Source organism: Bufo gargarizans, chromosome 5 (assembly GCF_014858855.1).
Source record: "Bufo gargarizans isolate SCDJY-AF-19 chromosome 5, ASM1485885v1, whole genome shotgun sequence".
In the NCBI taxonomy this organism is placed as follows: domain Eukaryota; kingdom Metazoa; phylum Chordata; class Amphibia; order Anura; family Bufonidae; genus Bufo; species Bufo gargarizans.
In genome coordinates this window covers 186,595,700-186,735,370 of record NC_058084.1, presented here as the reverse complement: position 1 = coordinate 186,735,370, position 139,671 = coordinate 186,595,700, and the positions used below count along the sequence as shown (strand labels likewise).

Sequence of the window (139,671 nt, the reverse complement as noted above, 5' to 3'; positions counted from 1 at the left end):
GGAATGGATAGACAAACTTAATTTCGTATTCTGCCAACTGTCATGGTACTCACATGATGCAGTTTGACAATTTTCTTGGGCGAGATACAGCTATTGATGATCTAGAGCAGTGATGGTGAACCTTTTAGAGACTGAGTGCCCAAACTGTAACCAAAACCCACTTATTTATCGCAAAGTGCCAACACGGCAATTTAACCTGAATACATAGAAACCTAGAAACCTAGAATGTGTCGGCAGATGAGGACCATTTGGCCCATCTAGTCTGCCCCATATACTGAATACTATGGATAGCCCCGGCCCTATCTTATATGGAGGATGGCCTTATGCCTATCCCATGCATGCTTAACCTCCTCCACTGTATTTGCAGCTGCCACTTCTGCAGGAAGGCTATTCCCTGCATCCACTACTCTCTCAGTAAAGGAATACTTCCTGATATTACTGTTAACCCTTTGCCCCTCTAATGTAACACTATGTCCTCTTGTAGCAGTTTTTCTTCTTTTAAATATTCTCTCCTCTTTTAGGGTCCATTCACATGTCCGTGGTGTGTTGTGCTATAGAAATGCCTATTCTTGTCCGCAGCTGCGGACAAGAATAGGACATGTTCTATCTTTTGCGGAGCTGTGGACGGGAAGTTCGGGGCCGAAACCCGGAAGTTCGGGGCCGCGCTCCGCAAATGCGGAAGCGGAGAGCACATAGTGTGCTCTCTGTTTCACGTCTGGGCCCATAGAGAATGAATGGGTCCGCACCCGTTCAGCAAAATTGCGGAACGGGTGCGGACCCTTTTGCGGACGTTTGAATTTACCTTGTTGATTCCCTTTATGTATTTAGCCGTCTCTCTCATCTCCCCTCTGTCTCTGTCTTTCTTCCAAGCTCTACATGTTAAGGTCCTTTAATCTTTCCTGGTAAGTTTTATCCTGCAATCCATGTACCAGTTTAGTAGCTCTTCTCTGAACTCTCTCTAGAGTATCTATATCCTTCTGGAGATATGGCCTCCAGTACTGAGCACAATACTCCAGATGAGGTCTCACCAGTGCTCTGTAGAGCGGCATGAGCGCCCCCTCTGTCTACTGGTAATGCCTCTCCCTATACACCCCAGCATTCTGCTAGCATCTCCTGCTGCTCTATGACATGGTCTGCCTACCTTTAAGTCTTCTGAAATAATGACCCCTAAATCCCTTTCCTCAGATACTGAGGTTAGGACTGTATCACTGGTTGTATATTCTGCTCTTGGGTTTTTACGCCCCAGGTGCATTATCTTGCACTTATATACCAATATAGTATATCTTCCATGTACTTCATCATTTAGCTATAATAGTCTAAATACTACAGTCCAGTATAGTATATCCTCCATGTACTATAATAGCCTGCCCACATTCAATGCGCTGCCTGCGCTGTTCATAGTGCGCCCTACGATAATGAATGGCAAGAAAAATCTAAGGCATATTGGTACACCATAGACTTTTTCAAGGAAGCGGGTGCCCACAAAGAGGGCTCTGAGTGCCGCCTCTGGCACCCGTGCCATAGGTTCGCCACCACTGATCTAGAGGATGCCGTTTCTTTTTTCTTGGAAAATCTTCTTCATGGCTGCTCCTGGATTCAAACCAGTGACGTTTTACTTGGGAATCAACCTAATAACACACTGAGCTATTAGGGACCGTGAGAACATGTTGTAAGTTGTAGTATAAAAGAAGAAAAATATTGTTCCTCCACCAAGAGCAAAACAGTAACCATGCAATTACATGACAAGAATCTGCAGAACTACGGTAATCACATGCTAAATAGCTGCAAGTCCAAATTGAAGTCCAATAAATGAAATAGCCAAGAGGATTGTCTATAAAATGATGGTAGTCTCGCGTTCTAAGCTGTAGTGGATGGTGAGATATGGAGCCTGAAAGTCAAAAGTTCAAAACATTATTCCCCTTTTGCTCGTCAGTGTATATTATACTTAGATCACACAAAGAATAAAGGCTGACATAAATGGCTACCGACGACAATGACGGGAGGGTGACTAAGGGGAATGAGAATATGTCATAGTTCCCCTTCAGCCAAAATCCCTTGTCCTAACTAGACAGTCTAAAAAGCTTAAATTTGACTATTATAGGGCCGTGTTCCTTTATAACCACAGCTTGTCCTATTTCTCGCATTTTTAGTGGGCAGATTTGCTGAGATAGATGCACTAGGATTCTGGCTCAATTTGTGGCGTTTATGGCGTGCACCAAATTTTTTGGGGGGAGATTTATCAAAACTGGTGTAAAGGGAAACTGGCCTAGTTGCCCACAGCAACCAATCAAATTCCACCTTTCATTTTTCAGAGCTCTTTTTGAAAATGAAAGGTGGAATCTGGTTGATAAGGCCACCTAAGCCAGTAGTTGGCTTGGGAAACTAAACCAGTTTTCCTTTACAAAAGTTTTGATAAGTCTCCCCCATTCTGTTTTCAGCACTTTTTGCATCTCACTAGTCTTGCAAAGGTGCATAGTTAAAAAAAAAAAAAAAAAAAAAAGAGGGCTTAGAGAGGTCATGCACATGACTGTGTTTTTTTGTCGGCATCCGATCTGCATTTTGTGGTATAAAGAAAAAGTGTCCAACATGTCTAGTAAGATGCACCACATCTATCACACAAGCCACAGAGATGGTCTAGTCTTATGCTGTTTAAGTCATATACATTAGCAATAAGTCTAAGGAATCTGATTGGTTGCTATGAGCAACTAAGACTGTTTTCCTTTACACCAGTTTTGATTAATCTCCACCAATGTGTTTATCCAATTAATTTTAATAGGAAAATGGCCCCACAGCCAAATGCAAACATAAGAATTCCTAAAAGAGGACCTGTCACCTCTGCTGATGTCTGTTTTACTAACTTCTTGCATTCCCCACATAATAACCATCTGGAGCATCTAACTCCATGATGTGATATTCCTTAGGTTTATAATTGAATTGCCAATAGTCTGCAATAAAGGTCCTTCTTGGTGTTACCAGTTGGGGGAGTGTCCCTGACACTATCCCAGTGCTGCCAGTGTCAGACTGGTGGACACACTGGTAACACCCATTTGGACCTTTATGGCAGACTTCTACCAGAAATAATAGGAGGGTATGCCAGTGGCGTGCCTAGGGAGTTTGCCCCCCCCCCCCCCCTTTCAATAATTGACCACATACCTCTTACATGCAGGGATATCTCCTGTCATGTAGACCTTTTCTTTCCTCTTCTCCACCGTTAGACCGCCATGACAAGCTCGTCTCTACAGAGTTTGTAATAGAGACACGTTACATTTCTCTATTTTTCCATCAACCTCCCCATCTTGGTGTCCCCACAGTGTCATTCTGCTGCCACCCCTAATACTGTGCCCGTTGTGCCCCCCAATGCCCCAGGTACTATACTGCTGAAAAAATAGTGACATAATTGGGGTAATTTATCAAACTGGTCAGAATCAGAATCAGCTTTATTTGCCAAACACGACACACTAGATCGTGCCCGGAATTGGGTTAGGCACAGGTACAGGCATAGTACTAGTTGTTGACAAGAGGCGGTGGGGAACACGGGGGGGGGGGGGGGAGGTAAGGTTCTGCGATGGGCACAGCAGGGGTGAGGGATTATGAGTGGGTGTGGTGAGTTCAGCAGTCTGACGGCCATTGGGAAGAAAGTGTTCAGCCTCCTCGATGTCCTTGCAGGGATGGCCTGATACCTGCGGCCGGACTTTAGACGTCTGAAGAGATGATGGCCCGGATGGGAGTGGTCATTGGAAATTTTCAGAGCACTGGAGTGCAGTCTGTCGGAGAAGATAGTCAAGGAGTGGTAGTGGCAATCGGGTAGTTCTCTCCGCCGAGCTGATGACCCTTTGTAGTTTGCGCTTGTCACTGGCTGATGAGCCGGCATATCAAGCCAGGAGAGACGAGCACAGGACCGACTCGATGGTGCAGGAGTAGAAAGACTTCAGTAGGTCCTATGCCATGCCTTCAGTTGTCGAAGGAAGAAGAGCCGCTGGTGAGCCTTCTTTATTATAGACGAGATGTTGGGACGCCAGGATAGGTCCTCAGAGATTGTCATGCCTAAGAGGCGTGCCAACTGGTGTAAAGTAGAACTGGATTTCTGATAGAACTGTCAAAAATTTAAGGTGGAATCTCATTGGCTGCTATGGCCAACTAAGTTCTACTATAAACCAGTTTGATAAATTACCCCAAATGTCCCTATAGTGTTTACAGCAGCTATAATGTCCCCTAGAGTGCCCCCAGTAATAATAACACCCTATATTGTGCTCCAGGTAATAATCCCTGTATAGTGTCCCCAGAAATAATAGAATTGCCCCTACAGAGCCTCCCCAATAGCAAGGCCCCCATTCTGCCCCCATATAGCAATTTCCCCCACACTGCCCCATATAGTAATTTGCCCCACACAGTAATCTCCCCCACACTGCCCCCACAGTAGTTTCCCCCCACACAGTAATTTCCCCCCACACTACCCCCAATACAGTAGAGTCCCTCACACAGTAGTTTCCCCACACTTCCCCCATACTGCCCCCAAACAGTAGTTTACCCCACACAGTAATTTTCCCCCACACTGCCCCCACACAGTAGTGTCTCCCACACTGTAATTTCCCTCACACTGCCCTAATACAGTAGTGTCCCCCACACAGTAGTTTCCCCCACACTTCCCCCATACTGCCCCCAAACAGTAGTTTACCCCACACTGCCCCATACAGTAATTTCCCCCACACTGCCTCACACAGTAGTTTAACCCACACAGTAGTTTACCCCACACTTTCCCATACAGTAATTTCCCCCACACTGCCCCCTCACAGTAGTTTCCCCCACACTGCCCCACACAGTAACTTCCCCCACACTGCGCCCATACAGTTTTCCTCACACTGCCCCCCACAGTAATTTCCCACACACAGTCGTTTCCCCCACACTGCCCCCCATGCAGTTGTTTCTTCACATTGCCAATATAATAATTTGCCCCCCACATAGTAATCCCTCCCATAATAATTTGCCCCCACACAGTATCCCACTATATTTTCCCCCCATATGTCCCCCCAAAGATGGCACATAAAATAAAATAAAACTAAAAGCTAAATACTTACCTGAGCTTGCTTGCAGAGTCCTGGCACTGTGCTGCTAAGTCCCGGCACAAGCGAGCAATGACATCTTCGTGCACGCTGGGATTTCACTACCGCATAGGCCTCAGGCCTACTAGGCCTGAAGCCTATGGCGATGATCGGCGGCGGGGCAGGGAACTATGCATTCCGCTCCCATGCCCCACCGCAGTATGTGGGTGTCAGCGCTTCAGCAATGAGCGTTTCCATCTGTATTGATGGAAGCGCTCATTGCTTCTGGGCCTGGCAGTGGCACCCCCATGAGAGTAGTGTCCTTCACACAGTAGTTTCCCCACACTTCCCCCATACGTCACCCCAGGGAGGCTCTGCTAACCGTGAGTAAAAACTACTACTACCCCCATCGGCCTACTGTGCCTCACGTGTTGCCCCTGTGGACCCGGTCGCTGCAGGTAGCTCTCTCCTTTAGATTGAGAACTCCCCACTCATCTGCCCAGGGCTTCTGAGCAGAGTATAAATATAGCTGGTTCCTACACAGCCCTGAACATTGTATTCTTAGGTTAGGCCCAGGAGAGGCAGTTCTGTTAACGTTAGGTACTGTACCCATCTGCGGAAGCCACCTTGATGCCGGTAGATGGGCCCGACACACGTTTGTGCGCATAGAGCTTCCATGTTTTTAGTTTCTATGGATCCTCTGCTTGTGGCAGGGCTCCATAGGAATAGAGTACATTTCTCATACATTCCAATGCTAATACATGAAAGAAGCAATCTAATGATTGCTTGTTATAGTTCCCTATGGGAACTATAAAAAATGACCAATTCACTGTTCTTGAAACATTATGTAAGGTACACGTCTCAATTGAAACTAAATATCACAGACAGAATGGAGGCGCTAAAACTAATATACTTTATAAATACTGGTTAAAATGGATATGACAATTATCACTCACATTAAAAAAGTAACCACACATTCTTGAAATATTGCCTAGTATACCTATTGGCTCTAGTGATTTGTCCGCCCAAATCAGATAATTGAAGTGAATTTCCAGACTAAACTGGGTGGATGGTAAATACAGGTAAGTATGAGAGCACCTGGTGGTCAGTATCCAAACTTGCTGGATTATGACCAGCTAACAAGAACTGACCCCTATATAAAAAAGTGCCCACAGATTGGTTATTTGTATCAACAACCAACGATACCAAGGAGGCTGTCAAAACAACCTCACCACCTGCCCACCACTAACTAAACCTCCCACATGCTGTGTCACAGGGCTCAACGCGTTTCATCAGGAGCAAGTTTAGAGCAAAACTAAAGAGCATGTAGTGGAAACACACGCTGCCACACTGGTGTTGTGTGACAGCATATCCGGCACTGTGGCGGCCCCTAATCGGACATGCAAGCTGCCGGTATATAAAGGGGAGTTAGACACACCCCCAGGAGGAGTGAAGGACATGCAACCAATGGGACGCCTGCAGGGGAGGAACTGAACCACCGTAACCCTTAGCGTCCTCCACGGCCGCATGGGACAAGTCCAGCATCCTCCTAAACGATCAAATGGAACAAATGGACAGGAATGATATGCGCAGGTTTTCTATCAAAAGCGTGGCTAAGTATGCGCAGGGATTAGAATAGAACAGTAAAAACTAACGGCGAATAGACAAAACCATCGCCGCTATAAAACTGGTGACGTCAGAAAACAGTGGATCATTAGATATAGACAGACCATCCAGCGTGCAACAAAGTAACAGTAGCTAATGAACCAGATTCAAAATATCAAGACCAGTGTAAAAAAAAAAAGGCACTGTATTAATAATTATCAGGTGAGAAAAAAAACTGCTGATAGAACACTGGTGCTTGAATAGCCTGATGACAGTAAACAACAGGGAGTTAGAGCCACAATTTTTGATAATATATATTAGGTACATTAGATCGCAAACATAATTTTAATCATTGGGCAATAATGAATCTTACTGTATCAGGATTGTGTTAAGGGTGCCCAGTGCATCGAAATGCCACCTAAGACGATGATATATATGTAATAAAAGTGGCTATTGTTATACCCCATCACTAGCAGTTTAAATTCAGACAGGGAACTTGTGATGGATCAATCCTTTAACCATCAAGGAATTTATTAACAATCAATAAAACATGTATAGGAAATATGATCGCTGAGTCCGGAGGGGCAAACTATACCAAGCCTAAATGTCCATTGGGCCTCTTTCTGAAGAACTTGTTCGTCTCCCAGGGGAAGCAATTTTGACCTTCTCACAATCTCAATTCCCTGGAACATAATTGATAGCATGTCTCCAGCATGATGTACATTAATATGACGTGTGACCGGGGTGTCTGCATCATTTCTGATATCATTCAGATGTTTGCCAATTCTACAGCGAAATTCACAGGTCGTTTTACCAGCATATTGCAAGTAGCACATGCAGGTGGCCAGGTAGACCAAACCCGAGGATCTGCAATTGACAAAATACCAGTTTATTTTGCAAGAAAACGCCAACAAATAGTTTATCACACTGGGATAGCTGTCATCCCTTCCCATTGAAAAGAGGAATTCCAAAAGGGCAGTATCTCCGTGTTCGTCGTAACTGTTCTTCAGTCTCAGATTTTAAAACAAAGGCCAGGGATTTGGAGAATAGGTTTCTCAGACGTGGATATCCTCGCAGGATTCTCACGTCAGCGTACTAGCATTCGTTGACTTGCACGCGTGAGTTTCTTCTTAACCTTAGAGACAAGAAAATGGATGACGAACAGATTCACTTAATAGCGACTTTTGATGCTGCCAACAGACCAATTCAAGAGATCTTATGGAGACATTGGAGTGTCCTTAGAATGGACACGGACATAGAACATCTAGTGGGAGATCATCCAGCTATTACCTATTGAAGAGGCCGAAATTTAAAGGACCGTCTGGTTCACAGTTTCTTTTAGACCCCTGGTCCTAACACATAGTCAACAAATCCCATGTGAGGCACTTTTTGGTGTACTGGCTGTGTAGCATGTGATTCCATTAAATTGGGATGTACGTTTGTCAGCACAGCCACTTCCAAATCTTTCAGTATCAGACGTTTTGTCAATTGCAGATCCTCGGGTTTAGGCTACCTGGCTACCTGCGTGTGCGACTTGCAATACGTTGGTAAAACGACCAGTGAATTTAGCCATAGAATTGGCGAACATCTGAATGATATCAGAAAGAATGCAGACACCCCAGTCGCACGTCATAATAATGTACATCATGCTCCCAGGGGGGGGGGGGGGGGGGACCAACAATGGACATATAGGCTCGGTATAGTTCGCCCCTCCGGACTCAACGATTATATTTCCTATGCATGTTTTTTGATCGTTAATAAATTCCTTGATGGTTAATGGATTGATCCATCACAAGTTCCCTGTCTCAATTTAAACTGCTAGTGGTGGATATAACAATAGCCACTTTTATTACACATATATCATCATTTTAGGTGGCATTTCGATGCACAGATATAGTAAGATACATTATTGCCCAATGATTAAAATTTGGTTTGTGATAATCATCTAATGTACCCAATATATACTATCAAAAATTGTGGCTCTAACTCCCTTTTGTTTATTGTCATCAGGCTATTCCAGGACCAGTGTTCTATCAGCTGTTTTTTTTTGTTGTTGTTTGTAATCTGGGCCTGAGACAGAGACTTCCATTCGTCCATCTGGGGAGGAATGGGTTGTCTCTGGTCCTAACCTTTTCTAGAGCCTTATAGGGATATAAAGGTCTAGGTATCCTGCATATGAATATTGCTATTGATAGATAGTGACCAGTTTCTTTCTTAGTTTCCATGCCCAGTTACTGTTCCCCTTCCCTCCAGTGTTCAGTGTGGAGTTTCCCCCCCAACACTGATCGTGACAACCTGACACCGCATGGTCGGCGTTGTACACCCCCTCCCCCCCATGGAGATCCCTTCTTGGATGCCTGTGCTACCGGAGCCTGGCCAGAGGGGGACATTTGGGCAGAAGTCAGGCTCAAAGAACCCAAACAGTTGATTGATAAGTATCACAATGTTTGTTCGACGATGAGGGAACTCTATGGGTAGGCACAGTGCCTACTCTCACCTATGAGGGCAGGGGAGTCTCTGTTAAAGGACTTTGGTGTGCTTTGCCTCCCTGCCAATAGTTGCCTACTGGGGATACTTTAAGAACAGGACACCTCAAGTTTGGAGTTTGCATCTTTCTTGACCTCTGTTATGCTTTTTATTTATCTCTATTTATTTTGCTAATATTTTCTAGATCTTATATTTGGCACACCATTGACCCTTCATGAGGTCATGTCCTAAGATACTCATTACTCTACTGGCCTTATGATGTGATTATATCAGGTGACACCATTATCATTGTTTGAAATATCTTCTGTTTGTACAGGTTTGTATTTCTACATGTTAGGACGTACATTAACATCTAGTTCTCCCCCATCCTGGAGACAGATGGCCTTTGGCCACTTGTCTAAGCTTAGATCTCTACTCATGCTGCTAATGTTTATCACAATGTCTGAATATTCATATGTCTAACAAGCACATGTCAACTTGTGACTATTGAATCTATTACAGTATCTGATCATGATTCTATCTCGTCTTCAGCAAACTTTGCTAATCTACCACACAGACAATGGACGTTGCGCTTAAATAAAACACTATTGGATAGAGGGGCTTATTTTTAATTTCTCCAACAGAGACTGCAGTTATTCTTTCAGGAAAATTCCCCTGCAGATACATCAGTGGCAACTGTATGGGAAACCTACTAAGTAGTGATGAGAGGGGAGCCTATCGCTTTAGGATGTAAAATCAGAAAGGAAAGGCAAAAGTTATTCCACTCTCAACTTTCCTAGATAGCGGTTATAGAGTAACTGCATAAGCAGTCAAAAGCTATACAAGCCCATATGAAATAACTGCAGCTGAGATGGGAGCTGAAGGATCATCTTAATGTATGCCACGCCAAAGCTTATCAATATTCTAAGCATCGTTTTATGCCCATGCAGACAAGAGTACTAAACTCATGTCCAGATTCATAAAGCAGTCACTTCTATTTAGCAAAAAGAGTAAATCTTAGTATCGAAAACCAAAGATATTGCAAAGGCATTCCAGCAGTTCTATCAGGATCTGTTATAATCTCAGGAAGTCTGGGGACCTATCCAGATTAGACTCTTGTTTAAGTATGGATGATTTTTTTTTGTAAATTACTACTACCTTGCTTATCCTTGGATGATGCAGAGGCCCTACTCAGACCATTCTGGAAGAGGAGGTTGAGGGGATTATTAAATTGATGCCGATGGGGAAGAGTCCCGGGTCCGATGGCTTTCCAGTGGGATATTATACGTTTTTGCCCATTTTGCTGCCTCAACTTACTAACTGGTGTAGCGCTCTCTTTTCAGGTTCCTAACTTCACTAACAATCCCTTGAAGCAATAGTCACTATTCTACCTAAAGAGGGGAAGGACCGGCAACAATGAGGGAGCTATAGATCTATTTCACTTCTAAATATTGATGTGAAAATTCGGGCGAAGTTGTTGGTCAATCGACTCAGTACCTTCTTCCCTAAACTTATACACCCTGACCAGGCAGGTTTTGTTTTGGGTAGAGAAGGGAACCATAATTCTTGCAGGTTTATCACAGCAAGTTTGTGGTTATAGGAATAGATGCAGAGAAGGCCATTGACAGGGTCAATTGGGCTTTTCTGCAGAAGACGGTGTTGTGCTTTGATGTGCCAGAAAGATTTCTCCAGGCAATCATGACTCTATATAGTGACCCAAGTACAAAAGTCAGCGTTAATGGTACTTTGTCCCCCTCTTTTGCAATTAGCAATGGCACAAGACAGGGGTGCCCCCTTTCCCCCACTATCTTTATTCTGGTGATGGAGACTCTTCTCCAGGCTATTAGAAATCACCCTCATATTCAGTGCATTCAGGTGGATGGTAGTAAGACTTACTACACTAAAGCAGCCTTTGCTGATGATATACTTATCATCATTACCAACCAGGTTAAGGCCTTCCCACACCTATTAAAATTATTTGACCAGTTCAGCTCTCTCTCCAATTTCAAGGTCAACCATTCCAAGTCTGTTAGCTTTAAGGACGTCCACCCTCTTCAAGTGGCAGACCTCGCACATTACTTATTTAGGAGTTAAAATACCATCTCAGCTTGGAAGACTATATTCTTTGAATCATGTCCCTCTGCTTAAAGACATTCAGTAGCATTTACAGTCCCTTAAGATTCCCTATGTTTCATGGATGGGTTGTAAAAATCTCTTAAAAACCTTAATTATGCCCATGCTTTTATATGTCCTGCAAATGCTCCCTATTTAGTATCCCCACCTGATTATTTTCCCAAGTAAAATCAATCTTTGCAACCTTCCTGTGGAATGGGAAAAAATCCAGGTTATCATACAACAAATTAGTGTTAAGGATAGAGCATGAAGGCTTTGGTTTCTCGGATGTGTTCACTATAGAGCGGTCCACTTGAAAAGATGGCTATAAATCCAGGGTTCTCAGGAATGCTGTGGAATTAGGACATCTTACATCTGACTAGAGAGCGGGCCTGTGGTGCCTCTGCCTCCCTAGGAAACAGCCCCCTTCTCAGAGGAACAATATCTGTTGTATGATCCCTAAATAAGGACAGTGATTTGTTTGGTAACCCATCCTCTATGATGCCAGCATATCTGATCCCCTTCCTAGTGACGGATCTCGCACCAGTGTGGGATAAGTTCCACAATTGCACATTGGAGGATTTTCTTCGGGAGATGCCCAACCCAGAACAGGATTCTCAATCTGCGTTTTTCACTTCTACCCGTGGTAATTTTTTAGATACCTCTGAACTCTTCTCTGCTTGCAAGCTACTGTACAAGCAGGTAGGAGAGGTGAAAGATAAGACATGGTTTGAAAAATTACTGCATAGGAATACTATCTCCCCCAAATTGATCTTGCTTTTGTATCACTCCCTGTTGACCCCAAGGAATAGAGAGACCCCTCATTATATACAGACTTGGGCCACAGAAATGACTATTCTGACTCAGATTGTTGTGATAGCGATCTATCCCTTGTAAGACCTCTATGCTTGGCCTGTATAAGCAGATATATTCACTGCAGACAATCCTTATCAGATAGCTGAACTCACCAATACCGTGTTCATTCACAAAGTTGCTTTATTCTGTACATCAGACAGGATACAGCAGAATGAATGGATCTCAGTATTATGGATACTTTCTTTAGCGTACCATGAAGAATGTGTGTGTCCCTGTTACATGTGGCCTGTTAGCTGCATCCATGATACAGAAAGTGCTATACTACAGAAGAAGGGTGGAGCATTGCAAAAAAGGAAATGAGTCCTAGATCTCAAGGAGGGAATATAAAAAACAACTGCATTACCAAAAAAAACAAGGCCATTAGATGCCAGCATATAACTAACCATAGAAATATCCATAGGAAATGGTTCAAAGAATAAACTATATAAACTCCCATCTACATTAATGTAAATATTAACTGTGTGACAGTATACTGAACATTGGTCTTTAAGGCCAAATGCACACGGCAGTGTTCCGCGGCCGAGAGCGGTCCGTGGTATGCCGGGCTGGATTCCTGTTCAGAGCAGGAGCGCACGGCGTCATAGCAACCAATGACACCGTGCGCTCCTGCTCTGAACAGGAATACAGACTTTCTGGAAGGTGATTGCACATTTAATCAACAGTATCTCCCCCTCCCCTATTACTTTGACCCCAGAAACTGTTCTTCTTTGGTAACCCTTCTAAAGGGAATTTGGCTACTCATTTGATTCAAGCAGCACAGCTATTAATTCCATTGAAATGGTTGAGTAAAGATCTGCCTACTATAGAACAATGGAGGGATAAAGTAGACCAGATGTGCCGTCTAGACCAGCGGTCCCCATAATGGAAGCGCTTCATTAGTACAGGAGGACCAGGAAGCAGTGAAGGATCTGTACTCACCGCTTCCTGTTCCTCGGCTCGGCTATCGGCTGTGCACAGCGTGAGGTCGCTCTGTGACCTCACACTGTGCGCCGCGATACACAGCCGACAGCAGGATGAAGAGGATCGCGATGGTGACCAGGAGCAGGAGAGGTAAGTGTCCTTTTTATTTGCCCTGGGGGCTGACGGCTCACATATGGCTGATGGCTGACATAAGGGGCTAAAGATTGGGGGGTTGATCTGAGGCATTAGGGGTCTGATCTGAGGTCTGATTAACATTGGGGGTTTGTTTGCTGGTCTGACCTGAGGTGCAATGAATTTTTTTTTCTCTTATTGTTATACTCTAAAACCTAGGTGCGTCTTATAGGGTGAAAAATACAGTACAGCAGAGACCCTAGTCAGTTTATATAGCGTTATATATTTTAATATGCACTTTGTATTTTGTTATGCACCTGAATCAGTCAGCGCCGACTAGTATCCCCCTAAGCCCCGCCTACCCCCTAAGCCCCCCCCCCACGTGAAAATTGTCTTGCATGAAAAGTGGTCCTTGGTGCAAAAAAGGTTGGGGACCACTGGTCTAGACTACAGTTCCAATAGTTTTCTTGGGTGAGCTTTCATTGAGCAATGTGTTGAATTCATGTACTCTCTCAACCCCCAGGACATTGAAGATGGAGTAGATGGTGAACCACCTATTCATGAGCTTCCTGTAGTCCCTTTTGCCTATATCTCTGCATATTTTGCCTGCCCCTTAACCTACCCCTTCCCTTACCCATCACATTGCTATTATTTGAGTTTGGTCTGGTATTTCATTCACGCTTGATACCTTATTTGCAATTTGATACCATGATCCATATCCTGTTTGATCGATGGCTATGGCAATTCTGGATCCTTTTGTTTTGGTTTGTCTGTATGCGCCATGTTCAATAAATAAAAATAAATTTGAAAGAAAAGAAAGTTCCAGGGCTGAAAGGGTTAAATCTTGATGATAGTGATTGACCCAAGATAACAGCTGCTGTCAAACCCATCCAAATTCTTTCCCCCATGCCTCATAGAGAAATGCAAATCTAAACTGATATAAAGGCCTAATTTAATGCAGTGATAATAAAAAAATTTGATTACTCATAAAATTGTGATATGCTTCATGTGTTATTGTGATGCACCACTATAAGAAGTCACCTCAGTGACCGATTAGTCACATAAAAACAATTGTAATAAAACTCCAGAACCTGATGGTCTAGTATTCTTGTTAAGCATTGGTATCATGATGCAAAGATATTACAGGGCCTGGTGATCTTACACTGCATTATGATTTCCCAACAAAAAATACCGGCTTAATTAAGCCACGCTCCAAAGAGGTGTGTGGTTTGGGGGCGTGGCTTAACACTGGGTATCAAGTCGCTATGTCATGTATATGTGGCTCCCGGTAGTGTCCCCATTAGTGCTCCCCCAGTAATAGTAATGCCTACATTAGTGTTTCCCAGAATGGATAATGCCCCCATTAGTGCCCCCCATAATAGTTATGCCCCCATTAGTGTCCCCCAGAGTTAATAATGCCCCTATTACTGCCCCCAGTAATAGTAATGCCTCCATTTAGTGCCACCCTGAATTAATTCTGGGAGGCACTAATGGGGGCATTATTAATAATGCCCCCATTAGTGTCCCCCATAGTAGTAATGCCTCCATTAGTGCCTTATAGGAAAACACTGGCAATTATTATTGCCGGTAGAAAAAAAAAAATTACTGGCACCAGCAGGCGCACTAAATTATCGGCTTGGGCGGTGAGATACCGGCCCGATGGGAACCCTAATTATGATTACAGCGGGAACTAAGTGAACGACGCATGAATTCTCTTTGGGGATTTTGCTTTTGTCTCTTTTCCAAAGAAGCTGTCCAAAATTAAATATGGCTCTTATATGTACCTGCATTTCCTCGATATGTCATAATTGCTTAAGTAGGGTTTATAATCCACCGACATGCTCATTCCAGTTACCAAAATGTCAGTGGATTAATTGGTGACATATTTAGCTGTAGGCACCTTAGTACAAACTCAGAGCAGAAGGATGGACTGCAGATGGACTTTAGATACCCTATTTTCCATTCACATGCTAGTAGGGAGCATAGCAGTAAGGCCTTATGCACACGACCATACCGTATCTGCTTTGCAGTCCGCAAACCGTGGAGCCAGGCCATGTGCATGTCACCGTTTTCTTTTTCTCTTCAACAGAAATGTCCTACCCTGGTCCCCAAAACAGACAAGAATGGGACATGTTTTATCCATTTTTAAAGGGACTGTGGCACAGACATCCGATCCACAAAAAATGCGGATCTGATGTAGACAAAAATACCGTTGTGTATATGAGGCATAATAGTGATTCCATTGGGGTAAAGTCTATGCCAATAATCTTTATACATAATGGATCATGTATATGGCAGAGATGTGAGCACAGGGCCATAGAGGCACCTACAGTACCTGAGGCTCCATACTGCAGAGCTGGTACTGAAGAGCTTCATGTGACACGGTATGCTTCATGTGACACGGTAGGATGCCGATAGAATCGCTTCTACCTCCAATCGAGCATGTCACAATTGTTTAAATATGGAATCCAACAATTCTGTATGAAATCATCATGAACCTAAGAATTAACAGACATCAAAATGAGCCATAATCCAAAAATAAGACATTACAATATGAAGGAAGTGTTTTGTTACCAGCACGCTGTAGCTTTAAATGAGCAATATGAAAAAATGTACTCACTATGATAATGTGACACCTTTACAATGTTTAACTTGACAGATCCCGACACGTCACCAAGTCCAAGAGTGCATTCTCTGTTTCATGCCAAAACTTGCAGTCTGACCAGTAGAACAGTAGTGTGGTGTGAATAATTTACACTTACGCAATAAGAGTTCTAGGTAGTTAATAGATCTAGATGACATTAAATAGATTTCTTTACGACATATACACGGATCTGGGCGATGAGCAAATGTTGATTAAACGCTTGGGCCCCCTTCCCTCAGTGCTTTGTGGAAACGGGCAGGGGGGCACCCAGTGGCGTAACTAGAGTTCTATGGGCCCCAGGGCAAACTTTGGTATGGGATAAGGGTGCCCAAACCCCCCCCCCCCCCCTTCAGGCCATGCCCGGTCACACCCTCTGTGACCGCGATCGTTACATCCCTGGTCTCTGGTAATAATATCCCCCCCCCAACCATTAATGTACCTATAGCGCCCACAGTAATATCCAGTAGTGCCCTTCCACTGCCCCAGTCTTCACTCACATGAAACAGGGCCCAGCACTGTCATTATACTTCATACCGGGCCCTGTCAGAGCGTTCATCTCACCTACATTACATGTGGTACGGCATCTATCATGCCTGGAGCTGCCCTACTAGAATTATTCCTAAATGAAGCAGGTGGGTGTAGCCTAATGGATGTTAGTCAGGCTCCGCCCACTATTTAATTTGTGAATAATTCTAGAAGGGCAGCGCCGGGGCCTGATAGATGCTGTACCGCATGTGATGGAGCTTAGTTGAGAGTTCTGATGAGGCCCGGCATGAAGTACAGTGACAGGCCCTGTTACATGTGAATGCAGTGGGCCCCCTCCCCCCGCCGGGCCCGGTTGCGGTCGCACCCTCTGTGACCATGATCCTTACACTTCTGGGTGCACCTAGCCTTTCTGCTGCCTGAGATAAAAATTTAAAATGCACCTTCCCCAATGTCAAATTATCACCCTAACCCCTTCCCTCTAGCCCTACTGTTAGGCCAGACACACACAAGTGAGTTGAATGCGATAAACTCACAGTGTGTGTCAGTGAGAGGTCCCGTTCTGGTCTCCACATCTCTGACAGAATTGCGCGGTATTATAATTCTGTGTAACCCTGAGAGTCCTGGAATCTGTTGTATTACACTGACATAATGCTGTGTGATCCTGTCAGAGGAGTGGATGCCAGAGCGGGAACTCTCACTGACACGCTGTGAGTTTATCGCATTCAACTCGCTGGTGTGTGTCTGGCCATAAAGAAATGCTTGGAAAACATTACATACAGTGCTACAAAAGATACAGGGTAAGGGTCCATTCACCCAACCTTATTTCTCGGTGCTCTTACATTACGCAATTTTGTGGAACAGCTGCGGAACCATTCATTTCAATGGGGCAGAAGAAGATGCGGACAGCACACTGTGTGTTGTCTGCATCCGAAGTTCTGTTCCACCGCCCCGCAAAAAAGATAGAGCATGACCTATTCTTGTCCACAGTCGTGGAGGCAGGTATCCGTGTTTTGCGGATTTGCAATTTGCGGACCGCAAAACACTTGTGGTTGTGTGAATGCACCCTTATACAGCACCACATACCTCTTACATCAAGTGACGTCTTCTCTGATGCAGATATTCTCTTTTTGCATCTTCTCCATTCAGACCAGACCACCATGATGATTTCTTTCAGCCATGTCTCGTCTCTTCACAGTTTGACAAAGACATCTTAGTTTCCTACTTTTCTATCATCCTCCCCACCTTCTCAAGACCTCATTCATGCCACCCCCAATACTGTGCCCGCTGTGCTCCCTGATACTATACTGCAAAAACAGCCCCCCTGAAAATACTACTACCACACAGATTTGTACAAAGTGCCCTGAAAAATAACTGCACCCAGTAAATAGTGTCCCTAACACTAATAGTGTAAACATAATATCACCCAAAATAATTGTGCCAGGGTGCCAGACAAAAGTCCCACCAATAGTAATAATTATCCATTAGAGTGCGCTTAGTGTTAAAAATGCCCCCAATAGTAATAATGCCCCCCTTGTGCCCATTCTAGTAATCATGTTCCCCATTGTTCCCAACTAATAATAATTCTCCTGATATTGTGCACCAGTGCCAATACCCCTTTACAATGTGTGCTAGTACAAAAAATACTCCTGCCAGCACATAAAATAAAATACCCCCTTATAATATGTGCCAGTGCAAACAATGTTCCCTTAAAATGTGTGCCAGGACATAAATAGCCCCCTTCTGTGCTCCTTCTTAAGTGGCCCTAGTACAGTCAATATCCTGACAGTGCCACCCCATAATGCATGCCAGTCCAAAAACATCCCCCCCACCCCCTTATGTGTGCCAGCCCCTATTCAGTGCCCCCACTACATGCCCCCATAGTGCCCTCTCCACCCCCAATGTCCCCATAGTTCTCTGCCCCCCGCAATGTCCCCTTAGTGCCCCCAGTAGATGCCCCCATAGTACTCTCCCTACATTGTGTCCCAATAGATGCCACCATAGTTTTCCCCTGCAATACCTTTTAGTGCCCCCAGTAGATGGCCCCATAGTGTCCCCCTCTCCCATGGTAGATGGGCCCCAAGTGCCTCAGTAGATGCCTCTACATCATAGTGTAAAATAAAAAACAATAAACACAGATACTTAACTCTGCTTTCAGAAATGCCGTACAGGCCTTTTCCGGCCTGTTTCCTTAGGCGTATGTTGTCTGGCTCATGTGTCGCTGTCAAATACGGGAATCTCCCTATCACGTGACCCAGGTGTGACTGCCAAGGGTCAATCTATTTCACACACTCAATATCTCACGCCCCTACACACAGGCCTCATACTGAACCTAGATCACATCCCGACACAGCCTTTCATGCACCCCAACATGCTGCCACCATCTATGACATTTAAATGTACGCACCAATGAATCAGGGGCTCATAGAAAACCACACAGTGCCCCACTTGCAAGCAGGCTCACAGTAGCACAGGCCACATTTATAGCAAATACACGGTAACACAAACCGCACTCATACACTTCAAAATGGAGGTTACTGGGGTCATTCAGGGCACAAGGCAAAACCATTAAAGATGTAATTAAATGTACTAAAAAGGTACAATACTTAGTTACAAGAAAAATTAAAAGAAAAAAGACACATAAAAGTGCACAAAAAAGTTATAAAAATAAAAAGGATAAAAACAGAAAAGTTCTTACTACACAATGAATTGTATGATCAGAGCCCATTCTGGTTCTGGGGACAGGAGAACATGAAACACAATCCAATGCTGATCGGATCCCCAAACTGTGTCAATGAAAGGTTCCAAATCCCTCATTTGTATCTCCATTTGGCAGAGGGTGCAGCTGAGAGAGGTCTCCCTGCCCCTTTAACGGTGAGTTCCACAGCACCCCACCCCCTTGACAGTGACCTCCACAGGGTCCCGCTCCCTTAACATTGACCTCACAGTACCCTGCTGCCCCTTTAATAGTCGCCTCCACAGTCCCCTCCTCCCTTAACAGTGACCTCCACAGTGCCTGCGCTGCCCCTTTAACATTGATCTCCATATCGGCCTGCCCCCTTAACAGTAACATCCAAAACACCCTCCCCTTTAACAGTGATCTCCACAGCGGCCGTCCATTTATTAGTGACCTCCACAGTACCCCATCTCCTTAACAGTGATTTACACAATAACCCGCCCCCTTAACAGTGACCTCCACAGAGCTCCATTCCCTTAAAATGTGACCTCCACAACACCCGCCCCCTTAACAGTGACCTCTACAGCACTCTGCCCCTTAACACTGACCTCCATAGCGGACCGTCCCCTTAACTGTGACCTCCACCAATCCCTGCCCCCTTAACAAAGACCTCCACAGCATCCTGTCCCCTTAACAGTGATCTCCACAGTGGCCGCCCCTTTATTAATGACTTCCTTAGTACCCAGTCTCCTTAACAGTGATTTCCACAACACCCGCCCCTTAACAGTGGCCTCTACTGAAATCTGCCCCTTAACACGGCCCTCCATAGCGGACCGTCTCCTTAATTGTGACCTCCACTGCAGCTTGCCCCTAGGGTGGCCCCTAGGGAGGTCCGGTTTTAGGCAGGACTTTCAGACTCCCTGTCCTCCGTCTCGTGTGGTCCTGGACAGACACAGGAATGTTCTTTTGAACAGCTGACTCTCAGACAGCAGTACTGTGCTGTCTAAGTGTGTGAGCTGCAGGGAGAAAGTCACCCTCTTTCCCACCGCTGCAGCTGACAGAAGTAGATTTTTACCTTAATTTTTTCAATCCCCGTCGGCTGCAGAGTGGGAGGGGGCGTGGCCTAACCGAGTCAGGGTCGTGGCTTAGCAGGACCTGGGGCGGGGTTTTAAGTCTTTTGAGGGTGGACACGTACTTTCTGCAAGAGTGTCTCCCCTCTGGGCACCTTACTGGCTCATTTGCATACAAAATAAACTGAATTTTCAGAGGATAAAAATGATCTAGGCACATCTGGAAATAAGGTACTAAGTGCTATTAGGCCATGGCTTTACTTCAATAGCGATTATCCTGGTGACAAATTTCCTTTAAAGCTCCCCTACAGCAGTGAAGAAAAATGGCTGGGTTGTTATGGAACCCTGGTCTAAAACTGTGGGTATGTGGAGACTAAGGGCCTGCGAGTTTCTTTTGGCTGATAAGGGTCATGTGACCAGGCTTCTATTGGCTAATGCATTTTTTGGGGAATCTCTCAGGAACGGTACGTGCTAGAGAGTTGAGACCCGGTGTAAAACCTTTCCGGACACCTGATGTACCTGTGTGCCAAATTTCATAATTGTAAATGTGACGGTGCGGATTCCTTTAGTGGACATACATACACACACACTCAGCTTTATATATTAGATTAACATAACATGTCTTCCTGTCCACACTAATGGATATTCGGGCCCTGACATGGTTAATTAATGTATATTTCATCAGGGTAATTGTTCCGATACCAAATATGACCGGTGTTGGGGTCCCAGAAGGTGAGATGCTCGTTAGGTGGGAATGCTGGCTGTTGGGGGAAAATGTTTCGTCTCCTTACGATGGCATGTAATGATTATAATAATTAATATGTGAGTTGTACAAGAGATGAGTTATCGCAAAAATGAGATATTTTCTTCATCTTCTGGTAATCGATCTGAAAAGCTTCTGTACCCCTGCCGGGAGGTGTCTTTCTGTCTGGGTGTACGCATTTCCAGGAAACATCTTCACTACCACTTGCAAAGGTCCAGTTTTTTAACATTCAAGTGATAAACTGATTTCCTCCAAGGGGAATGCGTATTCCAAATGCAGGCCCAGACTGAACGGCATCATAGTAACAGTCTATAAGGCTGAAAAAAGACATCTGTCCATCTAGTTCAGCCTGTCCATCTAGTTCAGCCTGGTACAGACAATTACAGAGTGGCATGAAAATATATAGGATCACATGACAGATATAAAAGCATAAACAGATAAAATAAAAGTAAGTTATGAGAAAGACTGTCCATTTCTCACAGGCGCGATGATTATTATGTCATTGTGCCGCCCTCTGACTGAGCCTGGAGCCTATCAGAGGTAACGGTGGGGTAGGGAGACATCACTCCCGTGCCCCTGCCACAGTACCCAATTGTATTGCTGTCCTGAGGACAGCAATACATAATCAGCGGTGCGCCACTGATAAGGGGGCCCTGTGGGCGACCGCTGCGACCCCTATAACTACACCAGTAAGCAGCCAGAATCTGTCAGCAGTTTTGACCATGCTAAACTGCTGACAGCACTAGATAGGTGCTGGGGAGAGCAGTAGAAGCATACCTTTTATGGAGCTTTCCTCATCAAGAGTACTGAGAATATGAACGTCTATTCTGCCAGAGTCCCCTTAACATGGTTGTCCAACCCTTTACAACTGATGGCCTAATCTCAGGAAATCCAGCATCCCCACTGACCAGCTGATCTGTAGTAGCTTTGGTGCCAGAACTACACAGCGCCATCCCCTGTGTAGTAGACGGTGCTCCTTCCATTCACTGTCCAACGGATGGAACTGTGCAGGTCTGGGACCTGAGCTACTGCAGAACAGCTCATTGGCATTGGTGCAGGGTTACTGGTTACACCACACCGGGTTTATTTTATTTTATTTTTTTTAGCTGCGGCTATAATCACTGTAAGTGATGCTCTTATGTTTCACCATTAAAATGTGTCAAGATTCGGATCATGTTCAGTTCCAGATAAAACAGTACATCAACTGTAGTTCGGAATCTATTATTTACATTGTTTCATGAATTTAATGTGATAAAATGTATGTAGGGAACACTGGCCACAAGTTTAAAACTCGCATTTTAGAAGATCTCAATTACATAACGAACCCAAATATTACTAAATATCACTAAAGCCCTATTTTCTGTTTCATAGTATAGTGCCAATTCCTACACAGCACCTGTTATAAGAGGAACATTTATTTAACACATGTATTTGAGGGAACTAAAATGATATTCAGGATTATAGTGCACATGTAAACAAATATCACAAAACTTCTAGTAATACGAAGGTATTATGACCACTTCAGGCTGTTAAATTAAAAAAACTCAGCCAACCAATGTAAATAGTCTAAAATAACAAAAGAAGCCATATGTACTTCTCATCTCCCCTGCATCTTCCTGGCTGCAGCGGTGACGTTTCATGCACACATGTCACAGTGCAGCCAATCAGTGGCCTTCGCAGTACAAGGGACATCATTGGCTGCAGTGGGGACCTGTGTGCACAAAAGGTCACTGCTGCAGCCGGGAAATCAATCAAACAGCAGTGCAGAGAACCAGAAAGGGATATTATATACACATACATCTTTTATTATTTTACACCATTTACAGGAGGGTTTTTTTCCCTTTAACTCAGACAACCCCTTTAAAAGGTAACTTGTCACAAGCTTTTTGCCCTCCAAAACACCACCACTAGATGACTTATCCTTTCTAAACCCTTTTTAAAACTGTCCACTGTTCCTGCTGTGACCACGTCCTGAGGAAGTCTATTCCACAGAGTCACAGTTCTTACAGTAAAGAAGCTTTGACGCTTCTGGAGACTGAACTTTTTCTTCTCCAGTCGGAGGCAGTGCCCCTTGTTTTTTTAGCGCATTTTACATGGAACATTTTTTCACCTAATTTTTTGTATGGGCCATTTAAATATTTGTATAGGTTAATCGTGCCCTCCCTTAGACGTCTCTTTTCAAGACTAAATACATTCAATTCTTTTAATCTTTCTAGATAACCGAGACCCTCCATGCCCCTTATCAGTTTAGTCGCTCTCCTCTGTACTTTTTCTAGCTGCAGAGAGTCCTTTCTATGGACTGGTGCCCAGAACTGGTCTGCATATTCCAGATGAGGCCACACCAGCGCTTTGTAAAGTGGTAGTATTACATCCCTGCCCGAGTCCATGCCTCGTTTAATGCATGACAATTTCCTGGTGGCTTTAGAAGCAGCCGATTGACATTGTGTGCTGTTATTTAATCTACCATCTACAAGGATACCCAAATCCTTCTCTATAAGTGACTCTCCCAGTGTTACATCACCTAGGACAGCGATAGGCAAACTGCGGCTCTCCAGCTGGTGCAGAACTACAACTCCCAGCATGCAAAGACTGCCTACAGCAGGGAATGGTGGGAGTTGTAGTTTTGCAACAGCTGGAGAGCCGCAGTTTGCCCCTCACTGACCTAGGACATATGAAGCACGGAGATTATTACTACCAAAATGCATAACGTTACATTTATCCACATTGAACCTCATTTGCCAAGTTGATGCCCAATCACTCAGAGTGTTCAAGTCACCTTGTAGTTAATGGACATCTTCCATAGACTGTACAGTACTACATAGCTTAGTGTCATCTGCAAAAATAGAAATGGTGCTATCAATTCCGTCCTAGATATCATTAATAAATAAATTAAATACACCACTTATAACCTGGGACCATTCTAAATAGGAATCATTGACCACAACTCTCTGGACACGGCCCTTCAGCCAGTTTTCAATCCAGTTACAGACTATACTTTCCAAGCCTATAGGTCTATATTTACCTGTGGAGGACCTTGATACTTTTTTGAATATGAGCACCACATTTGCATTGCGACAATCACTTGGCACTGTACCAGTACCTAGAGAATCTTTAAAAATTATAAACAGGGGCACAGCAATGACTGAACTGAGCTCTTTAAGCACTCTTGGGTGTAATCCACCTGGACCCGGAGCCTTATTCACATTTACCTTATTTAACTTATCTTGGACCATGTCTACAGTTAGCCAATTGAGTATATTACTGGATGTACTAACAGCCCGAGCACCACAGATATCAGCTCCTTTCTCTTCTTTTGTATATACAGAGCTGAGCTAAAAAAAAAAAAAAAAAAAAAAAAACATTTAATAACTCTGCCTTTTCCTTATCTTCAGTGACTATTATTTAGGGGACCTACCTGCTTGGACCTTAGTTTTTTAGCATTTATATATTTAAAGAATATTTGGGGATTTGTTTTGCTCTCTTCTATTTATTTTGCTGTGTGGATCACGGACCCATTCAAGTTGATTTGATCTGCATAAGTCTGTGCAAACCGCATGGGATGTTGCCTGTGCATTGGGGATGGCAAATTGCGGTCCCCAATGCATGGAACGGCCGACCAATGGCCGTGTGCAGAAGCCCTTAGAGACACCTTTTGAGCTATACATAGGAAGGGAGAGGAGCTGTATTAGTCTTTTCTTGATACTTTTCCTTCTTTTAGTATCCACTCCCAGAAGTGACTCAAAAATGCCACATAAACAGCATGTATAATTTCAGCCCAGAAGACTACTTTTAAAGGAAATATGTCAGAGAATAACCTATTATTTGAATCATGTTAAATTTATGTTCAAAGAATGGGAGATTAATTTTACTTTTCCATGACCTAAAAAAAACAAAATCCTGCAGTTTTGACGCTGGCCACTAAGCCTAATAATAGGCACCACCTCTTGGTCAGTACAGATCACTTTTTATCATTATAGGCATAATGGAGCGAACCATACTGATAAATTCAGTGTGGTGAGCCATGATGACATGGCACCTAACATTACAGTTAATATGTTGATTATATTATTTACTTACCTATGTGAAGAATGGGTTAACCCAGATGCTGTGGGTGCTTGCGCTGATATCTTCAAATTTGATTGGAGATCACTTTAACTGCCAGTTTGAGAACCTATAAAAGAACAGAAAATAACGATTTTGGCTCATTCACGTAAGTATTTTTCAAGAGACAGACCTGCGTTCATCTGTGTCATGGAAGATCTGTTGAAACAACTTATTTTCAGAGCAGAAAGCAAAGGGGGAGAAGAATGGCTGAGGAAGTGCTTACAGCAAGGACCGGACCAGCAAGAAGAGCTTCTTTTATCTTCTAATCCCGTCTGCTGCGCAGTACCTGGCGCGAGCGCCGAACTGATCGATCCTCCCTGCGATAATTTTTTGCGCATGCGCGAAAAACCTGAGACCCGCTCGCCGATTAAAAAACGTCAGCGGAGAGACAAGAGGGCATATTCCCCTTCACAATATGCGCCTCCTTCTAAGACCAAGAAAACCAACTTATCTTCAAGCCGAGCCAGCAGGAAAATTCAACGGCGTCATTTTCAACAGCATTCAACTGTCACTCAGGAGCCATCACCTGCTTCAACAGTTGATCATCCTCCTACATCATCTGCTTCTGGTGAGCTGAATTATAACTTTTTAAGTGACTGCAAACCGCAGGGCACTATTAATCAAGAGATTAATTCACTTGACATTGATTCTTCTAAATTGAAGATTCAGTTGTTTGATGAATTTTTACTTTACCTATCTAAAAAGGATGAGTCACCAAAAAATGTTTGGTCTGGATTAGCAGATGTCAGTCAAGTTAATACCCTTAATAGTCTGACTGCTGCTAATTCAACCATTCAACCGTTCACTAATGTACCTAAAATGTCCAATATTAACCCTGAAATGGCAGTAATTCCTGAGCTTGAATTTAACTCAGGTATAAAAGAGACATCTGTTAAAGAAGTTCTGGCGTGTCAAATTTCTCCATTAGGGTTTCATTTACCCTTGAGCGTGAAAGAAAAAATTTGGAGAAAAGAATATGTTGAAATTTTTTCTCTTCTTCCTTCATCTAGTGAGAATTTAAAAAGTGAATTATTGAAAGACAAAAAATCAGATTCTGAAGAAAATAGAAAATTACACCAGAAATCCTTTTTTAACTGACTGCAAGCATTTAATATATACGCAGCAGTTTTGGGTGAAAAATTTCCTAGTCTTTGTACTGGTTTAATTTACCATGTAGATACTATTTTGGAGGCATATAGAAATTTTGGCGGAATGGGTTGGTGTCTGTATGACGAATCCTTTCGTCAGAAACTTGCAGTATATCCGAATCTAAATTGGGGTAGTAAAGATGTCGGGCTTTGGTTGAATTTAATGCTCCCTAACAAAAACAATCTTTTTCGTCAACCCAATTTCATTAACGTCAAAAAAGGTATCTGTTTCGCATTTAACGAGTCGCATTGCAGATGGCAACATAATTGCAAATACCGACACGAGTGTTCTTTCTGTGCCGGTTCTCATTCAGCCTCAAAATGTTTTAAAAAACAAGGTATTCACTTCCCAATTTCTAACAAGGAAATTCAATCGTTTAAACAAGGTGACTCCGCTGAATTTGCCAATAATAATTCAGTGGCTAGGTCATTACCCAAACATTCAGATGGCTAATTTATTAATTGACAGTTTTACCAATGGGTTTTTCATACCTGAATTTGTGGGTCCAGGTTGCATTCTAGTTGAAAATGCGTTATCTGTAAAACAAAATATTGACATTGTTAAAGAAAAAATTGAATCTGAAATTTTGGCAGGTAGGATTGCTGGTCCCTTTGATTCTCCCCCCTTCTTGAATTTTCGTATATCTCCTTTAGCTTTAGTTCCTAAAAAAGAACCAAATTCTTTTCGTCTTATTCACAATTTATCTTATCCTAAATTCAGTTCCTTAACGATGAGATGGAAAAAAATAAAGCCAGTGTGAAATACTCCTCATTTGATCAAGCTTTGTCTTTTTTACAAAAAGCAGGCCGCAATTCTCTTCTTGCCAAAGCTGACATTAAATCTGCTTTCAGACTACTACCTATAAACCCCATCGGTTATAATTCTTTGGGTTTTTATTTTCTCGATAAATTCTTTTATGATATGGCCCTTCCCATGGGATTCACCCTATCTTGCTTTTATTTTGAGGCGTTTTCAACTTTTCTACACTGGGTTATGGATATTCACTCAGGTAGTGGATTTTTACTACATTATCTCGATGACTTTTTATTTATAGGTCGTGTAGATTCGGATGATTGTATGAATCTTCTGAATAGATTCATTGGTATAGCTAAATATTTCTGCATTCCATTAGCTGTAGATAAAACTGTCTATCCTACTACGAATCTCAAGTTTTTGGGCATAGATATAAATACAGTAACAATGGAATTTAGCATACCAATGGAAAAAATCCAGAATACTGTTCAACAATTAACTCGCATATCCGGAAAAGAAAAAATTACGCTTAAACAACTTCAGTCTCTTTTAGGTTCTCTTAATTTTATTTCTCGTGTGATTCCCATGGGAAGGGTCTTTTCTAAAAGATTGTATGCTGCCACATCAGGTAAGTCCTCACCTCGATCCCATATTCGCATCACCAAACAACTAAAGGATGACATTTCAGTTTGGTTGCAATTTTATGTGAATTTAACGGTCACACCATTTGGCAGGAAGAGTTTGTTGGCTCAGACACCTTGTCTCTTTATACAGATGCGTCTGGTGCTATTGGATATGGTGCTTATTTTGACAACTTTTGGTCTGCCGAACGTTGGCCTTTAAATTGGATTACTAATAACAAGTACTCAAAAAATTTGGTTTTTCTAGAATTATTTCCAGTTCTAGTTTCTCTAACAATTTGGTCCTCAGTGTTTCAGTATAAGAGAATTCTGCTAAGGTCGGACAATATGGGAGTAGTTTTTTCCATAAACTGTTTAACTTCAAAGTCTCCGTTAGTTTCTTCATTATTGCGTAAGATAGTTTTTCAATGTCTAAAATTTAACATTTGGATAAAAGCTAGATTTATTTCTGGGAAAACTAATTATATTGCTGATTATTTGTCCCGACAGCGCTTCAAGGAATTCTTCTTAATGACACCTCGAGCTTCCCGAATGGGAATTCCTTGTCCAACTCATCTTTGGGAGATATCAGAGGATTAACTAATGAACTTAATTTTGGTTCATTAGCCAAGAATACATGGGCAGCATATTCTGCCGCATGGTTGGATTGGAAGCTTTTCTGCATATCTCAAAAAATTTCTTACATTGATTTTAATTTAGGGAATTTTATCAAATTTATTATATATCTTTACAACAACGGTTTACAAGCCGATTCTATTTCTAAAAAATTATCGGGCATTTCTTTTTTCTTTAAATTAAAAGGCGAAAGCTCTATTCTGAATAATTTTATCATTAAACTAATGATTAAAGGTATCAAAAGAAAGTCAGTCCACAATGTTAAGACCAGCCCTTTATCTATTGAACTGTTACAAAAGGTCATATGTAATTTAGTATTAGTTTGTTCTTCGGAATATGAAACCAATTTATTTTCTGCAGCATTTTCTATAGCTTTCTTTGCTGCTCTAAGATTAAGCGAGATTGCTGCAGACAATAAAATCTCAAATCCCCCATTATTGATATAGGACCTTCAAAAGTTGTATGGATTTTTGGTGATGAACTGATTCAATTGGCTGAGAGAAGATCTGCTTTTAGACATTCTACTGTTAATTTAGGTTATTCAGCAGAATTTTCCATAAACTGGTTTTCCTTTGCTGACCTTAAAATTTCTGATATCTTCAAGAATGTCAGCCTTATATATTCAAAAATGTCGAAACCTGACCTGTTTATTTTACATATTGGCTCGTTTGATTTGGGAAAAATCAAAACGCATTTGTTAATTTATGAATTAAAAGAATTGTTATGTAAAATATGCTACTTACTTGATGGTGTTGTACTCGTATTTTCTGACATCATCCCAAAATTTTCTTGGTTCAATTCTGAGTTATCCTTTCTGGAAACAATTAGGAAAAGAATTAATAAAAAAAATGGAGATTTATTTGAAGGAAATTGGTCATGGCAATTACAGACATGTTGAATTAGAAGGATTCGTTAGAGGACTTTACCAAGAAAAGGATGATCAGCTTTCTGATATTGGATGTGATATATTCATTTCAGATTTGCAGAACATAATTGATAATGGTTTTTATTAAAGGCTTGCAATGTTTATTGGGCCACTTGTTTTTATGTGGCGTTGTGGGGTTAAGTCACTCTCTGAGTGGACTGAGTGTTATATGGTTTATTGGTTTAAATATTTACTTATTTATATTTGAGAATAAATTGGATTAACCAGATTATAATTAATTGGTTAAGTAATAAGCATTGCGGCCTTTAATTACCCAACTAAATAAATAAAGATATTTGCTTAAATTCTATTTTGAGTGATGATTTATTCTATTTTGTGAATTGGAGCGTATGACATCATGGAGCGAACCATACTGATAAATTCAGTGTGGTGAGCCATGATGACATGGCACCTAACATTACAGTTAATATGTTGATTATATTATTTACTTACCTATGTGAAGAATGGGTTAACCCAGATGCTGTGGGTGCTTGCGCTGATATCTTCAAATTTGATTGGAGATCACTTTAACTGCCAGTTTGAGAACCTATAAAAGAACAGAAAATAACGATTTTGGCTCATTCACGTAAGTATTTTTCAAGTTCCCTCCCTCCCTTCCCTATTTATTTTGTCGCTTTGCTTATTGACGGGGGTTAAGTCACTCTCTGAGTGGACTGAGTGTTATATGGTTTATTGGTTTAAATATTTACTTATTTATATTTGAGAATAAATTGGATTAACCAGATTATAATTAATTGGTTAAGTAATAAGCATTGCGGCCTTTAATTACCCAACTAAATAAATAAAGATATTTGCTTAAATTCTATTTTGAGTGATGATTTATTCTATTTTGTGAATTGGAGCGTATGACATCATTACAATGACAGATAACACCTACATACAGAGATAAAAAAGGATCCCAGCATACACAATAGGGGATTGTAAAAGCATATGTATTCTTTCCTTGTACATGCCTAGAAAACTCTCCCATAGAAGTCAATGAGGCCCCCTTCAGTCCATCGTGTCTATAGTTCATGGTGGCTGCTGTAAAGCATCTCTCTAAATGCTGTTAAAAACAGTTGGCTGCCCTCACAATCAGCAAATAAAATAAAAAATATACAATCATAAAAAAAGAACAGATTTTTAAAAAGTATGTGCGTCACTATGTGGTTTTAGCTGGCAGAAAAATAATTATAGGTGACATGTACCCTTTAAGGTTTATCTTTTATTGAAGGCTGAGGGAGCTAGTTGAATATGGAACTCAAAGTACATTAAACTACTTAAGGGGTTGTATATAATTAGAAGAACCTGACTACTTACTTTCAAAAACAGTGCCACCCTCCTTCAATGGTTGTTTCTGGTATTGCAGCTCACCTTTATTGGACTAGTGGGGTACTGTTTTTGGAAGAAAGTAAAATCTTTTTTCTAACCTTGTACCCTTAAATTTCATGAAAAAAACTGTTTACAAAGTATAGTACTCAAGCAGATACATATTACACATATTTCTATAAATTAAAAACAAAAATGTACAATGTTGTGCTCCTTATGGATTTCATCCACTTTAAGCAGTGTCTTGTAGCTGCTGAAGTTCTTTACATTACTCAGCTGTTGTTCTGTGAAGACTGTAGCACTGTGCTACACATAGGAGTCATTTCAGGGTGCTCGACATCTCGCTGGACATTATCCATGTCTCATCTGCATTTGTCTCATAAGATATAAAATAAATAACATCTGTCTTTCTTGGACACATCAAACTGATGTAGTTCCACTTCTCGAATCGTCCATGTAAGGTATACTAGTATCTTCATTTTCCACTGGGTGCCTTGAAATTGATTGAGAGAATATGTAAATCTCATTATCTTTCATTGAAAGAGCAAGAGGTTCCTCCATGATAATGTCACTTCCATCCTTTACATCTTCTTTGGCGTTTCCATTAGGGAAAGTGATTGGGGGAACAGGTGGAGCATCACCCATGGGACCCTCAAAAGGCTGGTACACATCAACCTCTGGATGCGTTCCCTCGGTTTCTGGTAAGAGGTGGCCATAGACCATGGTATCATCAATGACTGCGTAGATATGGGACTCGTTAGTCTTTCTTCCCTTCTTGAAAAATGCTTGGCGTCGAGGTGCCTCTGTATTCACCTTGGAGTTGTATATACCCACAGGAGTTTCGATCTGCTTTTTCCTTTAGGTTAAAAAAGTACATATTACCAAATGACAGTAATAACTGATAGGTAATCTACAATGTTTTATTGTTCTTAAATATTAAAATTAGTATCCAAATTAATTTTCTGGATGCAATAAAAACAAACACCTTCCATTAAAGACTATTAAAAATGTCTCCCTAAGGGATCATGCACACGAACGTGCCTTGTTTTGCAGTCCGCAAAACATGGATGCCGCCGCCTTCTGCAATTTGTGGAACGGAACAAGCAGCCCATTATAGAAATGCCTATTCTTGTCCGCAAAATGGACAAGAATAGGATATGATATATAATTTATGCGGGGCAATGGAACGGAGCAACGGATGCGGACAGCACACAGATTGTTTTGCGGCTCTGATGCGGTACCAAACTACGTTTGTGTGAATGCGACCTAACTTGTGCAGAACACTGGGCTAAGAGACAGTATTGCAAAACTTTGTCCCTGCTTTTCTGAGAATCAGATGAAACATTCATTAATTGATTCTACATTGTGTTTTTTTAAGTTCTCTAAGAATTATCTATGACTTAGGCCTGTTTGTGTTGTTGTTTTCCGGTATTGAGATCCAACAGAGGATCTCAAAACCGGAAAAAAACATATCCATTTAGTCCTCATTCATTCTGAATGGAATGAGATCCGTTCAGGATGTCTTCTGTTCGTTAGCATTCCGTTTTGTGATAGAAATGGAACAAACCGGGTCACAAAAAACAATGCAAGTACATTTTTTAGGATCCTAAATACAAAAAAAAAAAAAGGGATCTGTCGCCCATTGACTTTCAATGTACATAAACAGATGCATCCTGATGTGCAAATTAAAAACTGAACCGTTTTTGCCAGATCTCAATACCAGAATTAACATTGTAAGTGTGAAACAGGCCTTAAGTTGTGTTCACATAATTTTCTTGCACACACACACACACACACACACACAGACAGACAGACAGACCAAAAATATAAACCCAACACTTTTGGTTTTGCTCCCATTTTGCATGAGCTGAACTCAAAGATCTGAAACATTTTCTACATACACAAAAGACCCATTACTCTCAAATATTGTTCACAAATCTGTCTAAATCTGTGTTAGTGAGCACTTCTCCTTTGCCGAGATAATCCATCCCACCTCACAGGTGTGGCATATCAAGGTGCTGATTAGACAGCATGAATATTGCACAGGTGTGCCTTAGACGGCCCACAATAAAAGTCCACTCTGAAATGTGCACAATTTTGCCTTATTGGGGGGCGGGGGGGTGTCTTAGAAGACCAGTCAGCTTCTGGTGTGGCCACCATTTGCCTCACGCAGTGCAACACATCTCAGTTGCATAGAGTTGATCAGGTTGTTGATTGTGGCCTGTAGAATGTTGGTCCACTCCTCTTCAATAGCTGTGCGAAGTTGCAGAATATTGGCAGGAACTGGAACACGTTGTCGTATACGCCGATCCAGAGCATCCCAAACATGCTCAATGGGTGAAATGTCCGGTGAGTATGCTGGCCATGCAAGAACTGGGATGTTTTCATCTTCCAGGAATCATGTTCAGATCCTTGCAATATGGGGCCGTGCATTATTATGCTGCAACATGAGGTGATGGTCGTGGATGAATGGCACAACAATGGGCATCAGGATCTCATTACGGTATCTCTGTGCATTCAAAATGCCATCAATAAAATGCACCTGTGTTCATTTTCCATAACATACGCATGCCCATACCATAACCTCACCGCCACCATGGGCCACAGCGTTGACGTCAGCAAACCGCTCACCCACACGACGCCACATACACTGTCTGCCATCTGCCCCAAACAGTGAAAACCAGGACTCATCCGTGAACAGAACGCCTCTCCAACGTGCCAAACTCCATCGAATGTGAGCATTTGCCCACTCAAGTCGGTTACGATGACGAACTGCAGTCAGGTCCAGACCCCGATGAGGACGACGAGCATGCAGATGAGCTTCCCCGAGATGGTTTCTGACAGTTTGTGCAGAAATTCTTTGGTTATGGAAACCGATTGTTGCTGCAGCTGTCCGGGTGGCTGGTCTCAGATGATCATGGAGGTGAACATGCTGGATGTGGCGGTCCTGGTGGTGTGGTTACACGTGGTCTGCGGTTCTGAGGCCGGTTGGATTCACTGCCAAATTCTCTGAAACGCCTTTAGAGATGGCTTATGGTAGAGAAATTAACATTCATTGCACGAGCAACAGCTCTGGTAGACATACCTGCAGTCAGCATGCCAATTGCACGCTCCCTCAAATGTTGTGACTGCTGTGGCATTGTGCTGTGTGATCAAACTGCACATTTCAGAGTGGCCTTTTATTGTGGGCAGTCTAAGGCACACCTGTGCAATATTCATGCTGTCTAATCAGCACCTTGATATGCCACACCTGTGAGGTGGGATGGATTATCTCGGCAAAGGAGAAGTGCTCACTAACACAGATTCAGACAGATTTGTGAACAATATTTGAGAGTAATGGGTCTTTTGTGTATGTAGAAAATGTGTGTGTGTGTATACACACACACACACACACACACACACACACACAGGGCTTTTTTTCTCAGAGAAAAGGTGGTGGAACTCATCCCCCCCCCTCCCCTCCCCTCCCCTCCCCTGGCCACGCCCCTACCCACCCCTAGGACCGCCCCCTAAAACCGCCCCTTTAGAGAACAGGGATGCAAGTAAAATTTGGGGGGGGGGGGGGCTATAAAAGTCCAGCCCAGCAAAGAAACCCCCCAGATGGGGATGGCACTGTTAATGGGGGATCTGGGGATGGCACTGTTAATGGGGGATCTGGGGATGGCACTGTTAATGGGGGATCTGGGGATAGCATCCACAGACCCCCCCACCCATTAACAGTGCCATCCACAGACCCCCCCCACAACAGTGCCATCCACAGACCCCCCCACCCCATAACAGTGCCATCCACAGACCCCCCCACCCCATAACAGTGCCATCCACAGACCCCCCCACCCCATAACAGTGCCATCCACAGACCCCCTTAACAGTGCCATCCACAGGCCCCCCCCACCCCATAACAGTGCCATCCACAGACCCCCACAACAGTGCCATCCACAGACCCCCCCACCCCATAACCGTGTCATCCACAGACCCCCCCACCCCATAACCGTGCCATCCACAGACCCCCCCACCCATAACCGTGCCATCCACAGACCCCCCCACCCCATAACCGTGCCATCCACAGACCCCCCCACCCCATAACAGTGCCATCCACAGACCCCCCCACAACAGTGCCATCCACAGACCCCCCCACAACAGTGCCATCCACAGACCCCCCCACAACAGTGCCATCCACAGACCCCCTTAACAGTGCCATCCACAGACCCCCCCACCCCATAACCGTGTCATCCACAGACCCCCCCACCCCATAACCGTGCCATCCACAGACCCCCCCACCCCATAACCGTGCCATCCACAGACCCCCCCACAACAGTGCCATCCACAGACCCCCCCACAACAGTGCCATCCACAGACCCCCTTAACAGTGCCATCCACAGACCCCCCCACCCCATAACCGTGCCATCCACAGACCCCCCACCCCATAACCGTGCCATCCACAGACCCCCCCACCCCATAACAGTGCCATCCACAAACCCCCCACCCCATAACCGTGCCATCCACAGACCCCCCCACCCCATAACAGTGCCATCCACAGCCCCCCCCACCCCATAACAGTGCCATCCACAGACCCCCCACAACAGTGCCATCCACAGACCCCCCCACAACAGTGCCATCCACAGACCCCCTTAACAGTGCCATCCACAGACCCCCCCACCGCATAACCGTGTCATCCACAGACCCCCCCACCCCATAACCGTGCCATCCACAGACCCCCCCACCCCATAACAGTGCCATCCACAGACCCCCCACCCCATAACAGTGCCATCCACAGACCCCCCCCACAACAGTGCCAGCCACAGACCCCCTTAACAGTGCCATCCACAGACCCCCCCACCCCATAACCGTGCCATCCACAGACCCCCCCACCCCATAACCGTGCCATCCACAGACCCCCCCACCCCATAACAGTGCCATCCACAGACCCCCCACCCCATAACAGTGCCATCCACAGACCCCCTTAACAGTGCCATCCACAGACCCCCCCACCCCATAACCGTGCCATCCACAGACCCCCCACCCCATAACCGTGCCATCCACAGACCCCCCCACAACAGTGCCATCCACAGACCCCCTTAACAGTGCCATCCACAGACCCCCCCACCCCATAACCGTGCCATCCACAGACCCCCCACCCCATAACCGTGCCATCCACAGACCCCCCACCCCATAACGTGCCATCCACAGACCCCCCACCCCATAACAGTGCCATCCACAGACCCTCCCACCCCATAACAGTGCCATCCACAGACCCCCCACCCCATAACAGTGCCATCCACAGACCCTCCCACCCCATAACAGTGCCATCCACAGACCCCCCCCACCCCATAACAGTGCCATCCACAGACCCCCCCCACCCCATAACAGTGCCATCCACAGACCCCCTTAACAGTGCCATCCACAGACCCCCCACCCCATAACAGTGCCATCCACAGACCCCCCCACAACAGTGCCATCCACAGACCCCCTTAACAGTGCCATCCACAGACCCCCCCACCCCATAACCGTGTCATCCACAGACCCCCCCACCCATAACCGTGCCATCCACAGACCCCCCACCCCATAACAGTGCCATCCACAGACCCCCCACCCCATAACAGTGCCATCCACAGACCCCCCACCCCATAACAGTGCCATCCACAGACCCCCCCCACAACAGTGCCATCCACAGACCCCCCCCACAACAGTGCCAGCCACAGACCCCCTTAACAGTGCCATCCACAGACCCCCCCACCCCATAACCGTGCCATCCACAGACCCCCCACCCCATAACCGTGCCATCCACAGACCCCCCCACCCCATAACAGTGCCATCCACAGACCCCCCACCCCATAACAGTGCCATCCACAGACCCCCCCACAACAGTGCCATCCACAGACCCCCTTAACAGTGCCATCCACAGACCCCCCCACCCCATAACCGTGCCATCCACAGACCCCCCACCCCATAACCGTGCCATCCACAGACCCCCCCACAACAGTGCCATCCACAGACCCCCTTAACAGTGCCATCCACAGACCCCCCCACCCCATAACCGTGCCATCCACAGACCCCCCACCCCATAACCGTGCCATCCACAGACCCCCCCACCCCATAACGTGCCATCCACAGACCCCCCACCCCATAACCGTGCCATCCACAGACCCCCCCACAACAGTGCCATCCACAGACCCCCTTAACAGTGCCATCCACAGACCCCCCCACCCCATAACCGTGCCATCCACAGACCCCCCACCCCATAACCGTGCCATCCACAGACCCCCCCACCCCATAACGTGCCATCCACAGACCCCCCACCCCATAACAGTGCCATCCACAGACCCTCCCACCCCATAACAGTGCCATCCACAGACCCCCCCCACCCCATAACAGTGCCATCCACAGACCCCCCCCCACCCCATAACAGTGCCATCCACAGACCCCCTTAACAGTGCCATCCACAGACCCCCCACCCCATAACCGTGCCATCCACAGACCCCCCCACCCCATAACAGTGCCATCCACAGACCCCCCCACAACAGTGCCATCCACAGACCCCCTTAACAGTGCCATCCACAGACCCCCCCACCCCATAACCGTGTCATCCACAGACCCCCCCACCCCATAACCGTGCCATCCACAGACCCCCCCACCCCATAACAGTGCCATCCACAGACCCCCCACCCCATAACAGTGCCATCCACAGACCCTCCCACCCCATAACAGTGCCATCCACAGACCCCCCCACCCCATAACAGTGCCATCCACAGACCCCCCCCACCCCATAACAGTGCCATCCACAGACCCCCCCATTGCAGACTAGTTATAAAATGTGTATAATTAATAAGGATTCTATTCATGAGGCCCCCTTTGTAGTAGAACATTCAATATAGCCACATCCTACTCACAGGGCTGTTATCTTAATGCAGGCCGGCCGGGCAGAAGAGCGGCAGCGTCACTGACTGATGTCACGTGCCTGCGTCGCCTGCTTCATTCATAAAGTAGGCCGGGCAGGCACGTGACGTCAGTTGTGACGCTGCCGCTCGTCTGCCCGGCCGGCCTGCATTAAGATAACAGCCCTGTGAGTAGGATGTGGCTATATTGAATGTTCTACTACAGAGGGGGCAGCATGAATAGAATCCTTATTAATTGTACACATTTTATAACTAGTCTGGAGCTGGGGGCCGGAGCACAGTGAACGCACCGGCCCCCAGCTCCTCCTCCCAGTCCCTCCCCGCTGATACATCGCAGCCTGCAATGCTGGAGTATGGCAGGCTGCGATGTCAAAAGGTGGCGGAACGCCGTTCCGGTGCGTTCCGCCAGAAAAAAGCCCTGCATACACATATACATACACTCACCTAAAGAATTATTAGGAACACCTTTTCTATTTCTCATTAATGCCATTATCTAGTCAACCATGGCAGTTGCTTCAATGCATGTAGGGTTGTGGTCCTGGTCAAGACAATCTCCTGAACTCCAAACTGAATGTCAGAATGGGAAAGAAAGGTGATTTAAGCAATTTTGAGCATGGCATGGTTGTTGGTGCCAGACGGGCCGGTCTGAGTATTTCACAATCTGCTCAGTTACTGGGATTTTCACACACAGCCATTTCTAGGGTTTACAAAGAATGGTGTGAAAAGGGAAAAACATCCAGTATGTGGCAGTCCTGTGGGCGAAAATGCCTTGTTGATGCTAGAGGTCAGAGGAGAATGGGCCGACTGATTCAAGCTGATAGAGGAGCAACGTTGACTGAAATAACCACTCGTTACAACCAAGGTATGCAGCAAAGCATTTGTGAAGCCACAACACGCACAACCTTAAGGCGGATGGGCTACAACAGCAGAAGACCCCACCAGGTACCACTCATCTCCACTACAAATAGGAAAAAGAGGCTACAATTTGCACAAGCTCACCAAAATTGGACTGTTGAAGACTGGAAAAATGTTGCCTGGTCTGATGAGTCTCAATTTCTGTTGAGACATTCAAATGGTAGAGTCCGAATTTGGCGTAAACAGAATAAGAACATGTATCCATCATGCCTTGTTACCACTGTGCAGGCTGGTGGTGTAATGGTGTGGGGGATGTTTTCTGGGCACACTTTGGGCCCCTTAGTGCCAATTGGCCATCGTTTAAATGCCACGGGTTACCTGAGCATTGTTTCTGACCATGTCCATCCCTTCATGACCACCATGTACCCATCCTCTGATGGCTACTTCCAGCAGGATAATGCACCATGTCACAAAGCTCAAATCATTTCAAATTGGTTTCTTGAACATGACAATGAGTTCACTGTACTAAAATGGCTCCCACAGTCACCAGATCTCAACCCAATAGAGCATCTTTGGGATGTGGTGGAACGGGAGCTTTGTGCCCTGGATGTGCATCCCTCAAATCTCCATCAACTGCAAGATGCTATCCTATCAATATGGGCCAACATTTCCAAAGAATGCTATCAGCACCTTGTTGAATCAATGCCACGTAGAATTAAGGCAGTTCTGAAGGCAAAAGGGGGTCCAACACCGTATTAGTATGGTGTTCCTAATAATTCTTTAGGTGAGTGTATATACATACACACACACACACACACACATACATATACATACACAGTGGCATGCAAAAGTTTGGCCACCCTTGGTCAAAATTATTGCCGCTGTGAACAGTTAAGTAAGTTGAAGATGAAATGATCTCCAAAAGGCATAAAGTTGAAGATGAAAACACGGTTCAACATTATAAGCAATATCAGTGCATTATTTATAGAATTTTAGAGTGAAAAAAAAGGAAAGGAGAACCTTGCAAAAGTATGGGAACCTAAGGAGGATTTCAGTACTCTTGTTCACAATCATTAGGAAAGGCCAGCTGTTGCAAATTTCAAAGCTTTATAAATATCCAGACTCCTCTAACCTTGTCCCAAAAACACAGCAACCATAGGTTCTTCTAAGCAGCTGCCTACCACTCTGAAAATTAAAATGGTTGAGGCCCACAAAGCAGGAGAAGCCTATAAGAAGATGAAGTGTTTTCAGGTTGCCATTTTCTCAATTCGAAATGGTCATCAGAAGAAAACCTCTCCTGCATCCTCACCACAAAATTCAGTGCCAGAAGTTTACAAAAGAACAACTAAACAAGCCTGATGCATTTCGGAAACAAGTCCTGTGGACCCAAGGGGTTTAAAATAGAATCCTTTGGCCACAATGCGCAAAGATGTTTGGAGAAAAAAGGGCACATAATTTCATGAAAAGAACTCCCCAACTATTAAACATGGGGATGGATCAATTATGCATTGGGGTTGTGTTGCAGCCAAAGGCAAGGGGAACATTTCACAGGTAGAGGGAAGACTGGATTCAATGAAATTCTAGCAAATTCTGGAAGTAAACATAACACCAACTGTAAAAAAAAAATTAAGTTGAAAAGAGGATGGCTTCAACAAATGGATAATGATCCTAAACACACCTCAAAATCCACAATAGACTACCTCAAAAGGCGCAAGATTTTACCATGGATTTCAAAGTCCGCTGATCTGAACATAATTGAAAATCTGTGGATAGACCTCAGAAGAGCAGGCCCAGGAATCTCACAGAACTTGAAGACTTTTGCAAGGAAAAATAGATGAAAATCCCTCAAAACAAGAATTGAAAGACTCTTGGCTGGCTACAAAAAACGTTTACAAGCTGTGATACTTGCCAAAGGGGGTGCTGCTAGGTACTAACCATGGTACCTAGTTTTGCTTTGGGACCTTTCCTTGTTTGTTAGTTTAAAAGTTTTAAAGATGAAAATAAAAAAATGTTTTGCTTAAAATACAAAAGGAACTTTATGCCTTTTGGAGATCATTTAATCTTCAACTTGCTTAACTGTGTGTGTGTGTGTGTGTGTGTGTGTGTGTATATACACACTCACGTAAAGAATTATTAGGAACACCATACTAATACGGTGTTGGAACCCCTTTTGCCTTCAGAACTGCCTTAATTCTACGTGGCATTGATTCAACAAGGTGCTGATAGCATTCTTTAGAAATGTTGGCCCATATTGATAGGATAACATCTTGCAGTTGATGGAGATTTGAGGGATGCACATCCAGGGCACGAAGCTCCCGTTCCACCACATCCCAAAGATGCTCTATTGGGTTGAGATCTGGTGACTGTGGGGGCCATTTTAGTACAGTGAACTCATTGTCATGTTCAAGAAACCAATTTGAAATGATTTGAGCTTTGTGACATGGTGCATTATCCTGCTGGAAGTAGCCATCAGAGGATGGGTACATGGTGGTCATGAAGGGATGGACATGGTCAGAAACAATGCTCAGGTAGCCCGTGGCATTTAAACGATGGCCAATTGGCACTAAGGGGCCTAAAGTGTGCCCAGAAAACATCCCCCACACCATTACACACAGTGGTAACAAGGCATGATGGATACATGTTCTCATTCTGTTTACACCAAATTCGGACTCTACCATTTGAATGTCTCAACAGAAATCGAGACTCATCAGACCAGGCAACATTTTTCCAGTCTTCAACAGTCCAATTTTGGTGAGCTCCTGCAAATTGTAGCCTGTTTGAGGGTTTATTAAGTCCGCAGAGTGCACCTGTCTTTGCTATTATTATATTGTTAAGACAGCAGGCACCCTGCGGCTGTGGCTCCCATTCATCTCCTGAAATCCACTATATGTGGGACAAAATTGTGATGTGAACACAGCCTGTGTTAAAGGGGTTGTCTCATGAAAAATTATCTGCAGTTGTAAAACCAGCATCTGGATTTGAATACTTTTGTAATTTAATGTGATTTAAAATTTAGTATAGCCATTGAGTTATTCAATAAAATGTATCTGTATAGCACCAGCTGCGGTGTGTTTTCACTTTCTTATCTCTGTCCACCTCACTGAGGTGGACGTACATGCTCAGTTCCAACCTTTAGCTGCCCGCTGAGCTGATTTTTTTTTTTTTATATATTAATCATGGGATAATCCCTTTAATGTGGGGTACTAGGTCTGTTTAGGATGAGGCCTTTTGTAATGTTTTTTGCAGTCCCATTAAATCATTGTATGTATGCGCTGTTAACTACAGTCTAAGGCCTCATGCACACGGCAGTTGTTTTTATCGGCCTCCGTTCCGTTTTTTTTGCGGATAGGATGGGGACCCATTCATTTCAATGGGTCAGCAAAAAAATGCTGATAGTTTATCCGTTTGTGTTCTGTGCCCGTTGTCCGTGTTTCCCTTCAGCAAAAAAAAAATTGTGCATGTCCTACTTTTTTCACATTTGCGGACAAGGATAGGCATTTATTACAAGGGATCAGTTAAAAAAAAAAAAAGGATCCTCCACAAAAACGGATGCCGCATCCGTTTTTTTTTGCGGATGCACAATTTGCGGACGCAAAAAAACAACTATCTTGTGCATGAGGCCTAAATCTGTGTGTACTAACTCGTGCACCTTGGAATATGGTCAGGAGTAGCTTTTAGGGTGAACCCAGATGCTGGTGGAATTGGAATGCATATTCTGCACCACAAACTTGCAGCAAATTATAGTACAATGCATGTAAATAAGGGTTTGAATAAGTATTGGCTATTTTACTACTATAATGGATGTGACAATTTAAAGGGGTTGTGCGGAATCCTAAAAAAGTCATTTAATTGTGTAAACCTCTTCTAGTCTACAGTGCATAATAGTGCACCTGTAAACTTTTCCCAAATCTTCACTTTAATCTCTTCTCCCACTGTGTGCCATAGTTTACAATCCAAACTTCCAGGTTGTGGGTGTAGATGTGCGGTAGCCACAACACTTCCCATAATGCTGTGTGCTGCTGCCAGAAATGTAAATGCCTACTACACCTTTCCTTGGTCCTAAAACTCCGCCCACTACACCCATTGCCATCTCCTCCTAATGTTTCCTCCCACACAGCTACTGTGTATCATTTGAAGACACTATGGTGGAGACTTAAAGGAACCCATGGCAAGTATAAGTGGAGCAGTTGCCTATAGCAGCCAATCAAGATGCTGCTTTCATATTCATGCACTTTTCTCAAATGAGAGCTGTAATCTGACTGGGCGCTTTCTTTATTTCTATTACTTGTGATAAAACTCTCCTAATATATTGCATGTCATCTGAGATTTGAACGTCTTGCGTTGCTGTTGTATTCCAAGATTTAATACGATTTATGATATTTTGACTGTTGTAAATCATTCGCTCTCATCTCCCTACAATACAACACTTACTTTTTTTTGATGCAGCAAACCGTTGCTATTACCGCCAGAACAACACCAAGCGCCGCAGATGCTGCAATTAGTATAATTTTTAAAACTGCAGAAACAAAAACAGAAAAATATATGAATGATCATTTTTTATTACAGTACTTACATAATGGCCAGCAGCTGTTTCCAGAACATGATAATTATCACTCGAGACTTTGATTTATTTGTATTTTAAAGTAAATATTTAGTTAATATTTTCAGCACAGTATCAGAAAAAATAAAAGGGGGTCGTTTATCAAACTAGTAGAACTGGCTTAGTTGCCCATAGCAACCAGATTCCACCTTTTTATTTTTCACAGCTCCAATGGAAAATGAAAGGTGGAATCGGATTGGTTGCTATGGGCAACTAAGCCAGTTCTACTTTACACCAGTTTAATCACTCTCCCCCAAAGTCTTTCTCGGTGTCATTTAACAGGGTTGTAAAGCCAAGAACGCCAGTCCTTATTACAATGCCGACAATTTCACGTGACAGTCCGCAGCCTACCAGCGCCTCTTTGGCAAAGCATATCTTTACAGATACATATTTTGTTGCTACCAAACCAAGTCGACAAAAGCAGTCTACTACTATCAACTTGGAAATTACATAGCTTTCTTTAGGTTGCAGCTTCAGGTCATGTAACTGACTCTAAATTGCTTTAAAAGGGATTTTCCAGACTTTAAACAGTACATTTTAGCAACTTTTGCCAGGTAGCATAGGACGCATCAAAAGAGGCACACACACACATGACAAGAACATAGTGTGCCTCTATACAACACCACTAGTCAGACCACCTGTGTATAGCAAGCACATAAATACATTTGAGCAAGTGCAGTACTGCGAGAAGCAGTGGCGTACTCGGGGCAGGGGCGGAACGCCCGCTGTCAGGGGGTGCCAGAAGCAATAAGCGCTTCCATCAATACAGATGGAAGTGCTGATTGCTGGAGCGCCAGGAGCTGGGTCCTGTCATTCACTCACCGCTCAGCTCCCCGCGCTCCTTTTCTACAGGCCAGGGGCGCACTGAATGGTGAAGCACGGGGACTTCACCCTGCTCCACCATTCAGCCTGCGGGCACAGATCGAGCTGCCAGTCTGTGTAGGAGGAGCCTGAGCCTTCAGCACTGGCACAGAGGGCATTATTACTATGGAGGGGGCACAATTGGAATTAGTGCTGTGAAGGGGGCACAAAGAGCATTATTACTATGAAGGGGAACAATGGGCATTACTACTATGAAGAGGCACAGAGGGCATTAATACTGTGAGGGAGGCACAGAAGGCATTACTACTGTGAAGGGGGTGGGCATAACTGTTATGGGGCCCAATAGGCATTACTACTGTGAAGGGACACAGAGGGCATTACTACTGTTATGGGGCACAGAATGGGCATTAGAGCTGTGAAGGGGGCACAAATAGCTGTGAAAGGGGCACAGAGGGCATAACTACTGTAGCGGGGGCACAATGAGGGCATAAAAAAGGGATAAGTACTATAAGGGGGCACGATGTGGGTATAACTACTGTGAAAGTTGTACAGTGAAGGCATAAATACTGTGAGGGGGCACATATCTGGACAAAACTACTGTGAAGGTTGTACAATGAGTGTAATACTACTGTGAGGGGGGCACAATTTCTTTAGCGTATTGGTGGCGGGGGGTGGTTGTGCCAGAGAAAGGACCCGCCCTGGGTGCCAAACACCCTAGGCACGCCACTGGGGAGAAGGTCAAGGGAATGTGTGAAACATGCAAAAAAATTTCATTCAGTGTGGAAAAAAGGTGGCTTAGGGGAGATGCAATTACATTCTTACATTACAAATATATGAACACACAGTACAAATATCTTTCTAATGACCTTTTAAGGCTCTCTTCACATCTGCGCTTTGGTTTCTAGCTTTGAGATCCGGCTGAGGATCTCAAAACCGGACCAAAATGGTTCTGTTTGATTTAACACATCAGGATGCATTCATTCCATTAGGATGCAGTTTTTAATCGAAATGGAACGATCTTGCAGCGGTTTTGTGTCTGGTCACAAAATGGAATGCATACTGCATTCACAATACATTGGCCCTAAACTGAACTGTTTTGGCCCGGCTTGACCCCCAAAACCGGAATTCCAAAACGCTGATGTCAAAGTAGTTTAATACTTAGGCCTGTAACCATGGCAAGGAGTCGCCCTCTAAGGAAAGAAAAATCGGGAATGTGCATTTCCACCCAGAAATGGCCATTTATGGGCGAGGTTGTCGTTAGCCCCATTTTCGGCCCAGGACAGCACAAATTTGCTGGGACTCTCTCTCTGAAAACCAGGACAGTCCCTGCAAATTCGGACAGTTGGCAACTATGTAGTGTATGTTGCTATGAAATATTAATAAGCAAAATCTCACCTGGGGATATTTGATTGAAGGTAATAGACACCTGCAGTTTAAGCTTCCTTGTCCCCGTCCATGGTTTGCAGTTGGAAATGTTAACCCAGAATGCAGAGTACATATCCAATACACTAGGTAGTTGTTGATCCTCTCTTCGTACTATGCCTGGCCCATCATCTTGCTGTTCCCTTATATTGACATAAGCACGGCCCATTTCACATGATATGTCCATCTTGTCTTGACCGAATTTCAACCTTCCAGATCTCTTTTTAGGTAAATTTATACTCCACGAAACAGACACGTAATCTGGAAGCCCGTTGTCCCAATGTGGCGTTTGTAGATGGATGGTATCTTCAGTTTTTGGAGACACAGTGAATATGCACTCCTCTGAAAAAAAAAAAATACTAACGATTAAGAAAAAACATACACTAAAAAACACCAAGTAGGAAATAGAAGGGAACTCTAATGTAGCAAATCAGTGTAGGCTCTTCAGAGTTATTAAAGAGCATTGCTACCAAAGCCTAAAATATTACGAATAAACACTGTATATCAATCATCCACAATGTTAAAATAATGCCCAATAATGTCCAAGTCTTATATTGTCCAAGTCCCCTTTATACAGCTCTGACCATTTGAGGCATGGACTCCAAAGGTTCACTGGGAGGTGTCTTGTGGTATCTGATCCATGGAGTGTGGCCTGCATGGATCTAACTTGTTTTTCCAGCATATCCCACAGATGCTTGGATTGGATTTAGATCTGGAGAATTTGGAGGCCAAGACAACTCCTTGAAATCTTTATCGTGCTCCTCAAATCATTTCTGAACAATGTCTATGGTGTGGTAGGGTGCATTGTCCTACTGAAAGAGGCAATTGGCATTAGAGAATACCATAGCCATAAAGGGGTGTACTCGGTCTGCAATGTTTAGGTAAGCAGTAGGTGTCAAAGTAACATTTGTATAAATGCTAGGACTAAAAGTTTTAGACAATAGGCCATCACTTTCTGATACCCCCATGCCGATCAGCTGTTCTACAGTAGCTCTGGCACCGGAACTACACAGCTCCATCTGTTGTACAGTGGATGGGGCTAGTTACAGCAGTGCTGTTCAAATGCGGACCCCACCGATAAGATACTGATGGCCTATATAGGCCATCATTTCAAAAAGGTTGGACAGCTCCTTTAAGTGTTTTTATTTTTGTTGCTGCCTACATGACCATCAAAAAGAATTCCTATAAGCAAATCAAATCCTAATACAGCCAACACTAGTAATGTAAATATATTTGTGGTATATAAAAGGTATTTAAAAAGGTACTAGGTAAAGCAATTGTCTGAGTGTTTAATACTGATGACCTATCCTCCGGTTAACTGATTAGTGGGAGGTCTGACTTCTGGAACTCCTGCTGATGCGCTGTTTTTAGAGACATTAGCACCGCGGCCTCTTCTTAGGCGAGCGACGTTACGTTCATCAGTCACATGGCCTGGGCGCAAATTAGTTCCATTCAAGTCAATGGTGCTGAGCTGTAATACCAAGCACAGCCACTATCCAATGTATGGCGCTGTTGTGGTAAATTATGAGAAAGCTGCTGCCTCTTCAAACAGCTGATCAGTGGAGGTTCTAGAAGTCGGATATTGATGACCTGTGCTGAGGACAGGTTATCAGTATTCAACACTTGGACAATCCCATAAATTTTTACTAGCAACAGATTATTTCAATAGAAAAAACAATAATAATAAGTAATAGGCATACAACTGCACATATAGCCACAACAAAGGCCAAGATTTATCAAACCTCCACTTTGATTTCAAAAGCCTCAAAATGACCAGTCACTCCAGTTCTGAAATATGGGTGGGAAAGTGGGTGTGGTTAGCTATGTTAAGGAGCTTCACTCATTCAGCGCTAAGACTTTTTTTTTAAAGTCGCAATCTCACTCCAGTAGGAACATGGGGCCAGATTTATCATTACTCTGACAGCTCACTCCACTTTCACATATGGCTAAAGTCAGTTTTAGCCAAGTCAGATTTATGATCGGCCCTTTAAGATTGTAGTAAATGTGGTTGGACGGTAGCAGTTTATCCGTCAGTAAGCAGCTTTACAAAAGTCGCACGTCTTTACGAAAAAGTCGCATATTCTATTAAAAAGTTCTATAAAATAAGCATGGTCCTCACGGGAGTGAAATTGCGCATTTTTTTGCGACTTTTTAAATAGTCCCAATAGTAAATCTGTCTAGAGATAAATTTACATAAGAAAACACACCCACTTTCAGAAAACTGGCGAGCATAGTGCAGAGCAGAAAAAAAATTGCAAATTTGTGCGCAGTTTTAGCGTTTGCAAATTTTTGGGTGACTTTTTCACTTCATTATTCTGACTTGAGCTAATGATAAATCTGGCCCATGGAGTAGGAAAACTGGAGTAGCTTATCTAGACAAAAGTGTTAAGTTTAGGCCCCATGCACACGGCCGTTGTTCACAGCCGTGTGCGGGCCGTGGAACCGCGGCCTGGATCCCTCCTGAGAGCAGGAGCGCACGGCGTCACTGGTTGCTATGACGCCGTGCGCTCCCTGCTGCCGGCACAGTACAGTAATACACTGGTATAGATCATACCAGTGTATTACTGTATTGCGGCGGCAGCAGGGAGCGCACGGCGTCATAGCAACCAGTGACGCCGTGCGCTCCTGCTCTCAGGAGGGATCCAGGCCGCGGTTCCACGGCCCGCACACGGCTGTGAAACACGGCCGTGTGCATGGGGCCTTAAGGATAACACAAATTTATCAAATATGTGACATTTGGTAAATGTGGCGTAAAGTACTCCAACAAAGACTCAAGTAAAACGGACTTCAAATATTCCCCTCATGATAAATTCCCCTCCAATGAGTACAGATACTGCAGACACTGGACTACACATACAGTACAAACTAACAAAAATTCAGGTCTTAGACCCCTCGCAGACGAGCGAGTATTCCGCACGGGTGCAATGCGCGATACCAATTTCAATGGGGTTGTGTACATGAGCGATGTTTTGTCACGCATTGTGCGTTGTGTGAAAATCGCAGCATGTTCTATATTCAGCGATTTTCACACAACGCTGGCCCCATAGAAGTGAATGGGGCTGCGTGAAAATCGCATTGCATCCGTAAGCAAGATGGTTGCTAAGAGATGTTGTTTGTAAACATTGTTTTTTATCACGTGCGTGCAAAATGCAATAAAACGCATTGCACCCGCGCGATAAAAAAACAAACAACTGAACGCGATCGCAAAAAAAACGGAATGTACTTGCTTGTGAAATCGTGCATTTTTCACTGAACGCATCCGCAACGAATCCACACCTAATCCACACACACACACACACACACTTGTCTGCAAGGGGCCTTACTAGTAATTCTGACTAGACCATTACCCTATTTACTATGATATGTAGAGTAGGTTAGTTACTAGTCCAGCTATAGATGTACTACAGTAAATGTAATTTTGGACGCGAGTGTGATGAAAAAATAAGTTTCCAACACAATTATAAGGCTACTTTCACACTTGAGCACGGAGCTCCAGCAGGCTGTTCCGTTGGGTGAACAGCCTGTCGGAACCGTCCTGCTGCTAGTGACCGTGTACCTCCGGCATACCACTCCGTCCACATTAACTATAGTTCCAGCGAGGCACGGCGAGAGGCTGCCGGAATAAAACTACGACATGTCTGACATTTATTCCGGCAGCCTCTCGCCAAACTCCGCCTTCGCCCCCATTATAGTCAATGGGGACAGAGCAGCAGTCCGGAGGCACACGGTCACTAGCGGCAGGACGGATCCGATAGACTGTTCACCCGACGGAACAGCCTGCCGGAGGTCCGTGCCGCTAGTGTGAAAGTAGCCTTAGTAGACATACTGGACTCTTGCTCAGTAGACCTTGAGTGAAGACCCTCCAGTGGGCTTAAAGGGCATATGTCAGCAGATTTGTACCTATGAAACTGGCTGACCTTTTTGTGTGCGCTTGGCAGCTGAAGGCATCTCTGTTGGTCCCATGTTCATATGTGGCCGCGTTGCTGAGAAAAATGATGTTTTAATATATGCAAATAAGCCTCTAGGAGCAATGGGGGCATAAACATTACACTTAGAAGCTCTGCTCTCTCTGCAACTGCTGCTCCAGCTCAACTTTGATTGACAGGAAAGGAGCGATGGCGGTTTCACTGACTGGTCCTGTCAAAGTGCAAGGCAGTTGCAGAGAGAGCTGAGCCTCTAGGAGTAACAGTAACGCCCCCATTGCTCCTAGAGGCTAATTTGCATATATTACAACTTTATTTTTCTCAGCAATGCAGACACATATGAAAATTGGACTCACACAGATGTCTTCACTTCAGCTACCAAGTTAGCCAGTTTTATAGGTACAAATCTGCTGACAGATGCCCTTTAACATGCCACAACCAATGTGTAGCAGTTTGCAAAATATCCATTAAATTAAAAGGTGGCCATATACATTAAAGTTAATACAAAACTGAAGAGTTCAACCAAGCCATCGTACATTGGGTTACCAGCGAACAGTGATGATCGTTTGTTCAACACTTGTTCAGCTGTCAACCTACTTCTGTCTGAGGTGTGTGGCCTCCTTGACGCCTCACAATGGTTAGTACCAGCACCATACCTTTAATGAATGATACAAAAGACACCTGGAGGTCATGGGTCGGAAGCTTGTTGAGATCTCCATTCCTTGGTATATTTAGGATAATAGTAACATTGTCTCTCATCTGAATCTTTTCAATCGATCCATTAGGGCAAAAAGTCCCAAGTTTAAATTCGCTTTTGTTAGTGGAACTCAAGATATCGTAGGTAAACCCCACAGTTGTCGCATTGCATGGCTTATCTGAAACATGCTGTTGTAGGTATGTGGACTTTGAAACTATTTCAGTACTGATGTATTCCGGAGCGATCAACTTCCAGGTGTAACTCTCAAGCTGTACCGGAAAGCCAATAAAGGACTGAGGGATGGTAAGGGACATATTGCGGATGTTACAGGCGGTGAGATTCCAGCATTCTAGAAACACAACGAAAGAGAAAGATACCTTATATACACACAGCAACGTTAAGTGGTATGCAAGAAAATAATAGAAGATAATAATAATAATAATAATTAATAATAATTTCACCCTTTACCAAAAACTGTACATCAGGGGAAGGGGGCCATTATCAAACGCCCTATGGCAGTTTGCAGAAGCCCTATTTGCACAGTAATTTGCAAGGGGGGGGGGGGCTGGCACGAGCTCAACACTAAGTAGACATCACAGGGTAAGGGTGTGGTGGGGCATTAGAGGCAGGGGCTAGGCAACCCAGGATATTTCAACGGGTTAGACACTTTCTGGCTACTGTTGACCAAAGGTGTATGTAAGATGACTATATGGCACTTACTAAAATATCCTTGGTTGATTTTCTGTACTGTTTGCTACATTTCATAAGTCATGTCACCTTGTTGGGCAAATCTTCTGTGCTGTCCACAAAGGAGACCTGTCCATAAGATGGCCGCTGATTGAGGGTCAGTGCAGGTGCGGTGTATTTGAATGCAGGAGACATTACATGGAGGCGATTTGCTTGGTCACATGACCCTCCATCAGCAGCCATTTTATGGACTGGACCTCTGTGTGGATAGCACAAAGGACTTGGCAAACAAGGAATCCTACCTTATGAAATATAGAAAATGGTGCAGAATATTAAAAAAAGAACAAAAAAATATATATATTTGTAAGTGCCATATAGTCATTTTACAAAGACATCCATCAACAGTAACCGGAAAGCAGCAAACCTCTTTAATATAATTTACACCAGAAAACTCTAGCGCATGGATGGCCCCAAGATCCACCAAAATGAAAGGGGTGTTTAACATAGCGCATCTGATGCCAGGAAAATGACAGTCTGAATAAGAAGGGGGAAGGGGGGGGGACTGGCCACTTGGATCCCGCATTTTATGGAACGGAACAGCCCGCCCCTAATAGTCCTATCCGTGTCCATAATCTGGACAGGTTCTAATTTTTTGTGGAATGGCCATGTGGACATATGAATACGGAATGCACACTGGTCATTTTTTTTTGCGGCCTCATGGAAGTGAATTGTTCCTCATACGAGCCACAAAAAAAACCTGAAAGTACACGGGAAAAAAATATGTTCAATCCTGTACATGAGCCCTAACAGTCATAGGTAACCTTAACATTGATGGAATCTGATGACAAGTATATAATTTTTATATCTATCTTTAGTTAGGTGCATATTATATGACTGGTTCTGGAGAGGGGTTCCTACACGAAAAAGTTCCCTAGATGTTTCCACAAACTTCCATCTGGCCCTGTTAAGGTCACAACAGTTAATGCATGAGCAACAATTTTCCAGCTATACCAGTGTGGCGAAACCAACCTCGCCACTGGGTTTTGGAGGGGCCTGGCTACCAGCCTCTTGCCTCAGGATTATGGCCCATACTAACTTTGAATTCGGGAACCCCTGGCCGGATCTGGGCGATTTTTGGATATGTTGTTCACCCAGATCAGAGCTATCCATGGATGTATACATTATGGGGATATGTGGGGTTTTGAGGTGTTTTCTGTGTGTTGAGAAAAAAGTGTATTTTCTGTCTGTGAGTGATTAAGTTAGCCCATTACGTTTGGTAATTGTATTTTGTTGATTGCGTCTCAGACAATGCCGGTGTGTTAGTTAATTGCGTCAAAGACCATGCTCATTGTATTTTGTTAATTGTGTTACAGACAGAGGGAAGGGGGTTTTGTGTACAATTGCTGGGAAGGTTTCAATACTGTATATGCATGTGATGGGCCAAAATATAAAAACTGTCACAGTCTTCTACAAGGGCCCCAGGGGGAGTGTCCCTTGCTAGGAGACCTGCATAAAAGGCTGAAAAATAACCCAATAAAGAGTTGCTGTTTTACATTCAACATAGAGCCTCGTCTCATGTGTGTGGGGATTGCTATACGTGTATACTCCCCTGGCTATTACTTCTAGCTCTTGTAAGAGCTGTTCCTGTTCCTGGCTCCTGTGGTGGTTTTGGTGTAGAACGGAGTGCTTGGAGTCCTCGGGAAGCACTGGGAGCATCCATCAATGGAGGTACCCGGTCGGGGTGCCAGGAGATCCGTTACAACCAGTGACTGCCCCCCCCTCTGCACCCAAATTAACAGAACACCTACAGCATTACAAAATGTGCTAACAATTACCAGAAAATATTCTCAAGCAGCCTTTATGGGTGTCTAAAATTCACAAGTATACAGCAAGCTCCTGGCAGTTTTGATAACCGTAATAATGGAGAGAATAAAAAAAAAAAAGTGACAGCTAGACAGTAAATAAAGCGCATGAACATCAACATTTTATACTCCACCGATACCCCCCAAATATTGTCAATGGGCAGATTTAAAAAAAGGCACTTACAGTAAGATTGTGAATCAAATTATGTAGATTCATATTCCTACCTATTTCTTTTTCTGCTGTTACAACCAGACTGTTCAGATTGTCACAAAGAAATGAGATTCTGTAGTACTTCCCTCCCTCAAGCACAAGATCAGAATTACAGTCTGTAGATCCCTTACAGATGACACAGACAGGAGTAAACTGGCGTCCAAACGATCTCTTGCGTATGCGCACAACCAGGCCTTTTTCATTCAGCAGATCCAGAGGGTAGATTGTATCTGAAGATAGATGCAGACACATAAATCATACAATACTAAAAGGTAGACTAATACCAACCACCAAAAATAAAATAAATTGAAATAACTGTTTTAGGGCTCTTTCATACTTGCGTTCTTTTCTTCCGGCATAGAGTTCCGTCGTCGGGGCTCTATGCCGGAAGAATCCTGATCAGTTTTATCCTAATGCATTCTGAATGGAGAGAAATCCGTTCAGGATGCATCAGGATGTCTTCAGTTCCGGACCGGAACGTTTTTTGGCCGGAGAAAATACTGCAGCATGCTGCGCTTTTTGCTCCGGCCAAAAATCCTGAAGACTTGCCGCAAGGCCGGATCCGGAATTAATGCCCATTGAAAGGCATTAATCCGGATCCGGCCTTAAGCTAAACGTCGTTTCGGCGCATTGCCGGATCCGACGTTTAGCTTTTTCTGAATGGTTACCATGGCTGCCGGGACGCTAAAGTCCTGGCAGCCATGGTAAAGTGTAGTGGGGAGCGGGGGAGCAGTATACTTACCGTCCGTGCGGCTCCCGGGGCGCTCCAGAGTGACGTCAGGGCGCCCCACGCGCATGGATGGCGTGATCGCATGGCACGTCATCCATGCGCATGGGGCGCTCTGACGTCATTCTGGAGCGCCCTGGGAGCCGCACGGACTGTAAGTATACTGCTCCCCCGCTCCCCACTACTACTATGGCAACCAGGACTTTAATAGCGTCCTGGCTGCCATAGTTACACTGAACGCATTTTGAAGACGGATCAAATGCTTTCAGTTCACTTGCGTTTTTCCGGATCCGGCGTGTAATTCCGGCAAGTGGAATACACGCCGGATCCGGACAACGCAAGTGTGAAAGAGCCCTTAGCTGAACAGAACACCATTGCAATACTAGACAGTCCCAGACACACTTAAAAATGAATAGATAATTGAAGGTCCGAAGGCGAGTAAGGACCAGCATGTAAAGGTCCGAAGGCGAGTAAGGACCAGCATGTAAAGGTCCGAAGGCGAGTAAGGACCAGCATGTAAAGGTCCGAAGGCGAGTAAGGACCAGCATGTAAAGGTCCGAAGGCGAGTAAGGACCAGCATGTAAAGGTCCGAAGGCGAGTAAGGACCAGCATGTAAAGGTCCGAAGGCGAGTAAGGACCAGCATGTAAAGGTCCGAAGGCGAGTAAGGACCAGCATGTAAAGGTCCGAAGGCGAGTAAGGATCAGCATGTAAAGGTCCGAAGGCGAGTAAGGATCAGCATGTAAAGGTCCGAAATGTGTAGATTTGGACGTTTTTATACCGCTGTGAATAAAGGATTCCCTGCTATCAAGAGCTGGATTTTCTCTCTTTTCTTCACTTAAAAATTAATGTCCACCAACTCCATGTTTTATTTTGACAACCTCTAAGGGTGTATTCAAATGGATGTAATTTTATATAGATTTTTGCTCATACTCCACTTCGAAATCCCCACGACATCTGTATCCCATTGCTTTGAATGGGAATTTCATATGGCGGCAGGTTAGCCACATGCGGATTACCACAATTGAATGGGGCTAATCAGCATGTGGACCCTTGTCTGTTCAAACTTCAAATGCATGGCAAGAATCAGATTGGATTTTGTCATACGGATTCTGCACCGTGTGCACACATTCTACGTCCACTATGTAGAAATGGCGGTAGAAGATGTAGTACATGCTGTTCTATTATGGAGTTCAATGTCCTCAGTGTCATTTATCATATGTGCCAGAAAAGATCCAATCCCATCCATAAAACGGATCCATAATATGTATGCCTCTGAGTGGTATCAATCCAATAGGCACCAGTATTGGGGGGGGGGGGAGGAGGGGGAACTATATACATACACACTCCCACCACATGGTATACATTTATAAGACAACCTCTATATGAAATAGCCCAGCTTGCTGCACTATTTCCAAAAAGCTAAAGAAACAAAACAAAACAAAAAACCTGCCAAATGCTGCTGATTGGAGCACAGTACTGAATGACATTTATGTGATGGAGCCTATGGGTCCATTTAACGGATGAGATGGGATCTTTCCTGACACAGTAAATAGACAACCTAGATGCATTGTGAAAGCTCCCTCTAGTGGTGGTTTCATGCAGCATTTTATCATTTAAAAGGGGTTTCTGGTCAATGAAAATGATACTCAATTCAGTTTATCATACAAAAGCTAAGAAATTCCCAATATGCAGCATTATTTTTAGATGAGACAGCAATAGAAGCTGCACTAGGGGGTGAGCGAAATCGGAGCTTACGGAAACTGGATAAATGTATACAGGCAAATATATCATATAGTGGATGTCATGCGGTTGTTGCAACTAATATTCGGAAAAACAACTTACTTTGCTCACTTTTCTGGACGGTGATGCTGAAGTTCAGGCTTAGGCCGGGGTAACCACTCATCGGTTTATCTACCTCACAGTTTTGCAGGGATAAATTGAAGCTGCTAAGTATATTGGCGGGCTGCTTGTCTGCCAGCTTTAGCAGTGTGGATTTCGGCAGATAGTAAAGCACATTCTCTTCCTTTTTCACGCACGTGGGGAGAGTATAATTGAGAAACTGAACACTGGCTGCATAGTTTTCAGGGAAGATGAATTTCCAGGTCATTTGCTCATTAGGAGGAAACGGGCCAGGGTAGTTCGCCGACAGAAGATTTACAAGGGATTGTTGTTGGAAAATGGATTCAACAATACTCAGTCCTGTGAAGAGAAAAATCTGTCAGTATCTGAGAGGCATGGTCCAAATGGGATCACGTCAACGTTATCCAGGACTGATCTGCTCTGCATTGTGCCCAATGTCAGGCTTAGACACAGCTGCACCAGTGCTATGGTTTAGCCCCTCAGACTGCGTTCACACACTACAGACAGTGCAGGATAGTCATTAACATGGTCGTACATATTGTCAAGATACACCATTTTATGAGATTGTGGAAATCTTGATAACTGCCCCTAATTTATCACAATGTCACACAACTCGCTAGCGTTGTTACACCCTTTTTTGTTCCCTACACCTTCTAATTGGCTTAAAGGGAACCTGTCCACGGGATTTTTGGTATAGAGCTGAGGACATGGGTAGCTAGATGGCCACTAGCACATCCGCAATACCCAGTCCCCATAGCTCTGTGTGCTTTTATTGTGTAAAGAAAACCTGATTTGATACATATGCAAATTAACCTGAGATGAGTCCTGTCCCTGACTCATCTCACATACAGGACACATCTCAGGTTAATTTGCATATATATCAAATCGTTTTTATTACACAATAAAAGCACACAGAGCTATGGGGACTGGGTATTGTGGATGTGCTAGTGGCCATCTAGCAACCCATGTCCTCAGCTCTATACACAAAATCCCAGTGACAGGTTCCCTTTAAAGGGTGATTGACCTTTCAAAAAACTTTTGTTATGTCATAGTGACAAATCTAAAGTTTTGATGGGTGGAGGTTCCAAGTTCCGAGACCCCCACTGATCGCTAGAACGAAGAGAGAAGAGCTTACATAGCGTGCCGTCTCTCCACGCTGCAGGAGATGGGCTCAATAGAAAGTCTATGGACTTCTCTTAATTCACTCTTCTGCAGTGATGAGTGGGCACCATGTGAGCGCTTCTCTCTCTTCTTTCTAGCGAGCACTCAGACCCCATCAACTAAAACCACTATGACACATCAGAAGTTTTGTGAAAGCTCAGTGATACTAATACATTTGGTACATTTTACAATTCCTCTAGTCTTAACCATTCTAAATGAAGCCATGCAATGCAGAATACATTTGGTACATGCCTGTACTGCGTCATATTACTGTAAAACCACAGCAGGGTGGACAAACCACCTGTGCAGCCTCTTCTGCTACACATGGGACCTGAAAAGAGGGGGCTTAGCCAGAAGTTCAGGTCTTTGCCCCAATACAAGGGGCTGAGCTTCACAGGTACACTGCCGACTATGAAGGGATAACATGGCTATATGCTGCCAGGATAGGTATGGAAATTCACGGATAAGTTCAGTGTATACTTGTGTGAGTAGCTTGTGTGCATCTAATGTATTAGTTTCACCTGTGTTCATCATGTGTCCAGTGTGTTAGTGGATTGTGCACAATTTGCCTAGTGTATTAATGTCTAGTGTGTGTGTAGCATGTCCAGAGTGTTAGCGGTGTGTGAGGCATGTATCTGGTGTGTGCAGTGTCCCAGTGGATCATTACAAGGGTTAATTTTATTTCACCAAGTTACATATGGGAATGCAATGCATTAACACTTACGTCTTTATCCACTATGTATCCCAAATGGTTGATTATTGGCAGCATAGAGTCAAGTATGTCCGTCTTGCAGTTAGTGCCTAGGAGATGAGTTGGTCCCACCTCTTGGGGTCTGTCTACTTGTCAGAACTAGAGACAAGATGTGCATGTGTCAGCTGCTGCTGACTAGGCCCTATATAAAGCCTCGTCCAGAAAACCCCCATTCCTGAGACAAAAAAAAGCTGCCAGAGTACCTCTCAGAAAGAGAGCAGACAACTTAGAAGGACAAGAACCATAAAGGACATGCAGCATAAAGTCAGTAAGGTACCGCACGTTTAAAGCAAAAGACTTTACTGCTGGGAAAAGGTTATATTGCTTCATTGCCCACCACACTTTGACACACACTGGCCATCCGGATTTTAGAACTGCACCCCTCAGCCCACAAATTGCAGAAAGAGTAAATGAGAACGGGATTAAATGTCTATGATTTTTTTGAGGTTGCAAAGTGTATTTTGTGAGAGATAGAGAGAGGGAGTACTACTACTACCATCATTACTACTTTCATTATCTATTCAGTAAAGAAAGACTTTATTTTTGACTTCACTATCCGTCCACCAGCGTCTGCATTTGCTCTCCGGTCTTGCATCCTGCCAAATATCCACCATGAAACCTCAATACCAGGGTGTGCCCCAAAGGAAAAAGGGTGCGCCCTCCTTACACTGCATGAACCAGCGAGAGCAAAGGTGAGGAGGACTGCCATTGGGAACCACTACCACTTCTTACAGCGCCACAATGACCATATCTGGCCTGTGAGTGACATGTGTGGCATGTGTCAAGAGTGTTAGTGGCATGTGTGGAATGTGTGTCCGAGTGATGTGTGTGTCTAGTGTGTTAGTGGCAGGTATGACGTGTCTGATAATCCCTTTGTGTACAGTTTATGACATTAAATGGCAATGGGCACATACACACTTTTTGCACCGGGGTTCTTTACTGTCAGCATCCTGAGCCATGGCACAAATTGGCAGTAGAACAAGGCATGCTTATGTATCTAAACATTTGGAAGCATACTCTGAAACCCCTGTGATGTACACCCAAAATAAGCAAATAAAAACCATGGAGGTGTATGTGGCCTAAAAATAAAAACATTTAATCTAAAAGGAGTCTAACATGTTAAAATAAAAAAAACTTTATACTCACCTTCAATAATTATACTCTCCAGGCAAGTGAGCTGGCCACTAACAGCCCACTGCAGTTCTGTTACTATGGATGACATTACTGCAGTGAGCCGAGCTCAGATGACATCATCCCTACGAGTATGTGTCATCACAGTAGAGTGCAAACAAAGATGTGGACAGAGACCTAAACACATGCAGCTAGGGAACATTAAAGAGTACCTACCCTAGGTATATTGTAGGCATGTTTTTCTGATTCTGTAATCAAAAGAGTAGATCTTAGGGTAGGTTCACATCTGTGTTATGGTATTGTGGTACTGGCAAGGTCAGGGTGCCGGAATTGCCATATCCGGTACAGCTGGGGTCCACCGAATCCCCATTCACTATAATCGGATCTGTCAGGAATGCCAAAACAGTACCGAAATACCGTAAGGCAGATGTGGGCATGGCCTTAGGACAATGATATGGTACACCAAGTTAACAAGATTCATAGGAAAAGGTTACAAAATGTAATAAAGCTTCCTTTGACACTCACTTCTAATGGAAGATCTGTTTGTGATGCTAATTCCAAGGCCTTTGATATTAGCATTCCATGGCAGACTTAAAGCAATAACTCCTCTTTCTTGAACTTTAATACGTGTAATAGTACCATTCCTGCAGAAAGTTCCAATGTTATAGGACGAGTCACGAACATAAGTGCTGATATTGAAGCTAACAAGGTCTGAACACTGGCTTGAAGGATGTATCTGTCTCAGCCATGGAGTGGAGAAGCCAAGTATAAGGCCACTGTTCTTGGAGGTCACGATGTTCCAAATGAAGGTCCGATTTAAGCCACCTAAGTCTGAAGGCTGTAGAGTAACATTTAACGGACACCCACCAGTGCTGCAATCTAGATATAAAAGAAAACAAATATACAAATCATTTTAAAGCTTTGCACTGCAGATTTTCTTTAAAGGGAATGTGTCATCAGAAAATGACCTTGTGTTTAAATCAAGCTTTTATGTTAAACATATTATTTTTTTGACCTTTTGGTGATATTTTAAATTTTTCATACCACTGTCTATAAAAAGAAAAAACTCAAATCCTGCAGTTTTAATATGTTGAGACTTCCTGTTCGGTACAGGTAACTAATCAGTAGCCATAACATTATCAAAGGCAGAATTACAATGACACCTCTGTATAGATAACACGCATTTTACCATTTCCATTAGTTGGTGTCACAATTTATCTACTCCCTCCCGACCTCTGCACAGGTCACAGAACTTGCATAGAAATCTCTACCATAAAATTCATTGAGGTCCCCTCCTGTCTTTTGTCTCATGTGGCAGTGTTCAAAAAACAGGAATTCTTGACATAGTTTACACCTAGTGGCCAGTGCGAAATCTACAGCAATCTAGGATTAAAAAAAACAAAAAAACAAAACATACACTGCTCAACAGTGAAATTCCAACACCAAAAAGGGGAGATCTAATGACTATGTATAAATATATCAGGGGTCAGGACAGAGATCTATCCCATCATCTATTTATCCCCAGGACTGTGACTGTGACGAGGGGACATCCTCTGCGTCTGGAGGAAAGAAGGTTTGTACACAAACATAGAAGAGGATTCTTTACGGTAAGAGCAGTGAGACCATGGAACTCTCTGCCTGAGGAGGTGGTGATGGTGAGTACAATAAAGGAATTCAAGAGGGGCCTGGATGTATTTCTGGAGTGTAATAATATTACAGGATATAGCTACTACAGAGGGGTCGTTGATCCAGGGAGTTATTCTGATTGCCTGATTGGAGTCGGGAAGGAATTATTTCCCCCCTTAACTGGGGAAAATTGGCTTCTACCTCACAGGGTTTTTTTTTGCCTTCCTCTGGATCAACTTGCAGGATGACAGGCCGAACTGGATGGACAAATGTCTTTTTTCAGCCTTATAAACTATGTTACTATGTAAAAAAGACAAGCCATAAGTTTATGCAAATTGAGGAAGTAGCAGGTATCCTTCAAGCAAATAGCTCCAATCTGTGTCATGTGAGTGTCGGATACTAGCCAAATTGAAATAAATGTTTTATAGCTACTTGAAACCTTAAAAATTGGATCAAGTCGTGTGGGTTGATTGTGTGATGCCTATTGTTCATGGACATGTCAGTTATCACCACCAAACTGGGATAGAATCCTTCAAATAAGAGATCTTGGTTTATCACACTGGAAGATCGCCACATGCCTAGGCCAAGATGTCAGCACTGTTCAATGTTGTGTTGTCCCAGTGGTTGGGAGAATAACAAACTGGAATGACAGCAAGAGGTGCCCAGAGGTGAAGCTCTGCATGGACAGATCATTTGATTAAAAGAATGGAGCGTAGCGATCCATTTTATACTGCAAGTGAAACTGGACATCACATCCCAAGCCTAGGAAAGTGTCTACACACATCATTACAAGACATCTGCATGACACTTGGCTATGAGCCAGACGTCCAGCGACAGGTGTTCCACTGACCTCACACTTCCACTTTAAAAGGCCATCATGGTGGACAGCAAGGCTGGAATATAAAGGGCTATACATTTCAGCGATGATGGCCGCTTTTGTCTCAGATGGTATGATAGCTGAAGATTGGTCTGTAGACCATGTGCACAATGCCATGAAGAGGCCTTCACAAGGGAATGTCACACAGGTCCTAATCCCGGGATTATGGTGTGGGATGGCATAATGTAGGGTTGTCGAACCCCTCTAGTCTTTATTTCATGTACACTAACAGGTTGGCATTAACTTGATTTGGTCGTGGAACCAGCGATATGGCCTTTCCTCCAAAGTGTCCCAGGAGCTGTTTTCATTAGGCTACTTTCACACCTGCGTTCAGGTGTCCGCTCGTGAGCTCCGTTTGAAGGGGCTCACAAGCGGCCCTGAACGCAGCCGTCTGGCCCTAATGCATTCTCAGTGGAGGTGGATCCACTGAGAATGCATCCGCCTGCCAGCGCTCAGCCTCCGCTCCGCTCAGTGAGCGGACACCTGAACGCTGCAAGCAGCGTTCGGGTGTCCGTCTGGCCGTGCGGAGGCGAGCGGATCCGTCCAGACTTATAATGGAAGTCAATGGGGACGGATCCGCTTGAAGATGACACCATATGGCTCAATCTTCAAGCGGATCCGTCCCCCATTGACTTTCAATGTAAAGTCTGAACGGATCCGCTCAGGCTACTTTCACACTTAGAAATTTTTCTAAGTTATAATGCAGACGGATCAGTCTGCATTATAGGAGCGGATCCGTCTGATGAAACATCAGACGGACCCGCTCCGAACGCTAGTGTGAAAGTAGCCTTAACAGGACAATACCAAGCTTCATGTTGCTTGTGCTACTGTGAGCAGCCTACGTAGCCTATATGTGCTACCATGGCCTGCAAGGTCCCTGGACTTGTCTCCCATCAAGCACATCTGGGACGTTATTGATCTGCAATTGCAAAGGGAGCTGCCAGCAGTCTTGACGATTTGTTCTCAGACAACCATTAATGACCACACTGATAGCATATAAAGACCTGTAAGGTGTTTATGCATGTGGTGTTTATACTCAATACTGAATAATTTGAGAAGTTTTGAATATTTTGTTTACATTTTTTATAATTTGCATATCATTAGCCTTCCTATTCATAATTCCACAACTTTTGCTTCTTGGTGTTGCAATTTCACTGTTGAGTAGTGTAGATAGGGACTCTGAATTTTTTATTTTTTTTAAATCATAAAAAATTCTTTCAAAATATTTAACATGAAAACCTGATTTAAACAATGCAATTATCTGATGACACATTTCCTTTATGTAAACTATGAAAACAAAAATATGGAAAGAAGTATCTTCCAGAGAAAGAGAACCTAGTGCCACCTATTGGAAGTGGATCCCAGCCTCCCTGTGAGTCAATGTTTGACTATTTAACGAGCTTTGGAACATGACAAGGAAAAGTAGCCAAGTCATGAATCCATCCACAGATTGCTGTTTTAAGGTTCTTGCCTCTCTAAAGTATGGAGTAGGAATTTGGCTGGCTGAGTGAGATTCCTTGGACACAGAGGAGGTACTGGCTCTCCCGAATGAGACAAGCTGTGTATGCAGACATAGTGGAGATACACAGCTAGTCTCCTTAAAGGGGTTGCCCAGGATTTTACTAAGGATGGCCTATCCTGAGGATAGGCCATCAATATCTGATCGATGGGGGTCTGACATCCTGCCACCATGACTGGCTGTTCTGCAGAGGCTCCGGTGCAGGAACTACACAGTTCATCAACTGTGTTTTGGAAGGACCCGATTGCTGAAAAGCTTCATCCATTGAACTGAATGGCAAGGGTGCTGCAGTAGCCAGTTCCAACCATTGTACTCTGGATACAGCTGTGTAGTTCCAGTACTGGATCTACCCTGAAACCGCTCATTCGCAGGGGTGCATGATGTCAGATCCCCACCGATCAGATATTGAAGTCCTATTTGGAGGATAGACCATCAATAGTAAAATCCTAGACAGCCCTGAAAGTCAGTACCTCCCTACACTAGAAAAAAGTTTTTGGAATAGTCCTTAGTTAAAGGGGTTATCCACCCCTATAATGACCTTCCCAATGCAAAGGCTCCTCATATAGGTTATACTTACCCCGCTCTTCCATCGCTCCTGATGCCTGCCCCTGATCCCCGTTGCGCAAATTAAAACATTCTGCGACGGTGGGAAGCAGCCAATAGCAGGCCGTGATGGGGACATGATGCTAAGGAGGCTCATCCCAGCCGTGGCAGGGATCTGCAGGGATATGGGTTCCAGGGAGCAGGCAAGTATAACCTATATGAGATGCCCAGGCATTCGGGGGGGGGGGGGGGTCATTATAGGGGATGGATAAGCCCTTTAAGGAAATATAATTAATTTGTGACTAACTTATCCCTTTTATTTGTTCAAACAGTATCATTTAGAGGGTACAGACGGAAGTTGGGTTTACATGTTCGGACCTGCAGCCCTTCCTTCCCAACAATTGGCTGCTCATACAGTGAAGGTGAAGCGCCACATGTATGGATTTCAAAGCTCTATAGGCAACTTAACTTAAGGTGCTCATTTCATATGCGTATAAGTATGCAACCTCTAAATATTATCCAATCTTCTTGAAATGTGGCATATATATCTTTTAGATCACCGAGACTCTGGGTGTAAGCAAAGTCTGCAAACATTTTACATTTAATTTTTTTCCCATTACAAAATGAAACACCCTAATAGAGGTATATTAGGAAATTGCTGTAAATTAAATTTCAATCATCATTTTATGAATACAGAAGAAGAAAGTGGCTAATAAGTCATTAAGTAGTAGTTCAAATTGCAAAAGTAATAATAAAAAAAACTAGATATAAATATAAGGTGTCCTGAACTCACTGATAGTCCTAATGATTTCCATGATGAAGTACATCTCTGGCGTCTTGCAGCTGAAGGAGTAATCCACTCGTTTGCCTCTTGATATCTCAAGACTTGACTCTTTGCAGGTTGGAGTGCAGATATAACAAGGTGGTGAGGGGGCATTTATACCACGTTTTATATGGATGGTTATGTTGTCTGTAGACGGTAATGTGATGGTTACAGATTCTGGAAAGCAAAAGAGAGAAACCTCTTAGAACAACACAATCACATACTGGAAAGAAAATGTGATGCCGTCATTGGAGCGTGGGGTCATTAACCCCTTAGTGACCAAGCCTGTTTGGGCCTTTATGACCAAGCGTTTTTCTTCCTTTTTTCATGGTCTCGTTCCAAGAGCTATAACTTTTTTATTTTTTTGTCTATATAGCTTTATGAGGGCTTGTTTTTTACGGGACAAGTTGTAGTTTTTAATGGGGTACACATAAATTTCTGATTAACTTTTATTGACTCTTTCTGGGAGGGAGATGGGGAAAAATAGCGTATTTTCAATGGAAAAAAAGCATATTTTTTTATTTTACGGATTTTTATTTATTTAATAAAGGTGTATTTTTTTTCTATTTTTTTTAAATACTTAAAAGTCCCACAAGGGGACTATAATATACAGTATTTTGATTGCTTTTAAAATGTAATGCATTATCTCTATAAGGCATTACATTTCAATAGCAATGCTATTCAAAGATTGACCAGCAGGCTGCGCCAGAGAGGCACAGCCTGCTGGAGAGAACTGAAGACAGGCTCGGGGCCCTGATCGGAAGCAAGGTAAGCTTCCGAACACATCAGCACCCCACGATCGCATTTTCGGGGTGCTGATGGGAGACAGAGGGAGTCCACTCCCTCTGTCACCACTTTACATGCAGCGGGCGCAATTGCGCCCGGCATGTAAAGGGTTAAACAGCCCGGAACGGCACTTCTGCTGGTCAGGGCTGTTAGAGCAGGCCCCCGGCTCTCATGTGAGAGCCGGGTCCGCGCTCCCTGCTGCACGGGGGAGCCGTGCAGTGCTTAGCCCGAGCCGCCGTAAAAATACGGTGGCCCAGCCTAAGGCCCCTTAGTGATTGCCGTAAAAACACGTATAGGTGGTCACTAAGGGGTTAAAATGCTTATTAGCTACATTTTTTTCAGGGGCGCAACATTGGTGACCAATAAGTCATCATTATCAGATCATGGGGGTCCAAATCCTGGCACCTCCACAATCAGCTGTTTGAAGAGGCTGTGGTGATCCAGTGAGTGCTGAGGGCTCTTCCTAGTCCAGTGAAGTCACGTTCATTGGCCACATGGCCTATATGCAGCTCAGTCCCATTCAAGTGAATTGGCCTGGGCTACAATACCAAGCACATCCACTATACAATGTACGGCGCTGTGCTTGGTATGCCCAGAAGGGGCAGAAGAAGTCATCAGAGCACTGCAGCCTCTTCAAACAGCTGAGATCAGTGATCTGATATTGATGACCTATCTTGAGAATAGGTCATCAGTATTGTACTAAAGAAAAATCATTGTAACAATAATAACCCAACATTTTTTATTGACCAATACTCAGCATACTTGCAATGGAGACAGCCCACGCCACTGCTACGGGGCCAGGGGAGGAAGCGGCCTGGCACTGAACTTCTCTTACCCATGTGAAAACACTGCTGATTAGGATTACAGCTTCCATGGTAATTGCATAAATCCCTATGCACTGAGCTCCCCCTAGTGGTGGCTTAAGGCAGACTGCTTTGTAATAGTGTAATGATGCAAATACGTTGAAAAATGAGTGCCACAATTTTGAAGCACGTGTACCGCTTTTTCCAACATAAAAGTAGGATAAAGTGATTGAGGTCAAAGGCATTTTTTTATTACAGTTTGTATAAAAAAAAAAAGTTAATTCATCAAAGTTTTGGCATTTTGCATTCTGCATTGCCTGGGAGTGACTGGCGCAAAAAGTACGTTCTCTAAACTAGGTGGGGCAGGGGGGCCCGTACTACGTTTTTCTATGAGGCCCTATGAGATCTGTGTATACGCCCCGAATATAGTGGATTCTTGCTATGGGCAACAAGGCTATGTTTTCTCAAAGATAGTTTTTAGGTTTTCACGCCTGTATGTTTAAAGAGGATTGTACATGACCAATTTACTAAATACCTATGTTGGCCATAAATTACAATGCAGAAGCTTTTTTTTTTTTTTTTTTTAATGCTGCCTTGTGCTGTTTGTCTGTTACTTCTCCTGGCACACAATAAATAATTCCCCTCAACATTGTGCACAATTTTTGGAAATGCCTCATTGACTGGTGAATGGTAACACACTGTTACTAATTTATACATTCCAGGTTTAATAAATTAGGAACACCACAGACCACAACACAGGGCTTAATGATCTAAAACTTATTTTATTGGAAATAAAGGGTTTTACCAAAGAAGACAAATCAAGAGAGAAGACAGATTTGCTTTACAGAAAAAATAAAAGTTGAACTGTAATTGCTTTACTTTTCCACATACATTTTTCTTGAGTTTGGATAGATTTTTTTTATTATGCATATTGTCATCATGAAGGCTTCAATAAATTTATCAAGTTTTCTCTGACAGCACTCAAAGCATTAAATACAATCTTAGAGCAAGGAAAAATTACATATAAGGATGAATTCCCTCCATAGTTTTATGGCGTTCAATATGTGCTAAAAATGTCATAACAAGCTTATATAACAAGTATTTATATGGTTTATATTCTTATTTATTTCTACTTCTAAAAATAAAATAAAACTTTAGAAAAATACATTTTTCCATCACTATATGCTGATGGCTATAACTTTTTTACATTTTTTTCTAAGGAGCTGTGTGGGGGCTTGTGTTTTGCGGGGTGAGCTCTATTTTTTTTTTTAGGCACCATTTTGGGGGTATATATGACTTTTTAATCACACTTTAATCAATTTTGTGGAAGCGTAAAGGTGATTTGTCTGTTACGGCATTCAACATGCAGGAAAAAATATTTTTATATGATAATAGTTTGGACATTTTCAGATGTGACGGTTCCAGTTATTTTTTTTTTATCTTTTAAAAAACATTTTTAGCCATCTTCTGATCACTTGTACCAGTGATAGCATAACTAGAACTGACTGGGCCCCACAGGATATTTTTGAGTGGGTCCCCCCTCCCCTCAAAAAACTGCAGCATTGTGTCTAGGCATGCACTACACTATGACTTGACGTCACACAGCGTCAGTTCATAGTGCACTCCTACGCACACTATGTCCTACCCTGAAGCAGTGCACTGCCAGGACTTAGTGAAGTGCAGGCTTCCAGGAAAAAAAGAACACGGATTGGGGAATAATACCAGTGCTAGGACTCCTCCAGAGCCCCTTCCTAACTTCAGACCCTGTAGCAGATGCTTTCCCTCCTTCCATGGTAGCTATGCCCCTGATTAGCTGCAGCTATATAAATCTGCCTGTACTATCTGTGTGTGCTGACTCTCCAGTTTAGTTTTATGGGATGTAGCTTTACACTGCATCCTGTATGTAAGAGTTGACAGGGCAGAGAGGGCAGACCAGGCTCAAGTTTCATCACATGGGAGAACATGGAGACCCTGCAGTGTGGGGGATATCAGCTGTGTCACTAATCTGTTTTTGCTGCCCTCAGAGAACACAGACCAGTGCAGTGTGAGAATACTCCGCCCCCTCTGTGTCTGCAAAGCCAGGCGTGAGTGGAAATGTAGGATTCTTTAGGACAATCATATCTAAGGAGAGAAGGAATCAAGATGGCTGCCAACCCACAAATTACACATCAAATAAAACATGCAGACACAGATCTTGTTGGAGTGGACCATCACCTGTCCAATTGGATCTGAGACTATCTGACAAACTGACCTCAGTATGAGAGCGCCCAAGACTGTGTGTCAGACACCTTGATTTGTAGTACAGCAGCATCTTAGGGTACAGTTCTTGCTCCTTTCCTCTTCACACTGTACACTGCAGACTTCAGGTACAACTCATTTAGCTGCTACTTACAGAAGTTCTGTGGTGACTTGGCAATAGTAGGCCTCATCACAGATGAGGATGACATGAAGTACAGAGAACTGACCCGGGAATCTGTTGATTGGTGCCTGCGGAACCACTGTAGGATCAATGCTGGGTAGACTAAGGACGTGTTGATTGACTTCCACCAGCACAGAAATCCTCCTAAACCAGTGAACATCCAGGGGACGGACATTGAGATAGTCAACAGTTATAAATACTTGGGTCTGCTGCTCAATAATAAGTTGTACTGGGCAGATAACGTGGACGCACTATACAGAAAGGGACACAGCAGTCTCTACCTGCTTAGGAGGCTGAAAGCTTTTGGAGAGCAGAGGCCACTTCTTAAGGGCCCTATACATGGGCCGAGAATCCCAAAGATAATTATCTGGCAGTGTAAATTTAACACCGATTACCCGATAAATAAGCCAGTCAGGTAATTTGATTGTTTGTGCACACACAAAAACTATCATTTGCCCGCAGCAGATCATGCTGTGCAAATATGCTGCCGGCAAACAGGTAGTCAGTATGGGGAAGAGCAATGGCATTAACTATTGCGCCTCTCCATACTCTGGTGTAGGGCTCCTCCACCAGCGAGCAGGCGATTGCTTCCTTCTCGACTATCTGCTGCTTTGTCCTCCTGTGTAAAGGGACCTTTAGGGTCCAGTCCAACTCTGTAGTGGCATCAGCCATCTTCTTGAGTTGCCTGCTGGTGTAGCAGCATCTCAACCAGGGATAGGAAGACACTTCACAAACTGATTAGAAGGGTGAGCTACATCCTGGGGAGCCCCTAGACCCAGTGCAAGTGGTAGGTGAGAAGGATACTGTCCAAGTTGATCTCCTTGCTGGCGAATAACTCCCATCCCTTGCATGAGACTGTGATGGCACCAGGCAGTACCGTCAGTGACCGACTGCTTAACCCCAAGTGTGAGAAGGAGCGCTATCGGAAGTCATACTTCCCTGCAGATGTTAGGCTGTACAACCAACATCAACTCAAAAACGGAGATAGTCAGACTGCACTCATAGCCTAGCCTACTGGGTTCCTGGTGATATCATCCCACCCAGAGACTACATTTTTTAAGCTGTGATATCTATATACCTTATTTTTTTACTTTTTATCTGTAACCCACTGTCACAGTAATGCCTTATTTTGGAGTTTTTGTACTCTCTGTGCTGCTATAACACTGAATTTCCCCACGGTGGGACTATAAAAGGATTAGCTTATTATACACAAGAGCCTCTATATCTTATTCTTTAATAAAGGCCTATCGTGCATGACATAGGCAAAGTAACTAAAATCCCGGAGTGCTTCTTTTCTTTAGAGTTTCCAATTATAGTGTAGTTTTAGCCCTCGCTGTTGGTAGAGAGTAGGTGGAGTATGTGACTCTGCAGTCTGGAAGGAATGGTAGATAAGGAAAGTGCAGCGTGAGATGCGTCCTATATACCATTGTAAAAATGCTTTTGTGGGAAAGTCTATTTGAGTAAATGCGGAGTTTCCTTCTTCCTGTGTTTTGCCCAGTAAAAACCTGGTTTATGCTAAAAGAATGCTTGTGTTGCAATACTGAACCGCACATACGCAGACACACAGGGTCACCAGGGTCCACGCTTTATTTTCGTGAATTAGGTATCATTCGTTGAATCAACTATGGTAGTGCAGGACACCTTTCTAAATGAAATATTGCTCAATGTGATTTATAGACCTCTCTTATCTCCAAGCAACTTTACAATAAGATACTGGCATTTACAATTCCCAGAAACTTCTGGGTAAAAATCTCCCCTTAGAGGCTTAAAGGGGCTGTGTCACTTCAACAAATAGCATTTATTATGTAGCGGAATGGTCTCCTCTGCTGGCTGGATTCATTTTTCCATCACATTATACACTGCTCGTTTCCATAGTTACAACCATCCTGCAATCCAGCAGCAATGGCCGTGCTTGCACACTATAAGAAAAAGTGCCAGCCTCACTAGTGGTCGAAACCGCAGAAGCGCACATAGGGTTGTGCTTTTTTCTATAGTGTGCAAGCACAGCCACTGCTGCTGGATTGCAGGGTGGTTGTAACCATGGGAACAAGAAGTGTATAATGTGATGGAAAAATGAATCCAGCCAGCAAAGGAAGTAATATGGATAACAACAATACATTAGTAAGTGCCTTGTATTAACCTTCTCTACATAATAAATACTATTTCCTGAAGTAACACAACCACTTTAAGGCCGATTTCACATTTCCATCAAGAAGATCTGGCAAGCTGTTTCAGCACAAAGCAGCCTGACGGATTCTCTACTTCACCACCGGATCCCCATTGACTATAATGAAGTGCGGCCGCTTTCCAGCATAAATTCTGGGTTGCAGGCAACTTCGTTTGTCCGACCGGCATTTGTGCCAGAGCAGGCAGCCAAATCACCTTAATTGATATGCAAATGTAGCCTAATTATTGTTATGTTACCAGATCCATTCCAATTAATACTACATCCTCAGTTGTATTAATTCTTAAAGGCGTTGTCCCATGGCCAAGATGGGAGAGCCAATGCAGTAACCCGTCGGGGAGTGCTGTGAGGAGGATGGGGGTGGTAGTGATGGTGCAGATAGTAGTAGTGGCTGAAAGTAAGCTGTTCTCACACCAGTGCTCCTTGGGGCTGTGCAGTGAATGGAGGACCCACCATTTCTTCCCTTGGGGCACACCCTGGATCTTTTGAGGACCCCCATCTGGTGGTAGTTGGAGTTCCGATAATAATGAACATTTGGCAGGGTGCAAGGCAGGAGGGCAGGTGCAGGGCTGGATAATGGCAGCAGTGCAATGGTGGCGCAAGGAAATAACCAGGCCAGTGTAGGGTTTATAAATCAAGTCTTCTTTACTGAGGTAGTTTAGGCAGTTCATAATGAAAGAAAGACACTGGAAGCATTTGTAACGCCCAGAGTGGCATTACCACTCCTATCTGTGTATAATGTGCCTGGTTTACAAGCAGGTGGCAGCAAACAAGGCAGAGCTACAGTTAGATAGAATGGAACTTTCCATTTCATTCTAACCCCCCTGTGTGGAGAAGTGGGCGAGTCTGACTTCCTGCAGGAAGGGTGGGGATCAGTTAGAGGTCAGTCCTAGCGTACCCCAAGCTAGGTGAAGGTGTGCAGGGCCACGTCTCTTCAGGACGTGCCCAAGCCAGCCAGAGCACCCTAAGCTCAGCTGGACATGGAGGCCAAAGCTTGAAGCCTCAGAAGCCAGGAAGAAAGTTCCCTGGTATAACTTAAAGAGACAGACTACAGAGAGAAGTTGCATCATACAGCAAAAGCTGAGTCATACAGTCAGCCTGTCAGTACAGCAGAGCAAGAGAGCAACAGATGTAGCAGAGTTGGGTTTGCCTGCCAGAGTTTTAATGCTAAAGTCTGCTGGAACCAAGACAAAGTTTGAAGATAGTTTCTGATGAACGTTTACCAAAGTAAAGCTGCTATTCAACTTCATCACAAGGTCTGGACTAAATTATTTCTTCAAACTCCTCAACTATAATGTTTGCTGCTTTGGAGTCTATGCCTGGGGTCTAGTCGTATCCAGGTAGAAGCGTGACACAAACATTAAGGGACATTGTAGGCCACCCCATACCACTCGGCCATTCCTACACCTGGGTACCAACCAGATTATAGGGCCCTAGGGGGGCGGCCTTTTTCACATTCAGTTCAGTCTCCCCAGAGTACAGACACAATACCTCCAAAGCTGAACATGGGATAAGCGGCAGTAAGATGGCCGAGTCTCACTATTGGAACCAAAACGCTTTCCAAGTCGACCAAAGGGGTGCACATTACCAATATGCACTGCAATTCCCAAAGCAGGGTGTAGATTCTCCAGCAGGTAGCCAATACGTAGTAAAAGCGTAGTGGGCGCTGCAGCAAACTACCCTTTCCAGTAGCAGTGAGTCCTGATGCTATAGAATAGTAATTGTACATCCTTTAAATTAGCCCTCAACAGTCAGTATATTCTGTACTCCTTTCTCTCTCAATGGGGCTGAGCTGCGCCCCGGCCAATAGTCGTGATGTTACTGACCCGTAGGAAGCAGAGAGAAGGCTGCATTGCTACTGCGAGTGGACCCCTGCCGATCAGATGCTGAGGCCCTATCCAAAGGATAGATCAGCAGTAAGAACAAGATGGACAAACCCTTTAAAGGGGTTGTCTCACTTCAGTAAGTGGCATTTATCATGTAGAGAAAGTTAATACAAACCACTTGCTAATGTATTGTTATTACACATATTGCTTCCTTTGCTGGCGGAATTCATTTTTCCATCACATTATACACGGCTGGTTTCCATGGTTACCACCTCCCTGAAATCCATCAGTGGTGGTCGTGCTTGCACACTTTAGAATAAAGCGCCGGCCTCTGGGACCATGGGAGCACACACAGGTTAGTGCTTTTTCCTATAGTGTGCAAGCATGTCCACCGCTGATGGATTGCAGGATGGTCATAACCATGGAAAAGAGCAGTGTATAAATGTGATGGAAAAATGAATCCAGGCAGCAAAGGAAGCAATATGGAAAATAAAATTACATTAGTAAGTGCTTTGTATTAACTTCCTCTACACAATAAATGCCATTTGCTGACGTGAGACATCCCCTTCAAGGTCCATACACGAGACAGCTGAACTGGCAACTATCAGGAACAAACTTTTCAATCCCAATAAGTGCCTGCTCGTCGGAGGTAAGAGCTGCATTTACAAGCAACAATCACCTCTGCTGTATAGGGATGTGCAATTGCTTCTGCTATTGCTTGCCCCCATACAGATTAATTGTTTCTAGGCACAGATTGCTGTTTACAATGCTTTTACCAAATGAACAGGTGTTTGCTCATTAATGGGGGGGGGGGGGGGGCTGGTGACTGGTGGCACATTTACATGAGCTGATAACTGGGAGCATTGGGAGTTGGGATTGTCATGAATGTTCAAATCGTCCCAATAATTGACCAATGTAAATGAACCTTTACAAATGCTGGTGGATTTTTAGACATACAGGAGGTGTTCTACAACAAGCTACTGGAGAGTAAGGGACCCAAATATTGTCCTTGCAAAACTTTCATTTGAGGACAGCTATAATACATAGTGCATTACATCCATATACCACCACCACCACATACAGGGGTGCGTTAAACCCTATTCTTCATCTTCAAATAACTCATTATATATCAAGTGACTAGATATAATGACATCTGTACATCCAGAAGGTCTTTGCCTCCTATAACCAGATGAGAGTGGGGTCGGAAGACCAATACTATATCTAGGTCTTTGAATCTAATGGTGCATTTACCTGACAAATACCATCCTTTTAAAGGGGTTGTCCAGTGAAGGAAACTTATTCCCCATCCACAGGATGTGGGATAAGCGACTGATCGGCGGGCGTCCAACAATGGGGGCCTGTTCTACCCGTTTGAATGGAGCTGGGGGTCATGCTTGTGCGGTGCTGCTCCATTCAGCTCTATGGAGCTGCCTTAATTCAAACAGGGGGCTCAGGCCCCCATTGGACCCTTGAAGATTAGAAATTCCTGCCGGGGCAGGGGTAGCTCCTCAATGAGGCAATCTGAAAGAGCTTGATAGGTTTCATGGGTTACTTTTTTGATTAAGAAATGCAGCTGAAATTCAGGAGGATTAAAGTTCAAACTATATAAAAGAAAATAACCCAAACAAAATATATCAGTCCGATAGGCTTTGCATAAAAAATGCACAGGTGAGTGAGATTTTTGGACCACTATTGAGCTAAACTAGAGTGGAAGGAAGATAAACATAAGACTATTGTGGAACACAATTATATAAATTTCAATTGCAACTACAGTTACAATGCTGTTCTAAAACCTCTCCTTAGGCAGTTTAATTATACCTAATAGCTTTAGTCATGCAAATGAAATCAACGTCTTATTTCCATGAGGTCCTTCACCTTATGATAAAGAGATTTTGTTGACTGAAGCATGAGTCACTGGTATTTATGCCAGAGATTCCTTGTACAAGTCATTCTGTTTCAGAAAGCCATTTGGATGACTAGAAAAACATCTTCAAGAGAAAATATAGAAGTCCAGTTGCTCCGACTTATTAATACTGATATATCATGACCTTGAGGACTGTGAACCTTCACAGACAATTCTATGAACTGTAGGAGACTAGATAAATACGATACATGAGAAGTGTCTTTGCTTATCTTATCAGGTAGACAAGCAGCATAATAAACCATGAACACAATGGGAAGACAGATACAATGGCAGAGTACCAGATGTTATCAGGGTAGTAAATTCAGCTTGTAGGACCTGTTCTCCTTCCATTCCATTTGCGAAGTAAGAAGGAGGAAGCAGCTTCTGTAGTAACATTAATCTACTAATGTATCATGGATATTACCATGACATACTTTTTTGGGTATTCTACCCCTTAAGAATAGCAATACTTTGGGCTTTAAGGACAAGGTTAGTCATTTTCTTGTGTTTGCATTGGTCGCTATAACATTTTGATTAGAATTTTGCTTTTTTGGTCACATATGGGGGATTACGAATACATTTAATATGGTACGGATTTATTAACTGTGATGTGGCCAATAGCTATAGGACTGCTCAGGACCTGATGCCCAAGGGGCCCAAATGCCCCTCTTCAGTGTAAAGCAACACGTGGCAAATAGTAGGTGAGGGTCCCTGATGCAAATTTTGCATTAGGGCTCAGGAGTTTCAAGTTATGCCTGTGAGACCATAATAACCTGCTATCCACAGGTCACCGTCTCCTGGGAGTCTATTTTCCCCATCAACTGCTTCTTTACTTCCTCTATGGCATGATCACATGTTCTGCTGCAGCCAATAACTGGATTCAGAAGTGATGTGCCCACAAGAGACAAATCATGGTGGCAATATTGGTTGTATTTCCTTCTCCGGCTTGGAGACTGTGCCTGCCCCCCTGCAGGGAGGGGATAGACATCGCCTCCTTCTGCAGAGGGAAGCTAGGTGGATCCTGCGTACACAAGCCCTGGGGGAGCTTGGATTAAACGACAGGAATGACCTCAGTTCTTTTTTGTAAAAACATATTTACAATTTATGCATACGTATTGTGCACATTGCTTATAGCTTTTTGTTGTTACATGTGCATTGTTTTCTTATAGTTTGATTTATCCTTTTACACGAACGCAGCCTTGGTTGTCTATTTCCATGACAACGGTCTGCGCCGGGAGTTAAAAGGAGCGATGCGCAAGCACGCAGTGACGCACAGCCTGAGGAAGCGCATGTAGCGCGTAATGTCCACTGCTGTTTATTGCGTGCTTTAGAATTGTCCGCCCCCTGCCACCATTGATTTTGGAATAAAGCTGCTGTTATCTCCACACACAGGTGAGTGCCGCTGTCTATTTTCTCCTCTTCGCTGGAACCAATTGCACTTTACCCGCCACGTCCAGCTGTGCACCACCGATCGTGTGTACTCTCGCCAGCCGTGTGAACTGCATTGACTGTTAGCGCTAATTGTCTGTGTGGCTGTGCCGCCCCCTACCTCACCTGTGTGTACATCACCGGTGAAGCCAGTGACTGGCTGCAGTGGATCATGGCTGTGACATGGATGAATTATACAAGCAGCAGACCGTTAGATCGGCACACAGGAATCGGCATGCCGGACTACAGTGGCAGGAAGTAGGCAAGTAGAATTTTTTTTTCAATAGCAGAGGCAGGCTGCATCTGTGAAAAGTTACTTTTTCCTGGACAACACCTTTAATATTGCTGTCTAGCAGCCCTGAGATGACTGAAGGCATGCACAACTTCATTCTCTGTTCTTTAGATGAACTTACGTCTGAGCATGTGCATCACAGTTTTAGGCACATGGCGAAAACACAGAGGGGTGAGAATTGATTCCCACTAGAACGCTCTACTTATCACTGTTTATAGTATAAGGACCAAAGAGGTGAGAATGGATTATCTTTCACCACTATGCTTATCACTTTTTATAGTATAAAGGACAGGAGAGATCACGGGAGAGGGGAGAACTGATTATCTTTCACCACTAGAACACCCTGCTCATCACTTCTTTTTTTATAAATAAGAGCCGTAGATTGATAGAACATAAAATATATTTGACTAACATTTGTAAACTTTTATGAAAGTTAATAAAATAAATTACACATTAATAGCAGGCAATACTTTAAGTCAAAGTGGGTACATTTCACTCAAAACGAACTTAGACTCCAACTCCACAACTCTAACTGCACAGCTCTGATTGTTTCTGTGTAGCTCCAGCACCAATAGTCGATGTAACTACACAGTTCCGTCCACTGTGTAGTAGAGACGATTACTGCAACTACACAATGGATAGTGTAGTTCTGGTGCTACTTCTGATGCAGGAGCTACTGCAGAACAGCTGATCAGCAGTTGGGAGGGGTGTTGGGAGGATCTCTGCTGATCAGATATTGATTCTGAAGATAGGCCATCAATCGTACAATTCAGGATTACCCCTTGGTTCAAATGCAGGAACACTATATTTTATAGGGGCAAGAAGTCAAGGCTCACCAGGCTTAGGCTAGTTTCCCATCTGCAACTGTTCTCTGGATCTCCCTTTTTCAGATGGTGCCACCTGCCCATCGGACCCCTTCGACTATAATGGGAACCAGAGGAGATATGACCGTTGCACTCAGCGGTTTTTGTCCAGCCGATCCCAACATTCTCTGCCAGAACAGTCTGCCGGAGAGCACAGCCACAGATGTGAAACTAGCCTAAACCTGTTGACCCTTGACTTCTGGCCCCTTTGAAATAAAGTGTTCCCGAATGAACTTGTGGTCACATGGCCAATGCATTTGGGCAATGGTTATATGCTTGGGAAGGGTTTAGGTCCAAGTTGGGAAGCCTCGGGGTTGTGTTGCCTCTTTGAACCAACTCTCCAGGCTGTAAAATGAGTGGCCTACCAGTCTGCCCTTTTTTTGGAGGTTGACCTCTAACATATATTCTTCATTTTCTTTTCATAACAGAGTTGCCACTGAGTTTGACCTAGCTTCGAAGTGGAAAAAATATTTGCCAAGTGAGGCCAATGAAAAAGGTCTATTTTGCTTTTCTGTATGTATGGACCTCCCAGACAATTAATTGGCAGTGGCCTATAAATACAGTACATACTAAATCTAAAAGTATAAAAAAAAAAAAAAAAAAAAAAAAAAAAAAAGAGGTGTCTGACTTTCTACTGTAGTCTATAGAGAAATGAATAATATACACAAAATTCACGATTTTAAAAGGGTTTGCCTGTTTGTTTTTTGCAGCAGAGCAGTTTTGTTTTTGTCTTTTAATGGTAAAGATTAACAGTGATTTATTGCATGTGATGGAATCTCACTAGATTGTGCTGTAGGATCACGTGTCATTTTTGCATTACAATGTGCAATATCACATTGCAGAAAATCAAAAAGAAAAGCAAAAGCAATTAGTAGAAAAAGTAGAAACTTTGAGATATGAAAATTAGACTTGGACCCCAGATTGAATGCAGTGACCTACACCCATGGATGGAAAGATTTAGGCCTCATGCACACGACTTTTTTTTCACGGTCCGCAAAAACGGGGTCCGTGGGTCCGTGATCCGTGACCGATTTTTTCGTCCGTGGGTCTTCCTTGATTTTTGGAGGATCCACGGACATGAAAAAAAAGTCGTTTTTGCGTCCGCCTGGCCGTGCGGAGCCAAACGGATCCGTCCTGAATTACAATGCAAGTCAATGGGGACGGATCCGTTTGACGTTGACACAATATGGTGCAATTGCAAACGGATCCGTCCCCATTGACTTTCAATGTAAAGTCAGGAGTCCCTTTACTTTCACACTTGTGTTCATAATGCAGACGGTGGCTCCGTTCAGAGCGGATCCGTCTGCATTATATTGTTAAAACATTTCTAAGTGTGAAAATAGCCTCAGACGGATCCGTCCAGACTTTACATTGAAAGTCAATGGGGGACGGATCCGTTTGAAAATTGAGCCACAGTGTGTCATCTTCAAACGGATCCGTCCCCATTGACTTACATTATAAGTCTGGACGGATCCGCTTGCCTCCGCACGGCCAGGCGGACACCCGAACATAACTTGAAGCGTCGCCCATCACCATGGGAACGCCTCTACGTTAGAATATACTGTCGGATATGAGCTACATCGTGAAACTCATTTCCGACAGTATATTCTAACACAGAGGCGTTCCCATGGTGATGGGGACGCTTCAGGTTAGAATATACTGAAAAACTGTGTACATGACTGCCCCCTGCTGCCTGGCAGCACCCGATCTCTTACAGGGGGCCGTGATCAGCACAATTAACTCCTCAGGTGCCGCACCTGAAGGGGTTAATTGTACTATCATATCCCCCTGTAAGAGATCAGGGCTGCCAGGCAGCAGGGGGCAGACCCCCCCCCTCCCCAGTTTGAATATCGTTGGTGGCACAGTGTGCGCCCACCATCGGGCCCCCCCCTTCCTCCCTCTATTGTTATAAATCGTTGGTGGCACAGTGTGCGCCCCACATCGCCCCTCCCTCTATTGTAATAAATCGTTGGTGGCACAGTGTGCGCCCACCATCGCCCCCCCCTTCCTCCCTCTATAGTTAGAAATCGTTGGTGGCACAGTGTGCGCCCACCATCGGCCCCCCTCTCTCTATAGTAGTAACAACCATTGGTGGCAGTGTGCGGCCTCCCATTCCCCCCCCCCCATCATTGGTGGCAGCGGAGTTCCGATCGGAGTCCCAGTTTAATCGCTGGGGCTCCGATCGGTAACCATGGCAACCAGGAAGCTACTGCATCCCTGGTTGCCATGGTTACTTAGCAATAGTACAATTGTAGAAGATTCATACTTACCTGCTTGCTGCTGCGATGTCTGTGACCGGCCGGGAGCTCCACCTACTGGTAAGTGAAAGGTCTGTGCGGCGCATTGCTAAAGAACTGTCACTTACCAGTAGGTGGAGCTCCCGGCCGGTCACAGACATCGCAGCAGCAAGCAGGTAAGTATGAATCTTATACTGGGGGGAGGGGGGGGATGGGAGACCACACACTGCCACCAATGGTTGTTACTACTATAGAGGGAGGGGGGGCCGATGGTGGGCGCACACTGTGCCACCAACGATTTATTACAATAGAGGGAGGGAAGGGGGGGGCGATGGTGGGCGCACACTGTGCCACCAACGATTTATTACAATAGAGGGAGGGAAGGGGGGGGCGATGGTGGGCGCACACTGTGCCACCAACGATATTCAGACTGGCGAGGGGGGGTCTGCCCCCTGCTGCCTGGCAGCCCTGATCTCTTACAGGGGAATATGATAGTACAATTAACCCCTTTAGGTGCCGCACCTGAAGGGGTTAATTGTGCTATCATATCCCCCTGTAAGAGATCGGGTGGTGCCAGGCAGCAGGGGGCAGTCTTGTACAAAGTTTGCAGTGTATTCTAACTAGAAGCGTCCCCATCACCATGGGAACGCTTCTGTGTTAGAATATACTGTCGGAAATGAGTTTTCACGAAGTGAAAACTTAGATCAGAAAAAGCTTTTATGCAGACGGATCTTCGGATCCGTCTGTATGAAAGCAACCTACGGCCATGGATCACGGACACGGATGCCAATCTTGTGTGCATCCGTGTTCTTTCACGGACCCATTGACTTGTATGGGTCCGTGAACCGTTGTCCGTCAAAAAAATAGGACAGGTCCTATTTTTTTGACGGACAGGATACACGGATCACGGCCTCGGCTGCAAAACGGTGCATTTTCCGATTTTTCCACGGACCCATTGAAAGTCAATGGGTCCGCGAAAAAAAAAACGGAAAAAGGCACAACGGCCACGGATGCACACAACGGTCGTGTGCATGAGGCCTCAACTGGATTATAAAAAAATCCTTATTTAACAGGATGACACCAGTACCTCTTATAATCTATGAGGGTCACAATGTACTTATCTGTTGTTGCAGTGATGCTAAATGGCTATATTCAGCCCAGAAATTTTGTTTCCATTAGAATTGCACTACCGGCGGTTATGCGGTGGGGTAGTTTAAAACTGCCTGTGCTGAAGAGAGTTCAACAGTCTAAGGAAATGGGGCCAGAAAGGGAAATAAGCAAGGTGTTTTCTTTTATTAAATCCCTCATCAGCTATGGGACATGCAACAGATTGCACAGTTTTAATGGGTTATTCCCATTTATAGCATATCCCCAGAATTTTCATGAGTCCAAATAGGGGCCAGAGGTGGGACCCACACCTATCTCTAGAATGGACCTGAGGACCCCACTAACATGGATACTCTGTATGGAGATGTGGCAGCACATTTGAGTCTCTCTTCACTCACTTCTATGGGAGTTCTGGAAACAGCAGAGCAAGCATACTCAGCTATTTCACATTGATATGGCATATATGCTTGTGAAGGGAATCATTTACGTTTTACTTTATTAATATCCATTTATTGGGACAAGTCCTTTAAAGTACATTATATAGTAAATGGCAATCTCTAACAAAGATAGAATCACCCCTGTACCTCACATGGAACCAGAGATCTCCCCATTCATTGCTCCAATTGCTTGGCTACATTTTCTTCAGGTTGACAACTCAGGGGGTATGTTCTTTCTGGTAAAGCTCAGGGGGCATGTCCTTTCTACTACAGCTCTCCCCCTGTAACTGTGACTACTTCTAGCAGTAGATATGGCTGGTGACAGTTGAAGGAAAGAACTAAGCATGTGTGACCACCTCAGTAGATGGCCATGCACATTACGATACAGATTAAACTCCAGGGGGAACCATTATAATGAAGTAAAGAGAATATCTCACAACTGGAGCTTTTTTGTAACAGAAAGTAAAATGACAAAAACAGCAAAAGTATTTTTTTTATGCTGAATTATATGAAAATAGCATTTAATGGTGGCACAACTCTAAGTACATAGACATATGAATGTTAGTTTTTTATGGGATAAACTGTGTTTTCAACTGGGTAAATATAACATAATTTATGTATAATTATTTTTAGGGAGGTGGTGTTGCATGAAAAATGTCACCGTTTTATTCTTCCAGTTTATTCTGCAAGTTAATACAATAAAGGTGATGCTAAATTAAGGTTTTTCTACGCTGTTCACAGAACTGTATAAATAATATAATTTATATTTTATGGGTTGCTACAGACATGGTGATGCCAATTATGCATAATTTTTTGTGCTTTTTTCTTTCAAATAATTTTTATTGAGGTTTTTCAGGATATTTTACAAACAAACATTAGTATGTTTTTTGTAAACAGTAATAATAGATTGCAAATTTCTTTTATATGCATCAAAATGTTGTTGATACAGAGATGTTATGCCAATTTGTATTAAAAACTTTGCTTGTTTTCATGCTTCAAGTTTTTCCAAAAATGTTTTTGACTTTTATTGAACCTGCAATCCTCTAAGCACCAACATAATACACTACAGTACTTCTGAAATTTGAAAAGCTGTCTATTGGGCTCTGGAAATGGAATCTGTACATGGCAGACCAGGGAGGCTTTTGGCCTTTGGTTTCCATGAAAACCCCTTCGTCCCCCTTTACGATCGCATTGTGGGGGAAAGGGTCCATAGGATGAGAGAAGGGGGTCTCCCCCGCAAAGAGTTAAATGACCAGGAATGGAGTAATGCCCCATCCCTGCTGTTAGAGTATATGTATCCATGTATCAAAGCTGGCACTTGCAACTGATGGCATAAGCGTAACTCCTGGGGCTCACCATCAGTGGACCATAATGGATGCATTAACTACCTTCCCACTGCAACATATTATAAAACAGTGTGGGAATGGGTTAAAGCCCATGTGGTTTTTGCCTGTAAATTGTTACAACTAGATTAGGCAATGTATTTATTCTTGATGATATGTTGCAGTAATGCCGTGAATATTCTCTTAAATTATCACGAATAACACTATGTTGGGAAATCAAGTTCATCTGTCAGACTTCCGAAAAGTCTGCATATTTTTTTAAGTAGTCAGGCAATGACTTGTCATATAGGAATTTTCAGATGATCGCTGATGAGCAGTAATTAGAACTAGCCAAGGGCATTATCATGTACACTCCATTACACAGGAAATACTCTTACCCTAAAAAACCTGCAGAGATGATGACGACGGATATAGTCATAAAAAACTCATCAGTTTAAATTTTATGGCACTATCTTATTTTTTGAATGGTTGCTATTTAGTAATGTGCTTGCTGTAAGTCTGATCCCCAAAAGTGATTGGTGAGAGGCACACTGGAGATACCAGGAAAGGTCCACTCAGCCAATCACTGGCCTGTCCTCTACTTCCTGTCCAGGTTCAACACACCAGAAATGCCAGGAAATGCCTGTTTAGCCAATCACTGGCATTATTGATGACCCGCCTCAGAGTGACTGGCCGAGCGAGCACCCGCACCCCTAGACATTTGCATAGTCCAAAACCCAAATGGCTCATTGGAAACGAGTATTTTCAGAAAATCCACCTCTACAAATTCCCTTTTTTGGTGGGAGAGCAGTCACCCTTACCCACTTGAAGAAATTGCTCAAAACATTCTGAATTTCTGGAACAAGCAGCGGATTTGAAGGACAGATTTCGGGATCGTGGTTATCCCCTCCATGTTTTAAAGCCAGCTTTCCATTCGGCGTGTTCGCAAGACCGTACCTCCCTCCTCAGTACAAAAAAAATAGAGGGCAAGAACCGATAAATGTAAATTGGGGGATATTGAAAAATGACCCCGTTTTAGGAAAGGTTCTCCCATAATACCCCTCAGTGATTATTAAAAAGGCCCCAAATCTACGACATCTGGTGCACAGTGCAGAATGTAAGACCGAAGATAGGAAAAAAGGAAATAAATTAACGTGGTGTGGGTTCTGTCTCCCTTGTAAAAATAGGAATAGAATAGATAAAACAAGAAGTATAGAAACAGTTTGTCAGTCTGATAAAAGGAAATACCATATAATGCAAATAAACACAAATATATATATATATATATATATATATATATATTTTTTTTTTTTTAAAGATGTTTGAAGTGTCCCATTTACACACATATGTGGGATGTTGCACGTATATAAGGTCTCTACTATATGCCATGGATTAAAAAAATTGGGTATTCCCCTGGTCTAACTTAATATCTTAATCTAGTGCCCCAGCAGTTTATTAGTTCCATTAACCCCCCATTTATTATGCATTTTTTCATCCACCTATATTTATATAGTCACTCACTTATTTATCACGTTCACATATAGGGGCTCAGTTTATTAACTTATTTCTTTGTTCCATCAGCCCCTATTCAGATTCAGTTCTAAGGCACCTGCCTAAAATCTGATTATTGGCAATCTGGTTGTAGGTGTAAACATGCCACTAGCATGTCGACTGTGGCTGTTGTAAGTGCGGAAGTGCACGCGATTTTGTTGTTTTTGGCAGCTGGTGGTGCTGCGCCTCCCGGACATGCTCCCTTGCCACGTGATAACTCCTCCCGATCACGTGTACTCCCACAGCACCTGCCTCCTGGCACACCGGTGTAACTTTACATTACCCTACTTCGTGAGATTTCCCTACCTCCTGACTTCCTGTCACACCGGAAATCACACGTAGAGGCGTTCCTTAGTTTTGACGATCTGCGCATGCGCAAAAGGACAGTTTAGGGAAAATCTCACTGCGGAGTTTAGCAGCACACCGGGACACTGCTTGCGCAATGGGCCGTAATATTTCTCTACCTCGGCTCTCCGGCGCATGTGCAGTGTCCCGGTGTGCTGCTGAACTCCGCAGTGAGAGTTTCCCTAAACTGTCCTTTTGCGCATGCGCAGATCGTCAAAACTAAGGAACGCCTCCACACGTAATTTCCGGTGCGACAGGAAGTCAGGAGGTAAGGAAATCTCACGAAGTAGGGTAATGTAACGTTACACTGGCTTGGTTTGCATTCCACTTGCGTTCCAGCCGGTGCGCACAGGTAGGGAGGAGCCACGGTATGAGCCCATTAGCCGGTATATTTAAATAACTGTGGCTGTGCTCCCCTCCTTGACAGACGACGGTGAGACGCAGGCAGAAGGTGACACTTACCCCAGCCCATACAGGCATTGACCGATGTCGCTCTTCATGCCTGTTACCTGAGGAATGGTCTATTTATTTGGACGCCTCTGATCTTCAAACCGGTCAGTTTGACTTGTGTATGAAATGCCATGTGAATTAATTGGTTTATATTGGGACAGTAGGGTTTACTTTTTGTTCTATTTTTCGATTTGTTTTTCAGTTTACCCTCCATTTGTATACCTATCCCCTGATGGGTTCCGAGGAGGGACGAAAATTGTCATGTTAGTACATATGAGAGAGGGATATGCTTAGGGACGGCAAGGGAAAGTATTGCTAGGTAGGGACGGCTTAGCCCCTATCCCAGCCAATTTTTAGGGTATTCATTTAGGGACTATGTAGTTTTGTGTCCCCGGAAGAAATCACAGCATTTATATGGACCCCGTCATTTGATTATTTAGGACGCTAGAAAGGTAGAAATTCACCTGAGTATAGTCTCAATGAACTGGTAAGATCATTCCATTTATTAATGGCTACGGTCTATTCGTATTTTTATCCTTTTTTTGCTATATTTTTTTTTATATACATTTTTTCACAGTTTATTTGAGCACTATGTGGGTCTATCCTTTCAATTATTATCAGTAAAAGCTATGTTTTAAAATGTATTCAGCTTCAATCTATTCAGCCCAGGATCTGTTCTATATTTGAGGGTTAGACCTTTTTCTATACGCAACTATCGTGTGTATAGTAGAGGATTTTAGAATTTCAGTTCAAGCCTATGGTTGGACTTTAGGAGTTGTATTTTCACTATTTGGCCTCTTTCATACGCCTGTGTCCATGATGACATCCATGACAACATTGTCAGTGGTTCATCTGTTAAGATGTCTGCGAAGAATTTGTGTTTGGTCATAGCAAGGATTCAGTGAAAACCACAAATCAAATCAAACACAGATGGTATCCGTGTTTAGTCTGTGCTTTTTACAGACTGAGACTATAATGTACACAAGGGATCTGTAATCATGGGAAAAAAAAAATGGCATGCTTCGGTGGTGTCACCACCACAGTCCACCAATGATGTAGAATACACACATTAAAATATATGGGTACAACGTAGAGACCCTGACCTACCAGGAAGAAGCTGGTGGGCCAATTTTCTTTGGAATTAATGTGTACTATCTACACTTGATTTGTCAAGTATGTGGGCCAAAAAGGTATTGTGTTTCCCTCTGGTGATACATTGTGATTCATGCTATCAACATGGACAAGTTTATGGGTTGAGTTGCATTTTAGCATAATTAAAAGATACGCAAACTTTGTCACATTTCTGCAGGGCATCAGCAGGAAAATTTTTTGAGGGAACAGATTCTAGCAGAAGCCTGTTTGCCACAGTTTTCCCTGCCACTTTAGGTGCTTCAAGTAAATACATGGAAGTGGCTACGGTCATTGACAGCATCTAGCAGCTCAGCAGCAGCAGCAGCCAACAGGCAGAGAAAGTACAGGGTTTGTCCTGTAGTGGAAGAACCATGTGCTCAAACTCTTATCAGTCTGCAGAACCGAGAGAGCCAGAAATGTACAAGTGTGGCCTATGGCCTTTACACAGTACCACACTAGAGCATATCACAGTGACCAGAAGCAATTGCATGATCCGGGGTGGTCTCCTCTCCTGATGCAAGCACTTACTCAAGCGGCCTATTCAGCAGCGGAGGTCCATAACAGGTTCACAGTGCATGTAATAGTCCATGACCACGCAGTCAGATCTTCGGGTCTCTACTTCACTCAGCAGGCCCAAACTCAACCACAGATCCTCACTGCTAGCTAACTACCAACATGTGTGCCTCGGTTCAGCAGCGCTCTGCCATTCACAGTATCTGACTTAGGCCTCATGCACACGACCGTTGTTTGGGTCCGCATCCGAGCCGCCGTTTTTGCAGCTCGGATGCAGACCCATTCACTTCAATGGGGTCGCAAAAGATGGGGACAGCACTCAGTGTGCTGTCCGCATCCCTGGCTCCGTTCAGCGGTTCCACAAAAAAAAAAAAAAAAATAACATTCCTATTCTTGTCTGTGCTTTGCGGACAAGAATAGGCATTTATATTGCCTGCGCCCGTTCCGCAAATTGTGGAAGGCATCCGCGGACCGCAAAAAACGGCACGGTCGTGTGCATGAGGCCCTAACATGAGGTTCTCTGAGCTCCTCCTATTTATCACCTGGCCCCACCTAGGATACAATTCACATGGTGCAACAGCATCCACAATTGAAACCCTGACCTCAGCCAAGCCACATGCCACCACTACAATTTTAAAAGATAAAATGCACACAAAAATACAGAACCTGGAATAAATGCATCTTTGTCCTCAAATCCAATTTTCTGCTCAGCCCAACTAGTTTAACATGGCATATTACAGTATACACAACAAAACATGGCAGTTAGGGTTCATTCACACGTCCGCAAATGGGTCCGCATCCGTTCCGCAATTTTGCAGAACGGGTGCAGACCCATTCATTTTCTATGGGGATGTAATGGATGTGGACAGCACACGGTGTGCTGTCAGCATCTGCATTTGCGGAGCGCGGCCCCGATCTTCGGGTCCGCAACTTCGCAAAAGATAGAACATGTCCTATTCTTGTCCGCAGCTGCGGAAAAGAATAGGCATTTCTATAGGGATCAGTGAAAAAACGGACCGCAAAACACTGAACTAGCCATACGGTAGTGTGAAAGAGGCCTTAAAAACATCCCTGCAACTACATGCCCCCTCCCATTAGTGCCCCCACACAGTAGTTATACACCATTATCGCCTCCTTCACAGCAGCATGCCTCCTTAGTGCCCCTTTCATGGTAATGCTCCTCATTAGTGCCCTCCTTCATAGTAGCGCTCCCCCTTTAGTGCACCCCCTTAGTGCCTTGTTCACAGTAGTTTTACCTTTAGCACCCCCACACAGTAGTGCTCCCCCTTACATTAGTGCACCCTGTGGTGTCAATACAATAAAAAACATTAATACTCACCTAGGCCCGTTCTTCTGCTGAACGGAGCACATTTGACTCTCAGAGAGCGAACAGGCTGAGAAATGATCCTTGGCCCTTGTGCTGTATTATTCAGCCCTGCAGGTGCGATGATGTCACTGTGACTACTGGGAAAGTAGGAAGCTGATATTAGGAATTGTGGCTCCCACTGAGAATATTGGGAAAGTGGTGGGATGTTATGATCACTAAATAATGTAGAGGGTTGCTGTGACTACTGGGAAAATAGGATCCGCAAACATGGACACCGGCCATCTGCGGTCCGCATTTTGCGGACCGCAGATGGCCGGCACTATGATAGAAATCCGTACTATTCTTGTAGAATAGTACGGAGCCGCAGAATGGAATTGCAGATCCGGACAGCACTTGGTGTGCTGTCCGCATCTTTTGCAGCCCTATTGAAATTAATGGGTCCGTACCCGTTCCGCAAAATTGCGGAACGGGTGCGGACGTGTGAATGGACCCTTACTTTATAGCTAATAAAGTTCAGCTAAAGCAAGGTTTACACCTGAAAACTGCAGCATACGTATCTGGAGAAGGTTTTCTTGATACCAGGATTACAATTCGCACACTCTCACATTACTGGAAACATGGCGGGCGGCAGAGGCTCACATTGAATCATTCCAGAAACTGCATTGTGTAAGAAACATCCTGCTATTATCAATGTAACCAGACTGTTAAAAAATGTATTTGGCACTGATGAACACTGGTGGATATAGTATTTACCTTTATGTACGGTTGACTTCCTACCTTCATTGTACAGTCCTACATAACATGCTAGTACTTAGAAAATAAATGGCGATTCAAAAGTTTCAACACAATATTTGCCATATTAATGTGATGGGGTGCGGGCTGGCAGGAAGTTTTGTAATGATTATCGCACTGACAGGGGGAAGTCCACACCACAACCCTTTAAACGGGTTATCCCACAAAAAGTATTACCATGTAGTGAATAGGTTATTTCAAATGAAGCATTATTTTAATATATGTGCACTAAAAGCAATGCAGCTTTTTATATATAATATATTTTCTTTTTTAGTAGTGCCCCCTGCTGTTTCTCCTGTGGCTTGAAATTCTGGTCAACCTTCTCCTGCACTCATACAGAAGCAGGCGACGTAGCCCAGTCACCTTTAAGCCTTTCTTTCCTACTTCTAAATTCATAGAAATATTTGGCTATATCTCTCTCTCTCTCTAAACACTGGAGAATGGCAGTTATTTGGTGGCAGCATTACATATCATAGAGCCATTTATTACTGGAATTGCTGGGGTTGTGCATGAGGGACTATTTTCTATGCAGGGAAAGAAGGGTTTAACAAGAGCTGGCTGCACTGCACTTCTGGGAGATGCAGGTGCCTGATTGTCACATGTGGCAAACTGTTGCCCACCCACAGAAACTGAAGAGACCAGAGCTGCAGAGAGGTGAGGTAAGTAGTTACTAATAAATAATACTTATTTCCACCCAAAATAAGTGACAAGCTACTTATTTCTGCTGCACATGGTTTTCCACCTGCCACCAGAAATGTTATAATGCCTGTGAACAGGGTTCACACCATTCACATGAAAGAGACATGGATTTCACAAGGATTAAAAGGTTAACTGTCATATTTTTTTTATTTGCTAGTTTATTAGAGCTAGGCATGTATAACTGAGTTAGTCTGTCAATGATTGTCAAACAATCTGTAATTACCTTATAATAACAGCTTTCATTAATGTCTCCTGTCCCTTTCTACTGCTCCCTTAAAAGACCGTTACCAGGTCTTGTCTGTCTCCCAACTTAATGTAAACAGAAGACAGAGGGGCGGTCCTTTTCAGAGTGAGGAGGCGTGTCTCTCAGTAATACAATCTGATTGGCTGGCAGGGAGCTGCTGGCTACAAAAAGTGTGTATGGAAGTGAGGGAAAGCAGTTTTGGCTTCAGAGAACTGGCAGAGGAGGAATGTTATATCAGTGTGTGTGTGTGTGTGTGTGTGTGTGTTTAACCTTGGGACCCTATCACTAGAATGAAGATCCTGGTCCTTTATGCCCTCCAGCAGCCCAACTGGTTCCATTAGTGGTTCTAGTGGATAGCTGATAAATGTGTAGACTGAAATACCCTTTTAACTATTAGATAATTATGAAACATGTCACCAGCTACAGATCCCTGGATCTTTATGTACCATTTTTAGGATTCAAAATTGTGTCCCATTATAACCCATTATAAGTAAATAAAATAATTTACCGTAAACGAGAGAACAATAACCAGCAATTAAATGTCAGCCATAAAACCACTAGGTAAATGTACCTGTTAGTTTATACTTCACAACATAAAAGAGGTTATTCCAGAAGCTGTGAATCATCTTGGGTGAGGTTGTACTACACACAAACTGTTGTGTGCTCCTGTGCAATCAGACTACTCTACCATCTACTGTATAGTTTCCAGAGCCTGCCCAAAACAGCTGATCGGTGAGTGTGCTGGGTGTCAGATCCCCGCTGATCTGATATTGATAACTTATCCTGAGGATGGGTCATCAATATCTAAAGAGGACCTGTCACCACAAAGACAGTACAATCTACAGGCAGCATGTTATAGAGCAGGAGGAGCTGAGCATGAGATATGTAGTTTTATGGGAAAAGATTCAGTAAAACGTATACTTTATACATTTATATCTTTGCCGTTTCTGATTTCATTGTACACAGGGGAGGCATTATCAGCGATTGATTGCATTCTCTGTATAAGGCCTCATGCACAAGACCATGGTTTTAGTCCCCATCCGAGCCACATTTTTTGTGGGTCGGATGCGGGCCCATTCACTTCAATGGGTCTGCAAAAGATTCAGACAGCACTCTGTATGCTGTCCGCATCCACACGTCCATTCCGCGGCCCCGCAAAAAAAAAAAAAAAAAAAAAAAAAAAATAGAACATGCCCTATTCTTGTCTGTATCATGGACAAAGATAGGACTGCTCTATTGTGGGCTGGACATTCCCTTCCGCAAAAAGCGTCCGGTATCTGTGTTTTGCGGATCCGCAATTTGGGTGGATTTTTGTGCAACTGTTGCATCGCAGTATGACACCATAGACTATCATTACAAAAGATCTTGCGCGACACGCCTCGTCGTGCAGCCCTACCATAAAAGTGTATACAGACATACCGTAGCTGTCAGTCACTGATAAGATGGCCTAGTCACCTACTGATTTCAGAAAAAAGCTGAATTATAAATGTATAAATCAAAGTTCTACTGAATCTATTCCCACAAAACTATATATATATATATATATATATATATCTGCTCGGCTCCTTCTGCTCTATAACATGCTGCACTGCACTTCACGGTGACAAGTACGGATTAACCCTTTTAATATAATAGTGGGAACCCACAAAATGATATTTTAAAACTGTACTTTGATTCTGTTACTACGGATTCTGCTACTTTGACACTTGTTCGGAGTTAAATGGATCCATTTTGATCATCAGGATGCATACGTTCCATTAGGATGAAGTTATGTGAAATCAAATGTGAAAAAAAAAAAAATATGGATCGGTCACCATTGACTTACATTGAAAGCAATGTAAGTCAATGGTGTGGGATCCATTTTTTCTGTTTTTCTGAATGGACACAAAACTGCAGCTTCCTATGGTTTTGTGTCTGGTCACAAAAAAGATCGCTGACGGAACAGAAGACATCCTGATGCATCCTGAACAGATCTCTTTCCATTCAGAATGCATGGGGACTAAATGGAAACGTTTTTATTTCCCTGTACTGATATCCTCTGCCGGATCTTAATACCAGAAAAAAAACAACTCAAGTGTGAAAGTAGCTTTAGGGTCCATTCACACATCCGTGGAATGGATCCGCATCCGTTCCGCAATATCCGGAACGGGAGCAGACCAATTCATTCTCAATGGGGCAGGAATGGAACTATGTGCTCTCCGCATCCGCATTTCCGGAGTGCGTCCCCGATCTTCCGGTCCGCAGCTCTGGGAAAAAAAAAAAATCCTATTTTTGTTCAAGAATAGGCAGTTCTATGGGGGTGCCGGCCGGGTGTATTGCGGATCCGCAATGCACTACGGACGTGTGAATGGACCCTAATGACAGATTGATCCTATGATCTGTACACAACATCCCATTAGTACTGTAAGTAAAAAAGTTAAATAAATAAGTTACACTAGGTTCACATTGTCGTTAAGAAATCCAGCAGCCTGTTCCAGCATAAATGACGACTGTCGGACGGACAAAAACTGCTGCATGCAGCAATATTTGTCCAGCGAAAGATGGCATTTATGCCTGAAAATGGAAGGATCCCTGTCGAGTTCCATTATAGTTAATAGGGAACCAGCCGTTTCCAGCATTACCCAGATAAAGTGATTTCATAATGTTACTGTGAACGTAGCCTTATGAGCATCTACTGTAAGGCTGAATAGTCTCATATTTACAAGACTAAGTTAGGGTATGACCACATGGCACAGTCGCGAGGTGTCTGGGACATGGCCGTACTGTGGGCAAGTACCTCTTATTTAACGTATGAAGACCGCACTGTATAGGCGGTCTGCATTTTTAATGGCAGTATGGTATTGAATGAGTAGACCAACTATACAGTGCTGTCTTCACGAGCTAAATAAGAGGCAGGTGCGCCCCAATTGGCCGTTCGGTACTCAACCACAGCAGAGTCACATCCCAGAGGGCCCATGACCGGCCGCATGTCCATAATCACCATTTACATCATCCGGCCTGAGCCATAGATACATTTTGTACAGTTTTATGCCAGCTATCTGATTAGGAACGGGTATGAAACCGATTGGGAGTTGCATAAGTATCTACAACAAATCTGTCATGTGTGAATATGACAACAGAAGTGTATGGGTTCATAATCTTCCATTTTCATTCAGAGACATGCAGTTTTCCATGTGGATTTTGCTACTTTAGGCTACTTTGCGCACTAGCGTTATTCTTTTACGGTATTGAGTTCCGTCATAGGGGCTCAATTCCGGAAAAAAACGTTTCAGTTTTATCCTAATGCATTCTGAATGGAAAGCATTCCGTTCAGTATGCATCAGGAATGTCTTCAGTTCAGTCACTCTTACGGTATTTGGCCGGAGAAAATACCTCACCATGCTGCAGTATTTTTTCCGGCCAAAATTCCAGAACACTTGCCGGAACGCCGGCATTAATTTCCATTGAAATGTATTAATACTGGATCCGGTACCTAGTGTTCCGGCAACACAGATCCGGTTTCCCAGTCTGCGAAATAAAAAAAATATAAAATAAAAAAATCAATTTTTCCAGATGACACCGGAGAGACGGATACGGAATTTCAATGCATTTGTCAGACGGATCCATCTACAAATGATATCCGTTTGCATATGGAACAGCCTGCCGGATCCTCACAAAGCAAGTGTGAAAGTACCCTTAACCACTTAAGGACCACAGGTTTATACCCCCCTAGTGACCAGGCCCTTTTTTACAAATCGGCACTCCACAACTTTAGCGGTTTATTGCTCGGTCATGCAACTTACCACCCAAATGAATTTTACCTCCTTTTCTTCTCACTAATAGAGCTTTCATTTGGTGGTATTTCATTGCCGCTGACATTTTTACTTTTTTTGTTATTAATCGAAATTTAACGATTTTTTTGCAAAAAAATGACATTTTTCACTTTCAGCTGTAAAATTTTGCAAAAAAAACGACATCCATATATACATTTTTCACCAAATTTATTGTTCTACATGTCTTTGATAAAAAAAAAAATGTTTGGGCAAAAAAAAATGGTTTGGGTAAAAGTTATAGCATTTACAAACTATGGTACAAAAATGTGAATTTCCGCTTTTTGAAACAGCTCTGACTTTCTGAGCACCTGTCATGATTCCTGAGGTTCTACAATGCCCAGACAGTAGAAAACCCCCACAAATGACCCCATTTCGGAAAGTAGACACCCTAAGGTATTCGCTGATGGGCATAGTGAGTTCATAGAACTTTTTATTTTTTGTCACAAGTTAGCGGAAAATGATGATGATTTTAATTTTTTTATTTTTTCTTACAAAGTCTCATATTCCACTAACTTGCGACAAAAAATAAAAAATTCTAAAAACTTGCCATGCCCCTCACGGAATACCTTGGGGTGTCTTCTTTCCAAAATGGGGTCACTTGTGGGGTAGTTATACTGCCCTGGCAATTTAGGGGCCCAAATGTGTGAGAAGAACTTTGCAATCAAAATGTGTAAAAAATGACTGGTGAAATCCAAAAGGTGCACTTTGGAATATGTGCCCCTTTGCCCACCTTGGCAGCAAAAAAGTGTGACACATCTGGTATCGCCGTACTCAGGAGAAGTTGGGGAATGTGTTTTGGGGTGTCATTTTACATATACCCATGCTGGGTGAGAGAAATATCTTGGCAAAAGACAACTTTTCCCATTTTTTTATACAAAGTTGGCATTTGACCAAGATATTTTTCTCACCCAGCATGGGTATATGTAAAATGACACCCCAAAACACATTCCCCAACTTCTCCTGAGTACGGCGATACCAGATGTGTCACACTTTTTTGCTGCCAAGGTGGGCAAAGGGGCACATATTCCAAAGTGCACCTTTCGGATTTTGCAGGCCATTTTTTACACATTTTGATTGCAAAGTTCTTCTCACACATTTGGGCCCCTAAATTGCCAGGGCAGTATAACTACGCCACAAGTGACCCCATTTTGGAAAGAAGACACCCCAAGGTATTCCGTGAGGGGCATGGCGAGTTCCTAGAATTTTTTATTTTTTGTCGCAAGTTAGTGGAATATGAGACTTTGTAAGGAAAAAAGAAAAAAAAAGAAAAATCATCATTTTCCGCTAACTTGTGACAAAAAATAAAAAATTCTAGGAACTCGCCGTGCCCCTCACGGAATACCTTGGGGTGTCTTCTTTCCAAAATGGGGTCACTTGTGGCGTAGTTATACTGCCCTGGCAATTTAGGGGCCCAAATGTGTAAGTACCACCTTGCAATCAAAATGTGTATAAAATGGCCTGCGAAATCCGAAAGGTGCACTTTGGAATATGTGCCCCTTTGCCCACCTTGGCTGCAAAAAAGTGTCACACATCTGGTATCGCCGTACTCAGGAGAAGTTGGGCAATGTGTTTTGGGGTGTCATTTTACATATACCCATGCTGGGTGAGAGAAATATCTTGGCAAAAGACAACTTTTCCCATTTTTTTATACAAAGTTGGCATTTGACCAAGATATTTTTCTCACCCAGCATGGGTATATGTAAAATGACACCCCAAAACACATTCCCCAACTTCTCCTGAGTACGGCGATACCACATGTGTGACACTTTTTTGCAGCCTAGATGCGCAAAGGGGCCCAAATTCCTTTTAGGAGGGCATTTTTAGACATTTGGATCCCAGACTTCTTCTCACACTTTCGGGCCCCTAAAAAGCCAGGGCAGTATAAATACCCCACATGTGACCCCACTTTGGAAAGAAGACACCCCAAGGTATTCAATGAGGGGCATGGTGAGTTCCTAGAATTTTTTTTTTTTTTGCATAAGTTAGCGGATATTGATTTTTTTTTGTTTCTTTCTCACAAAGTCTCACTTTCCGCTAACTTAGGACAAAAATTTCAATCTTTCATGGACTCAATATGCCCCTCACGGAATACCTTGGGGTGTCTTCTTTCCGAAATGGGGTCACATGTGGGGTATTTATACTGCCCTGGCTTTTTAGGGGCCCTAAAGCGTGAGAAGAAGTCTGAATATAAATGTCTAAAAATGTTTACGCATTTGGATTCCGTGAGGGGTATGGTGCGTCCATGTGAGATTTTATTTTTTGACACAAGTTAGTAGAATATGAGACTTAGTAAGAAAAAACAAAAACAAACAAAAAATTTCCGCTAACTTGTGCCAAAAAAAATGTCTGAATGGAGCCTTACCAGGGGGGGGGGGGGATCAATGACAGGGGGGGTGATCAATGACAGGGGGGGTGATCAATGACAGGGGGGGTGATCACCCATATAGACTCCCTGATCACCCCCCTGTCATTGATCACCCCCCCTGTAAGGCTCCATTCAGACATCCGCATGATTTTTTACGGATCCATGGATACATGTATCGGATCCACAGAACGCATGCGGACGTCTGAATGGAGCCTTACAGGGGGGTTATCAATGACAGGGGGTGATCAGGGTAATCAGGGTGATCACCCCCCTGTCACTAGAGGGGGGGGGGGGGGGTGATCAATGACAGGGGGGGTGATCAATGACAGGGGGGGTGATCAATGACAGGGGGGGTGATCACCCATATAGACTCCCTGATCACCCCCCTGTCATTGATCACCCCCCCTGTAAGGCTCCATTCAGACATCCGCATGATTTTTTACGGATCCATGGATACATGTATCGGATCCACAGAACGCATGCGGACGTCTGAATGGAGCCTTACAGGGGGGTTATCAATGACAGGGGGTGATCAGGGTAATCAGGGTGATCACCCCCCTGTCACTGATCACCCCCCCTGTAAGGCTCCATTCAGACATCCGCATGATTTTTTACGGATCCATGGATCGGATCCACAAAACGCATGCGGACGTCTGAATGGAGCCTTACAGGGGGGTTATCAATGACAGGGGGGTGATCAGGGAGTGTATATGGGTGATCACCCGCCTGTCATTGATCACCCCCTGTAAGGCTCCATTCAGACATCCGCATGTGTTTTGCGGATCCGATCCATGTATCCATGGATCCGTAAAAATCATGCGGACGTCTGAATGGAGCCTTACAGGGGAGTGATCAATGACAGGGGGGTGATCAATGACAGGGGGTGATCAGGGAGTGTATATGGGTGATCACCCGCCTGTCATTGATCACCCCCCTGTAAGGCTCCATTCAGACGTCCGTATGCTTTTTGCGGATCCGATCCATGTATCCGTGGATCCGTAAAAATCATACGGACGTCTGAACGGAGCCTGACAGGGGGGTGATCAATGACAGGGCGGTGATCAATGACAGGGGGGTGATCAGGGAGTTTATATGGGGTGATCATGGGTGATCAGGGGTTTATAAGGGATTAATAAGTGACGGGGGGGGGGGGGGGGTGTAGTGTAGTGTGGTGTTTGGTGCGACTGTACTGACCTACCTGAGTCCTCTGGTGGTCGATCCTAACAAAAGGGACCACCAGAGGACCAGGTAGGAGGTATATTAGACGCTGTTATGAAAACAGCGTCTAATATACCTGTTAGGGGTTAAAAAATTCGGATCTCCAGCCTGCCAGCGAACGATCGCCGCTGGCATGCTGGAGATCCACTCGCTTACCTTCCGTTCCTGTGAGCGCGCGCGCCTGTGTGCGCGCGTTCACAGGAAATATCTCGTCTCGCGAGATGACGCCTATTGGCGTTAGTGTGACCTGGGAGAGCCGCCGCGATGACGCCTTTCGGCATTAGCGTGGCGGCAAGCGGTTAATTAGTATTTACTGTGGTCCCTGCAAATTTACTAACTGTATGGGAAAAATCAGTAAAAGTTGCCAGAAAACTGCACTAGCCGGGTCTAGATTTTACGGCAGGCGTACAGACTACCAAAGATGTGTCTTATTTATGATGAGGGGCATGCCCTGTCATAACTTAGGCGCATCTTCAGGTAGCAAGGCCTGCTTAAAAAGGACAAAAAAAGACATCCGTGTGCTGTTCGTTGAGAACAAGAACATCTCGTGGACATGAATCACTGACATATGAATAAGCCCCAAATATGATGTCTTAATGGATTACTAAGAACTGCAACAGAGCCATAATCTGTAGCTCCTGAGCCCCAGCGTAATAACTGCAGGCACATGCACACACGTACACCATTCGCCATTTGCTGGTGTCTTTTCACGTGGTGTAGAAGCCTTTTAGCTCTCACGCACCAGGACAAGATTAGCTATCTGCCGAATTCTAAGTTTCAGTGCTTTAGTATATTACCGCAAATTCAAGTACATAATATTTTAGATTAATGCCGGATTCAGGTGGCAGTATTAAAAATCGTCCCCATGGCTGCAACACATGAACGATGTTTAATGCTTAGTGAAGTCCGTTTCTTCATGTAGAACATAGATCTGGCGACTGCTGGATAACTTTGTCTACAATGATCCCCAGATGATGTTCCATGAGAAACGGATCAAAGCAGAGCATGACCTGAATCTTACAGTCCGTGTGGGAAAATGGAGGTGTGAATTTCACTAGACTCGTCTGGGTCTGTGTTCAATCTGTCACGGAAAATATGTCCCGCCAAATAAGGCCTTATTTCATGGTTACATGCAAGTCTGTTGTCACTCCTCCAGTTTAATTAGAATTCACAATAGATAGATAGCAAGAGGTTAAAGCAATAATCTACGCAAATCTGGTGACTAAACACTGTTCCTAGTTGTCAGTAATACAATTTGAACGCCACAAGTTGCAGTGAACAGAAAGAATCCGTAATCAATAACTCTAAGAATGAATAAGGCTACTTTCACACTTGTGGCAGAGTGATCCGGCAAGCAGTTCCGTCACCGGAACTGCCTGCCGGATCCGGCAAATGTATGCCAACCGATGGCATTTGTAAGACTGATCAGGATCATTGAAATGCCGGATCCATATTTCCGGTGCCACCCGAAAAAAACGGATCCGGCATTTATTTTTTTTCACCCTTTTTTTTCGGTCTGCACATGAACGGATCTGGCATTGCAGTATTTTGTGGCATTCAGTTAAGTGTTCCGTTTTTTTGGACGGAGATAATACCGCAGCATGCTACCATTTTATCTCCGTCCTGAACAGTCAAAAAGACTGAACTGAAGACATCCTGATGCATCCTGAACGGATTGCTCTCCATTCAGAATGCATGGGGATAAAACTGATCAGTTGTTTTCCGGTATTGAGCCCCTAGGACGGAACTCTATGCCGGAAAAGAAAAACGCTAGTGTGAAAGTACCCTGAATCTTCAGATTATAGAAAGGTATCAACTGATTTAATGAAGTTCTGGCACAATTATCACACACTATGGCTGCCTTGAATCCATGCCTAAATCAAGCATGGCTACAACAGATGACCTCATGGGTCGAAAATATGTTTGATCGATGAGGTTGAAAAAAATCTGTAGACTGGTAGAAGGGAACAAGAATCCAGGTTACCTGTTAGTGGTGGAAGCAGTAGGGCGAGCATACATCCCAGGAGCAGCATTGTTCAAGCTCGATAGTCCAGGCCTCAGTATGTACTAAAACAGTCCTTAGGGAGTGTCCACCAGCATCTCCATACGCTGTTTTCTTCACTTTTGCCAATATCCTGAGATGATCTTCATTTCATAAACTAGTTTCAGCCTTCCCTGGAGTTTTCACATTTGAGGCTATGAAGAGTTTTCTTCCCTGGCTTTAGCTTTCAGTAGGACCCAGCCCACAGCTTCCAGGAAATGAAATCTAAACCTGTACACTCCCAACTACACACTGCACAAGGCGTGTCCTCTAAGTGCTTCCTTATTACCTTCAAGGTGTTCACAGGTAAAAGCTAAACGCAGGTTACAGACATTTGCTGTGTCGTGTGAAGGCTGGAGCAGGTCATTCAACATAGGAAGGTCAGAATATGGGATTTACAGCAAAGGCATGGTCTTCTAACAGGAATACAAACTGTGGTCGAAGAACTCAAGAAAGTAAACTTGTATGTACAATGGTTATCACACACACAAGTTGTCCACTCTCAAGTCTCATCCACACTTCCAGGGTAAAGCCTCATTCACACATCAGTGGTTTGGTCAGTGATTTCCATCAGTGATTGTGGAAGTGTTGAGTGAACTTGTGTGTTAAGTTCAGCATCCAAAGTTCGGATTATCGAAGAATCGCGTTATGGATTCTAAATTCTGTTATAGTCTGTAGTAGCGGAATCCATAACGCGATTCTTCGATAACCCAAACTTTAGGCGCCGAACTTAAAACACAAGTTCGCTCAACACTAATTCTGAGCCAAAACCAGGACTGGAGCCGCCACAGACATAAGGTATAAGGGAAAGATCTGCGCCTGGTCTGTGCTTAGAGCCGCATCTGGTTTGGGCTCAAAATCACTGATGGAAATCACTGACTGAACACTGATGTGTCAATGAGGCATAATACATATAATTTTCAGGAGTTTCCCGAGGAGTTGTATGTACATGAAGAGGGCATTGGCTATTTGCTCGGTCCTCCCCAATTGCCTAACCCCATACACCGAGCCCCTCCCCCCAACCTCAAGTAAATAAACACACCACACCACTGCTTGGATTTAATCGGCCACAGCAGCCGTTTATTTAAATACATACAAATTAAATAACATAAGTTAACCAATGACGAGGGAGGTCCTAGAAGCCCCAATAACTTAATAACACTGGAACACCTACGTCACCATCTTACCCCCAGCCGTTGAACCCAGCTCGGAGGCAGCAACTGATGGCCACGTAATTAGTTCCTACCAGCTCCTCAATGAGAGTCCAGCCCCTCCCGCGGGGCCCTCCCATCCTCAGGTACCACCATATTCCTCCACTTCAAGGACCTCCCCCGCCTCCAACAACGCGCAGCTTGACCACCTCAACCCTGCGCGTCCCCCCACATACGTAACGCAATTTCCACACCACTCTGGAGCCCCAGAGACCACAGATCCGTCCCCACCGCATTTAGGTGCACGCCATCAGCCCTCCAAAATGCACCCTCCCCTTTCTCCAGCACCTCATGCCGCACCACCACCCCGCCATTCCGTGCCATAAACCGGCCCACCGCCCTATTCACCTTGATCCGCGCCTTATTAAGCCTCTCCACCGACCTCGCATCCCTCCAAACCTTCCGCGGAACAATGTCAGACCAGACCGTGATCACCCCCGGAAACAAAGCCCAAATCCTGAGCAAGTCGAACTTAATATCGCGAACCAACTCCCTAAAAGGCCGCTTACCCAAGTCGTTCCCCCCCACGTGCAAAACCAACACGTCCGGGGGACGGTCCAACCGCACAAAATGATGCACCTCCCTCATCACCCCGCCCCACAACATACCTCTCACCCCCAACCACCGGACCGTAGCCAACTCCGGACTGAAACCCAACTGTCGCCCACTCGGCCGCACATCCGCTCTGATCGCACCCCAAAACACATAAGAGTGCCCCAAAATCCACACCAACGCCGCCGCCGTCCGACCTGCGAACACAAAAGAACAAAATCAACACCAAACCACCACCCCGATCCCATTACAACAAAGCAGGCCGCACATAGGATTTAAAACGCACCGACTCCCACCGCCCAATCCTCCTAATCACTTCCTCACTGGCGCCCAGCCTGGCGGCCTCAGTCGCCGCACCAATCCGGAACGAATGCCCAGAATAATCCTTGACCGGCACCCCCAACGCCCTCAAACACTTCCTAAAGACCGCCAAAAATTGAAACCTAGACAAAAAGGAACCATCCTCATGCCTAAGGAAAGGAACACCGTCCCTCCCCAGGCCCGCCCCATAAGACCGCACACACCGAACTGGGCACATCATACACCCTGGAACCGAAAACAACATGAAACGACGCCCCCTGCCCTCCTGATCCGTTTTCGACCTGCGAATCCGAACAGACAACCTGTCCCCCATCAACTCGATATCCTCACTCCTCAGCCCCCCCGCTCGACGAACACTGTCACACACTAATTCCCCCAAGCGAAAGGCGCCAAAAAACGCCAACGCAAACGCAGCCCTAAACAGCCCCAACTCCCACCCGGAACTGCAAATCCCACTCAACTGTTCACCCATCCGCCCCAACAACTCAAAAGACACCGGCCTCCGACAATCCGGCCCCCTGCACGCGCCCCTCCGCCAACCCTTCAAAACCTGCCGTACCAAAAACTCCTTCGTCAAATCCCGCAGCCCCCGCAGCCGGAAACCGAACGCAACCCCTGCAATAAAATGATTCACTTTTGACACCGACCACCCCTCGCCCTTCAGCTGTCCCAACAATACCAACAACCTCACATCCCCATCACCGCCCCCAGCCCCCCAAGCCCCGTTCCAAGACTCCCAGATCGCCCACGCCTTACCATACTCCCTCCACGTACCCGGACTCAACGAATCCCTCAACATCCCCATCACTTCTCCTCCAAGATCCCCCACAGCCACGACGGACACTCCAGACCCACCGCCTCCGCTTCTGGCGCTAGAAGCCGGAACCGCTCCCACTGTGAACGAGAAAGAGAATCCGCCACTGAATTAGACACACCAGCCACATGCTCCGCCACCACCCACACATTAATAGACAAGCAGCGCAACACAAAAAACTGCAACAGCCGCACCACCGGCGGAGAAGATGCGGACAAACTGTTGATAGCCTGAACCACCCCCAGATTGTCGCAATGAAAGCGCACCTTCCTGTTCCCCAATCTCTCCCCCCACAACACCACCGCCATCACAATGGGAAAAAGCTCTAACAAAGCCACATTCCTCACCCACCCCCGACTGACCCACGAGTCCGGCCACACGCCTGCGCACCATTGACCCTGGCAATAAGCCCCAAAACCCACCCCCCCCGACGCGTCAGTATATAACTCCAACTCCACACTATCACACAATCCCTCCATGACCAACGACCTACCATTGTACTGACCTAAAAACTCCGCCCACACCCTCAAATCCCCTTTCAACTCCTTACGCAACCTGATAAAATGATGCGGCGCTGACACCCCTGCCGTAGCCGCGGCCAACCGTCTACAAAAAATCCTACCCATTGGCATAATTTGACAAGCGAAGTTCAATTTTCCCAACAATGACTGCAACGCCCGCAACCTAATCTTCTCCCCTCCTATGGCCCTGCCAATCTCCTGCCGCAAATCCTCCAACTTATCCTGGGGAAGTCTGCACTCCATCCGCTCTGTGTCTATAACAATCCCCAAAAAACACAATTCCGTCACCGGACCAACTGTCTTCTCCCGCGCCAACGGTACCCCAAAACGCGCAAAAACTGACTGCACCGTGTGCAGCAACAAAGAACACACCCGTGAATTCGCCGCCCCCAAACACAAAAAATCATCCAAGTAATGGATAACAGATGAACAACCGGAAACCTCCACCACAACCCATTCCAGAAACGAGCTAAAAGTCTCAAAATATGCACATGAGAGAGAGCACCCCATCGGCAAGCACCTATCCACAAAATACTCCCCATCCCAAAAACAGCCCAACAAACCCATGCTCTCCACGTGCACCGGCAGCAAACGAAATGCCGCCTCCACATCAACCTTAGCCATCAACGTCCCCCGCCCCAACCGCCTCACCCATCTCACAGCCGCATCAAAGGACGTATAGACCACCGAACAAAGTTCAGGAGCTATACCATCATTGACCGACGCCCCTTTCGGGTAAGACAAGTGATGAATGAGCCGAAACTTATTCGGCTCCTTCTTCGGCACCACGCCCAGCGGAGACACCCTCAACCCCGGGATCGGCGGTTCCTTGAATGGACCCGCCATCCGCCCCAACTCCACCTCCTTCCACAACTTCTCCGTCACCACATCCGCATGATCAAGCGCGGACCTAAGATTCTTATGAACCATAGGCCCCGCCGTAACAACCGACGGAATCCGAAAACCAAAACTAAAACCATCCCCCAACAAAACAGCCGCAACCCGATCCGGGTACCTATCTAGGAACACCTGCATCTCTTCCAACCGCACCGGCGTCCGTCCCCTTTCCAGCACCATCCCCGCCCCTATTCCTGCCCCCTTTGAAGCAACGATTGGCGCCATGGGCCCCCCCACACCCCGTGCACTCGTGCTTAAATTTGCACTTGGCCCCAAATCTGCAATTTCCTTCGTTAAATAGGAAACACAACCCCTTTGCCGACGCCGCTGCCAAGGCACCCGGGGAAGACCCCCCGGACTCCCCCCGAAAGGACTGCCCAGTCCTGGGAGCCGCCGTCACCCTCAACCACAACCCAATGTCCTTATGATCCCATCGGATATCGGGCCTAACCGCCTTCCGCTGCCGGAACTGCTCATCATACCGGAGCCAACCCATACCCCCATAAACCCTATACGCCTCCCCAATCGCGTCCTGGTAGCAAAACAGCGCCGAACAACAATCCGGCGACCGCTCCCCAATGACACTCGCCAATATGGCAAACGCCTGCAACCAATTAGCAAAAGTACGCGGGATCAAACGATGCCGCCGCTTATCCTCATCCTCCTTCTTCCCCTCATCCTTCTTACCCCTATCCAGGTTAAACCGTTCCAACGGAAGCAGCGAGAATATCTCCACATACTCCCCCTTCCAAATCCTCTCCCTCACCTCCTGTTTCAAATGAGCCCCCAACGGCCCCTCAAAGCAGACGTACACCTCCCCGCGCGCCCTATCATCCAACCTCTGCACTTCCTCCTCACCCCCCGCCTGCGTTTCCACTGACACCGACCCCCCCACAACCCCCGGCGACCCTGCCACGGCCCCCGGTACCACCCCCCACCCCGGCAACGGAGACCCCGCACCCGCTCCCATACCCGATAACCATCCCGCCAGACCCCCCAACAACTGCCCCAAACCCCTACCAAACTCCCCCATGGACCCCCCCCCCCCAGCAACCGGGAAACCCTGCGCTAACATGGAGCCCCACGCAATCTCACCAGGCACCGCGGGCGCTGTGACTCCCGCTGCCGCAGATCCTGACTCCCGCCGACCGGACACTCCACCATCCTGGATCCTGGACGTCGACGGCTGTTCATCCCGGACCTCCTGCACGACCCTCTGCACAACACTGGACGGGCCCCGGGCGAAGACCTCGGCGCCCCCCACGGCAAGGGGATCCTCATCCGCGCTGCTCCCATCTTCTCTGGACCTGCGCCGGCATCCGTCACCACCCAGCGCAGCCCGAGGAATCCACGACGTCGTCCAGAAGCCGAGCGGACCGCCCGCTTAAGGAGGGACAGGGCCGGTCCGCCGTTCCCGGTCCGGAATCCATCAGCACCGCCGCAGGGAGAGGGGGAAGGGGCGTCCCACTCCGCTCAGGGCCCCGCCGCGTGACGGGATTCCTTCCACGGCGTGAGCGACTCGCAGAAGGCCGAGCGGCCGCTCTCCGCCGTGAAGGGTCCACAGAGGGGCTCCCTACTCGGCGCCGGGCCCGTGGGGTGACTTCAGGGCTTAGGCGCGCCGGCGGAACCCCACGCCGCGGCCGGGCAGCCCGAACTGTAGGGGAAATCTCCGGAGCAGGGGACACCAAACAGGCACCCACCTGCTCCTGCAGCCAGCCAGGCCCCCGCACCTCCGCCTCACGCCGCAACCGCTCCAGCATGGCATCCACCTGATAATACAGGCGCCGACATCTTGCGTCCGTTCCGCTCCCCTGGCCGCACTGACACTGCTCCGCCCACTTCCTCCTTCCCTGCTCATGCCGCGCCCCCCGCTGCCTCGGCAACTCGCGCCTCAGCTGGATGCCGCCCCCCGCATCACTTAACCCTTACCTCACCTCCCTCGCCGCCACGCCTCTTCATGCGCGTCCTCCCCCACCGCTGCGCTCCTGTCCGGCCTGACTAATGCTCTCATTCACAATATCTGTCCCGGACTTTACCCAGAATTTTTCTCCCCAGTGTCCATGTACTAAATCTGTGTTTTGTCCGAGTACAAGAGTAAATTTCCGGACCTGATATTCCAAAAAATTTCCAGAATTTAGGTGTAAAAAAAGCTCAGGTCACTTTTACACTGCAGTATTTTCATCAGTTACTGTTACTATAGGCCTCGTTCACACTTTCGTCTTTCATGGACGGGTGCTGTCTGCATTTTCCACGGACAGCACACGCATCCATTGATTTAAATGTGTCTATTCACACATCAGTATTTTTTTAGTGACCATGGGTCAGTGGCGTACTGCCAATATAGGCAGACCATGCAGCTGCTATGTGGCCCAGAGCGAATGGAAGGCCCCGCCCACTTGTCCTTTGTTCAGTTTCAGGTCCTGCTTGCTTCCCCTATGCTCAGTCAGGTACCCCTCCTCCGCTGCCAGGTCTGGCACACACAAATCCCCGCCCCTCACATATCTCTCACCAGGAGCAGCTCCAGACTACATTGTGGTTACAGGACCTGTGGTGATGTCACAGTCATGTGATCAGCCATGTGTGTGGGAGGAGTTAGGGGAACTAAGGCTCCATATAGGACTGTGCTAGTGGAGAATGCAGAGGTACTTTATGTATGGAAGGTGTGTATAAAGCAGGGCTATGTTAGTGTAACCAGTCTACTGTACAGTTTTCTGTGTGTAATATGCACATAGTAGTTCTATCTGTATAATGGACATGTAGCAGAGCTGTGTGCGCAATGTGTATATAGTAAACTATCTGTGTAATGGGAATGTCGTAGTGCTGTGTATGTAATATGTATATAGTAGCGCCATGTGGGCACTGTGTATGGCAGCATCAGGTGGACGCTGTGTATTGCAGCATCAGATGGGCGCTGTGTATGGCAGCATCAGATGGGCGCTGTGTACGGCAGCATCAGATGGGCGCTGTGTACGGCAGCATCAGATGGGCGCTGTGTACGGCAGCGTCAGGTGGGCGCTGTGTACGACAGCGTCAGGTGGGCGCTGTGTACAGCCTCATCAACCACCCACTTGACTGGACTTGGAGAACAGTTGGTCACTGAACACAGCCAGGCTGCCCCCAGTAAGAAGAGTAAAAAAAGTTAATGTGGGTATTCTTGATGGGGGGAGCAGGAAACTTGTGTAGGACCTTATGCATCCACTGCTTGATAAGGGTTACCACCTGTACATGGATAACTTTTATACTAGTATCCCCTTGTTCCAGTCCCTCGCCGCCAGATCCACATTCGCTTGTGGGACCGTGCGGAAAAATCAACGCGGCCTCCCTACCAACCCCCTCCAGGTACCTATCCCCAGGGGTGAGACCCGTGCCCTTACTATTAGAAACCTGTTGCTGGTCAGATATAAGGACAAGAGGGATGTCCTTGTGCTGTCCACAATTCACAGTAACTGTACCACAGCAACGGTCCTCAAGCCCGATTGTATCGTAGACTACAATCGGTATATGGGAGGAGTTGATCTCTCTGATCAAGTCCTCAAGCCATATAACGTCATGGGCAAAACCCGGGCATGGTACAAAAAAGTTGCAGTCTACTTGGTGCAGGTTGACATGTACAACTCTTTTGTGCTGTCCCGGAGCGCTGGCAACACAGGGAAGTTCCTGCAGTTCTATGAGGCAGTCCTCAAGGCCCTGATCTTTTCTACCTCGGGAACTGGAGGCACCCGGATCGTCCCTGGCCAACACTTTCCAGGTGTGGTCCCCCATAATGGAAAGAAGGGAAGGTCCCAAAAAAGGTGCAGAGTATGTCACAAGGGGGGGATACAGAAGGACACCACCACTCAGTGTGACATGTGCCCCGATCATCGCTGTGTACGGCAGCGCCAGGTGGGCGCTGTGTACAGCAGCGTCAGGTGGGCGCTGTGTAAAAATGGATACTCAGACCATCCACTGATCTTTCACGGATTAAATAAGGATGCTTTTTTCTCGTACGTAATACTGACATGGAAATGTGAACAAGGCTTAAGGGCCCCTTTAAATGGGCCAATTTTCTAGGCAATCGTCAGGAAGGAAGCATTTCTTCCCGACAAGTGCCTGCTTGTCAGCAGAGGAGACAGCCGCATTTACACGCAGTGATTTCCGCCAAAGTATAGAGAGAAGCGATGGCTAATGCCATCACTCATCCCCTTATACTCAGTTTTGGCTCACAATCACTGACCAAAACACTGATGTATGAATGAGGCTCAAGGCTAGTTTCAGACAAGCCTGTTTACTTTGTGTGGGGGTATGGTTTCACACAGTGAACTCTGCTCCTGTGCCAGGACCACATGTCATTAAAATTATTTATAATGCTGTGTGTCTATGCCTGACCTCCTCTGTAATGATGGGTAACACCCCAGAGTTGTGTTACTACATGCTCTACCCCGCTACTACCTTCTAAGAGTATTTATACTGTCATTAGATGTGATTTTGCTCATGTCCTCCACAAGTGTGCATATAAACCTATATTAAATGTAATTGTTCATGTAATTTTCCTGGTTTACCAGCAGGTGGCAGCATCATTAGCAGAGATAGTCTTAATGTTATGGCACTTTCAGAGTGGAACATTCCTGTTCTATTTTGGCCCCTCTTCTGGAGAGAGGTAACACCTTATAACACCTTGGAAGGGCCCTGGGATAGTACCCTGCGCACACTGCCATTGGCATCACGATAAATACAGAATATTATCCACCCGTACCTGGCCACTGCATTAAAAGTGGCATCAGTGAACAGGATTTACCTTTGTGCCTATAACACAGGCTACAGTAATCTCTAAACCCCCAGAAAAAGAGACTTTTATTGCATGTACTTACTGCTAAAATGTGTGGGTCTGCATCATTTGCGGCACTGTGGCAGAGCAGGGGTTAATCGGCCATCTTAGATGTGGACATCAGCTCTGTAATAGGAATACATCCATCCAGCAGAGGGGAGGGAGCTAAACAGCCCGCCTCCATAGAGAAACATTTCTTACAGCAGCAAGAACTAAAGTGCTGAATACAAATTCCCAGGAGGACAAAGAAATCGACTGCAACGCCCATACAGGAAGTGAAGCAGCGGCCATCTTGGAAAAGGGAAGATAGTCTTTTCTGCCCTGGATTCTGGGAAAAACACCATCCGTGGATCTGAGTGAGTACTGCTGTGAAAATAACCTTGCAAAAGACTATTAGGGGTTATAATCTGTCTGCCAGAGCACCATACTCCCCGAAATTGAGCAGTTGCAGCGACTCTTAGGCCCCTTTCACACGGGCGAGTATTCCGCGCAGGTGCGATGTGTGCGGTGAACGTATTGCACCCGCACTGAATCCGGACCCATTCATTTCTATGGGGCTGTGCACATGAGCGGTGATTTACACGCATCACTTGTGCGTTGAGTGAAAATCGCAGCATGCTCTATATTGTGCGATTTTCACGCGACGCAGGCCCCATAGAAGTGAATGGGGTGCGTGAAAATCGCATAGCATCCGCAAGCAAGTGCGGATGCGGTGCGATTTTCACGCATGGTTGCTAGGTGACAGTCTATTCACTGTATTATTTTCCCTTATAACATGGTTATAAGGGAAAATAATAGCATTCTGAATACAGAATGCATAGTATAATAGGGCTGGGGGGGTTAAATTTTTTTTTTTTTAAAGTTAACTCTCCTTCTCTTGATCGCGTAGTTCCCGGTCTCTTTACTTCTTGAATGATGAGCTGTGGGCTAAAGGACCTGTGGTGACGTCAGATCACATGCTCCATCACCACGGTGATGGACCATGTGATTGGAGCATGTGATCTGACATCACCACAGGTCATTTAGCCCACAGCTCATTCAAGAAGTAGAGAGACCGGGAACTACGCGATCAAGAGGAGAAGGTGAGTTAACTTTTTTTTATTTTTTTTTAACCCCTCCAGCCATATTATACTATGCATTCTGTATTCAGAATGCTATTATTTTCCCTTATAACCATGTTCTAAGGGAAAATAATACAATCTTCAGAACATCAATCCCAAGCCCGAACTTCTGCCCTTATCCGGGCAAAAAAACTGATGCCCATGTGAAAGAGGCCTTAAAAGAGCCACGCATCGATTCTGCTGCGGTCGCCCATAGCAATGTGCACCTAAATTGCATTCTAGCCAATACTGACCCCTTTAGTCTGGTTCTGGGTATCAGAAGCCATGTCTGACAGCGAAGATAGCACCTACTTGGAATGCAGTGATCCACCAGCAGCATCTGCAGCCACCTGCATCATGCCTCTTACTATGCCATACCATTTTGGAGCACCTTGGCTCCCACATTATTCAGGAGAAGCCCACCAAGAACATCTGCAGTATGTCAAGGATCTACTCAGAGAGAAGGATGACACATGGCAAAATGACCTTGCCTGATGGAAGGAGGAGTGCATTACAAGACTTGATAAAGAAAGAGGAAAAAAGGAAGAAGATTGAGAGGATGCTTAGTGGAGAAGGTGACTTATCAGAAAGAAGAAAAAAGGATAAAAACATATAAAGAAATAGTGGAGGAAAAAGAGAGCAGAGAAAGGGAATTGCGTGAAGCATACAAAAATGCCATGACTTGTTTTCAGCCACCTGCTGAAGACAGCACACCTGGTATGACACTACCAGATCTTCCAACCACTAAAAGTGACCTATCCACCGGTGAGGAGTCCACTGATACTGCTCCTCTGGAACCACCACCGAATGTGGAGCTCTTTACTATGATATCCTTTATTCCTCTACGGAGAATCTGTCACCTACAAGGAAAAGGACAAGGCTTACAGAGGAACCTCTGGAAGACAGGGATCGCTCAATTCCAAGTTCTGCCACAGAAGGCCATCAGGAGATTGCAGATGAAGCTTCCTACTGGAGTTACAGCTGCTGAGAGCACCAGAGCTAGCAGTGACAGCAATGAGGATTTTGCGCTTTAAAGAAGGACTTTTGCACCCTCAACTATGGGACCCAGGAGGAAGATTTCCAGCCCCTCTTGTAAGTGACCTCGTGCTGTGAGGAGAACCAACCATTGGACAATAGGAGCCAAGCTATGGACACATTTTGACTGGTAAGAAACATTGTGTACCATGTTGGATTACAATTTTTTTATTTTAGTTTTTTTTTGCTATGTGTTACAGTTCTTCAACATTACAAACCAGCACCCAAAGAAAAGTCTCTAGCATACAGGGCCGTCTTTACCAAGGGGCAAAAGGGGCAGCTGCCCCGGGCCCAGTTGCTCCTGGGGGGCCCAAGGCAGCTCCCTCTTGAGCCCTGCTAGCCACTGCCCCGGGTGTCAGGCTGTCAGCTACACAGGGGGAGCTGCCGTGCCATGCCTGCCGGCACTCCAGCCAGCGTACTGTCTTTGAGAGCTGTGATCTAGGACCTTAATGACATCATCACCATGTGACCAGTAACCTAGCAATATTATTGGTCACTAAACTACTGTATACTGTGGGGGGGGGGGGGGCTGTATACTTTGGGGGGGGGGGGCCTGTATACTTTGGGGGGGGGCCTGTATACTGTGGGGGGGCCTGTATACTGTGGGGGGGGCTGTATAATGTGGGGGGGGCTGTATACTGTGGGGGCTGTATATTGTGTGGGAGGGGGGCTGTATACCGTGGGGGGCCTGTATACTGTGGGGGGGCCTGGAGTGCTGTACTGTATACTGTGGGGGGCTATATACTGTGGGTGCTGTATAGTGTGGCGTGCTATACTGCTGTACTGTATAGTGTGGGGTGCTGTATCGTGTATAGTTTGGGGTGCTGTATACGGTGAGGTGCTATACTGCTCTACTGTATACTGTGAGATGTTGTATACTGTGGGGTGCTATACTGCTCTACTATATACTGTTGGGTACTGTATAGTGTGGGGTGCCATAGTGCATACTGTGTGGTGCTGTATACTATAGGGTGCTATACTGCATACTGTGGGGTGCTGAGGTGCACTGTAATGCTAGGGTGAGCCGAGCCCCGGTCTCCTTCCTGCAGAGCGGTGCCCACTTCCAGCCTGAGCCCAGCTGCCCAGAGCACTGATCCTGAGCCGCTGGAGTCTTCAGAACTGGAAGTATTTACAGTCATTCACTATACTCTACCAGATGTGTGGATTTTTTTGTGTGTGTATGTTGTGGTGGAGGGCGTATTTGCCTGCAAAGGTGTGGGAAGGCAGGATCCAGGGGGCCCAATTAATTTTTTTCCCAGGATCCAAACAATATTAAAGACGGCCCTGCTAGCATATACCTGAGCTCTTTGTGACTTCTACTGTTCTACTTTTGCACTAATTTTGCTTCAATGTTTACACAAAATGGGCACTTTACTTAACCTGTATTCTTCTCCAGGGTCCACAATTTGAATCTACACACTTTTTGTGATTGTGAGCTAACTTTTGCCTTTAGCCATATAAGTAGCACCTTTCTTCAGTGAGCCTTGCTTTACAGCTCTTTATACGGACAGTCTCTGCGGACGCAAATACTAATGGCCTACACCTGACGTCATAACTTAGTTCACCGGGTAGTACCAAGTGGTAAGTCCCAGGCAGGTCCAGCATCTACACGGGTAACCCTGCTGCTTCGGGAATGGTTAGGGGAGTAATATGCCCCCTCCTTCCCGTTTGTTATGTGTGCCAGGATTGGTAATGGGATTACTATACCCCCATCCTGTGATGTCTAATTTCCAGAAGTGTTCGGGAGAAGCATTCCCTCCCTCGTGTGCCTTTGCCTAAGGCCTAGTGCACTGCCTTAGAGCCAGTTAGCTACCCATAGTCACCATAGTAATCATGCTGTAAGCCTTATTTTTCTGACTTTAGTGCAGAGAAGGGAATACAGAATAAAGCCACTCTTCCATTTGCAAGCATTTCATTACACAATGGTGGGAGTAAAGACACCCCCGTGCTTTATTTGGCATTTATGACTGTTATACTCAAAGTTAGTCCGTAATTATTGTTTAGTACAGGTATTTGGTTCACTGGTTATACCGAGAGGGCAACCGTTAATAAGACACCCTACTCATGTGGTCAGGAACCTTAGGTTAGCCGTTATGTTTGTCTTTATATATAGTTCATGCAGCACTTTGTATTTAATTTGCAACCCCAGAGCTTAATCTTCTTATCCTAAGCACAAGCCGAGGACGGTTGACTCAAAGTAAGGGGGAATGTAACACCCCAGAGTTGTTTTACTACATGCCTCTAGCCCGCTACTACCTTCTAAGAGCCTTTATACTGTCATCAGATGGGATTTTGCTCATGTCCTCCACAAGTGTGCATATAAACCTACGTTAAATGCAATTGTTCATGTAATTTTCCTGGTTTACCAGCGGGTGGCAGCATCATTGGCAGTTAATGTTATGGCACTTCAGAGTGGAACATTCCTGTTTTATTCTGCCCCTCCCCTTTTTGGAGAGATGTGGGCGAGTTTCTCTTCCTGCTGCAAGGGAGAGAAAACACAGTTAGAACCAGTTATAGTTTACCCCCTGTTGGGGAAAGGAGAGTTTTTGAGTGGTACTCCCTCCTTTGTGAAGAAAGTAGGGGCACGTCTCTGCAAGAGACGTGGCCATATACCCAGTGTGAGCAACTTCAGCTCTGCTGGATGAAGAGAGCAGAAACTACAGCCAAACTTGAGTTCCAGGAAGAAAGCATCCCCTGAGAATCCATCTGTGAGATAAGTCCAGAGTCCTAGGAGAAGACTATTCCTTCTCAGCTAGTCTGTCCCCACATAGCAGAAGTTACAGATAAGTGCAGAAGCTAACCCTGCCACAGTTACAGAGCTATCAAGCAGACGTTTATCCTGCAAGCTCCACATTTAAAGCAGAAGTACTTATTCCTGCCAATCATTGCCAAAAACCTACTGGGATCAAGATACCAAAGCTGTATACTGTTTGGATGAAAGTTATTTCAAGTAAAACAACGTTTGAACTTCATCTAAAGGTCTGGAAATCATTTATTCTGCAAAATTCCTCTATTACTCCCACTATCACTACACTCAAATTTATTGCAAGGGAGCCAGGAGTCCAGCCGTACCCAGGTAGGAGACACCGTGACACAACTACTACAACACTACAGACACATTATAGGCCATTATCCCACTCTGGCATTCCTAACCTGGGACGTGCGTTATAACACCTTGGAAGGGCCCTGGGATAGTACCCTGTGCATGCTGAAATTGGTGATAAAAATAGATAAATATACGACTGGCACTCGCTATGCAGGTCACATCAACAGCATTTAGGGCTGTTTCACACGAGCGGATGCCGTGCGTGGCATCCGCTCCGTGAAAGAGTGCTAAGACCCGATGCAGACTGCAGAGGCACGGAGCAGTCACATGACTGATAACGCTCCGTGCCTCTCTGTGACCTCTTTACTACGAAATCACAGTGACAACTTTATCTCACAGAGAGGCACGGAGCGTTATCAGTCATGTTACTGCTCCGTGCCTCTGCAGTCTGCATCGGGTCTTGGCACTCTTTCACGGAGCGGATGCCACGCACGGCATCCGCTCGTGTGAAACAGCCCTTAATCTCAATAAAATGGAACAGCAAGATTTAAACAGCAAGAATTCAATGCCAATCACACTATTAAAACATCACAATTTTCCGGAATAGTATAATCACACATAAAATATCCCATAAAAATATGTATAAAATAAGCAATCCACTGGTAATAAAGTCCTATGTGTGGGGTAAGATCCTCTGTATATAAAAGAAGATCCTTACAACTGAATATGGTTGTGCTGCCCACGTCCCGCTTTTATGACCTATATGGTCAGCAAAATCCGTATTAGCGTTTGGACACTGTTCCTTAAAATCTTGGATGTAATATGCATCCAGACGGTAAGAGCTCCCAAGAGTCCGTCTATTTAAAATACAATGTCCACACTAGATTGCGGTCCGGTCCTTGTGGAGCAGAGCGCCTCTTTCCAGATTATAGTACTAATAACAGCAGCGTCACCTGGTGGTCGGTGCTGGGGGGGGGGAATCGCTTACCGGTATGTATTAGTGCCCGGCAGTCCCGTTGTCCCGCTCTCCTGTCTCCACCGCACGGCTGTAGCTGCTTCCCGGCGTCCTCGCTCTCTAGTATGTATCACGTGATCTCTCCAGAGATATCGCGAGATTTGGTATCTTTGTTCCGGTATTCAGGTGAGATTATACTCACAGCAAGAAAAAATGGAGCGCTCCAAGTTTGAAGATTGTTTAGATCGTCCCGATCATGTCCGGATTCTTTATCAAAGCAGGGGTATAACGCCATACGCGTTTCGGGGACTTCACTCCCCTTCCTCAGTGGCTAAATCCCTGCTCAAACGTCATGTCGTTTTATACCGCCACAGGTCCTCTTCAAAACCTGGACTGGAGTATATAGTTTGGTCTTTGTGGTATTGATGCTTTTTCCATACGGTTATTGGGCAACACATGCATTTTTTTTATGTATTTTCATCATCTTATTGCGGTTAATACAGGTAATAAAGGAAAAGTTGCTACCAGATTGCTTTACATTAAAAAATAAAAATATAAGAATGTATATAAAAATATATGTTAAAAAATCCCAATAAAATAAATGGCATATAACACAAAAGGGAAAGTGTACTGCAGTCTGATCTGAGGTCTATACTCATAAACGATGCTGCAATTGGTGTCACAACAAATACAGAATATTATCCACCCGTACCTGACCACTGCAGATGCGTACTGACTGCAAGGGCTTTAAGGCGGGTTTAGACAGCGTTCCTTTCCGACAGTCGACGGCTCACTCCTCATACTGTGAAGGAGACTGCAGCGATCTCCTTCACAGTATGGGGAGGGAGGATCGCTATAGCAATCCCTCATCCCTAAACAGAATCATTGCTGCTGGACAGCAGATTGCTGTTTAGACAGCACGATCTGCTGCACAGAAACTACGATTGGTGGTGACTGGATCACCTGATAAACGAGATGACCAACGATTATTGGTTTGTCTAAATCAACCATTAGGCTGGCTACACACAGCATAATACAGTACCTGCAAAGTGTATGAGATTAGACGAATCTCATGTACACTTTGCTGTTTTTCTTAGTTGTGGCAATTTACCTATTATATAGATTTTAACCTCTTGGGGACACAGGGTGTACAGGTACGCCCTGATGTCCCGGTACTTAAGGACACAGGGCGTACAGCGGGCGGTGATCCGAACAGAGTGCCTGCTGAAATCATTCAGCTGGCACTCTGTGGCAATGCCGAGGGGGGTCCTGTGACACCCCCGTATTGGCCATTGCAGCAAACCGCAGGTCAATTCAGACCTGCGGTTTGGTGCGTTTCCGGGTTATTCGGGTCTCTGGTGACCCAATAACCTGGAATAGGATGATGATCGGTGGTGTGATAATACACCACAATCACCATTCTTAGATCCTGAGAGGTGATGGTGACATCACCTCTCAGGATCGCTTCCGATTGGCTAGACAGGCGGGCAGGGGTTTACTTCCCCCAGCTCTGCTCTCCTCCTCCACACTGCTTCCTGGAGTGAGAGAGAGCAGCCCATCGTCCAGATCCTGAGCCCAGCACCCCCACTGAGCTACCATAGTGCCATCTGGCACTAAAAAGGTACCTAGGGACAAGTTAGGGAGAGTTTAGATTAGGCAGGGATACTCGGGGGGGAAAAAAAATAGTTTCATTTTTGCATTACCCTGATCGGGTGTCTGGGGTCCACAGCACACTCAGCTGTGTGACCCTTGAACTCCCAGGGGTGCTGCAGCTTGCCCCCCCCTCCACACACATTTTTTGGGGCGCAAGCACTTTTTTTTTTTTGTGAGTGCGCTGACTGTGGCCGGCACTCTTAGCGTCCAGCCATTACTGTTAGCGCATCGCCCACCGGACCGCTGATCAGCGAGTTTGAATCTTCTTATTTTTTTTGGGGGGGGGGGGCTTTCTTTTTATTATTTAGTTTCATTTTTTTTTTTTTTTCTGTTAGGTTTAGAGTAAGTGGTATATGGGAGGAGTTGAGCTCTCTGATCAAGTCCTCAAGCCATATAACGTCATGCGCAAAACCTGGGGGCATGGTACAAAAAAGTTGCGGTCTACTTGGTGTAGGTTGCCTTGTACAACTCTTTTGTGCTGTCCAGGAGCGCTGACAACACAGGGAAGTTCCTACAGTTCTATGAGGCAGTCCTCAATGCCCCCCCTCCACACACATTTTTGGGGGTGCAAGCACTTTTTTTTTTTTTTTTTTTTGTGAGTGTGCTGACTGTGGCCGGCACCCTTAGCGTCCAGCCATTACTGTTAGCGCATCGCCCACCGGACCGCTGATCAGCGAGTTTGAATCTTCTTATTTTTGGGGGGGGGGGCTTTCTTTTTTTAAATTTAGTTTCTTTTTTTTTTCTGTTAGGTTTAGAGTAAGTGGTATATGGGAGGAATTGATCTCTCTGATCAAGTCCTCAAGCCATATAACGTTATGCGCAAAACCTGGGCATGGTACAAAAAAGTTGTGGTCTACTTGGTGTAGGTTGCCTTGTACAACTCTTTTGTGCTGTCCTGGAGCGCTGGCAACACAGAGAAGTTCCTGCAGTTCTATGAGGCAGTCCTCAAAGCCCTGATCTTTTCTGACCGGGAAAGAGCAGGCCGGAGTACCTCGGGAACTGGAGGCGCCCGGATCGTCCCTGGCCAACACTTTCCAGGTGTGGTCCCCCATACTGGAAAGAAGGGAAGGTCCCAAAAAAGGTGCAGAGTGTGTCACAGGAGGGGGATACGGAAGGACACCACCACTCAGTGTGACACGCGCTCCGATCATCCGGGCCTGCATTGACGGTTGCTTCAAGGAGTACCACACTTCCATGGAGTACTACATTTATAATCCCCTTCCCCAATTTTAATTCTATTTGACCACAGACAATCGCCCAGAAAAAAAAATAAGAAAAAACTATGGCTCTCATGACCTAACCCCTCAGATGAACACAGTCCCAAAAAAATAAAAATAAGTGTAAAAAATTGCTTTTTTAACACTTTTTTTTTTACTTCATCTGAGGGGTTAAGTAATGTATTATTTTTATAGAGCAGATTCTTACGGACGCGGCAATACCTAATTTATTTAGGTTTTACAGTATAATATCCTTTTTTTAAACAAAAACAAAAACATTTTAGTATCTCCATAGTCTGAGAGTCATCCGATTGTCTTAAGTAGGGGCTCATTTTTTATGAGATGAGAGGACGGTTTTATTGGCATTATTTTGGGGTGCATATGACTTTTTGATCGCTTGCTATTACACTTTATGTGATGTAAATGTCACGGATGATGTTGCAGATAGCTGGAACTTATGAATAAACGTCCGACTGGCTTGATCACAAACTAAGGAGCATGCCCATGGCTGACTGCTGCTATACCCATGCAAGGGTCTCAATGATAGACGATTGCATGCCCAAGTACCTAAGACTGTGTGACACCTGAAAACCCTATAATAGTGAGGGGACACGACCACCGGCTCCCTGCACTTAATACGGACGGAGTCAGGGTCACCTAGAATCAAGCCAGCAAGGAAACACAATATATGAAAATACTTATCTGAGCAAACAGCAGCAGCATGGGAGGGAATATAAAGGGAGACGATTAGTCTAAATAGGTGACACCTGGGAGAAGGAAAGGAGATGACAACGTGAAACCAAAACAAAGAACGTCATACAAGAGGTAGAGAAGGACGTCTGCCAGATCTTCTCACAGAACTGGTGGTGACAGTAAGGTGACAAAAAAAATGAAGCATTGCTGAAAACAACTATGGATTAAGGCTAGGTCTACACAACGACATTTGTCGCACCAATGTCCCCCGTCCTCACTGCAACATGCAACATACTGCGATGCAACAGTCGCAGAAAATCTATTCGAGATGGACAAATGTCGTTGTGTAGACCTAGCCTTAAGCAATCGCTGCCTGGTTGCTGTTGCGGCGGATGCTGGACGCTCTGCACGGGACCCTCCGCCGCTTTCCTCCTGCTGTCGGTCCTCTCTCCTGCTCTGCGTCTGGACTCAGCTGCTTCGCTATTCCGGGGACCTCCCGTCTCCCCCCCCTCGCTGGCTGGCTTGTCTCTCGTCCCGTCTCTGCCTCTGGATCCGGCGGCTTCACTGCTCTGCCTGCTGCTTCTCCTCAGCTGTCTCCCTGCAACCTGGACTGCCTGCCACTCTGCTGACACCTGGCGATTAGCGAGAGCTCCCTGTCTCCATTTCTCCTCTGGACACGTGAGAATACAGCCCTCGTTGACTTTATTTTTTCTACATTGTTGGTTTCTGTGTTTGCTGGGAGGACGTATTTTTGCCAGATTTTTTCTGTTTCTCTTTGTGGGGTTAGGTAGGGGGGGGGGATAGAGGGGTGGGGAAGGTAAAGAGGAATAGGAGAGGTGGAGAGGAAGGGGTTAAAAGGAGGAAAAAATAAGGCGAGAAAGAAGTAATAAGGAGATATAAAGGAGAATATAAGTTGGAAAAAGGAAGGAAAGGGTGAGGTGCGGAGAGGCGGGGGAGGGGGATAAAAAAAAAAGGGGAACATAAAGAAATTTAAAAATTAACAGAAAAGGGAGAAAACGAGGGGGAAAAAAGGGAAGAGAATGGCCCCAAAGCGGCGATCAGTGGACTCCTCGGTAACTAAATTGGGGTCTAAAACACCAGAGAATAAGATCGACAAGTTTTTGAAATCGCCCTTCCTTAATGAAAAAAATTCAGCTAAAACTAAACTCTCTAGGCCTCTTTCACACTTGCGTTGTCCGGATCCGGCGTGTACTCCACTTGCCGGAATTACACGCCGGATCCGGAAAAACGCAAGTGTACTGAAAGCATTTGAAGACGGATCCGTCTTCAAAATGCTTTCAGTGTTACTATGGCACCCAGGACGCTATTAAAGTCCTGGTTGCCATAGTAGTAGTGGGGAGCGGGGAGCAGCATACTTACAGTCCGTGCGGCTCCCGGGGCGCTCCAGAATGACGTCAGAGCGCCCCATGCGCATGGATCATGTGATCCATGCGATCACGTCATCCATGCGCCTGGGGCGCCCTGACGTCACTCTGGAGCGCCCCGGGAGCCGCACGGACGGTAAGTATGCTGCTCCCCGCTCCCCACTACAGTTTACCATGGCTGCAAGGACTTTAGCGTCCCGGCAGCCATGGTAACCATTGAGAAAAAGCTAAACGTCGCATCCGGCAATGCGCCGAAACGACGTTTAGCTTAAGGCCGGATCCGGATCAATGCCTTTCAATAGGCATTAATTCCGGATCCGGCCTTGCGGCAAGTGTTCCGGATTTTTGGCCGGAGCAAAAAGCGCAGCATGCTGCGCTATTTGCTGCGGCCAAAAAACGTTCCGTTCCGGAATGGAAGACATCCTGATGCATCCTGAAGGACGGACTGTCCATTCAGAATGCATTAGGATAATCCTGATCAGTATTCTTCCGGCATAGAGCCCCGACGACGGAACTCTATGCCGGAAGACTATAACGCAGGTGTGAAAGGGCCCTAACGTAAAGAAAAATGCTAAAACACCCCAGTTTGAGGAACCCTCTGAGGACGGATCAATGGAGGCAGACCAGGAAGCGGTAGAGGAAGGTGTGAGGAATATGGATTAATATTTACTGTCAGCCATGTCCTCACACCCCCCATTTGCTGACAGGATTTCCCTGCTTCAAAGCCCCCAGCTCTGATTGTAATTCTGTGTACATGCCAAATAAGTTTCCACTCCCCCCCCAGCCAACTGAGTGTCAGTTGGCCAGGAAGACACCCCTCAGGGGGTCCAAGCTTCAAGGAGAAGTTCACACCTCTGTGCAGCAGTTGGGAGCCACCTGAATCTGCAGGAAAAAACCCCAGCAGGGGGTATCTGCTTTGGCCTGGATCAATGAGATTTCCTAGACATATTGGCACCTACCTCTCATAAGGAATTATGAATCACCTGGCCATCGCAGGCGCAAACCGGATACATATTTGTGTCCCGGTGGCCACGAGGTACGGTCCCATGGTCTTTGTTTACTCGTACCCAGTCGGGGTAGGGAGATACCCATATCTCCCCATAGAAGCCACCTACCGGTACCAGGTTTGGGCTCTAATTGTAGCCGGAACCCAGGCCGGTCCATTAGTCCCAGAACCATCTCCCTGTGACCCTCTGGTCTGGAGCTATGACCCCTAAAGGGTTTTGTGGGTCATTCACAGTCAGCCCAGAAGAGGGGGAGTTGACCCCTCCCTGAGGCAGGGAGGGGATGGACCAGCTACAGGTTAAAAGCCTGGTGCCAGCAAGTAGGCGGCGTCTTTTTCTGAAGAGGGGTCACATGCTACACATGTGTTTAGAGGGACCCAGGAAATAGCAGGAGATCACAGCCCCTCGTGTGGCCTCCGGTTCAGGACATCGCCAAGGAACTTTCATCATACTTGGTAACTTACTTTCACCCTGCTTAATCCTATTGTAACCATATACCCTGTAATCTGTAACCTCAGACCACTGTATATATATTGTCTGTGTATAGTGTGTTATATCTAGTGTGCTCTTATAGCGATTAAATCTATAATTTAATCTTGTGCTATCTTGTATCTCGATCACGAATCCCCACGTCCGTGTTTTGGCCTAGTTATAAGCTACCGCGGGTTGGTTTCTGACCCTATATAATCCCGTTAGCGGACCGGGCTTATATCAAACGAGAAACTGGTGGCAGTTACCCGGGCTGAGTGTGGGCTGTTTTTACTGCGGCAGTGAAAAGGCCCTTCCAGCTTGTTGCCTCTCTGTGCCCGCGTGGACAGGAGGTGTGTGTGTAAACTATACCAGCCTGACCTTACGTGCTCCTCTGGAGGGCGTAACTTCACGTTTTTGGTAAACCCCGTGATCATACCAGGTCTCGTGAGCTCGACGTGGTTGACGTCAGCGGACACGAGGGGTGGTATTCATCACATATTGGTGGCAGCAAAGTGGGATCGAGATACTAGTGTTTGTGAGTGTGAGACCCATACTTCCAGACACTAAAGACGACCAGCAGTAGCTCTTGCTGCTGGAGTCTTAAGATCAGTTCAACACTAGACTGTCTGAGTGCAGATACAATAAGGTGTGTGTGCATCAGGTTGCAGTGGTGTCAGTGACCATCCGTTGCAATGACGGCCAGTATCACCAGGAGCAAATCGAAGGAGATGGCCGATGCTTTAAATGGGGGCGGAGAGGAGGTGGAAGGCGAGGGGGAGCACAACCAAAGCTCCCCAAGGAGCCAGTCGCCAGAGGTGAGGTCCGCGGCGGGCCTCGCTCCACCTGCCCCTCCCCCCAGCCAAGCTGGCTCAGCTGCTCTCCTACAAGCTGCCATGGACCGTCTCCAGGCTGGAGACCAGGCAGCCTCTGAGCTCCTACTGGCGGCTGCAGAGCGTCGCGAGCGAGCAGAGGCTGCAGAGCGTCGCGAGCGAGCAGAGCGTCGCGAGCAAGCAGAGGCTGCAGAGCGTCGCGAGCGGGCCGAGCGTGAGCACCAGCTACAGATGCTCCAGCTAAAGCTCCAATTCCAGCAGCCATCCCCAGCCCAATGTGAGTCTCCAGAGGTCTGGATTCCGAAACTGCGGGCGGAGGACTTTCCCCTACTGGACAAAGATGGGGACCTGGACACCTTTTTGTTGGCATTTGAGACAGCCTGCCATCAATACCAGCTGCCAGAGGACCAGTGGGTCAGATTCCTCACGCCACGGCTCAGGGGAAAAGCCCTTGGAATCTTCGGGTACCTGCCCAGCGAGACCATCCTGAGCTATGAGGACATCAAACAGGCTCTGGTCAGGCAGTATAACTTAACCCCTGAGTCGTACCGGAAAAAGCTCAGGAATTTGCACCGGGGTTCTACCCAGAGCTGGGCCGATCACATGCGGGCCTTGCTGAGAGCGGTCGACCAATGGACCACAGGATTGGAGCTCTCCACCGTCCAGCAGCTGAAGGAGCTCATCGCCACAGAACAGTTCTTGTGGAACTGCCCAGAGGATCTCCAGCAGTACCTCCGTGACCGGAAGCCAAAGGGGGCCTCCGCAACAGCAGCCCTGGCCGATGAATACACCAACAACAGGACTTCAGAGGCCCGGAAACCTGTCGGCTGGAGAGGGGGTAAGACGCACGCTGCACCTGCTACCCCTGCCCCTAGGCCCAAGTGGGCACCGGCCCCTGCTGCGCTTTTCACGTCGGTGGGGGAACCCCGACTTTGTCACCTGTGTAAGCAGCCAGGACACTTCAAAGCCATGTGTCCCCAGCGCCCGAGGGATCCGTCCCAGTCATCAACCCGGAAACCGTCCACTGTGTTGTGTGTGGGTGGGGGTGGTGGGGGGTCCCTTGACAATGTTCAACCGGTCACCGTGGGCCAGGCCGTGGCCATGGGACTTAGAGACACCGGCGCTGAAATGACACTGGTACGGCCTGAACTGGTGACACCCCATGATTTACTGCCAGGGAGATCCCTCACTGTCTCCGGGATTGGAGGAGTGGAACCGGCGCTGCCCGTCGCCAAGGTCTATCTGGACTGGGGCGCCGGTCGAGGAGTAAGGGAGGTGGGGGTATCCGCGAATATCCCTGCCAGTGTTTTGCTGGGGACGGACCTGGGGCGGCTTGTGTCTAAGTACGTGGCCGCTGACACCCCAAGGTCCGATTCCCCAGAATGTGATGTAATGTCCCCCCTGATAATACTATGAATGTACCCATTATGCCTGTTGATGGGGAGGTGGGGGATGTGATGTGTGCCTCTCCCCTCAGTGGAGAGGGGGGCATTCCTGCCAGCTGGGCTGAAGCCCCAGGGTGTAGCCAGCAAGCCTGCTGGACCCTGTTGTCCTCCAGTGTGGTGACTGGGGGGACAAGCAGGGGGCAGACAGCTGCAGGGGGGGAGGATGCAAATGAGGTCAGGGCTGTCCCTGGAGAAGTAGGACTGCCAGGTGAAGCCTCAGTGCAGGGCTCCTCCCCCACTGGGATGTCAGAAGGCCAGGTTAGTCCGTCTGGACTGGCGACTTGGTCAGGAGCCGAGGGAAAGCAGGCACTACCAGCAGTGGCAGCGGCCATAGCTGCTGTCACGCGCAGTGGGAGTGCTGGGGCCCTAGGGGCCCCTCAGGGGTCTGATGGCTTTCCCCCTTCCGACCAAGTGGCTGCCGAGTCAGAGGGAGGCCAGGAGACAGGTCCCAGGGACCTGACAGGGGACGTGGCAGCCTCGTCTATTCTGGCCACGTCCAGTCAGGAGTTTCAGGCAGCGTTAGCGGCTGACGCCAGCCTGAACGCTCTCAAGGAGCACGCGGAACAGCCCCCCTTGGACTCAGACCTCGAGCGGATGGTCTGGGACCAAGGACGGCTGTACCGGGTCACGGTCCAGCCGGGCTCACAGGAGGCGTGGCCTAGGGACCGACAGCTAGTGGTACCCTATCAGTTCAGGAAGGAGTTGTTGCAGGTTGCGCATGAGATTCCGATGGCTGGACACCTAGGGATCGCTAAGACAAGGGCCAGATTAGCCCAGCATTTCTACTGGCCAAAGATGGGGGCTGATGTGGTTGCCTACTGCCGTTCATGTGACACCTGCCAGCGGGTGGGGAAGGCGGGGCGACGCCCCAAAGCCCCACTGGTAACGCTGCCCATAATTGAAGAGCCTTTCAGGAGGGTGGCTGTGGATCTAATTGGACCGCTGTCCATTCCCAGCAGCTCCGGGAAACGCTTCATATTGTCGGTAGTAGACTATGCCACCCGGTACCCAGAGGCGGTAGCCTTGTCATCCATTCGGGCCGACAAGGTGGCTACTGCTTTGCTGGAGATTTTCTCCAGAGTGGGCTTTCCCCAGGAAATGCTCACCGACCGGGGGACCCAGTTCATGTCGCAATTGATGGAGTCCCTCTGTAGGCAAACACAGGTGCAACATCTGGTGACCAGCCCGTACCACCCACAGACAAACGGCCTGTGTGAACGATTTAATGGCACCTTAAAGCAGATGCTTAGGATGTTGGTTGACTCCCACGGGCGTGACTGGGAGCGGTACCTCCCACATCTGCTGTTTGCTTACCGAGAGGTCCCACAGGCCTCCACGGGGTTCTCCCCCTTCGAGCTCCTGTACGGGCGACGTGTGCGGGGGCCCCTGGCTCTGGTGAAAGAGGCCTGGGAGGGAGAGGTAGTCACCCCTGGAGTGTCGGTCGTCGAGTATGTCATGCGCTTCCGGAACAAGATGCAGGCCTTGTCGCAGCTGGTGCACGATAATATGGAGCGGGCCCAGGCCGACCAGAAGCGATGGTATGACCAGAACGCTTGTGAGAGGACCTACCAGGTGGGTCAGAAGGTATGGGTACTGGTCCCCGTACCTCAGGACAAGCTTCAGGCGGCCTGGGAAGGCCCGTACCTCGTGCATCAGCGCCTCAATGCCGTGACGTACCTGGTCACCCTGGACCACGCCCGAGGAAGGCGGAAGGCCTTCCACGTGAACATGATGAAGGCCCATCATGAGAGGGGGGAATGTGCCCTCCCTGTCTGCAACCTCCCCGAGGAGGGGGAGGAGGAAACCCTCCTGGACATGCTCACCCAGGTGAAGGCGGGTGGGTCCATCGAGGATGTGGAGGTGGGCCAACAGCTCTTGACGGACCAACGGTCCCAGCTGTGGGCCACCCTTCACCCCTTCCGGGAATTGTTCAGCAACAAGCCCGGAAGGACAGAGTTGGCTGTCCATCACGTGGACACTAGGGATCACCCCCCAATCCGGCGTTCAGCATATCGGGTTTCCTTGGAGGTGCAGCAGCACATGCGCCAGGAGATCGACGAGATGCTGAAGCTGGGGGTCATCCAGGCATCCAACAGCGCTTGGGCCTCGCCTGTGGTCCTCGTCCCAAAGAAGGACCGGACCACCCGGTTCTGCGTGGACTACAGGGGACTCAACGCTGTCTCGGTCACCGATGCGTACCCTATGCCACGCATCGATGACCTGCTCGATCAGTTGGCCGGGGCCCAGTACCTGACCATCATGGATCTGAGCCGGGGGTACTGGCAGATTCCCCTGACCCCGGAGGCGCGGGAACGCTCTGCCTTCATCACCCCCTTTGGATTGTACGAATCCACAGTGATGCCGTTTGGCATGAAGAATGCCCCTGCCACTTTTCAGCGGATGGTCAACACGCTGCTTAAGGGACTCGAAAAGTACGCGGCCGCGTACCTGGATGACATTGCCATTTTCAGTCCCACCTGGGAGGATCACCTGCAGCACCTGACGCAGGTGCTGGGGCGGATCCACCAGGCAGGCTTGACCATCAAGCCGGAAAAGTGCCAGCTGGGCATGAGCGAGGTCCACTACCTGGGGCACCGGGTAGGTGGGGGGACCCTTAAGCCAGAGCCCGGGAAAGTGGATGCTATCGCATCCTGGCCCACCCCCAGGACCAAGAAACAGGTGATGTCCTTCCTGGGCACCGCAGGGTACTATAGGAGGTTCGTTCCCCACTATAGTAGCCTGGCGAAGCCCTTGACGGATCTCACCAAGAAGAAGCTGCCCTCCGCAGTCGATTGGACGAACGACTGCGAGACGGCCTTCCGAGCGCTGAAGGCCGCCCTCTCGAGCTTCCCTGTACTACAGGCGGCCGACTTCACGCTGCCGTTTATAGTGCAGACTGACGCCAGTGATTTTGGCCTCGGTGCCGTACTCAGCCAGGTTGACACTACGGGCCAGGAACACCCTGTTCTGTACCTGAGTCGGAAGCTCCTGCCGAGGGAGGTGGCGTACTCCACAATGGAGAAGGAGTGCCTGGCAATTGTCTGGGCACTGCAACGGTTGCAGCCGTATTTATACGGGCGCCGCTTCACGGTGGAGACCGACCACAACCCCCTCAGTTGGTTAAACACCGTATCCGGGACGAATGGGAGGCTGCTACGCTGGAGCCTAGCTCTCCAGCAGTATCACTTGACCATTCGCCACAAAAGGGGCCGTGACCACGGGAACGCCGATGGGCTATCCCGACAAGGAGAGGGGGTGGATGGGCGCACGGGGGAGCACAGGAATGTGCTGCCCCCTGGCGCCCTCTAAAAGGGGGAGGTGTGAGGAATATGGATTAATATTTACTGTCAGCCATGTCCTCACACCCCCCATTTGCTGACAGGATTTCCCTGCTTCAAAGCCCCCAGCTCTGATTGTAATTCTGTGTACATGCCAAATAAGTTTCCACTCCCCCCCCAGCCAACTGAGTGTCAGTTGGCCAGGAAGACACCCCTCAGGGGGTCCAAGCTTCAAGGAGAAGTTCACACCTCTGTGCAGCAGTTGGGAGCCACCTGAATCTGCAGGAAAAAACCCCAGCAGGGAAATCAATGAGATTTCCTAGACATATTGGCACCTACCTCTCATAAGGAATTATGAATCACCTGGCCATCGCAGGCGCAAACCGGATACATATTTGTGTCCCGGTGGCCACGAGGTACGGTCCCATGGTCTTTGTTTACTCGTACCCAGTCGGGGTAGGGAGATACCCATATCTCCCCATAGAAGCCACCTACCGGTACCAGGTTTGGGCTCTAATTGTAGCCGGAACCCAGGCCGGTCCATTAGTCCCAGAACCATCTCCCTGTGACCCTCTGGTCTGGAGCTATGACCCCTAAAGGGTTTTGTGGGTCATTCACAGTCAGCCCAGAAGAGGGGGAGTTGACCCCTCCCTGAGGCAGGGAGGGGATGGACCAGCTACAGGTTAAAAGCCTGGTGCCAGCAAGTAGGCGGCGTCTTTTTCTGAAGAGGGGTCACATGCTACACATGTGTTTAGAGGGACCCAGGAAATAGCAGGAGATCACAGCCCCTCGTGTGGCCTCCGGTTCAGGACATCGCCAAGGAACTTTCATCATACTTGGTAACTTACTTTCACCCTGCTTAATCCTATTGTAACCATATACCCTGTAATCTGTAACCTCAGACCACTGTATATATATTGTCTGTGTATAGTGTGTTATATCTAGTGTGCTCTTATAGCGATTAAATCTATAATTTAATCTTGTGCTATCTTGTATCTCGATCACGAATCCCCACGTCCGTGTTTTGGCCTAGTTATAAGCTACCGCGGGTTGGTTTCTGACCCTATATAATCCCGTTAGCGGACCGGGCTTATATCAAACGAGAAACTGGTGGCAGTTACCTGGGCTGAGTGTGGGCTGTTTTTACTGCGGCAGTGAAAAGGCCCTTCCAGCTTGTTGCCTCTCTGTGCCCGCGTGGACAGGAGGTGTGTGTGTAAACTATACCAGCCTGACCTTACGTGCTCCTCTGGAGGGCGTAACTTCACGTTTTTGGTAAACCCCGTGATCATACCAGGTCTCGTGAGCTCGACGTGGTTGACGTCAGCGGACACGAGGGGTGGTATTCATCACAGAAGGTCTCCCTGTACAAACGCGAACAGAATATGATCCATCTGTTTTGGATAAAATCCTTTGTGCCGTGGAAAACAACGGCTCTCTGGTGCAGGGGATGTCCACTCAATTGGGTTCAGTGCAGAGCGACATCTCTTTAATTAGAGAAGACTTAGTAAAGATCCGTGACCAAGAAAAAACTGTTGTTTCCCTGCAAACCGATATAGCCACCTTAAAATCTAAAACCTTGCTTCTCGCCTCAGAAAATCAAGTGCTACAACACAAGCTAGAAGATCTTGAGAATAAGTCAAGGCGGAACAATGTCCGTATAATTGGTTTTCCAGAAGGGGCTGAAGGCCGGCAGTTAGAGGAGTAACTCAAAGATGTGGTTATGCACAATCTAGGCAGCGATAATTTTGGGAGGGTGGGAGGGGGGATGGGAGGGGGGGGTGGGAACCCACCTTGCAGCCCGGGGTTTTTTTGTTTTTTTTTGACTGATGTCTATTAGAATTGTATCTTGGAATGTCAGAGGGCTCGGGGAAAGGGTTAAAAGGCAAGCTATTATGGATGCAGTAAAAAGATACCTTCCAGCAATTATTTGTATAGTAGAAACTCATCTTACTAAAGAAACCCTGCGCCGCCTGGCAACGGGATGGCACTCTCAATCTTATCACTCCACCTTCAGCGGATCTTCCAGGGGCGTTTCAGTCCTGATTCATAATTCTGTAGATTTCATCCTTATAAAATCTCATATAGATGATCAGGGTAGATTTATTTTCCTACACGGTAAGCTGTATGGCCACAGTTATATTCTGGCTTTCTTCTATATACCCCCTCCATTTTCAATGTACCCATTGACTCAGCTATTGCTTTTTGCTGAAAATAGATCAGAATGTCGGTTAATCCTGATGGGGGACTTTAATGCGGTTATGGACCCCAACAAGGATAGATTCACTTTAGATGCAGATCGGGGGAGGAACCCTTGTAACTCCTTGTTGCCCCAGTTTTGTTTAGAGGTAGGAGTGGTAGATATATGGGAACATCTCGGCGGAGGAAAGAGAGTATACTCTTGTGTCAGTAGGGGGGGGGGAGAGCAATGTCTAGGATTGATCTAGCACTCACCAATGAGAGCAACTTGAGTAATATCAGTAAGATACGATACGGAGTAAGAACTGTTTCGGACCACTCACCCGTACTAGTTGAGGTTCGCACTGGGGAGAATAAGGATAGAAGGGGGCTAGGATTCAAGCTGAACCCATATTGGCTTGCCATTATGGAGAATCCTCAGTCTATTAAACTACTGATATCCTCCTTTTGGGAGGTGAATTTTCCCTCTGCTAACATCAACATAGTATGGGATGCCCTGAAAGCATATCTAAGAGGGGTCTTTATAAGTGAGATTGCTGCAGCAAGGAGAACATTTAGGGGAAAAGAGGAGGAATTGGCTAAGATCGCTGTATCTACAACTGAGCGTTTTACCAGCCAACCCACGGAATATAACAGGGAAGAGATGCAGAAGGCTCTTAGCAAGAATAATCACACAACAAGATAGGAAAAATCAATCTATCACTTCAATCCGTAACTTAGAGGGGGAAACTATAACAAATCCAGAGGGGATCAGGGATACCTTTCTACAATATTTTGCTCAGATATACAGATCCTCTTCCGGTATGTCACCCGAACTGGCGATGCGGTTCTTGGAGAGGATTCCACTTTCTACTTTGAATGAAGCTCAAAGAGAATTTCTGGAAGAGGAGTTGTCTCTCTCTGAGCTGAAGGAGGCTCTGGGGTCTATCTCGGGGAGCTCATCGCCAGGACTGGATGGCCTTCCATATGAAGTTTATCGTAAGTATGGTGAGACGATCCTCCCCCAGTTGCTAGAGGTGTTTTCCCAAGCAATACAGGGAGGGGGTTTACCATGCTCTATGATGGAGGCTCTTATTGTTTTAATTCCAAAAAAGGATAAAGACCCGGCAGAATTGAGCTCCTATAGACCAATTTCTTTATTAAATACCGATGTTAAGTTATTATCAAAAATTTTGGCTAGGAGGCTCTCGCGGGTTATATCCACTATTATCCACTCAGATCAAAATGGGTTTATGCCAAAAAGGGGCACCCATCACAACTTACATAGGCTATTCATGAATATTCAGTCCCCGGGGAGCGGTGCCCGCTCCATCCTGTCGTTGGATGCTATTAAAGCCTTCGACAGGGTGGAGTGGACCTTTCTCTGGGAGGTGATGAAAAAAATGGGCTTTGGCCCAAGATTCTTGGCGATGGTACAGCTCCTATATAACTCCCCAGTTGCTAGGATAAGGATCAATGATATGACAACAGAGAGCTTTACATTAGGAAGAGGCACCCATCAAGGCTGTCCTCTTTCCCCCCTGCTATTCAATATTTACATTGAACCCTTAGCGGCTAGTATTAGGCAGGATCCGAGGGTGGCTGGTTTTGGCACAATGGGGAATTATGATCGAGTATCACTTTATGCAGACGACATTTTGATTTTTATGCATCAAACAGACACTACTCTTCCTCGCATAATGGACCTGGTTGGTCTCTTTTCCGGTCCTTCCGGTCTGGAGATAAACTGGGAGAAGACCGTCCTTCTCCCTATAGACGAACTGCGGGGTGAATGGGATAACCAGCTAACGATCTCAGATTCAATAAAGTACCTGGGGATAAGAGTTTCTGCCAAACCCCAGGAATACCTACAACTCAATCTGCTTCCCCTGCTGATAAAGCTGAGGGCTAAAATTAAGATATGGCAAAAAATCCTGTCAGCGAGAGCGGACAGAATTTCATTAATAAAAATGGTAGTGCTGCCCCAGGTTCTTTATGTCTTGCGCAATTCGCCTGTATGGATTGTAGATAAGTACTTCAGATTGATAGAGCGGATGCTTAATGATTTAATATGGGGGAGGAAGCGTGTGAGATTGAAGGTACTCTACTTTTCTATGCCCTATAATCGGGGAGGTCTTAACCTCCCCTATTTTAGGGGCTATTTTGTGGCCTCTCAACTTTGCTTGTTTAATGAGTGGGAAAATAGCCAGTTCTGCAGTAAGGTGGTGAAAGATTCAGGCTTTGCGGATTTTTTTTACAGTACTTGAGTCTATTTGTCAAATGTACTAAACGGGTATACACTTTTCTGCAGAATGGCTATAAAGTCTTGGCGAAATATAAGGAACTGGTGTGGAGCTGGGGCATCACTTATTTGCACTCCATTATGGCATAATCCAAAGCTTTTGAATTTAAATGATTTGAGCTGCAGCCAGTATTGGAGGACCAAGAATGTTCAGTACCTGCATCAAGTGGTCGGTGGTGGACACATTTTGCCCCTTGCGGAATTAAAGCAAGGGGCAAATTTAGGTGAGGTGGCTTGGTATGCATATTTTCAACTAAGGTCAGCACTTTCTAGCACTGCGAATCGCTATGTTTTTACTATAGATACTCCTGAATTTTTGCATGATTTAATTTGCAAGAAAATTGTCACGAGAATTAAAGTATCTCACTGCTATAGACACTTAATGAAAAAGTTTTTTTCGGATGTTTTTTCACCAGGACAGAGAGCCTGGTCATCTTTGCTTTCAGAGACGGGCTCTCCAAACTGGGAGAATATAGGGGAAAATTTAAAATTGGTCTCGCATAATTTTAACCACACTGTTGTACAATTTAATATTTTGCACAAAATATATGTGACACCTATATGGTTATATAGGAGAGGACTTAGAACCTCCTCTGACTGCCCACGCTGTGGTGAATCCGAGGCAGATCATTTACATTTGTTCTGGGATTGCCCAATGGTGAGCAGGTACTGGAGATCGGTTCAAACCAATCTGGCTCGTAAACTCAACATTGTTGTTCCTTTTACTCCCAGGATATGGGTCCTGGGAGATTTATCGGAGGTTAATTACCAACCTACAAATGGTCGATTGTTGATTAAGGTGATGTTTCTGGCTAGGCTTCTCATCTCCAGAGCATGGTTTTGCTCTTCCGCTCCAGACTGTAATAACTGGCTGGGTTTGGTTGAGAAGGTGAAAAGCTACGAGAAGATTTTGTACAATCAAAGAGGATCCTACTTAAAGTGGAATAAACTGTGGAAAGATTGGGACACGATTAACTAACCAGGAGTTTTTTTTTTTTTTTTTTTTGTCTGCAAGGTGGGGGGGGGGGGGGAGGTTGGGGGGCTTTGGGGAAGATCCAATTAGTCCGGCCTCTTTTTGTATGCAATGTATTAGTGTAGAATGTGAAGTCATAATGGAGTATTGGAGTATCTCTAGAAATGTTGGAGGTTGGCAGGACTCACCGGCATCAGATATTGGTTAATTTTTTGACCTACCTAAAATATTGAGTAATACATGGGTGAGGGTTCAGGGCTCGGGATTTTGGGGGGTCCGGGCATCGGGCGCGACCTGGGATGCGGCTTTTCCTGTCGGACATGAGCTTCAACTACGGGCAGTGATCTGACACGTGTGGGTTGGGTGCTACTATCTGTCTTCTCTTAATGAAATGGAGTCGGTGTTGGGTTGTGCTCTTTTAATGAGACAGTGCTGGTTGGTTCTGTTTTTCTCTTCAATTGCCGGAGATTGCTGAGCGACATTTGACTCGAGTCCTTTTTTCACGAGACACCGTGGTAAACACATGCGAGTTATGCTTAAACAGGGCATTAATATTCAACTTAACCACACGGGGATGAGGCAGTAAAACACGTGAGTGGGCTTTACACCACTGTGATAGAAGACTGCTGGACCCCCCTCTGTTTTCCTTTGGTTCTACGGAAGTGTGCGATTAAAGATCGCTGTGAGCTCGCCCCGCACGGTGTATGTGAGCACCAGATGATTCGCCACACGAGTGTTGATCCTGTCGGTGGTGCTTACTTGTGTTTGAGGGAGGCCGTATGAGGTGCGTGTTCGCTGCCTGGTGGGCCGCCCGGGCTGCGGGCCTCTGTTTCCTCCCCATATAGAGATAATAATATTAAATAAGATGTCTTTGTCTATCTGCATTATTAAAGCTTTTGATGCCGGGTGGGTCCTGCTTTCTTCCCAGGAAGTGAGACCTCTATTTGATTTAGTTAATATGCATATAATTATGGGCACTCACATGAAATTATATCTAACTATGGTTAAAAAATTAGAACTGACGGACTTTTGGATTTTATAGTACTGTAAATGGAATATCGGTATGTAGTTTTGTATGATAATAAAAAAATATTATTAATAAAAAAAAAAGAAAAAGAAAAAAGCAAGCGCTTTACTAAAATAATATATGCGCATTACATGAGTTAACTGGCAAGCAATACAATAAGCCACTCAACCACAAGGGAATATTGGAGCAGACTGTTAGGATGTTTTATAAGTTTGTTACCAATTAAGAGAACCTTGCAATTCAGTTAGCACTGAAGAGAAATACAATTGCCAAATAATAACTGACACTACTAAATGCATGCCAAAGTAAAGAACTATAAGACAAGGAAACCGTGTTTACATTTTTTTTATACATATTAATTTTTTTATATGAACGTTATATGTGCGGGAGCTCTGCATTTAAAGGGACCGTGATCATATAATAGGGTGTATGAATTCTGTTTTCTTTTAATATATATTCCGTATTTTGCTGGCCCCAAATAGAACAGTCCTATCTATACAGACATAATGGTTCCGCATAAGGTCCGCAAAAAAAAAACTGAACAGAAACTGAAATAAAATATGTTCGTATGCATGAGCCCTTACCATAGGAAATATTTTACATTTTGTCATTTTTACAAAAACACTTTCAAATTTCCTGCATGATGTGGTCAGCACTAACATTATCGCTACCCTTTAATAACCTGGAGTAATCCCACCGAGAATACTGAAATTATTTATTTGTCTGGTTGAGAAGATCTGCCAAGAGAGCTGATGCCTCCGTGGAATTGAAGATGCAGAAATATCTTGGATTATTCTTTGGAACATTACACCCTTATTTCTAGCACATGGTAGAATTGTGAACCTCATGGATAATTGCGTGAAAATATTCCATCTGCAAAATATTAGAAGGTGCAGCAGAAGGAAATTCAATCATACAAAGGGTGTAGTGGATTATGACTGTAAAAGAGGGTGTTCACACTCCAGAGAAAATAGGTCAGAAGAATACCTAAGAAATCTGCACAAGGCACCACAAGTAAAGCTCTGTGTATGCCAAAATTAGAGTGCTACCACACTAGGCATCCCAAAACATCTGCCTTGTGCTGTGTTTTTATTGGTGTTTTTTTTATCACTTATTATGCCAATTCTTTTTAACAATTCATTGTTCGACAGGAAAGCATGTCTCTCTATCTGATGTCACTTCATGTACAGCAGTATATATAGTATATTCACTTAACCATGTAGAGCAATATAAAAAAAGTCATTGTAAAAACATCTTAATATAATGCTATGCACATTGCCGGTTGGATTGTTTTAGGCAGGTCCAAAAACCAATGGATTTCTATGGAACAAAATGCCAGAAAAGGAGCCAGATATCGCAACTAGTGATGGACGAACATCGGCCGGGACGATTCGCAAACACGATCAAATGTTCGCGAACCGCAAGTTCGCGGCGGGCCACATTCACTTTAATGGCAGGCGAACCTGAAAAACCTTCAGGTCATATTTGCAGCCACCAAATACTTACTAGAAGTGCACAAATCGTCCCACAACATGGACAGTGACATAGCAGAGGGGGATCAATGGCAAAAATTCCCCACAAAAAGCATGTATTTTAATCAGGGGCAATTTTTATGCATCTTAAAGGGAAACTCTCAAAAATGTGCCCTGCTGGAGCCTAGAAAGTTTTCATTTTAGGCCACGGGAGTACAGGCCCCAAACATTAGGCATTCACCGGACAGAAAACATCAAGTGATTATGTGGCTGGAGGTATATTAGACAGTCATTGGATATCAATTTTATTGCAGGCCAGTGGACTACAGGCCCCAAAAATTATTTATTCACCGTACAGAAAAGAACAATCGATAATGTGGCTGGAGGTACATTAGGCGGTCACCTTATAACAATTTTACTGTTGGCAGTTAGATTACAGGCCCAAAAAATTATGCATTCACCATACAGAAAAGATCAAGTGATTATGTGGCTTGAGGTACTGTTTATCACACCCCTGTCTTAATCAGTTTTTTGGCGGGGCAACTGGTATATTATACCAGTTGCAATTAGTTGTTCCCATAGCGTCTGTCCCTCTGTATAGCTGCGGTATCTCAGCAGAACCGCACACAACTGCTGCACAATACAAATGCACTATATAGAAAGTATATTATGGGTATATCACACCCCTGCCTCAATCAGTTTTTTTTTTTTGGGGGGGGGGGGGGGGAACTGGTATATCACACCAGTTGCAATTAGTTGTTCCAATAGCGTTTCTCCCTCTGTATAGCTGTGGTATCTCAGCAGAACTGCACACAACTGCTGCACAATACAAATGCACTATATAGAACGTATATTATAGGTATATCACACCCCTGTCTCAATCGTTTTTTTGACGGGGCAACTGGTATATCATACCAGTTGCAATTAGTTGTTCCAATAGCGTTTCTCCCTCTGTATAGCTGTGGTATCTCAGCAGAACTGCACACAACTGCTGCACAATACAAATGCACTATATAGAACGTATATTATAGGTATATCACACCCCTGTCTCAATCGTTTTTTTGACGGGGCAACTGGTATATCATACCAGTTGCAATTAGTTGTTCCAATAGCGTCTGTCCCTCTGCATAGCTGCGGTATGTCAGCAGAACCGCACACAACTGCTGCACAATACAAATGCACTATATAGAACGTATATTATAGGTATATCACACCCTTGTCTCAATCGTTTTTTTGGCGGGGCAACTGGTATATCATTCCAGTGGCAATTAGTTGTTCCAATAGCGTCTGTCCCTCTGCATAGCTGCGGTATGTCAGCAGAACCGCACACAACTGCTGCACAATACAAATGCACTGTATAGAAATTATATTATAGGTATATCACACCCCTGTCTCAATCAGTTTTTAGGTGGGGCAACTGGTATATCATACCAGTTGCAATTAGTTGTTCCAATAGCGTTTGTCCCTCTGTATAGCTGCAGTATCGCAGCAGAACCGCTGCGATTGGTGGAGGTCTGACTCTCGGGAACCCTTGTCGATCAGCCATTTAAAGAGGCTATTGCGCTAGTGGGAGAGCTGCATCCTCTTCAGTTCTTACCTGCCCGCTGTCTACATTGTAGTGGTGGTGTGCTTGCGCCTCCTCCCATTGGTTGCTTGATGCACATGGAGGTGACTAGGAGCAGCACACATATGTGCGGGGTCTGTGCTCCTGAACATAGAAGCCCATTGGCTTAGGTAGGTTTAGCGTAGGACCCGCCTGACCTGACTCCACCTTGGCACTTGGTATGCGGGCACAGATGTGTTTTGATCAAAATATATTGGCTAAGTGTCTCAGATTTTATCACATCAGAGTGAGGACTTTGTCCATATATAGTGCTTGCATCTATTTTATTAAGTGCATTATTACCTTATTTCTGTGATTTTTCTTCATTGTAGTGGTGGGGAATGGGGAGAGAAGGTGTAATTACCCTAAACAATCACAATGTAGCTATGTCATCAAAATCACAAAACTGGAATACCCCCTTAATTATAAAGGTTAGCGTGGGTGGCCTATCTGGGACATCTTAGGATATGCCATAAATGTCCCAGAGCTGAGACCCGCACCTTTCTAGAGAACAGGGCCCCAGTAGTAAAGGAGAGCGCACCACATACAGTGGGCCAAAAAAAAAAAGTATTTAGTCAGCCACCAATTGTGCAAGATCTCCCACTTAAAAAGATGAGAGAGGCCTGTAATTTCCCTCATAGGTATACCTCAACTATGAGAGACATAATGAAAAAAAAATCCTGAAAATCACATTGTCAGATTTTTTAAGAATTTATTTGCTAATTATGGTGGAAAATAAGTATTTGGTCAATAACAAAAGTTTATCTCAATACATTGTTATATACCCTTTGTTGGCAATGACAAAGGTCGAACGTTTTCTGTAAGTCTTCACAAGGTTTTCACACACTGTTGCTGGTATTTTGGCCCTTTCCTCCATGCAGATCTCCTCTATAGCAGTGATGTTTTGGGGCTGTCGCTGGCCAACACGGACTTTCAACTCCTTCCAAAGGTTTTCTATGGGGTTGAGATCTGGAGACTGGCTAGGCCACTCCAGGACCTTGAAATGCTTCTTACGAAGCCACTCCTTTGTTGCCCAGGCGGTGTGTTTGGGATCATTGTCATGCTGAAAGACCCAGCCACGTTTCATCTTCAATGCCCTTGCTGATGGAAGGAGGTTTTCACTCAAAATCTCACGATACATGGCCCCATTCATTCTTTCCTTTACACGGATCAGTCGTCCTGGTCCCTTTACAGAAAAACAGTCCCAATGCATGATGTTTCCACCCCTATGCTTCACAGTAGGCATGGTGTTCTTTGGATGCAACTCGGCATTCTTTCTCCTCCAAACACGACAAGTTGAGTTTTTACCAAAAAGTTCTACTTTGGTTTCATCTGACCTTATCACATTCTCCCAATCCTCTTCTGGATCATCCAAATGGTCTCTAGCAAACTTCAGATTGGCCCAGACATGTACTGGCTTAAGCAGGGGGACACGTCTGGCACTGCAGGATTTGAGTTCCTAGCTGCGTAGTGTGTTACTGATTGTAGCCTTTGTTACTTTGGTACTTTGGTCCCAGCTCTCTGCAGGTCATCCACTAGGTCCCCCCCGTGTGGTTCTGGTATTTTTGCTCACTGTTCTTGTGATCATTTTGACCCCACGGGGTGAGATCTTGTGTGGAGCCCCAGATCGAGGGAGATTATCAGTGGTCTTGTATGTCTTCCATTTTCTAATAATTGCTCCCACAGTTGATTTCTTCACAAAAAGCTGCTTGCCTATTGCAGATTCAGTCTACAATTTTGTTTCTGGTGTTCTTCGACAGTTCTTTGATCTTGGCCATAGTAGAGTTTGGAGTGTGACTGGTTGAGGTTGTGGACTGGTGTCTTTTATACTCATAACAATTTTAAACAGGTGCCATTAATACAGGTAACGAGGGGAGGACAGAGGAGCCTCTTAAAGAAGAAGTTACAGGTCTGTGAGAGCCAGAAATCTTGCTTGTTTGTAGGGGACCAAATACTTATTTTACCGAGGAATTTACCAATTAATTCATTAGAAATCCTACAATGTGATTTCCTGTATTCTTTCCCCCCATTATGTCTCTCATAGTTGAAGTGTACCTGTGATGACAATACAGGGAGTGCAGAATTATTAGGCAAGTTGTATTTTTGAGGATTTAATTTTATTATTCAACAACAACCATGTTCTCAATGAACCCCAAAAACTCATTAATATCAAAGCTGAATATTTTTGGAAGTAGTTTTTAGTTTGTTTTTAGAGTGTAGCTATTTTAGGGGGATATCTGTGTGTGCAGGTGACTATTACTGTGCATAATTATTAGGCAACTTAACAAAAAACAAATATATACCCATTTCAATTATTTATTTTTACCAGGGAAACCAATATAACATCTCAACATTCACAAATATACATTTCTGACATTCAAAAACAAAACAAAAACAAAATCTGTGACCAATATAGCCACCTTTCTTTGCAAGGACACTCAAAAGCCTGCCATCCATGGATTCTGTCAGTGTTTTGATCTGTTCACCATCAACATTGCGTGCAGCAGCAACCACAGCCTCCCAGACACTGTTCAGAGAGGTGTACTGTTTTCCCTCCTTGTAAATCTCACATTTGATGATGGACCACAGGTTCTCAATGGGGTTCAGATCAGGTGAACAAGGAGGCCATGTCATTAGATTTTCTTCTTTTATACCCTTTCTTGCCAGCCACGCTGTGGAGTACTTGGACGCGTGTGATGGAGCATTGTCCTGCATGAAAATCATGTTTTTCTTGAAGGATGCAGACTTCTTCCTGTACCACTGCTTGAAGAAGGTGTCTTCCAGAAACTGGCAGTAGGACTGGGAGTTGAGCTTGACTCCATCCTCAACCCGAAAAGGCCCCACAAGCTCATCTTTGATGATACCAGCCCAAACCAGTACTCCACCTCCACCTTGCTGGCGTCTGAGTCGGACTGGAGCTCTCTGCCCTTTACCAATCCAGCCACGGGCCCATCCATCTGGCCCATCAAGACTCACTCTCATTTCATCAGTCCATAAAACCTTAGAAAAATCAGTCTTGAGATATTTCTTGGCCCAGTCTTGACGTTTCAGCTTGTGTGTCTTGTTCAGTGGTGGTCGTCTTTCAGCCTTTCTTACCTTGGCCATGTCTCTGAGTATTGCACACCTTGTGCTTTTGGGCACTCCAGTGATGTTGCAGCTCTGAAATATGGCCAAACTGGTGGCAAGTGGCATCTTGGCAGCTGCACGCTTGACTTTTCTCAGTTCATGGGCAGTTATTTTGCGCCTTGGTTTTTCCACACGCTTCTTGCGACCCTGTTGACTATTTTGAATGAAACGCTTGATTGTTCGATGATCACGCTTCAGAAGCTTTGCAATTTTAAGAGTGCTGCATCCCTCTGCAAGATATCTCACTATTTTTGACTTTTCTGAGCCTGTCAAGTCCTTCTTTTGACCCATTTTGCCAAAGGAAAGGAAGTTGCCTAATAATTATGCACACCTGATATAGGGTGTTGATGTCATTAGACCACACCCCTTCTCATTACAGAGATGCACATCACCTAATATGCTTAATTGGTAGTAGGCTTTCGAGCCTATACAGCTTGGAGTAAGACAACATGCATAAAGAGGATGATGTGGTCAAAATACTCATTTGCCTAATAATTCTGCACTTCCTCTACAGGCCTCTCTCATCTTTTAAGTGGGAGATCTTGCACAATTGGTGGCTTACTAAATACGTTTTTGCCCCACTGTATATGCGTCATGCTCTCTCCATTCATCACTATGGGAATACCAAAAATAGCTGAGTATGCACACTTGGCTATTTTCGGAGGTCCTATATTAGTGAATAGAGTGCATGGCGCAAGCACAGTCACCTCTCCATTCAACACTATGGGGCTACCAGAAATAGCTAAGTCAGTGCTTGGTAAGTATCTAGAAATAGGAAATAATAGTAGGACCGCTTGTCGATGCATATTGTCCTGACAATCGAAACGCGTTGACAGCACAAAAATAAAGTGGTTCTACTATTGTTTCCCATTTCTGGATACTTACCTTTCTGAAGATCACTCCTGTGAAGTGCTACAGAAACACTGAGGCTGCAGCCTGGCTTACACCACTTGCTGGTCGATTTTTATTTTTATTTTTTTAAATACCAGAGTGGCTTTCTACAGCAGTTGTCACTCTTGACTTACTGACACAGCACATGTGGCAATGCCTCCCTTCTCTTTTATTTTTTAAGTCAATGCGTGGCTATTTTCAGAACTCCCATAGCAGGGAACAGAGAGTGTGTTGGTCCTATGTTCGTATGTGGTCGTATAAGGAAAATTTAATTTTAGTACATGCAAATGAGCCTCTAGGAACATCGGGGGCATTGTCATTACACCTAGAGGCTCAGCTTTCTCTGCAATTGCTGTGCCCTTTGAGAGAACCAGGCAGGGAAAACATCATCACACTTTCCCTGTCAATCAAAATGGAAAGGGCACATCAGTTGCAGAGCCTCTAGGAGTAACAGCAACCTGTTGCCTGTAGGACTTATTCTCTCATCAAAAATAACTGATCTGTGACAGATGTGACACAAACTGATGTGAACTGATCATAACTGATGCTCAAAATAACAGATCCTTTTTTTTTTTTTCTGTTCAGACGGATCAGAAGAATGGAAAGGTAAATGGTGATGTACACTCAGCCTTTGGGTACATTCACATGACTGTATGTATTTTGCAGTCCATATAACACGGATCCGCAAAAAATACGGATGACATCTGTGTGACATCCATTTTGCATCAGTTTTTTGGGGGGACCCAAAAATGGACAAGGATAGAACATGTTCGATCTATTTTGTGAGGCTACGGAACGGACATACGGATGATGACATCACATAGTGTGCTGTCTGCATTTTTATGGACCCATTGAAATAAATGGGTCGGCATTCCTTCCCCAAAAAATGCTGATCGGATGCGCAGCAAAAATACGGTCATGTGAATGGGGCTTTAAAATGTTTTTCCAGTCTCTTTCATACTAATGACCTATCCCCAGGACATATCATCATCAATATCAACTTAGTGGGGGGTCCTAGCACCCCTACCAATCAGCGGGGGAAGGGTGTCGGACCCTGAGTGATCTCATATTCATGACCTATACCGATGATAGAACATCAATAATGACAGATTGGAAACTCTTTTTAGAACCTGATATTTCATTCCACCGTTCCACTGAACACTCATAGTGGTCCAGTAATTTATTTGCAAGGAACCTTTTATTGAAGTTTTTCTTTCCTAACAAAATTATTCATATAACTAGAAGATATATAACATTTTTCAGAAGCAAGGAACAGCCTGCCTGAGTTCATCATAGCTGGATACTACCTTTCCTCACTGGAGTCCATTGACTATAATAGGACCTGGCGAGGATCCGGACTGTCTCTTGCATTAAAGCCAGGATTCAGCCAAACAAAAACGACTGCTTGCAGCTGTATTTCAAACAGCGGTATTTGTATGGCCAAATCACAAAACTAATGCCAGAAACAGACCAGATCCCTGCCGGGTCCCAATATAGTCA

General features: G+C 45.3%; 1 protein-coding gene and 1 long non-coding RNA gene across 2 annotated transcripts; both read right to left on the bottom strand.

Moving 5' to 3' along the window:
• Positions 1 to 24,755: 24,755 nt before the first annotated feature.
• On the bottom strand, positions 24,756 to 29,466 carry LOC122939034. The gene is made up of 4 exons (XR_006390079.1): positions 29,408 to 29,466; positions 28,773 to 28,843; positions 26,512 to 26,556; positions 24,756 to 24,938 (listed from the first exon to the last, which is right to left on the bottom strand). It is a non-coding gene; the product is annotated as an uncharacterized LOC122939034 (long non-coding RNA).
• Positions 29,467 to 29,830: 364 nt separating this feature from the next.
• Positions 29,831 to 97,568, bottom strand: CDCP1 (CUB domain containing protein 1). The gene is made up of 9 exons (XM_044294961.1): positions 97,314 to 97,568; positions 63,245 to 63,451; positions 58,412 to 58,765; positions 54,826 to 55,182; positions 52,270 to 52,485; positions 49,455 to 49,844; positions 44,849 to 45,217; positions 42,463 to 42,547; positions 29,831 to 31,139 (listed from the first exon to the last, which is right to left on the bottom strand). The coding sequence occupies exons 1-9, from the start codon at positions 97,360 to 97,362 to the stop codon at positions 30,704 to 30,706; spliced, it is 2,463 nt and encodes an 820-aa protein (XP_044150896.1). The 5' UTR covers positions 97,363 to 97,568; the 3' UTR covers positions 29,831 to 30,703.
• Between the last annotated feature and the right edge of the window lie 42,103 nt (positions 97,569 to 139,671).

Bases quoted from the DNA above. Each gene is read 5' to 3' on its own strand.
- CDCP1 (XM_044294961.1), bottom strand. From the start codon at position 97,362: ATGCTGCTCCTGGGATGTATGCTCGCCCTACTGCTTCCACCACTAACA. The intron at 63,452-97,313 runs GTAACCTGGATT...TTTGCTTTCCAG, and splicing joins ACTGCTTCCACCACTAACAG to AATCTGTAACCATCACATTA. The intron at 42,548-44,848 runs GTGAGATTTTGC...TTGTTTCTGCAG, and splicing joins CTTCAATCAAATATCCCCAG to TTTTAAAAATTATACTAATT.